This window comes from Notamacropus eugenii, chromosome 3 (genome assembly GCF_028372415.1).
Source record: "Notamacropus eugenii isolate mMacEug1 chromosome 3, mMacEug1.pri_v2, whole genome shotgun sequence".
NCBI lineage: Eukaryota > Metazoa > Chordata > Mammalia > Diprotodontia > Macropodidae > Notamacropus > Notamacropus eugenii.
Genome location: NC_092874.1, coordinates 94,888,418 through 95,029,322, shown reverse-complemented (window position 1 = coordinate 95,029,322; position 140,905 = coordinate 94,888,418). Strand labels below are relative to the sequence as shown.

Sequence of the window (140,905 nt, the reverse complement as noted above, 5' to 3'; positions counted from 1 at the left end):
TTTCTTCTTTGTACATCTTCCAGGGTCTAACACAATGCCTTGTACATAATAGGCGCTTAATAAATGTGGAATCATGTTGTAAGCCAAGGTATCTACACTACTTAATAATATGTATATAGCTTTATAGTTTCCTAAATTCTTCCAAAACTTATTTTCACATCTATTATGAAATTTGATCATCTCAGCAATCCCACTAGATAGAAAGGGGATGTATTATCCTTATTCTACAAGTGAGTAAACGAGACTGAAGGACATTGTTACTTGTCCAAAGGTTTCAAGACTGGTATAATGGGAAAAGCCCTGTACTTGGAGTCAGAGGACCAGAGTTAGAATACCAGACTGGCTATTTATGACCTATGGGACCTTGGTGAAATTATTCCACCTCAATGGTTCCCAGTCTCTTCATCTATTAATTGAAGGAGTTTGAGCTGGAAAATATCTTCCATCTTAAAATCCTATAATTCTGTCATTTTAACTGGCATAATCTAGATCATAGGTCTGACTTCTAGTCCAGTACTCTTCCATTATAGCATATGCTCATTATACACTGATAGATATACTACTCCTTTCCTTTGTTCTTTTTTTCAAGAAATATGTAATAATAATAACTGATCTACTACATATATTTCATTTGATCCTCACAATAGTTCTGGGAGGTTAGCAGGACCCCTCTTTTACAGATGAGGAAAATGAATAAATGGTAGAGCCCTGCAGGACAAGGATCTATCTCTAGTCTCTTGACTCCCATGTCCATGCATAGATACAGAGTTGTAAGGGACCTTAGAGGTCATCTAATCTAACCTTTACATTTTTAAAGATTAAAAAAAAAAAAAAAAGGTCCAAAGTTGTCCTGGTAGTAAGTGGCAAAGTTGGGGATTGGATGCAGGTCTTAACACTAAATGCAGTTGTCTTTGCATTGTAACAGGATGATTCAAGTATCAGCCATGTGCGCAGCTCTATGCTGGGCCTTGTTGACAATACAAGACAGAAGCAAATGACAGCTCTGCCCTTAATGAGTATATAAAATAGCTGGTAAGTTACATATGTGAAAAGTTTGAATAATACAAATGTTCACCAGTGATAGTATCCATTAGAAGAGATGCTGAAGGGTGGGGTATATACCTAAGAGGAAGGGATAACTAGTAGTTAATGACGCACAAAGGCAGTTGTCTACCAGCGGTAGCCTCGTCTGACTCTTCGTGACCCCATCTGGGGGTTTCTTGGCAAGGATAATGGATTGGTTTGCCATTTCTGTATAGTGTCAGGAGAAGTACATTTGGAGTCAGAAAACATAGCTTTCAAATCTCAGCTAGCTTCAATTCTGTGGTTCTAGCTTCCTCATCTATAAGAAGGTTGCTTCTTTGCAGGAGAATGGTACTATTGATATGGAATCGATTATGGTGGATGTGTGGACTTTGATTTACTGAACTGCTTTTTTCTCTTTAAAATCTTGGAGAAAAGTTATTAGAGATGGCTCTCAGGAGAGGGAAGGGTGGAAGGATAAAAATCTAAAGAGAAAATACTGTAAAAACACAGAGTATAAATAAAAATATGCTCACATTTCAAAGCAACCCCCAAAAGGGCTATTGGACTGGATCACCTCTAAATTTCCTTCCAGCTCTGATTCCAGTTCCCAGATTCTAACTTTCTTATTTCCTGGTCAGTGCTAGAGGCAGATCATTTGCCTGTGGCTGCTCTGCCTTAGAGACCTTCTCCAGGGGTCTCTCAGCTCAACAAAACTTGGACGAACCTTTGTTATTAATGTACGCTGTGTGTTCTGCTGCCTGGGAGATATAAACATGTAGGAGGCACAGTTATTCTTTCCTCCAGAAGTTTGCAATTCATTTGCGGAGATAAGACCTGCAAAAAGAACTACAGTACAAATTAGAGTGATTAGGAGCCGTACAAAGAGTTGCAAGAATTCACCGGAGAGAGAAATTATTACCTTGGGCTCCTGGGAATTCAGGGGAGACTTCGTGGAGGAGGGAGCTCCTGAGCTAGATAAGGTCTCTCCTTGAGGAAAGGGGGCTAGGAAAAAACCTCAGACTCAGATTTGGGGGTCAGATGTGCCCACGCCAACCCTGCCTTTCCTGTGCCTCAGTTTCTCTGCCTTAAACCGCCGTATAAAGCTAAAGCCCTCTCTCTCCACGCGCCCCCAAGCTGGAGTGGCCAGGTCAGGAGTCAGCGTCTCGTGGGTGGCTGACACCCTAACTTCAGGGAAGTCCCGGGGGTGGCCTGTACCATCCTCCTGTGGGTAGGTCCGCAAGGATGGAGGGGGGAGTTCCCGCAGCCCCGCCCGAAGCGACCAGTGCCGGGCTGTGCCTGGAAGCCCTCCCCCTCCCCCTTCCCCTCCTCCGTGCCCATCTTCTGCTCCCGGTCTCTAACACACCGCGCCCCCTACACTTTACACACCCCCGGCGGGGCCGCGCACGGCACGAAGGGGGCGCGCACGCAAGGGGCCGGCCTGCTTGCGGCGCGGGGGAAAGTTGAGTTGGGAGAAGTTCGGAGCGGCGGGGGCGCGCCCCGGGGTGGGCCAGGGGGAGCTGCCGGGAGCGCGCGCGCGGGAGCCCAGGAAGAGAGCGGGACCCCCGGGACCCCCGGGGAGCGGAGCTTGGAGCTAGCGGGTAAGCGAGGCGGGGGGAGGAGAGGTGGGGGGGACTGGGTCGAGGGGAAGGAGGCAGGGGAGGCCTGGGGCGTTGGGGAGAGGAAGGGAAGGAAGGAAGGAGGGAAGGGACCGTAGACCCGAAGTGGAGGCGGGGATGCGGGAGGTGGGGGTGGGAGCGCTGGCCCCGGGAAGAAGGATGGGGAAACTTGTCCGCAGTGTAGACGACCGGCCCAGGTCCACTTGTTGGGGTTCTACAGAACGGGGGTGCTGCGCTTCCTGCTATCCAAAAGGGCTCTGCAGTCAGGCGCGGTCTCCGGCAGGGCTCTGCAAGACCTCCAGCCTCGGCTCCCCAGCTAGGTCACTGGATCCCCCTCCTCCATCCTTCTCTGCTTCCTCCATGACTCCCTCACGTCCTCTCAGACCCCCACCCCTCTGGCTGAGACCCCACTCCCCGGGCCCTCCTCCAGGGACGCCCCTCCATCTGCCTCCTAAGGGGCGGAGCCGAAGGTGTGGGGGAGTCAGGTCAATCCAGGACACAGGTCAAGTCTGCGGGGCAGCAGAAGGGCAGGGTTGAGTGAGGACCAACCCCAAGGGAAGACAAATAGACCTTGAAGTAGAGGGTTCCAGTCTTGGGGGGAGGGGGGAGAAGAGGTCCCTAGCCCTTCTAGGCGTCTAGCTGCCTGCCACCCTGCCCCCTTCCCCTAGGGCCCAGAAGTGGAGGGGTGTGGAATGTGAGGGGAGCAGGGAATAAAGCCCAAGAGGGGGTCCCGGGGTGTCTACTAATCCCGTCAGGCTTGGTGTGGGGAGAGATGTTAATCCCCCGGGGCTGGTCGGGGCCGGTCCCGGGAATGTGCCCCCACCCCGGATTATCGGCCCGGGACGCTTGGGACAGAAGCTGCTTTGTGTTCAAGCCCAGAGTAGGGGGGTGAGGGTGGGATGGTGGAGGAGGGGGTGATGAGATTAGAAAAGGGGGCAAATTGAGGGCCTAGTCATGTAAGTATGAAGCGCCGATGGTAGGACCACCTGCAGAGGCTCTGGACAGAGATCCCCCCCACCCCATACAGGACTTCCCCCAGCCCCCTATGGGGGAGGGGGGCTGTGCAGCCTAGGGAGGGACGTGCCTTGGCTAAGGGCCGGCCTGGGGGGGGGGGGGGGAGCCGAGAGACGGTCAGCTGAGTTGAAGCTAGGGCCAGGAATGTTCAGTCCTAGGCTCCCAGAATTGACCCTGAGACCTACACCTTTTCACCCCAATGGACAGGCCCCTTCACACGGATCTCCCCCCTCTCTTCCCCATCCGTGAAATCTGTACACTGATCCACCCCAGAATTTCTCCACTCTCGTTCCCCTTCCTCGGCCCTCTTCTCCATCTTAAACCTAGGAGGCACCCCCTCTATCCCCAGCATATCTGTATACGCTCTCCCCTACCCCCATCCCACCTCTTCGGCCCCTGTTGGCTTTTTAAAGAGCTGCCGCTGCTCCGAGACCCTCTCCTCGGCCCTCCCTGACCTGCCCTCTTCCCCCACCCAGCCCTAAACCAGTCATGGTCACGGGCAGGTTCTAGCCCTGAGGTTCAGATTTTTCCAAACTGGGAGGGGTGGAGGGGGAAGGAGGATCTGCCCCTCCCATCACCTAGGGTCCCAGTGTCCAAGGAGCTAACAGGAGACCTCCTACCCCACCTCTCAATCCAGTCACGTGCCCCTCCCCCCACCCCCCCAGCATAAAACTCAACCCCGGCCGCCCGGCTCCCTCCCTCCCTCCGCTCCCGCTGGGTGAGTTCAGAGACGAGGCTTCAGCTCCTCCTCCACCGTCCCCCCACTTCCCTCCCCTCTCCGATTTCTGGCGGGGTGCTCTTTGCCAAAGGGGAGGGGGTGAGGCTGAAGGGGGTGGGGCGGGCCCTGGGTTAGGACCCCTCCCGATGTCTCCAGTGTCCCTCTGTCTTTCTGTCTAGTTCTCTTCCTGGAAAGAGTTCAGTTTTCATCTCGTCTCCCTGCCAGTTCTCGGTCCCAATCTCTCTCTCTCACTCCATCTCCACTCCACTAGCTTCTCCGCCGTGCTCCTCTTTCTGTCTGTCTGTCATCACGGTCACCAGGCCGTCTTCTTTTCCATCTCTCCTCTCCTCTCGTTCCCTTCCTGTCTAGGTCTCTTGTCACCCACCACCCCTTCCTTAGCCTGTCTCGGTCCCTTTCTTAGGCAGCTTTTTCTCTGTTTCATTCTCTTCATCTCTTCCTCTCCCTTACTGCTCTTTTCCCCTTAGTTACCTTGGCTTTGATCAGTCTCTCCGTCCTTCTTCGTTTTTGACCTTAGTAAGAGCTCCACTTCCTGCTGCCCCTCCATTTCTTTTCCTTTTATCTTTTTCCCGTTGCTATTGTCTCACCTCTCCCACCTATACTGCGGTCCTTTAAAGCATAAGATGACATTAAGGGTGGTAAATATAAGTGTGTGTATTTGTAGGTGAAAAGATTAGCAGTACGGCTCCGTAGCGCTTTCTGCCGCTCTGAGCTCCATTTCTCCTTTTGCCGTCTCCTGTCATTTCTTTTTCTCTCTCCTTGATGCTCAGTGCTGTGCACACAGTAGGTGTTGAGTAAATATTTGGGCATGAAGTCATCGATTGCCTTTGCCTTTGTTTCTCAGTCTCGTCACTAATGATGTTTTCCTAATGCCTAAGGGTATGCTGCCCTCAAGTTGTCCAGGGAGTTGCAGGGACAGTGAGAAGGGCTAACACCTTGGCAATGAGCAGCACTCCCAGACGTCCTGCCCTGGGCACCGGCCCAGGTCCTGGTCCCTTCCGAACAGTGAGTACTATCCTCTCAACACCCAAGCCCCCAAAGGTTCCTAACCCTTACTTACCCTACCGCTCACGTCCCAGACTGCCTCCCTCTGGTACATAAAAGTCCTTAGTCCGCACACCTCCAACCCAGTTCCCAACATATACCCCCAACCCCATCCTGTCCTGATACCTTCTGGAGTCCTGGGCGTTTCCTTGGGGGAGGAGGGTGGCACAGCTAACTGGGGCTGGCAGCCAATTTGTGGTCGATTGAGATGGAAGGGGTTGTTAGGTGGATCTTAGGAGATGGGGGAGCAGGGTTTGGGCGTGTTGGTGGTGGCTAGGAGTGGAAGGCCCGGCATTGTTGGAGATTTCCTGCCTTTTCGATGGAGTGAGTGCTTGTAGTGGGAAGGAAATAGATGGTTGTGCCCCGAAAAGAGATGAGGGGTGGGGTGAGTGCTATTTCCTTATTTCCCCCAAGAAGAAATCTTGCCTTCTCTCTCAGGACCCAGTCTCTGCTGGGTGGCATCTCACGTCTCAAGTCCCGCCCACCCCGCCCCGGGGATGTAGCTTCAGCTTGTCTGCCCCGCCTTCTGTCTCTGGTGTCTTAGGCCCCGCCCCCTCTCCATGTGGCTGTTGCCCCACGTGGCCCCCCCTCTTTCTCCCCGGGGGAAATCATTAACCCCGAGCCCCACTGCTTTAGCCCAGTTATTGGTCACTTTGTCCCAGTCAGACACATGACCAGGAAGGTGCGTGGGCCGTTCCCCCTCCCTCTACACTGCACCCCCCGCCGGCCATGGACTTCCTCCTGCGGCCTCAGGTGCGAGGGGTCCTCCTCAATCCCCTCCCTCCTTTCCCTTTCCTCTACCTACTCAGCTCTCCTTCCCCCTTCCTATCTTCTCACTACTCTTATTCCACCTACTGTGCCTGCCCGCTTCCCTCCGCAACATCTTCCTGGTCCCCCCATCCTCTTTCCATGCTCACCTCCTGCTTCCCCTGCCCCCCCAGCTTATCCTGGGGGTGGTGCAGAGAGCTTTATGGGCTCGGCAGAGCTGAGTTAGAGCTGCTGAAATGAGCTGGGCAGGTTCTGTCTTCATTGGGGAATAGGGCCCCCTCAAATACCCTCCCACTCATTCAGCTATCCACAATTACGGCCTTACGCTCCCACCTCCCCTCCCCTTTCTTGGTCACTGACTAGCTGGCACCATCAAGGTTGCGGGGATGGGGGGGGAGACCCACTCCCTCGCCCTTGGAGGTTCTGATGCCCTTCAGGGCCTGAGGCTCCTGAGCAAATATTTGGTGATGGCTGGAGCAGGGGACTGCCACCGGCACAGGAGGGGACAGGGACTGGGTTACTAGCTTAGTTCGGCTCCGGCTGGGCGGCCGCTCAGCTCGCTCCCGGCGTGCGGCACAAGCTTCGCGCCGCAGCCCCGCCGGCCGCTGCTGTCTCCACTGCTGCTGCCCTCTTTCCTGCAGGATGACTCAGGTGGGGGGAACGAGGCGGCAACCGCGGGGGTGGGGGCTGCGGGGCGGCACACAAAGTCCACTGCCCATTTCCGTACCCCATCCCGCCCGGGGCAGGGTTTCGGTGCGGGCCCCCTTTGGGTCCAGGAGGCTGGCTTGGGGGGTGCCCAAGTTACTACGGCTCTGCAGCAGTCCGCCCCTGGAGCCCGGAGGGAAAGTCTTCATTATCCAGTGTGAGAAACGCCCAAATGATGCCTCCGAGCATCCGGATCTTGGGAAGGGAGCATTCCTCTTGGGAGTCAGGGCAGTGATTTTTCCACATTACAGAAGTGACCCTAGTACTGAAGTGCCCTTGTGGGCGTGGTCCTGGCCCAGAAAGGGCAGGAAATGGGCAGAGCAGGGGCACTTGGGGGGGGTGTTTGGAGGGGGAAGGCGGCTAGAGGAGCAGGGATTGGGGGCGGGGTGAACAGCCGGGACCCCTGAGGCTCTCTTTCCTCTCCTCCCCACCGTCCACAGCCTGAGCCAGAGGGCTCAGGCCCCCACGCGGGCCCCGGGTGCCCTCCGTTCGCCGAACAGGAAGACGACGAGCTGCACCGCACTTTGGGCCTGGAGCGCTTTGATGAGATTCTGCAAGAGGCAGGATCCCGCAGCGGGGACGAGCCGGGCCGAAGCTATGGGGAGGAAGACTTTGAGTGTGAGGGGGCGGGCCCTGAGAAGGGAGGGGAGGGAGGGAGCTGTGGAGGAAAGTGGGGGGAGACAGCAGGAGGTCCCCCCCTCTGACCGAGTTCTTATCCTCTGCCAGACCACCGCCAGTCTTCCCACCACATCCATCACCCACTGTCTACCCACCTGCCTCCGGACGCGCGCCGTAGAAAGAACACCCAGGGTGCTGGCAGAAAACAGCGCAAACGCCCAGGAGCCTCCCCCACGGGAGAAACCCCCACCATTGAGGAGGGTGAGGAAGACGAGGATGAGGCCAGCGAAGCGGAGAGCGGCCGGGCGGCTCCCCCGCGGTCTCCGAGCTCCACTCCGACTTCTGTCCAGGTAAGTGGGAGCCCCGCCGCACTCCCCCCGCCTTGGGTGAGGGTGAGGCGGGGGGAGGCTCGGAGGGGAGGTGAATGTGGAAAGCTCCTCTTCCTTCCCTTCCTTCCCTTGTTTGCTGTTCTAGTTCTTCCTCCACGAGGACGATAGCACTGAGAGAAAACCAGAGGGACCTGTTCCTTCTTCCCCACCGAAACCCTCCCACCAAGAAACAAGCCCCAAAGCTCCTAGAGGGGTCCTGCCCGGGTAAGTGGCATCTCCCATGCAGAGGCATGTAAGAGATATGTACTGTGGTCAAAAATACCGAGGTGGTTTGCAGGACTTAGATAAGTTGGAGATCTACCCGTTGGCGACTTACTTTCTAATTAAGGACACTGTTTGGGAATGTTTGGCCCTGTAAAAGCCACATTCCAACCAACCCTGTAAAACCAAGTAAAAGTTAATCACCTTAGGGGAACAAGGAGTGAATTTTCTATGGCCTGACCTAGCTTTTCTTTCTCATCCCTTCTCAAAAAGCCATTCCCTCTTTTAGCATCAGTTAAGCACCTTCACTGGCCAAAAACTCGGAGCTAAGGTTCTCCTACCTCAGAGGAGCACTTCCAGGTTTCTGCCTCGGTCCCCCTCCCAGCTTGTGCTTTACTCACCCTTAAAGCCCAGATAATCTCCCTCCTCTTAACTAAGGTACTGCTTTGTACCTCCAGCTTTCTCTGGCTGCCCTCTTTCCACTTCCCCCAGCTGAAAATGGTTTTCCCCTCCTCAGATTTTCCTAGAGAGAACATTTTGTCCAGATCTATTCTTTTATCGTGTTGTATCCCAGCAGATTATAAACTCACTGAGGGCAGTGACTCATTTTTCCCAATGTTCCCAGAACAGAGCATTGTATATATTTTTAAACTATCTGTTTACTTGTATTGAATTGTACCTTGTGCTCCAAGTATTTGTCTCTTAAATATCTCCTCTTCATTGAGCTTCATTAACATAGGAAGGTTTCTGTCTTATCTATGTTTTGTAACACCCTCCATGTGTTGTGGCGTACAGTTGTTGATTGGATGGAGTGAGGTGAGATCAGTCAGGGAGGGCTTCCCACAAAAAACTGAGGAGCTTTTTTTTTTCAAACTTCAGCTCATATATTTGTCGCTTGCTTTCTGCTGTTCACTTTGAGACAGTTTAAAAGAAGGAAAGAATAAAAAGGTTTTTATTAAGCTCTTTTACTGTGTTCCAAGCATTACACTAAGTACCAGCAATAAAAATGAGATAGTCTGCCTTCAAGGAGGGTCTAATAAGGATGGGCAACATAGAAGGGACTGGGGGAAAGGAGGGGAGGTTTGGTCTGAGGCAGAGGTGGCAACAGCCACACTTCCCAGTACAGAAGGAATCAGCTTAAAATGTAATTGGAAAATAGTTAAGAAAATGAATAAAAATATAATAGAACATAGATCATAACATGTGGTTTCCTAAGTCAGTACTGCAGCCCACTGGGATCCTTATGTAGACAGGGTTTAGTAGGCTGCCCCACTCCTACTGGTTGCTGGTCTGAGCAATGGCAGAGAAGGTGAAATAGTCCATAGAACAGTCACTGGACATGTCTTTTCTAGAAGCAGTGGTAATATGGATTTAATTACTGTGTCCAGAGAAAAGAGGTAGGAGTGGAGTGACCTAGCAATAGGGCAGACGGGAGCTGGTCTTCTAGTTTGATTTATTTAGGACAGTCTAGGTACCATGGGTTAGGTAAAGCCACTTAGAGGCCTCAAGCATAGGACAGGTGTTCTAATGCTAAATGGATATAACTTCCAGGGATTGGGGGCATGGCTTGGCATGGATTCCAGAGGGTCTCGTGTGGATGGTGAGAGTAGGGATGGGTGTATCTGTAGCATGACGGAAACAGGACAATCACTGTGGGCACAGCTGAATGCATAACTACCATGGGCCCTGTGTGGTTGGAGGAAAATGGTTCAAAGTCAGGGTACGGCAGCGAGCCCTGTGTGACTCATTCCATGGCCCTGCCCCCAGTCTTGGGTGGTGACTAATGTGAAATAGGAAGCACATATGTAGTGGAAAGCTGTATTTATTGAATGTGGAACAAGCTGACCAAAAGTAGTTTAGATGATTCCAGTTCTTGTTTTTTGTATTTGTAATATCCAGAGTAAGGAAGTAGGAGATTGCTATGTGTCTTCTCAGGGAGAGACTGAAGGAGTTTACTTCTTTAAAGTTTGCAAAGTGCCAGACATACATGATCATATTTGATCCCCCACATGAGGTAGGTGCAATTATTATCTCCATTTTATAGGTAAGGAAGCTGAAGCCAAAAAAGCTTAAATGGTTTCCCCAGAGGTACACAGATAGTGACTGAGGCTAAAACTGAACACTTTTTCCTGACTCCAAGTGTAGTGCTCAGGAACTGCACCTGTCTGCCTCATTAAAAGGTAGAATATGTATTCTGTGTTATAGACTACAAAGCTATAGAAATATGGAGAAGGGAGATATGTGTGGTTTGGCTCAGATGAGCAGAGAAAGCCTCACTGATCCCCAATACCTAAGTTCAGATGCTGCTTCAAACACTTTTACTAACTGTGTGACCTAGGGTGAGTCACAAAGCCTCTCTCTGCCTCAGTCTCTTTACCTTACAAGGGTATATTAAGGATAAAACGAGATCCATAAGGGACTTTGCAAACCTTAAAGTATAGCTAGGCCTTTAAGAATATTTTAGCAGGTTGGGAAGGCCCCTCAGGAAAAAGAAATAGCATAAGCAAAGGCAAAGTTGTAGGAATAATAACATTTGGAGTTACAGTCATGGGATTGGTGGGGGAAGCTTGGGACAGGTAGAGTAGGAGCAGATTGTACAATTTGGGGTTGATAAAACAGTCCCAGGGTAATATCTGGATTTGGATTAAGCTGCTGTGCGGATTTGCCATGTTTTGGGCTTGACAGCTAGTACAGGTAGATACTGACTTTGTCCCAAGACCAGATTAGGTACGGCAGTGAGGGCAGAGGGGTGGCTTACACGGGGTTTATCTCTCCCAGGGCTCCAGCAGAAGAGGCATCCGGAGGTGCTGTGGGGGGAGAGGATGGAGGAGCGCCAGGTCGTCCTTCTGCTAAAGCCCAACCGGGGCACCGAAGCTACAACCTGCAGGAGCGGCGCAGAATTGGGAGCATGACAGGGGCTGAGCAGGCACTGCTGCCCAGGGTGCCTACAGATGAGAGTGAAGCCCAAACCCTGGGCACTGCTGACCTGGACCTCATGAAAAGTGAGAACTCTAGTGGGTTGGTAATAGGGAGGGCTTCAAAGATAGAACTGGGTCTGGAGAAACCCACCAGGAAATAAAGGGCTAGGATCTAGAGTGCTGGGTGGAGGAAGAAGGAGAAGAATAATCCATCCTTCCTCTTATCCTTGAATCTCCAAACACCGTCCTCCACCCCACCCCACTCCCCACACCTTGTCAGCTGCTTCCGTACATACACATCCACTCCAGTCTCCGTTCTTTACAGGTCACCGGTTTGAGGATGTGCCAGGTGTGCGGCGTCATTTAGTGAGGAAGAATGCCAAGGGACCTGTGCAGGGGGGCAGAGAGGGGAGAGAGCCTGGCCCTACACCACGCACTCGACCCCGGCCTCCCCACCAGCCCCATGAGGTAACACACCCTGCTTCAAGTCTGTCTGACCTTTACCCCACCACAGCCACAACCCCTCAGCAAAATAATTCTTTACATGTTTAATTTGTCAAAGCATATCCACTTTTGTTCTCATCTGATCCTCACAGCTACCTAGTATCAGTAAGTAGGGCAGGTGGTCCTTTTCCTTAGGTGAGGGACAGAATCCTTTGACTAGTCCAACACCATGTGTACTTGGTGACAGCAGGGCACAGGCTTGCCAACCTAGTTTTCTTTCCACCCCCAACACAAAGGTAAATAGGAGCAGCAGACCTCTCCATTCCGTACTGTCCCCACCCCCAATAAGCCCAGTACATAATCATTTCACCACTATCGCTCACTAGATTGGAAAACCTCTTCACCCTCCCAGGTGTTTGTGGAGCTCAATGAGCTCTTGCTGGACAAAAACCAGGAGCCTCAGTGGAGAGAGACAGCTCGCTGGATCAAGTTTGAGGAGGATGTGGAGGAGGAGACTGACAGATGGGGAAAGCCCCATGTAGCCTCACTTTCTTTCCGAAGCCTACTAGAACTTCGGAGAACCCTGGCTCATGGTAACTGTCTTTACTTGTCTTCCTAGCCTTCAGTTTTTCCAGCTTCAGTCTCGTAGGTGGGGTGTGCTACTTGTGGCCCAGTTTTCACTGACTATCCATGATCCCTCCCTTCCAATCTTTGTACTTTGGTGCATTACCCCCTGCACCCCAACAATAAGCAACTGTCTTTAGGTGATTGTAATGCACAATGCCAAATATTACCAGAGACCTTATGAGTTCTACATACCAGGGGAGCATGGGACATCTCTGTTGGGTTGTGACATGCGTATTGCGATGTCAGCAAGTCCCTTCGTAGATTTTTCTGTTTCTTTATGCATTCCTAGCTCACTTATCTGACAGATACTGTCATAGAATGGGCTGTTTCTGCACCACGGAAGTTTCTAGATAAATGAAGCCTTAAGCAACAGGACTGTGTTTAACTGTTTTAGTGGAGATTTTTTCTAAACTGGAGTACATCCTCCCCTGCCTTCGTCACTGGAGGATACCAAACATAATTTAACATTTTCTTGGTAGCTCAGTCATAATTGTGAACATTTGTTGTAATTCTGTGTTAGAATCTGGGACTGCCTGCTTTAAATGGCAAGCAGTCAAGCTTTAAATGGCTTCGAGGCTTCTGGACTTCTTCGTTGTTGGCTGTCCTTGCTGCTGTCAGGGTACTTGTCTGTGCTAGTGAGCCCACTTTCTAATTTGCTGCATCTAATTTGCTTTCGGCTTGGAAACCAGGTGACTAAGCCTGTTAAGACTGATACAAATTAAACAGATAAGAGAACCCCAGAGAGTCAACTGAAAAATTGAGAAGGTAACCTTGGAAAAGTTGAAGGATATAAATAAACCTACATAAATCATCAGTATTCCTCTAGATTACCAACAGAAAGAGCTAGGGAAAAAAAAGTTCCATTCAGAATAACTACAGAAGCAATAAAATCTTTGGGAGTATATTTACAAAGACTACAAGAAACTAGACAATCCTAATTACAAACACTCTTTGTGGAAATGAAGACCTACATGATTTGGGGAATATTAATTGTTGATGAGTAGGTCAATCCAATGTAATGAAAATTATAATACTACCTGAATCTCCCTTCAGTGCTGTACTGATACAATGGTCAAAAGAATATTTTACGGAGCTAGAAAAAATATGGAGCAACAAAAAGTAGAGAATCTAAAGTGAGAAGGAAGGGGGTCTCAAACTATGACAAAGTAGTCATCACTGAAATGATGTGGTACTAGTGGAATAGAGTAGAAGTAAACAAACAGTAGAACGGTGTTTGATAAATCCAACCCAGTTATTAGGGGAAGGTCTCATGATAACAGTCTGGCAGAAATTAGGCTCAGATCAATACCTCATACCAAGATAAACTCCAAATGGATGGCTATATGACCTAAATGTAAAAGGTCACATCATAAATTAGGGGAACAAGAAATAAACTGCCTTTCAGATCTACGGACAGGGAAGAGTTTATGACTAAACAAATGACAGAGTATCACACGGGGTAAGTTTGGGCAGAAACAAAATCTAATAGAGTTAAATTTAGAAGGGAAACAGGAAACTGGGGGGGGGGGGGCTTTGCAGCAGATATCTTCGACAAAGGTCTCATCAGAGATTTATAAAGAACTAATTTAAATTTATAAGACAAGGCCATTCCCCCAGTAAATGGCCAAGGATATAAACAGGCATATTTGAAAGAAATAAATTTTTGATGTCAACAGTTTCATGAAAATAGTTTGTTACTCATCTAATAATTAGAAAAATGCAAATTAAACTTGAGGTTCTGCCTTCTGTACATCAGACTGTCAATGATGACAAAGAAAATGACATGTTTGAAGGGTTTTGAGAAAGCAAGTACACTGATGTACTTTTGGTGGAGTTGTGAATTGGTCTAGCCATTCTGGAAAGCAGTTTGGAATTAGGCCCCAAAATGTACCATGCTATGCGTACCCTTTGACCCCACTATATCACTATTAGGCCTATGCTTCCAAAGAAGTCAAAGAAAGGAAAAGGACTTAAATGAACTAAGATGTGTATAGCAGCTCTTTTTGCTGTGGAACCCAAAAGTTGGAAACTAAGGGAATGTTTTCCCTTTAGAGAATAACTAAACAAATTGTGACACATGAACATAATAGAATATTATTGTACCTTGAGAAATGAAATGGACGGTTTTAGAGAAAACCGAGGGACTTCTGTGAACTGATAGAGAGTGAAATGAGTGGGACTAGGAGAAGAAGCTATATAATGGCAATATAGAGAAAAATCTCTGAAGAAAGTCAGCTCCAAGTGAAGTGTCGCCCATCTTCCCTTTTGCACTCTTCCAGGGGCTGTTCTCCTAGATCTGGATCAGCAGACGCTGCCGGGGGTGGCACACCAGGTGGTAGAGCAAATGGTCATCTCTGACCAGATCAAGGCTGAGGACCGGGCAAATGTGCTTCGGGCCCTGCTGCTGAAACACAGGTAAGCGGTTCTGAGATAAAACTCTCCCCGGCCCCCAAGTCATAAAGGCACTCCTTTCCCCTACCCGCTTTCCATTGATGATCCTTCTGATTTCTGTCCCCACCCCCAAAAAATCCATTCTTCTCCACAATGTACATTACTGAGACATGCTACTGAAACTCAAGGATCCACACACTGTACAGAAAATGTTCCTTTCTGTGTAGTCGTCCTTGCCAAGGCTTCTCCCCTCCCTCTCCCCTGTCGTCCACATATCTACAACCTCCTAGGTTTCCTTATCTCTTTACTTCTCTCCCTATCAGCCATCCAAGTGATGAGAAAGATTTCTCCTTTCCCCGAAACATTTCTGCTGGCTCCCTGGGGTCACTGCTTGGGCATCACCATGGTCAGGGGACTGAGAGTGACCCCCATGTCACTGAGCCTCTGATTGGGGGAGTTCCTGAGACCCGCCTGGAGATAGAGAAAGAGGTGAGGAAAGTCCTGGAAGACTGAGTTGACAATGATGAGAGGAGGAGGGAAGAGAAAAGGAGATGGGAGACCTGTATTCTAATGACAATAATAGCTAGCCTTTCTACAGCACTTTAATAGTGGCAGAGCACTTTATGTATGTTGTTGACCTCATTTGATTCTCAGCCCTATGAGGAATGTGGTAGGATTATCTCTATTTTCTAGTTGAGGACACTGAGGAACAGAAAAATTAAGTGACTTGCCCATCATCACACATCTTATAAACATTACAGGAAGGATTTGAATTTGGACCTTTTTGACTCTCAATAGCAGTGTTTTATCCACTGAGCCACATAGCTGTTTGGTTCCAGCTGTGTCTTTTCACAGATATGTGACTTTGGATGAGTCATTTAATCTTATCAGTTTCCTTATCTGTTAAATGGGGATTGTTGTGAGAAGTGTTTTATAAACCTTGAACCTATATAAATCAGAATATGTTGGTAATTATTTTAGTTCTTAAGAATAGCAGCAATCACTTCTGGGTCAGTGTCCTCATCCATCAAACAGGGACAGCCACACATCTCCTTACTTCAAAGGAATGCTGTGAGAATGCTTTTATCTCAAGGTAGAGGAGAAGGACAATGAATTTTGGTAGGCGATGTTATAGGCTAGGGAGATGGACTAAGCTGTCTTCTTTTTCTTCCTCCACCCCAGCGGGAGCTGCCTCCTGCTGCCCCTCCCGCAGGCATTACTCGATCCAAGTCCAAGCATGAACTGAAGCTGCTGGAAAAAATTCCTGAGAATGCAGAGGCCACTGTGGTGCTCGTGGGTATGAGGGGTTCAATCTTGGTTGGGGCGTGTGGCTAACGGGGGAATGTGATTTAGGTAGAGTGGATGGTCTGAGGAATAGGCTATTTGGGGGTACCTCCCCTCTGCACCCGCTTCTCCTGGTAACTTTTGTGCTCATCTTAAACTAGGTACAGTTCCTGCTTCCTATCTATGCTTTTGAATATTGACACAGAACCCCCCCCTTTCACTTTTTTTAAATACTATTTTTCCTCTAATTATATGTAAAAACAATTTTTAACATTTTTACAAGTTTGTGTTCCAGATTCTCCCTCCCTGAAATAGTGAGCAATCTAAATTATACATGTGCAATCATGTAAAACATATTTCCATATCAGTCATTTTGTGGAAGAAAAACCAAAAAAAAGAGAGAAATAAAGTGAAACACAGTATGCTTTGGTCTGTATTCAGACTCCATCAGTTCTTTCTCTGGAGGCAGAGAGCATGGGTCCTTTGGGATTGTCTTGGATGATTGTATTACTGAGAATAGCTAAGTTATTCACAGTAGTTCATCATCCAATATTGCTGTCACTATATACACTGTTCTCCTGGTTCTGCTCATTTCATTGTGCATCAGTTCATATAAGTCTTTCTAGGTTTTTCTGAACTCATTCTGCTTGTCATTTCTTATAGCACAACAGTATTCCATTACAATAATATGGTGCTTCATCCATTCTCCAATTCATCCCCTCAGTTTCTGATTCTTAAGCCACCACAAAAAGAGCTGCTATAAATACCCTTGTACAACTAGGTCTCCGCTCCCCCCTGCCCCTTTTTTTGATCACCCCCTTGCACTTCTCATCCTAGGCAGACACATCCTTCCTCAGGGCTTCTCCCTCGAGCCTCCCTTCCTTCCTTTTTGCCCTTTACCCTCACAGACCTCCACTTTATGCATTGCCCACTTCAGGTAATCACACACATTGAACCCTGAACTTGGGGACAAGGAGTCCCAACTGGATCTCTCTGAACATCAGTTTCCTCATTTGTAAAATAAGAATGATGATACAAGTAGTTACTACTTCTGTAAATTGGCGTCCTCTATTAGTGTCATAATTCTGTCTTCCTTGTGAACTGGGGAATTCTTGTGTTTACCTCTCCGCACTTACTCCTCACATCCTTCCCTGTGGGTTCAGTGTCCTGTCTTGCCCCTCCCATCTGCCCTGCCTCCTCCTGTCCTCATCACTGTCCCTGTATGCCCCTTTTCTCTTGTCAGGCTGCGTCGAGTTCCTGTCCCGGCCCACCATGGCCTTTGTGAGGCTTCGGGAGGCCGCGGAGCTGGACGCTGTACTTGAGGTGCCTGTGCCTGTGCGCTTCCTTTTCTTGCTGCTGGGCCCGAGCAGCGCCAACATGGACTACCACGAGATTGGCCGCTCTATCTCCACCCTCATGTCGGACAAGGTCAGCCTACCCTATCCTCCTCTTTCCCCCCATAATACAGCATTTACAAGTTAACCTCTGAACCCAAGAGGATGCATTCACTTAACTGATATATATGTTCAAAACACTGGGAACAAACGAATCAAACAAATGTTGTGCTCAGGGAGCTGACAATCCAACAAGGTTGGCTTTTTCCTTTCCCCCTAGTACCCACTGACTGATTTCACTAGAAGGGTTTCTCGGTCCTGCCCTTATGCCTAACAGAGCTCTGTACATACAGGTGGCTACTAAATGTCTGGTGGTGTACTGGTGCTCTGGTTTTCTTTCTGTGCCCATGCCCTCCCCTTCTTTGGCAGCAATTCCATGAGGCAGCCTACCTGGCAGATGAGAGGGAAGATCTGCTGACCGCCATCAATGCCTTCTTGGACTGCAGCGTGGTGCTGCCACCATCGGAGGTGCAGGGCGAGGAGCTCCTCCGGTCGGTAGCCCACTTCCAGCGACAGATGCTTAAGAAGCGTGAGGAGCAAGGGCGGCTGTTGCCTACGGGTGCTGGGTTGGAGCCCAAATCCCCTCAAGACAAGGGTACGGGGGCCAGGCTGGGCTGGGAGGGGAGATGGGAGAAATGAAAGTGAAGGGATCTCAAGGTGGGCATACAAGGGTCTGGGCAGTTTTAGGGTGGGCATAAGGTTGTGGCCAAGATGGGTAATGTTTCTGAAAAGTGGGGAGGATGTGACTAAAGTGTGGATTTAGGGAAGGACAGAATTCTAGTGCAGGTGTTTGGGGATATGTTTCAGAAAGGGAATCCCTAGATTCTAGAAGAAAAGGTGGACAGGGATATTGGGGGAAAGGTGTATTCTTAGGGAGCAGGTTAGGCTTTTAGAGTTTAAAGGTTTCTCCATCAGAATAGGGAATTTGTGGGTGACCAGAAGGAGTCTGGGAATTTGTGGGTGACCAGAAGGAGTCTGGGGGATTCAAGTGGAAGGGAGGTTGTCCCTGATGGAGGCCGGGACTGCAGCACTCCTACAGATGGCAGAAGCATCAGGGGGAGTAGATGATGATGATCCTCTTCGGCGTACGGGCCGGCCCTTTGGAGGACTGATTCGGGATGTGCGGCGCCGTTATCCTCACTACCTGAGTGACTTCCGAGATGCACTGGATCCTCAGTGTTTAGCAGCTGTCATCTTCATCTACTTTGCTGCCCTGTCCCCTGCCATCACCTTTGGGGGGCTGCTTGGTAAGTTGGGGATTGAAGGCAGTGGTGACAGAAGGGATTAAATAAATAGAATCTCTAGACCTTGATGGGAATTTGGGAGGAGGGGAATCCTTGGATCCTTAGCACTTGCATCTCTCCATCTCAGGAGAAAAGACAGAAGATCTCATTGGTGTTTCTGAGCTGATCATGGCCACAGCTCTCCAGGGTGTGATCTTCTGCTTGCTGGGTGCCCAGCCCTTGCTCGTCATTGGTTTTTCTGGGCCTCTGCTGGTCTTTGAGGAAGCATTCTTCTCGGTAAGTCTGATTATAGGCTATCGAAGGTAGTAGCAGGGGTGTGTGGGAACAAGGCTTAGAGGCTCACTATGAGGTACTGATTACTTGCCTACTTTCTGTGACATAATGGATATAAAGGCTAGATTTGGAATGAAAAAGACCTAGATTGGAATTCTGCCTCAGATCCTTAAAGCTGGGTGACACTTACTGTCCCTGAGCTTCAGTTTCCTAATCTGCAAAATAAAAAAAAGCACCTACATCACAGAGACCAAGAGGAGCTCTTTCCCTCACAGCTCCCTAAACGTGACTTGAGCTATAGCCTCTTCCCTTCTCCCTTGCCCAGTTTTGCAGCTCCAATGGCCTGGAATACCTGGTGGGCCGAGTGTGGATTGGGTTTTGGTTGGTGCTCCTGGCTCTGCTGATGGTGGCATTAGAGGGCAGTTTCCTTGTCCGCTTCGTCTCCCGGTTCACCCAGGAGATCTTTGCCTTCCTCATCTCTCTCATTTTCATCTATGAGACCTTCTTCAAGCTGATCAAGGTAAGTAGCTCCCTTTTACAGCAGGGATCTCTTTGAGGTTCAGTTAGTGGGCAGGGGCTGGCTCCCCACGGAGATCTACCTACTCCCTATGTGTCTTGGTTCTCCAATCTCTGGAAGTTGGTGCTGTACCACCTTGCATAACTACATGGAAAGAATGGCTGCAATGTTTATACTATACCTAGTATGGCTGGAAAGGTAGGCTGGAGCCAAGATGGCAAGCCAAGGGCTCTGTATTTTATTAGCAGGAAACCACTAAAGGTTTTTGAGCAAGGAAGTGAAATAGTCAGGTGTTTGCATAAGGTAGATTATGTTGGCACATGTGAAGGGTGGATGAGAGACCAGAGACACTGGAGTCAGACAAGTTACAAGGTTCTGATAAATAGTTTAGACAATGGGTACTTGAACCTGGGTAGTGAAAATAGATAGAAAGGTATAGAGAGACCGCAGTTACAATCAAATGTATTTGGTAATTAGATGAATGTAGGAAGAAGAGTGAGGGAAGATCCTGGGAGACTGGAATGATGGGTGGCACAAGAATGCGTTCAGTTTTGGAGATTTTGGATTTGAGTTAATGGCAAGGTGGAGATGTACAGGCAATTGAAAATAAAGTATTGGAACTTCAAGAAGAAATCGGGTCTGGAGATAGATTTGGAAGGCATCAGTATAAAGGTAATAATTAAAGGCATGACTGTATAGCTAATGATGATGTAAAGAGAGAAGAGGGATGGGGATGAGGCCTGGGCACGGAAAGGAGCAAGCTGGGAGAACCAGGAGAATTCATGGTCATGGATGCCAGGGCAAGAAAGAATAGTAAGAAGCAAGGATGTTTTAACAGGATCAGACATTGTAGAGGTCAAGGAGAGTGACTAAATATAAAGGCCAGTGGATTTAGTAGGTAGCCTCAGTGATAAATGCTACACAACACTGGGTAGGTAGGACATGTAGTCTGGGTTTGAAGACAGTGGAAGTTTTGAGTGGCTGTGGTTAATGGGAAGGGAAGTCGGTAAGAGATAACTGATTCTGAGTGGCTCTGCATATTCAGACAGCATGAATTCCTAGTGGACTAAGTGGGCACAGTTAAGAATAGAAGCAAAGAAGGTGAATGGTGCAGGTGATCCTAGGGAGTTGATTGTTTAGCAGGGTAGCTTAACAGAAAAACAAAGAGGTGCGGGATTCAAGAAAAGAACAAGGTTGAAATGATTATTGGGTTCAGGCTGAGTAGGGAAGGAAGCAAAGCCAGAACAAGGATTGTACACCAGGGGGAATTGTTGATTTTGGCAAACCGAAAGGATAGCTCCAGAGACCTTAAACCCACCAGATCCTTTATTTGGAAGTTTTCCTTTCTCTCCTTTCTTCAGGCCTACCTGTCCTGCAGGGCCCAGCTCAAATGTCATTTTCATAAAACTTCTGATTTTAGCCTCCTGTCCCAGCCAAAAATGATCTCCCTCTTAATTTTTTCACAATACTTTGTATATCTTTTATGCACTCAAAATTTTCTCTTTTGTATAGTCTGGGTGCATATCTTACTTTTCCTACCAGTCAGGAGGGAGAGAGAGGACTACGGTATCTGTGGTACCCCTAAGTTCCCCAACCCTAGCATCCTAAATCTAGTAAGCACATCTTAATGTTGAATTGAGTGTTCTAAGTCCCATTTCTTCCATGAAGCCTTTGAACAGCTTTGGTTCAGACTCTCCTCTCCTCTTCTTGACCTTTCATCACTCTTAATTTACTCTCCCCATTCATCCCTTGATCATAATCTGTCCTGTACTTTCTATTTCTGTTTTCCAGTGTCTTATCTCCCCTTACCAATCTGTCCTGGAGGGTACTGGGAAGCGTAGGTATTCAGTAAACAGCTCTAGGGTGGTTTGATTAAGGTTTTTCCTCCTTCCATCTTCCCAGATCTTCCAAGAGCACCCACTCCATGGCTGCATTGTCTCCAATGGCTCTGAGCCAGTAGAGGTCGAGAATAAAACGTGGACAGAAACAATGGTGGTACTGAGAAATGGGAGTGCACCTAGTGAGAAGGAGGCCCGGAAACTGAAGGGTCAGCCCAATACAGCTCTGCTGTCCCTTGTGCTCATGGCTGGGACCTTTTTCATTGCCTTTTTCCTTCGAAAGTTCAAGAACAGCAGATTCTTCCCAGGGAGGGTATGTGGCTCTGTGCATTGGAGATTTGGTGGGTAAAGTACAGGAACTTAATATTCTCATCTCCCAAGATTGCCTCTTTCCAGAGGCACGTTAAGTGGAGGAGTTTTTTTTTAATGTTTTCTGAGCCTGCACTCTTTTCCATCCAGATCCGAAGAGTGATTGGAGACTTTGGGGTTCCCATTGCAATTCTCATCATGGTGCTGGTGGATTACAGTGTGGAAGACACCTACACCCAGGTGAGAGGGGAGATGGATGTGCACACATCCAGACTCCCCACTAAAAGGTCATTTCTCCAATCTCTGAGATCTTAAGAACGCCCTAATTCCCCTTATCCTGTGACCTTCACACACCTTATTCCTGTTAAAACTGACTATTTCTGCTTATTGCTCATTTATCTTTGAGCACAGCAGACTGTTGATGTTTGTCGATCCTCTTCCAAATTCCTCACAGCCTTTGACCTCTGCTTTTCCAGAAGCTGAGTGTTCCCAGTGGGTTCTCAGTGACAGCCCCTGAGAAACGGGGCTGGGTAATCCATCCTCTGGGGAAAAATGGAGACTTTCCAGTTTGGATGATGATTGCCAGCTTTCTGCCGGCCATTCTTGTCTTCATCCTCATCTTCATGGAGACTCAGATCACAACGTGAGTCTAAATTTGGGGGATTCATATGGGAAGATATACCTGAGCAACTGGGGATAGTTCTAAATGGAACAAGGTCCATGGAAGTTAGCACATATAGTTCAACAGTTAGACTGAAGCCAAATTATGGAAACCCTAACTATCAGACCAATGACTTTGAATTTGATACATTGGGCACTGGGGAATCACTGAAGGTTTTGGTGTGGAGGTTGTAACATAATGTCAAAAATTCAAGGAAGCCTCTAGAAAGAACTTTAGAAGCAATCCAGTCTAACTGTCATTCTCCATTTTACAGGTGAGGAAATTAAGATAGATCAGATAAGTGACTTGTCCATGCTTACACTGCTAATGGCAGCATTGTGCAGGCCATACTGGAAGAACAAAGAGAATAGAGCAGGGAACTCGCCTAGGCGGCTGTTGTGGTAATCTTGGCCTGCCTGAGAGTACCCTGGACTAGGAGGATGTTTATATTAAAAACGGAAAGGAACAGGCTTTTGAGACATTTTGAAGGAAGAATGAGCCAGGGTAGGTGATCAGATAGCCAGGATTTAGGATGTACATAAGGGACAGTCAGTAGTAAATTACCCTCCTCCTCATCCCACTCATGTAGGCTGATCATCTCCAAGAAGGAGCGCATGCTACAGAAAGGCTCTGGCTTCCACCTGGACCTGCTGCTGATTGTGGGCATGGGAGGTCTCTGCGCCCTCTTTGGCCTGCCCTGGCTGGCTGCTGCCACCGTCCGCTCTGTCACACATGCTAATGCACTTACTGTCATGAGCAAAGCTGTGGCACCGGGGGACAAGCCCAAGATCCAGGAAGTCAAGGAGCAGAGGGTGACGGGGCTACTGGTGGCTGTGCTTGTGGGTATGTTTCACCTTTCAAGACTTTAGCTTCCTGACACTCAGCACCTTCCCGAGGTCTGGAGGGGCTGTTGTGAGCCCTTTACTTCTATGCCCTCTTTGCTCCCCCTACAGGCCTCTCCATGGTGATTGGGGACCTGCTGCGTCAGATCCCCTTGGCTGTGCTCTTTGGGATCTTCTTGTATATGGGTGTGACCTCCCTAAATGGCATCCAGTTCTATGAACGGCTACACTTGCTGCTTATGCCACCCAAGCACCACCCTGATGTCACCTATGTCAAGAAGGTGGGCCCCCTTTCCTTAATCCTGGCCCCATTTTCATCTACTTTTTTTTGTCTAGGCTTTTCCAGCCGCTCTTCCACCATCTTGATGACACAATAAAAACTCAGTCTCTTGCCTATTCTCATTATTAGCTATCATTAGCTGATATCAAGTCACTATCAAGCTTTGGTTCTCTGGTGGTAATGGCTTGTCAGGCACCCTAGTAGATGGGTAGAAGAGTCTCTCTCTGAATACAGGGAGGCTTTGATTCGAAGTCTGCTCCACCTTCTCCCATTCTCCACAGGTTCGGACACTTCGAATGCACTTGTTCACAGCCCTGCAGCTCCTGTGCCTGGCCCTGCTCTGGGCAGTCATGTCCACAGCCGCCTCTCTTGCCTTCCCTTTCATCCTCATCCTCACAGTGCCGCTCCGTATGGTGCTACTCACACGAATTTTCACAGAGCGAGAGATGAAATGCGTAAGACCCACTTCCCCAACCTCAGTCCCTAATTCCTTCAGATTAATCTACTCTCAAGCCTCTAGCCTTTTTTTTTTTAACTTTGCACTTCCAATGTCTCTTCACAACTGAATTGTGGAAAAATTTCTACTCTGAAACAGTTTTTCCTTCGCCTGACTATGATTTCTCTTTCCCACAGCTGGATGCTAATGAAGCTGAGCCGGTGTTCGATGAGAGGGAGGGCGTGGATGAGTATAACGAGATGCCTATGCCGGTGTAGGGTGCTGGACGGAGGGACAAGATTGAGGGACAGGTGGACAGAAGGATCAGGGGCCTTGGTAGTAGGGAGTGGCTCCTCCTCTATTCCTCTACCCCTAGTTTTTATTTAAGTGAATAATTTAAGTCCTCCCCTGGCAGTAAAGTGCTTTGCCTTTCTCTCTCACCTTTTTACCTCCTAGTTCCCCTGGTTCCATGCTTCACTGGGGGAAGGGAAAGAATGAATGAAGAGAGGGCAGGCTCCCAGAAATCATACATATGACCAGGAAAGACTTTAATAAGAAACTAAATCACAGAGAAATGGTACCTTATTCATTACCCATAGGTGGTAGGTGGTTTCACACTCCAAAACAGGAGTATCCCTCTACTTCATGGACCAAAGACCATGTCCACATCTGGACAGCTGTTAGAGAAAGGGACAGAGACTGAGGTTCCTTGTTTTAGGCATTATACACCTGGTTGTTTAGACAGGAGTATGAGGAATTGGGTGAAATATTTCATAGGCAAAAAGGGGATATATGAAACATGCTATCCCTGGGGCAGAATCCCCATCACCCTCACCATACAACATGGCTTTTGTTCCTCAGACACCATAACTAAAAAAGCAAAATTTGCTTCTTGGCCCTGGATCCCAAGCCTAGCCCGGTGCCTAAGAATTTCTTTGCCTGTTCAGTATAGCCTGGTGGCACCATCATAATCCTGTCAGGATTTCCTTTCTGTCAGTCACTGCTCATGACTTTGAACCACTGTTTCCTTATGAGTATGGAAAAGGGGAAAAAGTATACTGAGAGTGGAAAGATCCTTGGATTCAAGAGATATGGCTTCAAGTATTGGCTTTGCCAATAACTGACCATGTAAGCTTAGGCAAATAATTTTAATGGCTGAGCCTCTTTCCTCTTATGTTAAATAAAAAGGTTGGACTACAGGTTCTTTCTAGGCATAAAAATCTGACGTCTGATAGAATAAAATATGGCGGGCCTAAACATTTGGAACTTCTGCCTTTTGATATAGCATTCTAAGGACTGGTCCCTACCTAATCCTAAACATCTCTTTCTCTTCCCTTATCTTGATTAAAAGCCAGCTTCCCCTGCCCACCCAGACTTTCCCTAGCATGGTCTGTTAGGGAAAGATGGACACTTGATGATTTTAGGGAGTGGGGACCCTGGTATCCTAAGATCCATATGTATATAGATGGCAAGCAGGGACAGGTGATATTGCCTTCTCAAGACCAATGGGGAAAGTGGAATGGGGACATGGCCCAAGACACCAAGAAATTATAACTTACTGCCATGTGCACCCCTACCCCTGGCCTTTTCCCTGTGATCACAAGATCTAGGCATCAATCTGACTTAAAATTGGGCAAAAAATAATATATAGAGTGCCTGCGGAAGATAGCAAAGCTAAAAGTGAAAAGAGGAGGAAGAGGGTAGTGGCAGGAGATGCAATCCTCACCTCCTGGACTAAAAACCTCCGAGAATCACATAAACTGCTGGTCGTCAGACAGGTAATTCATCAGCCCTAGGGGCTTCTGCATTACCCCATTGTGGCAGAGGTAAAAAAATGATCATTCATTTGTTTGTCCACTTTTGGTGTCGTACTAAGGATGATTCAGTATCCTGGGGAAGATAAGCAAAACAGCAACTTAAGACAGCACAAGTTCACAAGGCAGTGACTAAGAGCTAAATGAGTTTATTCAAAGTAGTTTAAATGGAGAAAAGTGCTAGGAATTCAGAGGGATAGATCATTGTGGTTGGAAATAACTGAAGGTTTCACATAAGAAGCAGGAGTAAATATGGGCTTGGAAGGATAGGGATGATCTCTGGAGGCAGAAGAATGTCAGAGGATGTGAACTGAGGTAGTGAGGAGGGGGATGAGCGCAGCATGTTTGGCGCACAACTCAGCCTGGTCTGAGCTACGGCTTAATGATGGGGATGAGGAGTTAAGAGGAGGTAGGGTGGGACCAAAGTGTTGCATAATCCAGTAACCAGGCCAAGAAGATTTGAGGGTGGGAGGAATAAGGTTTGCCCAAGAGATGAAGTGGAAGGCCTTGTCTGTGTGGTTAAGAATTTGTCCCAAAGTGCCTCCCAGGCCAGAGCACAGCACCAGAATGGACCGCCCACATTTTCTTATTCAGGCCTAGCCAGAATGGATTTTGTCCCCTCTGCTGTCTCTGTTACCTTGTTAGGGTCCCAGACCTGGCGCTACTGGAAGTTACAGCTCCCAGACTGACCACAATCAGGAATGATTCTTGGAGGGGGTTTACTTTAGACCACTGATCTAAGGCATTCATTCAGCTGGGAAACCTAGGTAGGCAGTGGTGAGGATATCCTAGGCCAGGGTTTGGACTTGCTGTGCCATTTAATTGTGTGACCTTGGGCAAATGCCATCTTTTAGTTTGGAAAGTGTGTTATAAGGATAAAATGACTTATTGGACATGTGAGAGTAACCCCCAAAATTCAAAAGCATTTTATCACTTGATAATTTTCACTATAAACCCATTTGAACCTCACAGCAACCCTCTAGGATAGGCAAGACAGACGCTGCTATCACCATTCTATAGATTCTACCCCAGGCTCGTAGAAGGGTCAGATCATCTGGGTCTAAAGGAGGCGCAGGATTGCAATCCACCAGATGAGGACACCGGCCTCACAGCGGGGAGCCTGCCCCTCTTACTGACTGGTGGTCTCGATGGCTTGAGATCTAAAGATGACCCAGTTCTGCCCCCTTGTTTTAGAGGAGTAAATTGAAGGGAACTGACCGACGTGACAGGTCATAAATTAGCAGCCCGGGCTTGAACTCACTTGGCCAAACCGCTGCTTTTTCAGAGCTCGGCCCCACATTCTCTCCGCCCTGCCCTGTCCATCCACGTTTACAGCACAGCCTTCGGGCTCAGTCAGAGCTGGCAGGGACCCAGGAAGAAATGGAGGCCTAGAGTGCAGAGGTAGTTAGCCTGGGGTTCCCACCGGGCCGTAATGGAGGGGCCCGGGCTGAAGTCGCGCTTCTCCCCGGCCCCGCCCATCCCCGTGGAGATGGGGGTGGGGGGTGGGGAAGGGACACCCCAGCGGTCAGAGTGGGACGAGCCTGCTTCCTCCCGCCCCTCCCCGACTTCCCGGGCACTGCAGAGACGCGCCCGCATCCGCCCCTCGTCCCGCGCCGGGCCGTCATAGGCCAGCTGCCGCCCGGTCCGCCATCTTCCCGGCGGCCAATCGCAGCCGGATGCCCCGCCCTCCCAGGACGTGTTTCCCGTCTGCCCCAGCGTGTCCAGGGCTGCTGGCACCGCCCGCAAAGGCGGCCCGAGAGCTGCGCGCGGGGCGGGGGAGGGGCGGGGCCGACCTTGCTGTCCGCCCCCTGCCGCCGCGCTGCCCCGCCCCCTGCCGCCGGGGCCGCAGCAGCAGAGCAAGAGCTTCTCTGCAGATAGCGCGTCCCTCACAACAGCCCTGTGAGGTAGGCAGCGCGGCTAGGCTCACGCCCACACAGTTTTGGGGGATAGACCCGGGACCCGGGGCCCGCCCCCGGGGACTCCGCTGCTCCGCGCAGGCCCCTCCCTTGTCCAGGTCACGCGCACGCACGCACACAGCCCGCTGCGCTGGGAATTCACATTTTTGTTTAATAGAAGTCTATGCAAAGAACCAGAGCGGCGGCACGGTCCTGTCCTGCGAGCCCGGCAGGCGCTCTGGGGGTCATTGGCAACTCTCACGGCGCATGGGCAGGCTGCGCGTTGGAGGGGCCCAAAGGCTTGGGCACGCCCTGCACCCCCAGGCAGGGGCAGCAGCGGCCCGGCGGCGAGGCCGCTCTCAGCGGGGGGTGGGCGCCCGCGGTCCCGGGGCCCAGCCGGGAGCAGTGCTGGTCACATGGGGAGGGCTCCGAGGGCCCTCGCAGCTCTCGGTGCAGAGCCGGACTCCAGGGCAGGGGAAAGAGGCACGGCCGAGCGGCGGGCCGGGGCAGGCAGCAGCCCCCGCCGTGCCTCGGAGACAGGGATCCGGGGTGGCTGCGGCCCTGGGCCCGGGCAGGCACTAGCGGCGGTACATTGCGAAGGCCAGGAGACTGACCAGCAGGGTGAGGCCGGCCAGGCCCAGGGTGGCGGTTGGGGGAAAGAAGGGTCGGTACTGGATCTGGCAGTACCAAAGCAGCGTCAGCATGAGAAGCAGCAGCGGGAGCAGCAGGTTGCCCACTCCCAACCCCGAGGGGCCGGTCTCTGACCCCGGTGGGCAGCCGAGGTGTTGGGGACCTGCTCTGGCGGCCACGTGGCAGTGGAGAACGCAGTTGGGGGGGAGGTGAAGTGAGCCCAGTGTCTGGGCATCGTCTCCTAGAAGCTGCCCTTGGTAGATGAGTCGAACTTGGTGTTCCTGGCCTGGAAACTGGGTCCTGAGGAGAGAGGGACCTGGGTAAGAGAGCAGGTCTCAGCCAATCCTAGTCCTACGCCTTGTGGCAACAGTTCCCGCCCCCCTTCCACTGCCCTTCTCCATCCCATTAGCCCGCAGTCCATCAGAGAGGAGAGGCAGCCCGGTATAGCGCTACAGTTAGGAGATCTGGGCTTGCCTCCAATTCCTCTACTAATTAGGCAGGCTCAGAGGTGTCAAACCAGCGACCTCCAACCAGGTTAAATGTAACTGGAAAGTGTTTAACAAAATAAATAAAAATACAATGCCCCAGAGATGTGAATTTGTGGTTTTTTAAGTCAGTTAGTCCCTGCAGGGGTCTGCTTCTGAGTTTGATACCACTGAACTGAGATGACCTCTGAGCTTCTATATCCGACTCCAACCCATTCTCTCAGCATCTCCTTCCCTGCCTTTCCCATTTCTCTCCCCACCCCTACTCACCTTTTCAAGGAGCCAATGGTATCGTGGGGCCAGGCTCTAGCCACCTGCTCAGAGTCGTTGAGGAACTTCAGCCTAAGCACCAAGGGTCCTGGCTGAGAGCTGGGGGGTGGTGTTTCTGGGGATACCGTGCCAGGCTCTGACTGTAAGCTTGGTAGCCGGTGTCTCAGTGTGGGGGCCTCAGATCCCGAAGCATCCTGGCTGTTGCTGACTGTGGATACTGCAACCTCTCTGGACTGTGGTGGGGAGGGGGTCCCTGAGTCCTGGGGCAGCAGATCACTTTGTTCTGAGGTGTGTGTAGAGATCCAGGCCAGGCCCAGCACCAGGAGACAGAGGAGTGCCCCGAAAAGGACAGTCACCTCGTCCCCCACCCCCTCAATCAGGGCCATGGCACCCGCCTAGGCCAGGCTACTGAGCTATGAGGACATAAAGAGACCAGTGAGATCTTGGCCTATTAAAACCCCCTTATTTCACTAGTCTTCTATTCCCCACTCTAGTCCAGCTTCACAACAGCCCTCAACTCTTGAATTCCAGCTGCCCTCCTTTGTCTCCTAAAGTCCCCAAACCTACTTCTCTATTCCTCATCTCTAAAATCCAAATCCCACCTTGTGGTACCTCAACACTGCTGTCTTCTAAAGCCTCTGTCTTCTAAACCTGCTCTTTTATCACCAAACCCCAAATTCCACCTTTGGACCTCCCAACTGGTCTTCTGAAGCCCCCCCACTTTATTCAATTACAACACCCCCACAATCAATCAAACTCTAACTCCTAACTTATTCAACTTCTCTGCATCTTAAAGCCTCCAAACCCACTTCTACATGCCCCTCCCTACTACAATATTAATTCTACTCTTTTGTTCGCTAAAAGCCTCTAAATTTGATTCCATATACCACTCCCATCAACTGAAAATCCCATTTCTTGGGACCTCAACCCCATCTCTAGACAGTTTCTCCCCCATCACTAAACTCCAAATCCCATCCCTTAGAACCTCAATTCTGTCTCCTAAAACCCCTCCCCCAACTTACACAACTTTCCAAACCCCAAGTCCACCTTCTTGAACCTTAATTCATATCTTCTCAACGCTTGTCGCGCCCCCATCACTACATAATTCCTCCCTCCATCATCCCTTGAGACCGTAAATTCAAGTCTCCTAAAGGCACCCCCCACCCCCATCGCCACACAATTCCTTCCATCATCAAAACCCAAGTCCCCTCCCTTGGGACCCAATTCATGTCTCCTAAACACCCCCCCATTCATCTCTACACCACTCCTTTCACCCCCAAACCCCAAGTCCCATCCTATGGAACCTCGCTTCCTATCTTTTTAGAGAACCCACTACCCCCTTTCACCAAGCCCCAAATCCACCCTATGGGTATTTTTTTTCTTCTCTGTTTCCTAGAGCCCCCAAATTCACCTGTCCGGTCCTATCCTCTCCCCGCCCTCCCCCATCACCAAGCCCGGGACCCGGGATCCCCTTGGGAAGCTCCCTCCACCCCAAAAGACACCCTCAAAATTAAAAGGTTTGCAGGAGGCTGTGGGAAAACCTGGGGCCGCAGTTGAGGTGGGGAGAATAGGACTGGCAGGGGTCCCAGTGCCCTCGACTCACCGCGCAGCTGGTCCATCTCCATGTCGGACACCCCAGTACTTCCGGGAGCGCGGCGCCGAGGTCGCTCCTACCTGTCCACCCGCCCCCCCCCCGCCCCGCACAGACCAGCCCCGAGCATTATGGGACTTGTAGTCCCGAGGATGCCACTCGGCCCCGCCCCCTCATCGCCTAACTGTCCCGGAAACGTTCCCGGGCTTGGGACCAGAAAGAGTAGGAGAAGATGGGGAAGGTCAGGAAAGGGAGTACCCTTTCTCTGGGTTTCTTCAGCCCAAGTAACCCTGGCCAGCTGCAAGGCAGGGTCAAAGCTGGAAGGGGTCATCTGTCCTTTTGGCGTGTGCAGTCTGATGAAGACTGGCGACCCCTTCTGAGGTAAATGTTTTTAAGTGCATAAAGTAAAACTCAGAATTAAAAAGAACATAAATTATGTTGAAATGTAATTACCCTGATATTTTTTAAGCCACTTCAAGGACTCCGCTTTAAGAACCCTAATAACATTTAACGTCCTTATTTTGTGGATGAGGAAAGTGAAACCCATAGAGGGGGTACAGGGATTTGCCTAATATCGCACTAAGTAGCAGGTTGCCTCATTCCGAATTCACTTCTCTTTTCACAGAAAGTGACTTGCCAGAGAAACTAACCCAGTCAAATACCATCACCAGTTGTTTTTTAATAGAAACCTGGTACCAAGAATCTGAGATGAGCCCCAGAACTGTGCCCGTCTTGATACCTATCCAACTTTGAGGGGCGTCTAGTTCCCACACCTACAACTTCCCCTTTCCAATTTCTTTGGTTTCAAATTCATTTTTCCCTGTGCTTCCGGGACCTCACCCCTGTATTACAACTTATAATAAGAAGGTCTTAGTTTTAATCTCATTCTCCATTCCCCAGCTATGTGAACTTGGCAAACTCTTATGTGAGTAGTAGTTTTATCTTCTGTAAAATGGAAATAATAATTACACGACTCACCTTGCAGACTTTTAGTTAGGAAAGCATTTTGTAAACCTTACAAAGCTACATAACTCTAAATCAAAGCACCATATGAATACGTTATGTTTAGTTATCTTGCAAGATATTTTAGAATAAGAGAATTTTAGAACTAAAAGGGAATTTATAGATCATCTAGTCCCATTCCTTCAATCCTACGGCAGAGGACCGGAGGCCTAGAAAAGTAATTTGGATTGTCCAAGCCCACGCAGCTAATCAATGACAAAAATGAAACTTGAACTCACATCTCCCAGGGAGCTACTAGGTGCTGACTGGCTAGCAACTAGTTCCAAGGGTAACCCCACAGGGACTTTGGAGCAACCCTTGGGCACACTAGGAGAAAAGTTAATGGCTCAAAGCAGCTCGACTTTGGGAACAAGAGACGGCAGAAGATTGAAGATATATCTTCTACCACAAAAAGCCTGCCTGTAACATCACAGGTCTGACTAGTAGGAATTCCTTATTTTGGAAGTTCCAGATCAGAAGAATAGATTTTAAGGATTTCCAGGGAACAGAAGAGGCATCTCCAGCAGAGGAAAAGGATGGGGAGGAAAATTATAGATGGTTTTCTGGATCTACATGAGCTGAACACAAGCCAAAATAAAGGAGGAAAGGGGCTTGGAGAAAAGGAAAACGAACAGACATACATTATGGTAGGTCCTCTTGAACAGGACTGGCAAAGGCAAAGAGAGTGTATAGTAACATTTATTGTCCCTGGTTGATTTCTTTGTATAGTATGCAACCCTGCTTAGTTATATTCCAGTTAATTCTTTCTATCCTATAAATCAATCAAGTATTTATTAACAGACTACCATGTGTTAAGCACTACCTTGGGGATGTAAGAACAAAGAATTAAATAATAGGAGGCTAGGGTGATGGAGAATACAACACATTGACTCCTGAGGTGTGATGCTCTGGAGATATTTCAATCAATATTTTTTAAAAATTAAACACAGAAGTGTTAGGTGTTGGGGACACAAAGACAATACTGTTAGAACCAGAACTGAGAAACTACTGGGCTTGGGGTGGGGGGCAGAACCAGGCCATGATAGAATATACCAGTAATGAATGTATGAGTGCATGATGACGTCAAGCCTTGGCCCTGCTACTGTCTGAGAATAAAAAGCCAGATTTAGGCAAGACAGCTTTCTATTTATTAAGCGCCTACTATGTGCCAGTCCTTGTACTTGTGCACTAAGCTTGGCCTGGACGCTGGTCCCTCCTCTCTCAGCCAGTCAGAGCCCAGGCACTGCCCACCGGAGACCTGGCATGTCGGGTCACTCCAGGGCCGTGAGGGGCTGACCCTGGAGGGCAAGGAGGCACCTGGGCAGTCAGTCCGTGACCACTCAGTGAAGAAAGTAAACCAAGGGGGAGGCGCCGTCTCCCAGGCTCGAGGCAAGGGGCGAGGCGCAGCGTTGGAGCAGATTTCCTGGGGAGCCCGGGGGAGGGGCAGAGGAGGAAGGGCTCCGGAGGCCGAGAGAAGCTCGGGGCACGCAGGGGTGGGAGCGGAGGCGGACGCGGACACCGAGGCGGCGGGCAGCGCGCGCCGAGGAGGGGGAGGGGACGGGGCGGGGGCGGCCGCAAGGGGGGCTAGGGCTGCGTGTGCCGGTGCCGGCGGGGGCGGCGGTGCGTGCGCATGACGCGGGGGGAGGGCCCGGGCGGCGCGCTCCCGGTCCCGTTGTTGTTGCCGCTGCCGCTGCCGCTGGCTGCTGGGGGGAAGCGGCGGCGGGCGGCGGGCTCGTGGCTCCGGGGGGCGCCCGGGAAGCGGCGGCCACAGCGTCTGCAGCAGCCGCGGCGGCGCGTCCGGCTCTCCGGCTCCATGCGCTAGCCCCGCACCTCCGGCTCCGCGGTCCCGGCCCCTGCTAGACCCCGACCCCCGCCGCCGCCGCAGCAGCGCCGCCCCCGCCCCGGCCCGGCCCCCGCGGCTCCCGAGCCATGAACTTCCAGGCGGGCGGGGGGCAGAGCCCGCAGCAGCAGCAGAGCCTGGCGGCCTCGGGGGCTGGCGGCGGGGGCGGTGGGGGCGGTGGGCAGTTCGGCGGCGCGGGGCCCGGGGCTGGGGGCGCCGGCGGCCCCTCCCAGCAGCTGGCCGGAGGGCCCCCCCAGCAGTTCGCGCTGTCCAACTCGGCGGCCATCCGGGCCGAGATCCAGCGCTTTGAGTCGGTGCACCCCAACATCTACGCCATCTACGACCTGATCGAGCGCATCGAGGACTTGGGGCTGCAGAACCAGATCCGAGAGCACGTCATCTCCATCGAGGGTAAGCCGGGCGCGGGGACGCCGCGGGCTGCGGGGCCGGAGGGGCCCGGGGCACTCCAGCCGCCATCCGAAGGGGGCCCGGGGCCGGACGTGGCCAGCGGCCGTCCGCGGGCTCCTTGGGGCCCAGCCACGCCGTTTCCCGTCTGAGGGCTTTGCAGGGCTGGGGTCTAGGCCGTGTAGCTTCCGCTCGGGCTGGGGTCCGAGCCACGTTCCCCTGGGGCCCCGGTTCAGGCCGCCCCGTCTGCAGACTGCGGACGCTGCCTCGCGCTGCCTCGGGCCCGGGGTGGAGGGCGCGAGAGCCGAACCCCCGAGATTGAATGGGGAGGGGGAGGGTCGAGTTTGACCGGTGAAAGGGCCGGGGGGAGGGGGCCGAGCATCCAGAACTGGAGGCGCGGGAGGTGGGGCCGCTCCGGTGGAGGCGTCTGGGCAGCTGCTCCGTCCTTCCCTGGGGGCTGGGGATCCGGAGCCTCCCTGGTAATGGCAGCTTTCCCGGGCCGGGCCCCTCCCGGCCCCAGAGGCTGGCGCTCGCCCCCGGCTCTCTTCTCCTCCCCTCACCCTTCGCACCCCCCCACGCCGCGGCGGGGGAGCTGCGGGCCCGGGCCTGGCGCGTGGTTCGGCGCCGGGGGCCGCGTGGGCGCGGGCCCGTTATTCCACGCCCTCCAGTCCCCACCCGTGCTCTGCAGAACCGCCTGCTCAGATCCATGCGGCTGCTTCCTGGGGAGCCGCCCCTGGGGCATTAGAAGGAGTGGGGAGGAGGTATCTGGGAGGGGGCTGGGTTGCGCCCCACCCCAGGGCTTTTACCCTCACTCCCTGGACCTCAGGATCTTTTTTCAGGACGGAACCCCCCCTCCGCCCCCCAAGAGTGGGAGGCCGTTTGTGAACTTTGGCCTTTCCAGCCGTCCCCCAGTTCTTAGCCCCTGGACCTCAGATCTTTGGCAGAGGCCCAGAGGAACTCAGTGGCACCCTAACCTTTGAGCACCAGGAGGGAGTGGGTGGAATGAGACTTGGGCCGGCTGCCTGCCTCCCCAGGGTCCGCATCTTGGTGGGACGGGAGAGGTTCCTGCCTCCCTGTGAGCTGCAGGGCTGGGTGTCTGAGGACTTGTAGGGACCTAGGGGAAACACAAAATCAGGAAGTCGTTGTCACCGTGGGGAGTATACCCTGGTAGGTCGAGTCTGGGTCCGGACTTGGCCTGCACTCCTTACATCCATCCTCATCCCGCCCAGCCCTTCTCACCTGCCTGAACTCCACCCACTGCCGGAGAGGGTAGTAAAAGCTGGAGTGGTAGGGCTGGGATGTGACTTACTATAAATGAGGCAGTCTGACTTATTTCCCTCCTGGTTCCCCTTTTCCCATACCTCCTCAATCCTTTCCTCCCAAGGCAGAATTCTCTGTGAACTAATTAAGTAATACAGTGGCAGAAAAAATCTCATTAACATGGATCTGAGTCAGTGGCCTGAATCATCGTTGTAGCTGTACCACTGGGTTTTATCCCCATGCTTTAGAGTATGGCATTTCTGTGGACTCTGGAAGCATTCAGCTGAGGAGGGCATGGTAAAATCCCCCTCCTGTAAATGTGAAGGGGAGGAAGGAGAGAGAGAATTCCATGCTATCTCTTCTAGTTGGAATAGGGAAGAGAAAGTCTAAAGCACTGGGAGATTCTCTGGGATTACCTAACCCCTAACCTCCGCTCCATGGAGCATGAAGAGACATAGTATTAACAGGAGAGTCCCTAGGACAGGTAAGAAAGGAAGCAGCTGGTATAGATAACATTCCTGAAAGTGTGAAGAAAGACCTTGTTAGGTTCAGGAGAATACTCAGTAAGTACTGGGGATAATGATAAACCACTCTTCTATCTTAAGAGACTGATGATATTGATACAGATTCTGCAAAATCTGGGTTTTGGGATCTTTGTCCCCTTGTAGTCAGAGGCAACTGTACCTGGGAGACCCGTGGATATTTCACTACTATTTTAAAATTGAGTAAGATGGGAAAAGAATCAGCCTTTGGAAAATGTTCCTTCAGTTTTCTCATTACTTTTCAGAAATAACCACTTCCGCTTGTGTTCCAAGACACTTTTGTGTCTTCTTTAAGTTACTACATGCAGTCCTTTTTGTCTCCACTTCCATGATCTTGATATTTCTCATATGTAGTTTATCTCTGTTTCCATATTTTCCTTTGAACTGTTAGGTGCTCCCTTCCCCCCCCCCATTTTCTTGCCCTCCCTCTCAGCCCTTCCTTTTTTTCATCCATCCTCAGTACAGTGCTTAAAGGCCCCTTCCATCTACCCTGCCTCTGTGGTCATAATCTTCCCTTAATTATTTCCTGTCCTGTGAGTGAAGTCCCTGCTTCTATTACTCCAATTTTGTTTCGTCTCCAGTTTCTCTCTTGCCCATCACTTTTGCTATAGACTTGAGGATTTTTTTTTTCGGTATTTTGTTTCTTCTCCAATCTTAGCCCTGCCTCTCCTGGAAATGACAGCTTCTTTCCACTGTCAAACTGTTTTGCTTCTGCCCAGTAAAATGGTCTCCTTGCCCCTTTCTCTCTTCCTTTCTTCCTGCCCTTTCACTTAGAACTTTTTCCTAATGGTATTTGAGGTAGATTTCCTAATTCATCATTATCTCCCCCCCCCAAAAGAACCCTACCCTCTAATAATGACACCACCTTACACACACACACACACACACACACACACACACACACACACACACAAAAGCACACTAAAGTAGCATCAAAAGACTTTGATTCTCAGCTCTGCTGATTACCTTGTAACCTTGGATAAGTCAGCTAGACTTCCTGAGCCTTAGCTTTCTGTAAAATGGGCATAATAGTGTACTCCTTTACAAGGCAAATGAGAGAACGCATGTAAAGCAGTACGTATGATACGTTGTTCGTTATTTTGGATCATTCATCTTCTGTTTCCTAGACTCTCAACTCCTTGAAGGAAAGAGTGACATTTTCTCTATTCCCCAAAAGGTTTTCCAGTTAGCACCATTTGGTTGATTATGGTGAATTATTGATCCCATCCCATCCCAGAGAAAGGAGACAGTTAGTGGCTGAGAATTCCATCTGATGGCTAAGGAAATGGAACAGTAGAATTGCCCTACCTCACCCATTTGCTCTGAGCATTCATCCCCAGGGCCCACAGGTAGAATGTGGTACCATTTTCAGTCCATACACATCATGAACCAAAGACTTTAGATGCTAAGAGGAAGAAAATTTCAGTAAAACTGCCTTTTAAAAATGCATGTATTTTTATTTATTTCATAAAATATCTTCCAATTTCTTATAAAAAAATTTTAACATTCATTTTTTTAAATTTTAAGTTCCAAAATCTCTCCCTCCTACTTGAGAAGGCAAGCAACAGGATATTGATTATATATATGAAGTAAGACAAGTCGTAGCAGCAAGACCATCCTTGACTATAAGGGGAAACTCCATACTAGGTCAAGAGCTCCCATGCTTAGTTCCCTTAAATCCTTCTTTCACTCTGATTTTTTTTTAACTAGGTAGTCCGATGCTAGCAGTTGTGAAATGTACCTGTATAATACCAGGAGATCTTTGGCTCTTCTCCCCAGCCCCCAGTTCACCTGGTGAAGGTGCTAGATCCTTTGGATTATCCATCCCCAATAACTTCCATCCATTTCAGTTCCCTGGTTCAGGCCTTTTGTTACCTCCTGTCTAGACTCTTGTAATTGCCTTCTAATTGAATACCCACACCCCCATTCTTTCTCCTCTCCGATTCATTCTCCACACTGTTGCAGTCTTAATACCTAGGTATGATTGTGGCTTCCTTTTGCCTGCTGAATAAAATACAAACTGCATAACCTGGTATTCAGAACCTTCTACAACGTCAATCCAGTTTACCTTCCCAATTTTATTTAATTCACTGTCCTTTCCAAGCATTCTCTGCATCAGCCAAAATGTTCTTCACCTTGTCCTGCCATCTTCCATTTATCTCTGCCGTTGCCAGGGCAGGTCACCTACACATCTATTTATCGAAATCCTCTCCCTTAGAGGCGCAATTCACATGTCATTTCTTCTTTGAACTCTGGGTTTTTCTTGTATATAGACTTCCCACCAAGAAATCAGATGTGCAGAGAAGAGACCAAGTAGGGTGACCCCTCCTTGCTCATCAGAAAGTTTAGTGGGAGGGGAAAATATTTGTAATTAACCTTCTTTCCCAGGTTTGAAGAAAGGATGGGACCCCAGAGGAATAGCTAATGCTATATTTATAGTCATGACAATATAGATAATACTTTTAACTTAGATGTTAGTGATATTGTGGAGTATGTAGTGCTAATGCCTTGATTTTTAAAAATAAGGAAACTGTGGCTCAGTTTGAAGGTATCTCAGGTATCAGAGCTGGGGCTTGAACCTGTGTCTGAATTCAGTATTCTTTCTACTACACCATGCTGCCAGAGAAATTGCCCACGCCAGGGTTCTGAGGGAATAGAGGAGAATATTGGATGTAAAGTTAGAGGCCTGGACTTGAATCTTTAGTCAGATTAAAAGACTTGGAAGGTCCCTTCAGACTGTTAATTTCTCTTGTCTCTATAAATGCTGCCTTAAAGGGTGCCAGGCTCTTCAGGGCTAGGCTGTGGCCCTACAAGCCTAGAGTCTCAAATATAGCACCACCTCAAATAAGATGCCATACATATATTTTCTTTTTGTACATATTTTTAAAACATTTATTGATACAGTATCAGCTTTTTTCATACCACAATGAGTATCACCCTCCATCTAAGACTTTGCCCTTTCCCTTTTGTAACAGAAAGTCAAGCAAAATTAACATTCAGCACCCATCTCTAGCAAGAGAAGGAAAATGCATTTCAATATATATTTCCTGAAACCAAGATTTGTCATTTCATTTGATCTGAGTTTAGCTAACTCTTAATATCATTTCTTTTATACATGATCATAGTCTGCCAGAGATATTTGAGTCTTCTTTCTTCTACTTACTGACAGTCCAGAGAAGACCCTCCTGCCCCATTCTTCCATATGGGTAATCGACCAATGAGTCCCTGCCATATGCTTATGACAGTTCTGGAAACTAGAGGCCACAAGAAAAGTATGATGTAGGCCCTGCTTTCATAACAAAGCTTACAGATCACTGAGGAGACAGGAAAGATGTGTGGAACAATTAAGAAACCAACATAAGACTGTCCAGTAATGAATAAGACCGTCCAGTAAGTAATGAAGTGCTGAAAACAGTGGTTCCATTGATAAATGCTGCAGCAGCTGAGAAGGGATCGATTTGTTTTCTGCTAGGAGTAGTCAGGGAAGACTTCATGAAGGAAGTAAGGCATTGACTCAGCCTTGGCATTCAAATGAGATTTGTGTGAGCAGAGGCTTTCCACACTGGAAGGGAAGCTTTGAATAAAGGTACAGACACAGGAACAAACGTAACAGATGTAGGTCAGCGTAGTTGGAGTGATCAAAAGGTATCTATCGGAATCTTGGAGAATAAGGTCTGATAGGACTGGCCAGTTATAGTGGACTCTATGAGCTGGGCAGAAGATTTTTAGACTTGATAGGAGGCATAACCACATTGCCCAAGGTCTCAAATGAGAGTGACCTTCAAACCTTGTTTTCTGTCTAGTTTGACACCTTTATAAGACTTGAGGGCAGTGGTTTGGAGATTGGGTGGGGAATAGTGCTGAGTGAAGCCTTTCAGGACCACAGGAGAAGGTAGCAAGAATTTCTTGTAAATGCTCAAATATCTTGGGAGAGTGGAAAGGTTTGGGGAATGATAATGATGGAAGGTAACTTGAGAGTCCCCAGTTGACAGTGAAATGCCAGTGAAGCCTTCCCTAGCTGTTGCTGTGTGAAGTGGCCTCTCCTCAGCCTCTGAGCTCCCCGATTTGGCACTTAGCATATAGGAGCAGTGCCCTTTCCATGCACACAGGTGCCCCCCTCCCCCCAAGATGCTATCATGGTCACTCATGTGAAAGAATCCCAAGCTTTCTGAGAATCTGTGCCCTGTGAAATAGTGGGAGGCTCAGGGGATAATAGAAGGTACCCATGGATGGAGGGCCAGAGAGCTAGGACCAGTCCTTCCTTCAACACTTACTGGTTGTGTGAGACTATGGGCAACACAGTGAGCTAAGTTTTCTGAACCCATATTTCCTGTGGGGATAATAATACTTGGCACTCACCCACCTCACAGACTTGTAAGCAGTAAGTGTGATGTAAATGAGTCATTATTAATTTGAGATTTGTGATTTTATTAACGTAGAGTGATCTTAGTGAGGAAACTCCTTCTCCCTGTGCGGATTGGAAAGGGAACAAACATTTATTAAGCACCTACTATTGTTTCAAATATGATCTCACTAGATTGGTGATTCTCCTGCAACGTGTAGCCTCTGAGAGCTGTGACTTGCCCAGGTCATGTGGCCAGCATGGGTCAAGGTCAGTAAGACTGGAACCTCTGCGGCCAGCTAGGTGTTATTATTACTAATAAGGGAGGAAACAGTGAAAATCAGGAGCAGGTTTCATAGCCTTAGTACCTGCCTGATAGACTCCCTACCCCAAAATATCTTCTGTACTGCCTGAAATTTTTCACTTCATTATGTTAACTACCTGAAATTTTGTCTGTTAGAGGTCTGTGGGATTAACTAGCATCCTCTTTAAAAATGCAAATAAATACCTTTGAATTAGTTCAGTCAGACTGTTCTTCCTAATAAATAGTGCAGAGCCTATGTACTGAGCAAATTGGAGTTTTAATTGAGCAGAAGGAAGGTAAATTATTTTGAAATACTTTGAAAGGTAGGATAGACTACAGTGGGGGACTCAGGTCTGACTGAATTAGAGCATTAGGGTAGGTGCCTGAGGAGAGGAAGGTCCTTAGGAAGCAGGAAAGAAGGAAAAAAAAACCATTTATTAAGCACTTACTGTGTGCCACTGCAAATAGCATCACATCCTGGGAGGTAGGGTTTGGGTTTGTTTTAACCGTTGAGAGAACTGAGGCAGACAGTGGTAAAGTTACTTGCCCAGGGTCACACAGCTAGTAAGTATTGGGAGATTGGATTTGAACTTGAGTCTTCCTGATGTCAGGCCTCAGATGAGTGCACAGGCTTAGTCTGTTGAATTCTCTTTTCTTAGTTAGTATTCCCAATCAAGGCTAGTTTTTAAAGCTCAGCTCCATTGTGGGTGAAATTGGGTTCTGTGGGCTAGCATGGGACCCTAACCATCATAACATTGTTTCCATGAAAAAATTCACCCCAAGTTCCAAACGTCCTCCTTATAAACCCTTTCTGATCATTGCATAAGAAGGAATGTGCTTCTACTGCTTTCTATATAAATTGACCTTTTCGCTTATCCCTCCTAATATACTGCAAGTTCCTTTTGGATTTAACTGTTCCCTTCAATACGGCAAATGCTTATTAAAGCCAGAAACCTCTCCTTTGCCCTTATGGGACTTTTCCCTCTAGTAGAGGGATATAACTCATACATATCTAAGTAGTGCATGATAATAAATGGGAGGCAGTTATGGAAGGGAGTCCATCCGGGAAGTTTTTATGGAGGAAATGGCATTTCAATTGGGCTTTGAAAGATGGCTGGGAATTCAGCAGAGGGTAGGGCCCGAGAGCTTGGCCGGCTTAGGTGGGGAGAAGGCAGGTGTGTGTACAATAATGGCTAAGTGAGTCTATTTAGAAGGCCTCTTGTACAGCACTGTGGGAAGCCTTCACAGGCTGCCCTCTGCCTAGGGATTAGATCATTTTAAAAAATGGGTTCTGTTGATAATTGAAATTGCCCAGAAGGGAACGGTGGTTATGGGGAGGGGAAAGGGGAGTACAGATAAAGACAAGGGATCCAGTGGAGCTTCCTCAAGAAAAGGTTTGGCCGCTTTGTTAGCAGAATTAGATTCTAGTCCTAATTTCAGCTCTGTCTTTATGACCTTGGACACTTCCCTTTCCTAACCCTCTTATCTTATAAGTGAGGGGGTTTTGATGGGAGGTTTCGGTCCCCAAATCCTCTGGTTCTAAGTTGGTGGCATTGTTTTCTTTTGGAAAATGTGGAGCCTAGGAAAGGGGGCGTTTTAGGCAGCTAGACCCCTCCCAGACTGTGGAATTTAGGAGAAAACAATTGTGATCCCTCAAGTCCTGGGATAGGAGGGAGATGGATAAGCAAGAAACTGGTGTGTTCTCTGTTTCCAGCTTTTTGTACAAGTGTCTACAGGGTGGGGGTTTGAGGGGGAGGCAAGAACTTGACCTAGATAACCTTTGAAGTTTCTTCCGATCTAAGGTCTGTGATGCTACTGTGTAGGACCATAGTTTTCTGTGAAATGTTAACAGTACAGAGGAGAGCTTGTAGTCTCCCTAGCTCATGTAGAAAGAGCTCCCAATCAGGAGCATGCCTTTCTCTGTAATCCCCAGGGCTTAGCTCGGCATCCCACATGTTCTTGGCATCTCACACATAGGTTGATGATGAAATAAATAAATGTAGGGCTGGTTAACAGGACTGGGTAACTTAAAACCTCCCAGGTAATTTCTGTTTTAGGTCATAGAATCATGGCATCTTGGGAGTTGGAAGGGCTCCTGGAGACTGGCTAGTCATTCCCTGCTCATATTACAGATGGAGAAACTGAGGCCTCAAGAGGGGATCTGTCACACAGTCCAAGGGAGCCTAAGTCTTCAGATGGGCTTTAGTTACTTTATCTACCAAATGAGGGGCTTGGACCCCAAATCATCCAGATTCCCTTTCAGGGCTAATCCTTAGGCTAAATTCTTTGCCCTCTCTAACCGGTGAGGCTTACCTTGTTCACAAATTTAATCTCTTCTCTGTGGGAACTACAAACCTGTCTCTTACCCACTCTTATAATGTGATAATGACCTTCCAGATGGCCAGAAAGGATAGCGATCCAGGGCTAAGATCCCAAGCTGAGAGGAGGAACCCAGGGAGCTGGGAACCTGGTTAAGTCACAGACTACACTATTGACTTCTGCAGAACAGAATTGAGGGCAGTTTACTGGGGATATCGTCACTGAAACCTGGTTATAAGGGAGGTATGGCATTCTGTCACCTCATAAGTGTTAAAGAATAAGGCAGCTAGGTGATCTAGTACAGAGAAGGCATTGGGCCTAGAATCAGGAAGACCTGAATTCACATCCCACCTCAGATACCTACTGACCCTGGGCAAGTCATGCTGCCTTAGTTTTCTCAGTTATAAAATGGGGATAATAATTGCATCTACTTTTTTATAGTTCCTGTGAGGATAAAATGAGATGATATTTTTCAAGCTCTCAGCTCAGTGTCTGGCACATAATAGGTACTATATAAATGCTAGCTGTTTTACTGTTCAAGTTAGCTATTGTTTTTATTGTTAGAAATCATAATAACTCAAACTTTACATAATCCTATAAGATAGGAATAGACACTAAACCCATCATTTCTTTGGTTCAGGTAAGGAAGCTCCAGTGACTAATGCAGGTCTTCACTTTTTCTGCAGTCTTAGAGAAAGAATTGTCTACCACATTGAGAGGTTAAGTGACTTGCCCAGGGTCACACAGCTAGTAAGTATCTGAGGTAGGATTTGAACTTCGCTCTTTCTGGCTTCTAAGCCAACTTTCTAGCTAGTAGTGTTAAGGAATTTTAAGGGATCCCTTTGGTTAACACTAGCTGCGTCTCTGTAGTTTGTTGTTCAATCTGAGTCCAACTCTTCATGACCCTATTTGGAGTTTTCTTGGCAAAGATGTACAGTGGTTTGCCATTTCCCTCTCCAGCTTTTACAGATGAGGCAACTGAGACGAATAAGGTTAAGTGACTTGCCCAGGGTCACACAGCTAGGAAGTGTCCGAGGCCAGATTTGAACTCAGGAAGAGGAGTCTTCCTGATCCCAGCACTCTATCTACTGCCCCACCCAGATGCCCCCTCTCCCTATAGTATTTTCGGGTTTAGAAAGCATAGCCCTGCTTGGTGTAGTGTCCATCATTAAGCATTTATTATTAATTGCCTAATTGTGCCCACACTGAGCTAAGTGCTAGGAATACAAAGAATGGCAAAAAATAGTCCCTGCTCTCAAAGAACTTAAAATCTAATGGGAGAGACAGCATGCAAACAGTTATGGTACAACAAAGACATAGACAAGATAAATTGGAAGTCTTCCACAGAGGGAAGGCCTTATAGTTAAGAGGGGACAGTGGAAGGTGGGATTTTGGTTGGGACTTGAAGGAATCCAGGGAAGTAAAAGATGTGGGAGGCCTCTGATTGCCGGTACCTACTGGGAGGCTACAGCTGGTGGATCACTTGAGTTCAAGAATTGTGAGCTACAGCAGAGCTAAGTCACCTCTGTAAGGAGCCCCTTGGGAGTGGGGGATGCTAGCCTGGATGGGCAAAGGAAATTAAGTTGAAAGGGCAGCAGTTGGGGCAGTGGAAAGATTGCTGATTTTGTTTTGAGTCAGAGGATCTGAATCCTGGTTCTGCTTGCTTACTACCTAGGGATACATAACTTTACCTCTCTAGTCCTCAGTCTCCTTGTGTGTAAACCCTGGAGGACTAGATTAGATCTTCTAGGTGTAATAGAAAGGGACCTCTTTGGGCTGCATGTTCATTTTTAAAACCCCTAGTTAATATTATCTGTGTTGCATTTTTATTTATTTTGTTCAACATTTCTCAGTTAACAGTTTGATCTAGTTCTGCTCTTACTTGGGAATTTTGCTGGCAGTAAATTTGACACCTCTATGGCGCCTTCAGCTCTCGATTGGATGGTCTTAATTCAGGGGTAGGGAATCTTCCTACCTTGAGGGCCGCATGTGGCCTTCTAGATCCTTAAGTTCGGCCTTTTGACTGAATCCAAATTTTACAGAACATATCCTCTTCAAAGGCCGCAGGTCCCCTACCCGTGGACTGTAAGTGATTGTTGCTGGACTTGAATCTGAGTGTTCAGACCCCAAGACCAATGAATGCTGTTTCAGTTCTGTTGTCCTTCCTCTTTAAGCATGGAATTTGTTTCATTTTAAGTGTTTTCAATATAAATGTTTCTAGAGTTTCCCTGCCTTCTTATATAGAATATACTGAGTATAAGTTAGCTTTAAGAAAAATAATTCAGATCCATCCTTGTTATTTAGTTTACCTCACATTGTACATGTTGTACTTTACAAAAATGCCTTTTTTCCCCACAGAGACCCTGTAAGACATGATTATTATTATCCCTGTTTACAGAAAGGGAAATTGAGACTCAGAGTGTAAGAAATGCAGTTATTAGTCAAGTATTTATTAAATGCCATCCCACCTGCAAGAGTTAGTCAGGGGAGACAACTATACAGGATAATTTTGGGGGAGAAGACCTTGTGGAGAAGATGGTACTTGAGCAGCATTCAGGACTTCTTTTCGACTTAGGTCCTGTGGTCCAGTCTACCCTGTAGCCTTCTTCTCCTTATAAGCATCAGCTCAGGGCCTGTTAAGGTATGCTGGGCTGTTTGCCCTTCTCCTAAGTGACCTCTGGCTCCTCCTGTGTTTTTAGTCTGTGTGAATCTGATATTTGTGGTCTTTCCTTTGCAGTCAGGCTCTTTGATGCTGCCCAGTGGCTCTATCCTTAAGTGGACCACTCTCCTGCTTTCTCATTTGTGGTATGGAAAACTTGACAGTCACAGCTATTGGAATTGTGGGTAAAGTAAAAGAAAATAGAGCCTGAGGGGCCCTTGATGACCAGTATGGTAGAGAAACATTACAGCTACTCCAGGCCCTCTTTTCTTTACTGGAATGGTTTGCAAAGTACTTTCCCTAGATTCTTATTTGATCTTGACAACAGCTCTGGAAGGTAAGAAGGGCAAGTGTGATTGTTCCCATTTTGCAGATGAGGAAACTAAGACTCAGAAGAGGTTCAGTGACTTGGCTGAGGACATTCCAAGCTGGGTCCTAGGCATTGGCCCACCCAGCTGAATTTTTGTATGAGTAAAGTGTTACTGCACACCCAGGTCAGAGTTTACCAATTTTTTTTATAATCCTCATTCTGTCATCACCCAAAGGGAAGTGGATGTAGGGAGAAGAAGTATCCTCATTCTGAAGGGAGTCGTTTTTGTGTATCAGTCTTTCCCAGCCCTGACTGCGTTTTGATCTAGTAAAATGTCCAAATTCTTCAGTAAGGTCTGCCTTGCCCCTTCTGCTGCTGGGATGTGGGGCTTAGTGAGGGGGTGACTAGCAGCAAGAGATGCTTGGAAGCAGGACAAAAAAAGAGGTTTGTTGTTAGTTTATATTTTCAAAGAGAGGAGAACCTTTGAGAGCTCTACCCAGCAGTTATCGCAAAATAGAGTTCTGGACAGATCATCGTGTACTTGAAAGTACAGATATTTGGGAGAGCCTTCATACCTTTAACCCTTTCCAGATAACACCTGTATTTAAGTTGACCTAATGCCTGAATAAAATCACCTGGGATATGACTTTAAAGAGTGAAGGGCAGGAGGGAGGAAAGAACCTTCTTTGTCTTTTACAACTCAAACAAAGAGGCTTTTTTTTTTTTTTTGCTGCTAAAAAATCACCTCCTTTATTTTTTTACCCTTAAACTGCCTGTTCCAGCAGGATTTAAGGAATAGAATGGCTCTGATCAGTCAGTCAATGTTTATTCATGGCTTTGGTGCCCAGTTCTGTACTATGAAAAAAAGTCCAAGGTGGGTTCCCTGCCAAGAATCTTTTAGTTGAGGAGTCAGGTACAAATGGAGCAAACATGAAATAATTAATGAACTAAAAGTTATTCTATATTATGGGATTAAAGAGTAATATAACAAAGTGATGAATTGTGCATTACAGATCATTAGAGAAATGGATAGTATTAATAAGGTGCTACTTATATAGGGCAGACACGTGAAAGGTGATAGGGAAGGGAGAGTTCTTCAGAGAATATTTATAGAGGATTGTAGTGGCATCTGGGTAAGTAGAAAGAGGAAAAAACAAGGCAGATTAACAGGAGACAAGATAGGCAAGAGGGTGGGGGGAGATGACAGTCAGACTGGAGCACAGGAATGGGTGTAAGTGTTAATAGTTGTTCAGAGAATGAACCTTCCAAATCCATCTAGTCCAAGTACTCTCGATTTACAGCTGAGGAAACTCAGACTCTGAGAGGTTACTGGATGACTTGGTGTATCAGCAAGGACCCTGATATACACAAGAGGGCCTGCTGCACAGGTTCTCAGATCTGCTTTTCTGAAAGGAAAGCAACTTTTGAGGGGTCAACAATCTACTTTAATCAAGCACATGTATCATTCACTTAGTTCAGGGGGAAAGGTCAGCACCCTGGACTTCAGAGAAAATTCAAACAGAGAAATAAAAGACCAACAGACAGGGCTTCCAACTATCTGACTGTAGACAATACATATTATTGTTACCAAAGCACCAAAATATAGGTTTTCAAGGTGGGGGGAAGAGCTTCTTAAAAGGGCTGCCCAGAGTCTCACCTGGTGCGTGAACTAAGCCCCAAAGCAAAACCTCACCTCTGAGTATATATACTCTTTTCAGAGCTGGAGGGCACGACCCCTCAACCCCTTGACCCCCTCCTGATACAGTGCCTCATTACCAATTCAGCAGAAGGTGTGGGCCTTCAAATAAAACAAGCCTCTCCTAATCAAGCCTTCCTCAATAGCCCCACCTGAGGCCCATCAATGAGGGGCAGATTTTCAACTCCCTTTACACTTGGCTGGGGGTGGGGGTGGGGGTGCGGCGGTGTCCAATAGCTAATAAGAATCAAGAAGTGGAATTTGAACTTTAAGGGTTGTCCTCCCCTCCTTTTTGTAGCCCTTCCAAAAGGCAGGGAGATAATTATAGTGTTACTGCTTTTGCATGGATCATTGTGAAAGCTGGACATCACAAGTCTAGAGATGGAAGTGACTTTTGAGGTCACCTAGCCCAACTTCCTTATTTTATAGATAAGAAACCTAAGAGGTTGTGACTTTCCCAAGATTGCAGAGGGCCGCAGAGCTGAGATTTGAGCCTAGGTCCTTAGACTACAAATTCAGAACTCTTGTCCATTATGCCTTGAATTTATCATGGTATAGGGAGAAGAGTATTGCACTAAGATTCAGTGGGGCATCTCTGCTCTTGACCAGGTGCAACATCATCCATAAGTCATCCCATCTCTCTCTCCAAACCTGTCATTCTTTGTTTGATGAGAGAGTTGGATTAAATGACCTGAAGTCCAGTCTTTTCCAGTTCTAAGTCTTTGGTCCTCTAATTCTGTGACCTTGGAGATCATCTATGCTTTTTTGAAATTCTGAACTGAAACACTAAATAAAAAGAGTATTTCTACATACATTGAAGAACATAAAAAAAGAATTGTGCGTGAAACTACAAATCCTTTCTGTAACCACTGTTTTACTTTCAAAGTATATAATAAATTTAGCCGATAACTTTCAAGGCTGTCCTGCTTGCCTGTGATTCTTTCTGGCCTTACTCCTATTCTCTTCTCTTTTTTGATGTTGGGCCACCTTCTCCTTAGCCCCATTTTCCCTTCCTTTTCCTCCAGTTTTTGTTCTGACATTCTCCTTGATGGGCTCTCATTCTCAACCCCACTTCTTCTCTTGACCAACACATTGACCATTATTTTGACCTTGAATGCCAATTCATCCTTATTGATTAACATGGAAAAGTCAGTTACCCTCTCTCTGTCAGTTTCCTAAGCTGTAAAATGGGGTGATAGGATTGATCCCCAGTGGAAAAAAGGAAAACAAAACCCTTGTAACACATTCATATAGTTAAGCAAAAAACATTCCCATGTTGACCATGTCCAAAAATGTTATCTCTCACCTTGTAACGTAAGTCCAGCACTCATCTTATCAAGAAGTAGGTAGCATGTTTTATCATCCATTCTCTGGAATTGTGGTTGGTAGTTTCATTTATCAGAATTCTTAAATCTTTCAAGGTTATTTTTCTTTACAATGTTTTTGTTATTCTCCTGGTTCTGTTCAGGTCAGACAGGTCTTTTCCAGGTTTCTCCAAAACTGTCATGTCTTAAAGTATAATAGTATTTCATTACAAAAACATACCATAATTTGTTTTTCTCCAGTGGATGAATACCTCCTTTATTTCCGGTTTTTTGTCACTACAAAAAGAGCTCCTCTAAATATTTTTGCACATAAAAATTCCTTGCCTCTTTCTTTGGATATCATCTCTTCTAACTCCCTTGTTTCACAGATGAAGAACCTGTGGCCCAGAGTGATTAAATAATTTACTTGGGGTTATACAGGCAGTAATCTGGCAGATATGGTGTTAGAGTGTAAATCTGCCACCCCAGTGTTCAGTGTCTTCCTGCTTTCTTCCTATACCAGCTGTTCCATATACTCTTACTCATGGCCACCTAACATCATTCTGATTTGGGGCAAGTTTCTTGTTGTTGTGTTTGTCCTTCGTTCTCGAAGAGGACCATGACATCAAGATGAGGACATGACTTGCACTTGACTTTGATTTGAGTGAGGGAGGGCTGTGCAAGGTCACCAACCTCACTTTCTTCTCCTGAGCCATCTGGGTTCAGTGGCCTGATATTCATCAGGATGACTGGAGATGGCCCAGGACACAATGGGAGACCCTCACCCTTTCAGGCTAAGGTCCTATCACAACCTCACTTTAAATGAGATATACTCATGCAATGAATAGGCTTCTTTAAATAGTTAGTCAAGGGATGGCTCCTTTAATTAAAAAAAAAAATCAAACTGGGAGGAGAAGACCCTCAGGATTACCATAAATACTAAATAGGCAAGTTTCTTAACCTCCCAAAGTCTAGCCACTTTGTATTAAAAAATGGTGCCAAATAAAATAGTACCTTATCTGGTACTGCCCCTTGTGGTTTGTTGTTGTTTATTGAGGTCCCTTCCAGTCCTAAAACCTGTCATATTCCCCCCTTGCCCTTTCCCCCACCTGTCTTCCCCCCACTCCCCCCCATTTGGTTCTAACGTTCTCTTTCATTGGCTCTCAATTCTCAACCCCACTCCTTCTCTTGACTCACACATTGGCCATTATTTTGGCCTGGAATGTCAATTCATCCTTATTGGTTAACATAGATAAGTCAATTACTCTCTGTGACTCAGTTTTCTATTCTGTAAAATGGGATCATAGGATTGTAGATTTAGAGCTGGATCCATCTAGGCCAACCTTTTCATTTTATGGCTGAGAACATCCGAGACTCAGAAAGGTTGTGACCTTAAAATAGTAAATAATGCAGAGATTCAAACACCTGTAGTACTTGTCCAGAAGGGTTGTTGTGAGACTAGCAAGAGATAAGATGGGGAAAGCACTTTATGAACTTTAAATCAATAATGTCTAAATGTAAGTTATCATGATAATAATAACTTATTCAGAGATTTCCAAGTGGTATCTATAAACAAGATTTTCATGAACCAAATGGAACTAGTGTCAGTCTTCCATCTTCCCCACCCACAATTCATCACTTTCCATTATCATAATTTGAAATAGAAGCAAAATATCCTTGCGGATAGCATGTACACAAACAGATCTCTACTGAAATCCTACTCCGAAGCCTCATTGTCGCCTGGCGATGACCCCGGATTCTCATAAGCTGGTAGCTTCCACCAAGCTGATTTTGACTCAGCAAGCATCCTAGCTCAGTTGAGGGTTGCTCACCCTCAACTTGGCCGATGGGTGATTAATTTTTAGACCATAACAGTCCTCAAAAACCATCTCTGAAGTTATAGAAGGGGTAAAGGATGCACTGGATCCAATAGAGTCACAGATCTGATGACAGAATATTGAAGTGAGTTTGTAGTAGAATCTATTTCATATACGCTTTGTGTGAATTTTATTTTGGTACGTCATGTTCCTGATTACATCAAGGGATGTCCACCTGGACATTTTGTCCAGGCCCTTCTGTGTATGACTGTCATCCATGCTTTAAAAAAAATAATTAACCAGCATTTATTTTTCTCTCCCTCCCACTTACTCTTCCCCCTGCAGAAAAACAAAACCCATGTTACATATAAATATAGTCTAGCAAAACAAATACCCACATTGGCCTTGTCCAAACGTGTGTCTCATTCTGCGTATTTAGTCCATCTCTGTTGGGAAGTGAGGAACATTCTTCATTATTGGTCATGTCTTTTTCTAAGTCCCTCATAGAAAATCCAGCCTGTGATCTGGAGAATCTTCTTCTTTCTCTCACTTTTTTTCCCCAGGTGAGCTCTTAGCCTATGCATATGTTAATTCTTCTGTCTCAATTCATGATTATCTACCTCCTTTTCTGGTTATACTTTTTTAATCATGAATATTCTATATCAGTTCTCTCATACTAGCTATCATGGGTGGTATGGTGTGTCCCATTTAGACTCACTGGGTCTTTCTGTTACTCTTTGGGTTATTTGTAATTTTGATTCAGCCAAGATCCTGGAGTTTCGTGATTCACTATCTTATAACATCATCAAGAGATTCTGTTGGTGTTAAAGAAATGGACCTTTGCAGCATTGAGTATTTGGGGATCATAACGAGTGCTTCATAATTTCCCAAATACCTCAGACTCCTCCTCCGTTCTGGCCCCTAGCCTGTTGACCCTCTGTGTTGGCTCTTCCAAAACATCCTTATCAGTGGGCTAATTGGATGGGGGCTACATATCCTATCCTGAGCAAAAATGAACTTTTCATCCAGTTTGGGTTCTTTTGAGTAGATGATTAAAATGAACCCTTTTCATGGGGAGACACAAGATGTGTTGTACACCCAGGTTGGTGGTAGTACTCAGGACTACTTCATTATAGGATCATAGTTTCATCTATTCCATCTACCCTTCATTTTACAGATCTTAACACAAGAGTATAACTTATGTATGTTGGGAGATACTTTCTCTCAGAGGAAAAACCTCCAAAGCTGCATTTTATTCAGTGTAGTCAAAAGCTTTTTTACAAAAATCAATAAATACAATAGGATCTTATATTCTCTACCCTTCTCAGTTAGTGGTTTGGCCTAAAACATGTGGTCTGCTGAAAATCCTTCTGTGAAAGCCTTCTTACTTCCTTCTTAGGTTTTCATCAGAGATACCCACTGTCCTTAACTTTGACCACTCTGACAAAGGCTTTATGGGAATTGGAAAATAGGAATGTGGTAATCACAGACCCCTATTGGAGACAGAAGGGACCTTTGAGATCATCTAGTGCAAGAGTTCTTAACTTTTTTGTCAGAAAACCCTTTTGGGAATCTGATGAATCCTGTGGACCCCAGTCCCAGGCTAGGGAAAGGTCCTCTGGACTCATAAGCAAATGTGCCCCCCAAAATAGAACAGCAGCAGCAAAAAATCATGCTTTTTTATTCTTAAAAATCACTGATCCTTTAAGAAAAGACCCTGTGCAGTGAGCCATGTACCTTTGTGAATCCTCTAATTATAAAATGCAAAGTTTAATGTTTTTAAAATACTGAATTTAAAGTTAGAATTTTTAAAAATTCATAATTGAAGGAAATGTTAAGTTTCAGTAAGAAGTTAGCGAAAATAAAGATGAAATTTTATTTTCCCATCTAAGTTCCTGGACCCCCTGACATCCATCTGTCCATCTGTCTGTCTGTCTACCCATGGAACTTGGGTTAAGAATCCCAGATCTAGTCTGTCCCCTTCATTTTAGAAATAAGGGAGGTAATACCCAAAGGGATTCAGTGACTTGGAAAGTGGAGTACAGCCCAAATTGGAACTCAGGTTTTTTTACCTCAAGTCCCAAGGAGGTTAAGGACAGAGACTTATCTGTACAGGAATATTTATAGCAGTCCATTTTGTTGTTGCAAAGAATTGGAAACAAAAAATGGCTCCCATCAACTGTGGAATGGCCAAATAAAGTGTATGGTGTGTGAATGCAATTAGATTTTACCTCACCATAAGAGATGAGGAATATACAGGCAGTGACCAGACCCAGGAGAATAATTTGTAGGATGACCCCCTACAGTGAGGGGAAACAACTCTGAGGGACCTCTTTGGCCAAAAGCATCAACCCCATCATGACTTCAAAAGACTGAATGAAGCAGATCATCCACCTCTTGTCCATCACCAAAGGTAGAGAAGCTGGTATGCATTATCAGATCATAGTCCATATCTTTGGTTTAGCTCAACTACATGAAGGCTCCTACTTGGGAAGGGGCAGTGTGGGGCAGTGATAAAGATGGGGAAAAATGCATCAGTAAAACCTACCTAATAATAGGCACCAGGCTAGATAGAGCACTGGACCTGGAGTCAGAAAGACTTCATGCCTCTGACCCTTTCTAGGTGTAACACTGGGCAAGTCACCTAACCTCCATTTGCATCAGTTTCCTGAACTAAAATGGGGATAATAACAGTACCTACCTCTCAAAAGTTGCTGTGGAAACTCAACATAATAGTTGTAAAAAAAAAAAAAACCCTTAGTGCTATGTCTGGCATAGTAGGTGCTGTATAAAAGCTTATTTGCTTCCCTTCCCCCTAGTATCATTTGATAGTAAGCCCCTTGAGGGTCTCAACTGTCTTTTGACTCTTTTGTATCCTCAACAAATTGGTACTTAATAAATATTTATCGATTGATTGATAGTATCACTGCGTTGAATACCAGACTAGGTAGCTGATGTCTTCTTATTCACCTATGCCTTAATTCAATCTTGATCCATTAAGGGGTGGGGAACCTGTTGGTCCCCTTAATAAAAGGATTTGTTTTGTAAAACTTGGACTCAGTCAAGGGACTGCACTTGGTTTTCCCACCCTTGGCATATACCAGAGTGCAGCTTGTTCAACTTGTTTAATTCCAGGTCCACCTGGTGCATGTGGAATCTTCTTAGGAGGCCAAGGATGCTCCCTCTCCCACCTTCTGTTCCCCAAATGCCCTAACATAAACAACAAACATTTATACAGGCTTTCTGTGTGCTAAATCTTTTACAGATACTATCTCATTTGCTTTTCCAGAACGCTCTTTTCCCCTCCAGGTCCTCACTTCAGCTATTTCCCTCTCCTTCAAACCACCAAGCTCTTTCCTCAGTCATTCCAGACACAGCCCAGAGGGTCACACCATTATGCCATTGGTTATTTGTCCTTCTCAAGGACTGTCTGACCACCCATAGAGGTAAGTAGATGTTATTATTCCCATCTTACAGATGAGAAAATTGAGGCAAAGACAGATTAAGATACTAGCCCAGAGTCACACAACTAGTAAGTATCTGAGGTTAGATTTGAACTCAGGTGTTCTGACTCCAGGCCCAGATTGCTCATAAGGACTGAAGAGATTTGGTTACACTGAAAACTGGTCTTGGCCCTGCCAAAGGAGGAAAGAGTGCCACATTTCAGAGCTCTTGAAGAGGGAGCAAGAGAGCCCCTAGCATAGCGGGACTGTTGCTGGTTCCCAGACCTCAGGGGAAGGAAGCAGTTATAATGAGCTCTCCCCTCTCCTTCCGTGAGACTGAAAGGGGTGTAGAGGTGGTTTGTTCTGCTGACCAGATGTCCCCTTTTAAAGGCTATTGTAACACTTCCTTTGATCTGACCAGAGTGTAGGATTTTAGGATTTAGAGCTGGAAAGGGCTTTTGGCCCCTTCCTGGGATGGGAAGGAGGTACACTTCAAAATGAGAAACTCCTTGTTTCCTTTTTTAAAAAAAAAGGCACTTCTTTCCATTTGAAGCCCAGTCCACCAATGTTTGAGCCCCTATTAAATTCCCCTTGCAGAGCCATGGGGGCGGGGTGTAGAGGATGTATTTATTCCTTGACCTCCTGGACTTGATTATATCCTTAGAGAATCAGGACGGCCCCCCCTTCCCCAACAGTAAAACATTACTGATGTCCTGTTTTCTACTATATGCTTTTGGCTGTGTTTGTTGTTTTAAATAAATTAAGCCTCTCGATTATCGTGAGAAGCCCTCCTCTGGAGGAAAGGTAGGAAAGAGTGAGCCATCCTTCCCACGAGATTCCCAGGAGAGGAGAGGTTAGTTGAGAATCGTCTGGCATGCCAAACGGTGGATGTCAGGCGGCCCTTGAGAAGGACAGATAACCCGTGCCATAATTGGTGCTGCGTCTTGGAAAGACTGAGGAAAGAGCTTCGTGGTTTGGAGGAGAGGGAAATAGCTGAAGTGAGGACCTGGAGGGGGAAAGAGTGTTCTGGAAAAACAAAGCAGTTAGAGCCGATTATCTGGGATTCCCCAGGGTGTCTGTGTGTGTATAGGGTATTGTTATTTTTGTTAACTATTTCCTAATTACATGTAAAAAAAATTGTAACATTCATCTTCGGAGACCATCTCTTAGCACCAGTCTCCAGAGATTAGGAAGGAGACAACACCCATTCCTTCCACACTACTACCCTCCTTGTATATGCCTGTTAATCGGTACAGAGCCCTTGCAGCCATGGAGGGGGGAAGGGGAGGTGCAGAGGCAAACCCCTTCTCCACCCACTTTTCTCCGTTCCATCTTGGTCCCCTCCCTTCCCCAATCCCAGGCTAGTCGTGGAGACTGTCTTCCCCACCCTTATTTTTAAGCTGGCTAGAACTACATTTTAAGTTGTCTGTCTTGCTTTGAGTATCCTTGACAGTTCAGTGAGGCCTATAAACCTCTTCTCAGACTAATGTTTTTTTTTGTTTTTGAAATTCATAATCAAAGGAAATGATAAATTTCAGTTATAAATCAATGAAAATAGGATGTAATTTTTTTTCTCTAGCAGAGTTCATGAACTCCCTGAAGTATGTGTGTAAACAAACACACATAGATACAATGAATGTGTGTGTGTGTGTGTGTCTGTGTGTGTGTGTGTGTGTGTGTGTGTGTGTGTGTGTGTGTGTGGAGGAAGAGTAGAGAGAATTGGTCAGATCTCTCCTGTGAAAAGTGTCAGAAGAGAACCACAGTATTTTGTTTTTTACTCCTTTCCCTTAAAGTCACAAGGTGGGAAAATCCTGGGCAAAAGAAAGGAAAATCTGAAACCTAGTCCTCTTCCTTTGGGGCCTGAAGGAAAATGGTTCCCTTGTCCAGCCTCCTCACAGTTTAAAAGGGCAAACCTTGCTAAGCTACCCGGAAGGAGGAAGTCAGTCTAGATGACAGCTGGAGGAGAGGACCATTGGGGCCTGGGAAGGGAAGCATTGTGGGACTAGGGGACCTGCTTCTATGGAGGTATCAGGTGACAGAAGCAGAGTGGCTCTCCAGAGAAGTGAGAAGTTCTTTCCACCAGTGGGCTGAGCTGGGCCCAGGGGGAGAGGCTGTTTGCCTGGGCCCTGGGCTCCTCGTTCCTTCCGTTTCCACACCCTCCTTATCTTATAATCTCTCTTTGCTTGGCATCGCCTCAGCATCTCTCTCAGTCATTCCAGCAGTTCTGGAAATGATAACTAATATCTGCTGCATTCATGATTGGGAAACAGCCCATTGACCCCACAATTGGGGGAGGGCTTGGCTGTCCCATTGATGGAATTATAGTCTCTGGGATGGAATAGTATCACCCAGTAAAAGGAATATTAAGAAAGGCAATGAATCAAAAGCATTTATTCAGGAATTAATGCATAAAGAGGGGAAAGAACTTGATGACTTACATTAAAGAGGGATGGCCACCTGACCATTGATCTCATTGATACAAAGGGAGATACAGTTAGGGTCTTTGGGGGTTGCCTGGAGAGGTGAGACATCATGCAGCCAGTAAGTGTCAGAGGTGGCATTTGAACCCATGACTTATTCACTCAATTGTTTCATAAATTGCAAAGCATGCCATGAATGTGAACCCAACCATGTTTCTCCTCAGGGCTTGTGACAGTATATAAGAAAGAAAACTTGATGTGAACGCAGTGGGAAAATAAATTTGCAGGGAACATAGTGAAATTGTTAAGTATTCTTTATGTAAATACTTACATAAAAGTAATACCTTTGTGTATTTATATTAAATATGAATACAACACTAATACTTTATATAAAGTACAGCATATTTTTAACGTAAGTAGTTACGGCATGTGGTTTTGTTTGGTCTCTTTTTCTCTAGTTTGCATTTATTGGGAGTATGGAATCACATACCTTTCATTTTATAGCTAAGGGAACTGAGGCCCAAGTGAACTGGACCAGTTTGCCCAAGATCACCCAGTGAGTTCAAGGAAGAACCAGGATTGGAGCCTTCAATTCACAGCCGACACTGGTCCCATGCCGCAGCTGTATTATTGTCAGAACAGCTACGTTTTAAAAAAACAAAGAAAGCCCATCTTCTCCATGGAAAACCTTTAGTCACATAATAGACACTCACCTAACACTCCTTCCTCTCCTTCTCCCTCTCTTCCCCCATCCTTTTCCTTTCCCATTGGGGGCGTATACTGTATTTGAGGCAGCTGAAGTGGACAAAGCTCTGGCCCTAGAATCGGGAAGATGCAAGTTCAAATGCAGCATCAGACACTTCCGAGCTGCGTTACCCTAAGGTAAAGTCGCTTTACCTTAGACTGTTTGTTTCCTCAACTGTAAAATGAGCATGAGAATAGTGCCTGTTGTGAGACTCAAATGCAATAATATTCATAGGAGAGCTTAGCCGGCACATAGTAGGTGCTCTAAAAAAGTTTATTCTCAATTATATCCATAGGATCGTGTTTGGAGCTGGCAGTGGAGGGGAAAGAAACAGTGGTAAAAATAGGGTCCCTGTACTCCAGGAGTTCTATTGGGGAGCTAAGGCCTTACACTATTCATAAAATATTTAAGTAGTAAGAGAATGATCCTAATAGCTCACATGTCATGTATTCGAGCAGCGCAAATTAAGTAGTAAGGGAATTAAGACCCAGGCCAGCTTCTTGTGAGCTGCTCTGGTCAGGAAGTGCTTCCTGGAAGAGATACTTAAACTAAGCCTCTAAGGATGGATAAAATTTGGATGAAAGAAGAGGGAATGGGGGGGGGGGGGGAAGCACAAACAAGGCTTGGGAGTAGACGTAGAGGGTTGGGTCTGGGAACACAGGGAGGGTCTGATTGAGTGAAATTGAGGGTTCACTTTGGGGTATAATGGGATATGTTAATAAATTATTCACTTTGCGTACTGTACCTCTCAACAGAGAGGTTTGCCAGTATTGTCTGCAGGCAGTACAGTATAGATCTGGGACTTGAGAGTTGGAAGTTCTTTGTCTGACTTCTAGCTCTGTCATTTACTTATTTTGTGACCTGAGAGCGACTCTCTTGTTAGCCTCTGAACTTTAGTTTCTTCATGTGAAAAATGGGGATAAGACTACTTGCCTGCACTCTCGACCTGCCTTCCTCGGGGGTTTGTAAGGAAAGTGTTTTATAAGCTGTAAAACACTATAAAGGGTGTCCTAAAAGCCTTAACACTTTGATAACCTTAAAATGTGCTAAGGTTTTTGGAACACCCCATATAAATGTGAGCCCAACCAGCCAGAGGACTCACGTTGTGGTTTGACGGTGGAGGTGCAGTTTTATGGGGAGTCTGCTTTTGGTATGTTCATTCATTCATTCCTAGGACACCTTAACCAGCTGTGCTTCTTGTAAATCAGCTTATTCTTGTTGAACATATATGACCTTTGAGTGGAAGTTCCTTGAGGGCAGTAACCATATTTGTTGTTTGTTCAGTTGCCTTTTGTTTTTGGAGGCAATCTGGGTTAAGTGACTTGTCCGGGGTCATACTGCTAGTCAGTGCCTGAGGCTGCATTTGAACTCAGCTCCTCCCGACTCCAGTCTCTGGAGCTGCCCCTGTTCAAGTTGCCTTGTGAAATTTCACACAGCGTTAGAAAGTATGAGGGCTGGAAGCCACATTTAGCCATTTATGTTATTCCTTTAGAATAGCATAGGCATTGTGGTACAGTGGAAAATGCTGCATATGGAGTGAGAGGACCTGGGTTCAGATCTGTGCTGTGCCACCTTTGTGACCTTGGACAAGTCCCTTCCTCTCTGTAGGCCTCGGTTTCCCCATATGTAAAAAGAGGGAGGTTGGACTTTGTGGTCAAGGGTCACTTCCTGCTCAGGATCTGTGTGCTTACATCTTATAATGAGAACACATTTCTGTTTGACATCTCACTTTTTGCCTCGTGCTCATTCCTGAACATATGCCTCCTCTCACCCCTGCCTAGGAGGCCATCCCCTGGAGGAAAGATTTCTTAGGAAGTTGGGGTTGGAGGCAGAGAAGGCAGTTAAGCAGAGCCAGCCATGATTATCCTCTGTGTCTGACAACACAAACAATCCACACCCGAGGTTCCCTCCTTCCTCTTTCAAAGAGTTGGACCGAAGCGCGTTTCCTCAGCTCTCTTCTGAGCCAAGCTTGGTTGTTACACAGTGAGAATGTAACTACTTAGTGTTTTCTGATTTACAGAGAGGTGATTTCCTCAGCCGAAGTTCTATGGGGGGAAGTAGGATTATCTCCACCACAGATACGGCCACGGAGTGAGGCTGTGGACGTTTAGCGATTTAGCCCTGCTCACACCAAGGGTCTAGGCTGCAAACCCAAGTCTCCTGACTCCAGACTGGATGCCAGTTTTATTATATCGCCACCCCTTCCTCCCCCCCTCAAAGGTCTGGGCTAAGTAGAGGAGTAAAATAATTAATAATAGCTAGCACTTCAGTGTGCTAGGCGCTGTGTTAAGTTTTGGAAATATTATTTGATATTATCAAATATTATCATTTGGTCCTCACAACAACCCTGGCAGGTAGGTGCTATTACTACCCCCATTTTACAGATGAGGAAACTGAGGCAAACAGAGATGAAGTGACCTGCCCAGAGTCATATAGCTAGAGAGTAGCTGAGGCTGAATTTGAACTCAGGTCTTCCTGGCTCCAGGCTCAGATCTCCACTGTACCACCTTGTTTCCATTTTTGCTTTTATTTTCATCCTTCATTCTCAGAGAGGACCAATGACATCACCCAGCTGCCTCGAAGAACCCAGTCTATTGCCTTTGCCACTATACCACAGTACCTCTCATATATGCAAATAGGGGGCTTGATAACTTTATTTCTATACAGTGATTTGGTTCGTTATGCCTAAGGTATGAGATAAATCAAGTTAAGACTAAAAAAAAAAAATCAGACTGTGGGCAGGTAAGAATGAAAATGGGGAAAAAACCCTCTCCAACATTGTCTACTTTTCAGATCTGTGATAATGCTACAATGCTGAAATAGGGCTGAGAATATTGATTGGGGTGGGTTAAAGATAATCTCAGTCTGCTAGTGATAAAGGGGTGAATGTCTGTGAAGATGGAGGGCTAGATTGGCTTCTGTCCCTCCTTCCCCCTTTCCTGGCCTCTTCCCTCTTCTCAAAGGAAGATGGCAGTTCTCTACTTTGTTTTTGGCTTCCGAGTACTTGGGAAATTTCATCCTCAGCAAGGTTCTTCCCCAGCAAGGTTCACTGAGTCTGTGACCCCATTTTCCTTGGTTCCTTTGTACTTCTGTTGTAGCTTGGCACTTCTAGCGCAGGTGTGTGTGTTGACTCAGTGTGCCTGTGGTATCACTTATCAGGGATGTGGGCAGAGACTGAGCTAAAATTCAGTGTGTGAGGAGGAGGAGGAACGTCGGGAATGAAACTGGGCTACTCCAAAGGGGGGAGTAGGAACTTCAGCTTCAGGGTCTCTGCTCCTACCTGGGGCTCCTTAGCCATATTTCCCAGGTCATGCCCTAGCTGTGCATGACGTAGGCAACATTGTGGTTGTGGGCTTGAGGGGAACTGGGAATACTATTCTTTACTCCAGAAATACTCTCTCCCTTTTCTCCCTCCATTAGAGACTCAGTTCTTTAGGTTACCTCATTGTTCTCTCTTTTAAATTACAAATCCCCTTAGGAGGGGTAACACATTAAGCAGTTATTAATTATTCATACCTTAGATGACTGATTGGGAGATTAGATGACTGGTGAGGTCGGAGGAAGGAGCAAGTGAAGGACGGTTTTGTAGCATGTAATTTTGTCAGGGAGGGGAAGGTATTGGGGCGTTGAAGTGGGCACCCACAGGCCCCTGGGCATCCGGGTAAATAGGGCATCAGGAAAGGGGAGAGAATGCCACAGATGAATTTTGTCCTCTTGTCTCTCATTCTTGCCAACTCAGAATTCACTGGGCCAAATAAAATTCCCTAATCACCCCACTATGCCTACTTACAACACTGTTAGGAACTAGAGATGCAAAGATGAATCCTTGATCTCCAAGGCTGATGAGGAAGTAGCTCAGATTGGTCAAAGCCTGGAATGAGTAAAGGCTAATGGTGTGAATGAAGTAAGGCTTGAAAAAGGTAGGCTTGACTCAGGTTGCTGATGGCCTTAGATGTTGGGCTCAAATGTTTGTGATTTATCATGTGGCATTTGGGAGCCCTTAAGGAACTTCCGTTCCACCTCGAGGACACAGGATTCAGCTTAATATAAAAGTTTAAATCTGCAGTCTGACTTTTGGGACAACCTGTATAATACATAAAGAAAAATTGAAAAACAAGAGAGCACTGATAACATAGGATTAGGGAAGGCTTCACAGAAGAGGTAGTACCTGAATTGCGTTTTGAAAGGAATCCAAAAGGTGAAAATGAGGATGGGTGTCCATTCCCGGCATGGGAAATGCAAACACTTGGAGTCAGGAGATGAGTGCCGAGTTGGTAGAAATAGTACAAGGGGGGAGGGTAGTAGAAAGGTAAGCAAGGAGTAAAATTGTTTAGGGTTTTCAATGCCAAAGTAAGGAAGGCATTTGTATCTTATCCATTAGGCACTAGGGATCCCCTAGCCAGTTTTTAGGGAAGCAGTGACATTGTCAGACTTGGGCCTTAGGAACATTACTTTGACAGCTATGTGGAGAATGGATAGAGGAGCCTAGGAGGGAAGGGGAGGAGGGAAGCCTAGGAGACCAACTGATAAGCTCTTACCTTAGTTCAGGCAAGTGGTAAGAGCCAGAACTGGGGCTTGGGCTCTGTGAGAGCCCTTAAGAGGATGGATGTGAGAGACGGAAGGTAAAACTGACAAAACTTGGCGACTACTGGATGAGGCTTGGTAAGGAGGAAGGATGAGTTATGGCTAAGTCCAAGATTATGAAACCAAATGACTGGGAGGATGGTTGTCCTCTCACCAGAGATAGAGAAGGGAGGAGAATACATATTTATACAGTGTCTGCTTTACAGAAATCTCATTTGATCCTTAACATAATTCTTCCAGTGGGTGCTGTGATTATCCCCATTTTACAGTTGAGGAAACTGATGCTGATGGAGGTGAAGTACTTGCCCAGGGTAACATAGCATAGTATGTGAGGTCTAATTTGAACTTGGGTCTTTCTGACTCCAAGGTCAGCATCCTGTCCTTTGCACCACCTACTTGTAGCAGAGCAAAATCAAGTGAAAGATAATGGGGAACATTTGAAACCTGTTGAACTTGAAACACATATGGGACATGTGAATGGAGATGCTGCCAGGCAGTGGACAGAATGTGACTAGGCTTGAGAGAGGTCTTAGCACTGATGATATAGATTTGGGAGTCATCTGCATAAATGTGAGATTCTTAAGAAAGCCAGTATGGAGAGGGGAGGACCTGGGACCAAACCCTGGGAACAGGTGTGGTTAAAGGATGATCTCCAGCTCTCAGAAGAACTCAAACCCTGTGCCCTGCTGATAGATCTGGCAGCAGTGTCCTCGGACCCGGAAGACACAGGCATTTTAAGTTTATTTGATTTAGTGCAGACCTGACTTGAAGATCTATGCCCAGGATGCTTTTCAGGTTTGAATATAATTTCAGGCAGAGAATAACACCTGTTATCTGTCCCATTTAAGATTTTGAGTTATAGAAGGATGGGGCTGTGTGTCATGGTGGGGGCCTGATGTCATATAGTTTTGTGTAACAGTATTGAGATAATTCTCTGAGTCGAGGGAACTGCCATTGGATTATAAGCTTCCTAAAGGCAGGGACTCTTTTGCCTCTTTGTATCCTTAGCACTTAGCGTGGAGCTTGGCACATAGTAGTCACTTAATGTTTATTGACTGATCTAGAGGTTAATTAATAATAATAACTAACATTTATATAGCATTTACTATGTGCTAGGCACCATGATAAACACTTTACAATTAATGTCTCGCTTGGTGCTCACAGCAACCCTCAGAGGTAGGTATTTCTTATTGTTCCCATTTTACAGATGACAATAACAATAGCTAACATGTGTGTTGTACTTTAAGATTTGCAAGCCCTGTACATGCATGATTGCATCCAAGCCTCACAACAACTCTCTAAGGTACTTGCTGTTCTTATTATCTTTCCCATTTTATCAGTGAAGAGGTCAAGGGACTTGTCCAGCACTCTGCCCACTTGACCCACCTAGATGCCTGATGTCAATCTCAGAAGGGAAAGTCATCATCCAGCACCTGATTTTGGATTAAAAGAGTCAGTTTTCATTAGTCAGTGTGTGTGATTGGTTTTGGGCAGCCAGGTGGTCCAATGGATAGAGCACCAGGCCTGGAGTCAGGAAAACCTGAGTGCAAAACCAGCCTCAGACACTTACTAGCTGTGTGACGCTGGGCAAGTCACTTTACTCTGTTTGCCTCAGTATCATCTGTAAAATGAGGTGGAGAAGGAAATGGCAAACCACTCTAGTGTCTTTGCCAAGAAAACGCTAAAAGAGTCAGACATGGCCAAATACCACTACAACAAATGATTGGTTTTTAACACAATTTCCCCAAACCCCATAAATGCTCATGATTCTTTTCCCTACTTCTCTTACTTCTTTTGACTTTTGGTACCATTGGAACCCACTGAGTGCTGACAGCAGATTTACTTAGTATAGGAAGCCCTGATTCTCTGAGCCCAGAATGGGCAGAATGCTCAGGGGCCTTGGAATTGCATCAGATGTCCCCGAAGATTCATCTGACAGTGTTTCTATGTCAAGCATTATTTCAGGGCCCACAGCAAGCCTTGAGAATTCATAGGATCATGGGGTTAGAGCTGGGAGGGACCTTGGGAATCATCTGTCTTTTCCAACTCCCTTCTTTGACAAATGAGGAAACTGTCTTGTTTGGGGTCAAATCCAGATAGGTAGAAACCCTCCTGGGAGATCTCCCAGAGGTTCACCTGTAAGTGAAAAGGGCTAGAATTGGGGCTGTGGCCAGGTGAGTAGATGAGACTTGTTTAGGAAGGGAGAAAGAGTCAAGGATTACTCTGGTATTACAGAATGAGCATAGAAGTCCTGGGTTCTAGGTCGTGGCTCTGCTATCTGCCAGCTTTTGTGGCCTCCAGCAAGTCATGTCCCTCCCCGGGCCTTATCTGCAAAACTGAGGGGGCTGAACGAGACGATCCCTGAGGTCCCTTGTAGTTCCAAAAGTCGATGATTATATAGGCTTATGGGACAAGGTCATGAACCTACCTGTTGTGCTCCCAAGGGCCTTTTGTTCAGAAAGATGTCATTTTATCCAGCATCTTTTGGAGCTCATTGTCTGTGACTGGGTTCCTGATGTGAGCTCCTTAAGAACTGGGACTGTCTGATTAAACTCTTTTTCCCTATATAGCAAGCACTACGACCCATTTGCTGGTTTCTTAAACCCTCAGTGGGACTGTGTTATCTTAGATCTTGTCCCCTCCTGAGACTGCTGTATTTAGGATGGAATCCTACAACATTAGAGGAGGAAAGGCCCGGCAACCCTTCGAGACTATTCAGTCCAGCCTGCTGCTCATTTTACAGAGGAGAGAACAGGCTGAAAAGAGATAGGAGCCTTGGTCCAAGGTCGCACAGCTCAGGTGACAGAAGTGGACCAGAATCGAGATCTTTAACCCCATTCTCTTTCCTGTGATAAAGACTGACTCAGAGACTTAAATGCCATCCTGTATCATACAATGGAATGAAATGGAACAAACATTCAGCACCTACTGTGTACCAGGCTATGCTAAGGGCTTTAAAAAAATTACCTCATTTGATCATTGGTAGTATTATTATTCCTATTTTACAGTTGAGGAATTAGAGGCAGACAGGTTAAGGGACATGTCCAGGGTCACACAACTTCTAAGTGTCTGAGGCGAGATTTGAAATCCGATCTTCCTAATTCCAGCCCCACTGCTCTATCCACTGCACCACCAGGAGCCTCTAGATAAGTCCCTTTATTGTTTCTTGTAGATCAGCCTGATGTCTCTGAAAGACTCTTAAGTTTCTTTAGGTTAGGCACTGAAATGTTCAACTCTTGTCTAGTGCAGGCCTGTTTGGGACTGCTGCTGGTACCAGTTAGAGACTTCTTTGGTCTCTGTGTTCTGGAAAGAGCAAAGGCGGGTTGATGAAGACCTTGCCCAGTTGAGAAGAACCATAGGCTTATTAGATATAGAGAACTGGAAGGGACTTCAGAAGTCATCTAGCCACCCTCCACTCCACCCACCCCCCATCTCCTTGTAGCACTTTGACTCCAGGCATTACGTTTGGTTTGGGAAGGGGTCCTGGACTCAGGAGAGGTGAAGAAAGCCCCGGGCTAACTGATCTCTGACAGGCGTCCTCCGACAACTCCTATTGGCTGGCATTAGAGAGTCGTTTCCCCCACCCCCCCCCCTTTTGTTAATCCGTTGGCCGAGCCAGAACTCTGCCTGCTCCTTTCCTAGAGACAGATTTTTCACTTCGGCTCCTAAACTAGACAAAAATTTGCCATGAGGCTTTCTGAGGAAAGCACTAGAGCGAATGGAGGGTATCCAGCTATCTCCCTCCCCTTTTTTTCTCCCCAGGGTTTAGGGTCCCCAGCATTCATTCCCTGTTCACATTTCTAGCCTGAGCCTTGTTGAGACCAAAAGGAGAGATTTTGCTGCCACCTGGTGGACATGAGGTTGCCAAACCATCTGAGCCCACCTTCTAGGACATCACAAGGAAATTGGCAGGAACGTTTGGAGTTTTCCATGAGCACCGTTGCTCTCCAGGGCTACGGAAGGATTTTTGGCTTTTGATTTCATTCTTCTTATCCCTCATTGTCTAAACTGAAAAACAGCTCAATGAAGACTCCTTTTGGATTGGGGAGGCCCCAGATGCTCACGCCTAATTCTGGTTTTTAATTTTTATTGATGCCTTTTGGTTTTTAGATCTACATATATTCCTTCCCTTTCTTCTCCCCAGAAAGCCATCTTTTGTAACAAAGATTTAAAAAGAAAGAAAAAAAGTAATCCAGCAAAACCACCCAATACACCAGCAGAGTCCGGTTGGTATATGAAACATTCCCCAACTATAATAATCCCCTATCTCTTCAGTGAAGGGTGCATTTCTCAGTTCTTCTCCAGGTCCATACCTGGCCGTTATAATTACATGGCATCCAGCATATGTAATCATTGTATATATTATTTTCCTGAATCTCTTCCCATGGCTCAGAATCCTTTATATTCATACACTCATAACCACAATTTACTTAGCCATTCTCTAATTAATGGACACCTACTTTGTTCTCAGTTACCGCAAAAGTGCTACTGTAAATATTTTAGTGGGATCTCTGAGAATAGGTATGGGCTTCTTTGTTGTGCTGCTTTGAAAGCATAATTTTAAATTGCTTTTCAGAATATTTGGATCAAATCACCATTCCACCAACGAAGTGTCAGCGTACCTGTCAGCATGCGAGCCATCTAACCTTTACCAGTTTGTGGATGCCATTTCTCCCCCACACACATCCACACTTGTCTGTCAGCAGATGTTTGATTTCTTCTTATGGCAAAGTCGCCATGTAATCATGACTACCAAGGCCTCTCGTCATAGTCCTTTAGACTCATTGTACATTCATTTGTTTTTCTTACAAACTTAAAGTCTCAGCAGATACAGAAATCGTACATCAAAGCTTCGTAATGTTGTCATTTGACTATTCTGCTAATGCAGACGGCAGACCCTCGGTGACTTAGTAGGTGGTCTTTGAAAGTTGCTGTGACCAAAAAAAAATCTCATTTACTCTGTGGTCAACCTGGCAATGAGCCTCTTGGAATTTTGCTTGGCTGGTCACCTCAGACAGCAGACATAACTGGGCTCAAACAAAATAAGAAATAAAAACCCAGGAAAATGTAGAATTCCAAGCCATCTGTAGGTTTGTTTTTTTTTAAAGAGAAAATATAATAATAGTAATCATTTTTTTCAGTCATGTCTGACTGTGACCCTATTTGAGATTTTCTTGGTAAAGATACTGGAGTGGTTTGCCATTGTCCAGTTCATTTTACAGATGAGGAAACTGAGGCAAACAGGGTAAAATGACTTGCTCAGGGTCACATAGCTAGTGAGTGTCTGATTCCAAATTTGAACTCAGGTCTCTTGACCCCAGGCTTGGCGTTCTATCTGCTATCCTGCCTTGCTGCCTAATAATAACAGTGATAATAATAGCTACTAAATGCATCTGGTGGCACAGGCCACTGAGCCTGGAGTCAAGAAAACCTGAATTCAGATGTAGCCTTAGACACTTACTAGCTGTGTGACCTTGGACAAATCACTTAACCTGTTTGACTTGGTTTCCTCAACTGAGAAATGAGGGTAGTTACAGCAGCTATCTCTGAGGGTTGGGAGGATCGAGTGATTAAGTGTCTGGCACTTAATAGGTGCTATACTAATGCTCATTCCCCTCCATTTTTTTTCCAGTATATTTGCCAATTTGGGCATATGTGAAACCGGGATACTAAATTTGCATTGTTTTGTGATCTCGGGCTTGTCCAGCACTAATCTTTTGTGTACATTTGGTTCTGTTTCTAAGGTCTCTGTTCTGTTCTTCTCTGTTCTGTTCTTACCTCTTTTTCTAAGTTTTATCCAGTACCAGATGGTTTTGAGAATTATCATTTTATAATGTACTTTGAAATCTGGCAAGGCTAGTCTCCCCATATCATTTCCCCTGGTCCCCCAAAACATTTAAGGTTCTTTTTATTTTTGCATCATCCTCTTTATTAACAGATTCCCCAAATGGGCAATGGTTATAATCCATTCATCTTGTCCAAACTGCCTACGTTTTCTTGTTTTTCCATATGCATTTTAACATTCAATTTTATTTTTAGTGTGACTTTCTTTTTTCAACTAACAAACATTTCTTTTCTCCTTTTCTTTGAGGGGCAAAAATGTACAGTCAAGAAAAACATCCCCAAATTGACTTCAAGCAATGTGTCTCTTTATCTTGAGTACATTAGGGGTTGGTAGCATGACTTGAAATCAGGCCCCTGGAATCTTGATTAATTAATTTAATTTTAATCCTGATTGAATTGAGCAGATGTCTCTGAAAAGTTTTGTCATCACCATGTTGTTACTGTATAAATTGTTCTAGTTTTGCTTACTTCCCTCTGCATCAGTTCATACAAATCTTCCCAGGTTTCTTTTGTTAGTCCCCTTTCCTTTCCCCCTTTTGACCACTGACAGACCAGAATCAGCATGGAAGCTTTGACCAGCACCATTTCTGACCTGGGCCAGGTCACCCCCTCCTTAGGCAGCTTGGGGACTCACCTTCTGGCCTACCCCTCCAGATTCAATCCCCAATTGCAGGAACTTCAGGGAGTAGACACCACACCCAGCCCTTTCGTCATCTTTTACATTCATACTATTACATTTATATACCATAATCTAGCCATTCCCTAGGGGATTTCCAGTTCTTTGCCCCTACAAAAAGAATTCCTATAAGTTTGTACACAAAGGTCCTTTTCCACTTTCTTTAACCTTTCTGGGGTGTTATTTTGTGTAATTCTTTAAATTGCCAGTGCTGCTTTTAATCTCTAAGTTAATTTATTTTGTTTTGTTTTTTTTACTGTTTTAGTTCAGCCTATCCATTTGTAGGCTTTAAACACTCAGTTCTTTATTTCTATCAAAGTTATCTTAATGCATCCTTATAGAAGTCTGCTATGTGTCCTGGTGGGTTGATATCTAGATAGTTGATAGAATTTATCTTATTATTGTAAGCCGTATTTGTCTTTATCAGTTTCCCAGTTTTTGTTAGTGATGTACAAAATGCATTAAATTTTCAAGATTTACCATCAGCATCTTACATATGTCACTTCTTAAGTCAAATTGTTTTGTTTGTCTCTTGGATTTTCTCGGTATACAGTCATCTGTAAACACAGAGATTTTACTTGTTTACAAGTACTTTTAGTCTCCTTAATTCTTTTCTTTATTCCTTATTGTTATAGCTATTTCTAAAACTACATCAGATGCAAGTAGTGACATTGAATATCCTTGCTTCACACCTGTTTCTAGTGGAAATCTTAATGTATACAAATCTGCCACTAGACTTCCTATGTGACATTTTCACAACACATTGGTTATTCAGTGAGGAAGGTAGGTCCTTTCTCTATCTCACAGGAAGAAATTTGAGGCTCAGCCTGGTTTAAGTGACTGTTCTCAGATCACCTAGCACCTGGCTACAGCCAGGATTAGATCTCTGCTTCTGAAATTCATAGCCTTCCAGTGTGAGCTGGGTTTTCCATTTCTCTTTTCCCTTCCCTCCCTCTCCTTTTCTCTCCCTCCTCTTTCCCCCTCCCCTTCCCTCTCATTCTTTTCCCCCTCACCCCTTCCTCATTTTCCTTCCTCCAAATTCATCAGTAGAGAAGTTATCCATTCCTACCATTGCTGGGCTTTCTATGCCCCCCGCCCCCTGAAGACCTCTTCGAAGTCTCTGTTGACTGGATGCAGGTAGCCCTAGGGATCTAGAGCCTTGGGGAAGCCACTAGCATATAAAGGAGCATGGGAAGACTTACCTTGAACTGATGCAGTTAATCGACAGAACCAGACAGAACCAGGAAAACAATATATACAGTGACTAAAACAACTCAAATGTCAGGAACAACAAATTTGAAGCCAAATACTGCAAATAATTACAATAACCCAACTTGGTCTCCAAAGAAGCGCTATAAGAAGGTGCCTCCCTCCATTGAATTGGATTTGATTTAATGTGGAGAATATAGATGTGGAGCACTGCATGTAATGTCAGAATTTTTTCAGTATGTTTGTTAGTTTTGCTGACCTGTTTTTTTCCTTCTCTTTTATTCTTTATCCTAGTTTCTTAATCTTTTTGTATGTCATGGACCCTTTGGCAATACGGTGAAGCCTACGGATGGATTCCTATTAGAATGTTTTTTAAGTGCAATAAAAACAACTAGTGTATTTACGTATGTATCACTTTAAGATTTACAAAGTGCTTTTAGATAATTGAATAACTCATTATGTCCTTGTAACAACCCTATGAGGTGGGCGCTATTATTATCCCCACTTTACAAATACAAAGGATAAGTTATTTGCCCAAGGTCTCACAGATAGTTGTGTCTGAAGTAGAATTTGAACTCGTTTTCCTGACTGTAAGACCTGAACTTTATTCATTTTGCCTCCAAGAAACTAATTATATTGCAATATACTTATCAAAACATTTTTTAAAATGAGTTCACAGATCCTCGATTAAGAATCCCTGCTTTATTATAAAGAATTGGGGGGCCAGGGGTGGGAAGGTCACACTGGGAAATGTAGGTCGTGTAAAAGCAAAAGATATACATGAAATATTTAAAACATTAAAATATTTAAAACAAAAAAAAATGCCAGCATCAGGAGCGCTTGGAAATATTTCCATTCGCATTACTTTAGTTTTTGGCCTTATTTCTCTTAGTCCCTGGAAAAGTTAGTCCATGCTGATCAAAGATGTGTCTACCCAGGGCTCTCAGGCCTGGGTTTTTTTGAGGCTCACAGAGAGTGGTTAGTAGTTGTTTTCTTAGAACTGGTAGTATAAAGGAGTGAGCATGCCAAGTCAGTCACTCTCTTTTCATGTGCCTCTATTTGGTTTCCTTGTGTTATAGATTTTCCCCATGAAAGATTGATAGATTTGGAGTTAAAGGTCTTGGATTACCAAGCATACCTCTCTGTTCTTTTTAGTATTCCCCATGTGATCCTGGACACAGATATTTACACTGTAAGCTTCTCATGGGCAGAGACTGTACTGTTTTTGTGTTTGTGCGCTTCAGTGCCTGGCACACAGTAGGTATTTTTAAAACACGGGTTGATTCATGGCTAATATGGAAGTGTGTTTCCCATGTATAATCAGTATCACACTGTTTGCCTTCTCAAAGGTAGGGAAGGGGCAGGAGGGAGAGAATTTGGAACGTAAAATTTTGAAAAACCAATGTTAAAAAATGTTTCAAATGTAATTAGGAAATAATGAAAACATTTTTAAAAATATTTAAGGACATAAATAAATGCATGTTGGTTGTTTGGGCCTCAGGGTCTTCATCTATAAAATGAGGAGTTGGACTCTTGATTTCCACGATCCCTTCCAAATCTAAGCCCTGTGATCCTGAACTGAATTAATGTGCTCTCTGCTTTTGCGCAGGGGACCACCCAGTTCTATTTTCCCGTAGTTAAAGAAGGTTTCTTAGGAGAGAGTTGGGTATAGAGGAAAAAGCTATTGCCATTTTAGGAGTTGGCATGATAGAAGCAGACCCAAGGGGCAGAGAAAACTTGTTTGACTGGAGTGAAGGAAAGGAGAGGTGTGTGGGTGGTGGAAGGGGGAGATGGGTTGGGAAGTGGAGTTACGTCTCTTTTGGAACAGGCTCAGATCTCTACCAAATTAGGGAATAAATGTCCCGCCTTCTAACCATTCCCTGCCTTTACTAGTCTTCTCATCTGCCTTGTAAAAAAAGGAAGCCACAGTCTTATCAGGACTTGGGATAAAGTTGTCTGCTGGGATAGTTTCTGCAAGTCAAGGACTTGACCTGGCTGACACTTCCCTCTAAGGACAGAGGAGATTCTCTCACTGAAAAGGTTCAGAGATTCCTGGGGTTCCCAAGGTCTGGGTTGATCTGTAGCCATCTAACTGGTTTTCTTCCACGTTTGGGGTTCTTGTGGAGGAAAGATGGGCCACTTTCCAAGGAAGGAACTACTGAGGCCAGAAGCAGCCCAGCAAGGCCAACCAGCTCCTCCCCAACTTTTGGCTCCCTGGCCCTGTCCTCCACACCAGAGACTGTCCCTTCAGAACTGTCTCTGTCCTTGGATTTTCAGTCACCTGGGAGGAAATGCTTAGACCAAAGCATTGTTTTTCCTAGGGAAGCGCCACCATGTGTTTACTCTAGTTGTCTGCAGCTACCTTTTCTGCCTCTTGCCTCCCAGTCAGTGAGATTGAATAAATATCTGAACTGAGAGCTCAGGACTCCTTGGTTTTTAATCTTCGTTTTCTTCCTGATTGGCTGATCCTGGGAAAGTCCCTTCTTTTTTGAGCTTTGTTGGCCTACCTACCTATTAATCTGGTGAATGTTTCCCAGGGATTGGGAGTAAGGAGTGGTCCTCAACATTGTTAAGTACTAGGCTGGCAAAGATGTGAAGTTCACTACAGGGAACGCCTGTCCAGGTCACAGGGATCCAGTCCAGGATTTCTGACTTCCCGTCTCCCGGGTCTGTTCTGGAGCACCTAGGATGCAAAGGCGCCTCCCTCCTCAGGCACTTTACCCCTCCCACCCCCACCCCCAAGCCGACCCCAGCAGGAATGTGCCACTTTATCATGTACTTTAGCTCTAAAACAGGACCATGGAATTCTAAGACTTGAAAGAGACCTCTAGAGCAAGATCAGATGAGGGGGAAATAACACCAGGATTAATTTAAGCCACTTGGAAATAAATTAAAAGTTCCCTTTTCCCTCTGCTCCTAACTCAGTTGACTCACACGGTCACCACATTGGAAGGGACTTTACTTATTCCTCCACAACCAGCTGGACAAGGAGTTACCCAGATTCCACTTGAAGATCTCCTGTCTCCTGGGGCAGCTGATTCCAATTTGGAATAACTCTTAATTACTAGGAAAAGTTTCTTTGTCTCAAGCCCAAACCTGCCCCTCTGGAGCTTCTCCCAGTTGTTTCTAGTATTGCTCTCACAGCAAAGTGGCTTCTGACACCCCCGACCCCTTTTTTCAAGATTGCCTTTCTAGGACTTAAAAATAACTTCATCTCCCCGGAGTTTTCTTTTCCCCAGGCTAAATGTCACCCCTTCCCCTTTAACCCATCCTCCCGTGGCACAAATTTAAGACCCTGATGGCAGTATTTAAACACTGATTTAAAAAAACAAAAACAAAAAAGATTTGTTTCATCTGTGTTGATGTCTGGGGGTAATTTTCACTGGGCTAAGGAGTCTCCGGGTGCCTGGTGTTTAAAATTCAGGGGCAAACAAAAACAAAGGAGTATTCCCTTGTCCCTTTTCCCGTGTGAGCCCTGTGATTTACCAAGTTAATTGCGGAACCCTCTGTCCAGAAGTTGAAATAAGGTCCCACCTCCCACCCTGGTGGTTTAAGTGAGTTGGTCTTTAGCAGTAGGGAGAAACTAGTGGCTTCAGGGTCTTGGAAGTTAGTCATTAGCTTAGAAAGGCCCAGAGGTTATCTGCAGATCCCACAGTCGTGGGTAGAACAACACCTGAGCCAGCCCAGACAGATGAATATCTCCCCACCGGGTTTTTATAGTTTCCAAAGGAGAAAAAAATATCATCTCCGGAAACATCAGAAGTTCTTACAGTCCTAACAACCCTTACCCTCAGGAAGGCCTTTCTTTGAAGTAGCCAAAATAATTCCTGCTTGGGTTGAAGCTCCTGTTGGACTTCTGGTGGAGGGAGAACTGCCTACCCTTCTCCATAAAGCACCTGGATGTATTTGGGGTCACTTAGCCATCTTGCCCATGATCACAACTTCCATTCTCTTAACCCTGATTCAAGTTTCCTGCCCTCTGGCTTCCCCGGTGCTCTCTAGACCAGACTTGCTGGCCTAGCTGCCTCCAATCCCAGGTGTTCCAGGCCAGGCTTGCGAGCTCTCCCTCCCCAGTCCTGGCTCCTGGGGCTCTCCAGGTCTGGGCTTGCCTACTGGGCTGCTGCTCTCAGGTGCTGGTGCTGGAGGATCAGAGGGAGGGACACTGGGAGGGAGGCCTGGGCCCAGGCTCCAGGTGCTCAGCGCCCCCCCTGAGACCTGCTGGCAGCAGCCCTCTCTCCCCCCCCTCCCTCACCATGGACCTGGGCCACCCTGCCCCCTGAGCATGGAGCAGGGCTGGCTCCGGGGTGACAGCTGCAGCAGGGAGCGGCCCAGGGGTGCCTGTGGCCGCACCCTCAGTGTCTCCGACTCGCTGGACCTGCACAGCTCCTCCACCAGCTGGGCCATCCAGGCTGCCCTCTGTGCGGCAAGGGAGCAGCCCCCTCGGCCCAAGAGCTACTGCTCTGCCCATCCTGGGGCCCCGCCTTCCAGTACCAGAAGTCTCCTCCTGAGCCTTCTTCGCCCGCGCACTAGCCGCCACCAAAGCCAGGCTGACGGGCTTCCCGCTGGGGCCAGCCCCGAGCCCCCTGGGCTCCCCGGGGCCTGTGTCCCTGAGCCCTCTGAACTGGCCGCTTCTCCCAGTCCTGACTCCCCCAGGAGGAGCCGGACCCCAGGAGAAAAGAAGCTTCGGCCCAGGCCCACCAGCATGACATTTCTGGAGGTAAACCGCCTGGAGCTTTCAGGAGCTGATGGTACCAGTGGGGGCCTCGGTCGGGCAGGGAGCTCAGGCTTCTTGAGAGGCAGTTCACTCTGGAGCAGCCAGCGATGGCAGGTATTCCGGGGGAGCAGCGGGCGGAGCACCGAGTCCCCCCGAAAGGGCTTCTCAGCCTTAAGGAAAAGTTTCAGCTTCCGGCTTCGCAGGGGCCAGGAGATTCGGCGTTCCGAGTCAGGACTGCTACCTCGGGCCCGGGTTCGAACCAAAAGTGATGGGGATGCCAGTTCTTTACATGCCTTCCCGAGTCGCAGGGACCTGCTGTACCCCGAGGGCAGGCAGGTGGCCCCAGACTCCACCCGATCCAGTACAGGTGCCAGCCTCTGGAAACTCCTCACTAGCCGCTTCCGCCGAAGAGAAACTGGGTCGTCTGGTGCATCGCTGCCCCGAGAGCCCCTGTGGAGTCGGAGGGCTGCCACGGCCCCAGTTCTCCTGGGGGTCCAGAGCTCCCCACGGGCATCGGGTAAGGAGGAGGAAAAGCTGGCTGGCCTGTCCCATGAGGGAAGGCCAGTGCCCACGCTGTGGACTCTTTGACGCAGGTCTCTGCCTGTTGAACCTTCCTCTGGGCACCTGCCTCTTATGGCTAGGAGTCAGGTAACCTAGATCCTGTCATCATCTGTAGGGGGTCACTTGGCTTCTCCTGCCCAGCCACAGGAGGCTAAGGAAAACCATCGGGCCTGTAGCTGTAGCATGTTTTCAAGAGCCACCACAGGCGGTGGACCTTAGTTGCTTAGTCACTGGTCTCTGAGCTTCAGTTTTCTCATCTGTACGAGAGGGTTGGGCCAGATGAGCCCTTAGATCCTATGAAAATTGGAAATGTGAAAATTGAGAGCCTTCTAGGCCAAGGTTGGTGGTCCCATGTGGGGGGAGTCTAGTTGGTTTTATCCCCAGGCATTGAATACTCTGGTGGAATCAGTTGGTGCTATTGTCATCCAGACTCAATCCCCCTTGGGAGTTGGAGCATGGTTCTGAGGGAAAGACTGCATTCGAGGGGAGAATAAAATTGCAAGGTCTTTGAGGGTAGGGAGGGGACTGTCTTTGTTTTTGGTCTGTGACTCTGTGAAACAAATTTGTTTGCACCTGTTGAATTGAGAGGTTGGAAGTATCAGTCACATAGAGGGAGGCTGGTGAGGGGAGTATAGGATAAAGAACATGAATGAACAGCAGAAGACAGTTATGCTGTGCACCCAAGGGGCTCTGGGTAAAACACTAATGGAATTGAATTGATTTGAGGGAACTTCTGGGGCTCATTCCTAGAGGAAAGCAGCCTTCTTTGTTCTCCAGGGAAAGCAGGGCAGAAACAACTCTGGAGCAAGTATATGGGTAGACAGTGAAAAGGGAAAGCATGGAGGGTTATGGAAACCAGTGACGCCCCCCCCCCCCCCCCCAAGACTCCATATCATGAGGGACGGAGGGTCACAAAGGAATTCATAGGGATTTGGGGTTGCTGGCTGGCTAGGGCCAGCAGTGCTTTGGGGGGACTCTGGGTACCTAGAGAAAAATCTCTTTCTCCCCCTTCCCCTTCTCCTTTCTCTTTTCCTGGTGTCCCAAACTAGGGTCACTGGAAACCAAATCAGGAGTTCCAGTTGGTGTCATATATGTATTGAGAAAGTCAAGGGAGGCTAGAAGGAGGGAGGAGCAGGATCTGAGAAAGAAAAAAAGAGGGAGCTCCTCATCTTGAGGGAGGAGCTTGGGGTGGAGAGAGGGGCTGGGCACCAAGGCTCCATGTGGTCTGCCCCTTGCTAGAGGAAGCCAGGGAGGAGCCCTTCCCCACTCTTTACCTCTGCTCAGGAATGTGGTAGGTGGCCCCACCCTCCTCTGGGTGAGTTGTTTCGGCTCGCCTCTACTTCTGGGCCCTGCCAGGTACCAAGCCTGCCTTGGATCTGGTCTGGAGACCTGCAGTGGAAATCTTGGGGCCAGCCCCAAGTGTCTTGGGGGTAGAGAAGGTGAAGGAGGGTGTAGGAGGCTAAGGCAGGAACAGTAAGGAGCAAACTTCATATAGCTGCCATCACTGAGCAGAATCTCAGTCCCCTGCACAGGCTCAGGAGCTTGAGATGTCCATGGGAACTGATGGATGGAGTTAAAAAAGGGTCCAAGTAGTCGATGTGAAAGAGGGGATTTTATAGCCCACCCCATCCCTAATGGTTCTATTGTCTTTCTTTGCCCACAGACTCATTTGTCAATAGCCAAGAATGGACCTTGAGCCGATCTGTCCCCGAGCTGAAAGTAGTAAGTGGAGGCAGGCAAGAGGGAGGAAGGGAGGCAGGCAAGAGGGAGGAAGGGAGGCAGAGGGTCAGGGCACCTGCCCCCCTGAGCTAGGAAGAAATCATTGCCTCTGAGAAGTGCCAGGCAGGTGGCCTGGGTCTCTCTCCTCCTTATTCCTGATGCCATCTCTCCTTTCCTTCTGGTTAGGTCTCTATATACACCATCTGATTCCCTCTCCCCAGCTCTTCTCCCTTCCTTTCCCTTCCCTTCCCTTCCCTTCCCTTGCCTTTCTTTCTCCCAGCTTCTCCCTTTCTCCCTCCTACCTTCCCTTTTGCCCCTTGTTTTTTCCCCTTTGGCCCCTCCTCCTCCTCTCTTGCTTGTTCTTCTCCATCTTCTCTGGAGAGTCCTTTCTTTCTTCTCTCCTAGAGGAGCTGGACAAATCAAGTGGAAAGATCACTGGCTCTGGAGTCAGGAAGACCTGAGGTTCACTATCAACCTTAAAACACTCATTAGCTGTGAGGCCCTGGACAAGTCTCTTTACTTCTCTGTCTTTATAACCTCTAGATAGATAGACAGTAGATCTAGATGTCTGCCTCAGTTTCCTCAGCTGTTAAGTGAGGATAATCATAGCCCCAGCCTTCCAGGGTTGCTGTGAGGATCACGTGACAGTATTTGTAAAGTGCTTAACACTAGCTCTGCCCGCACAAGTTGGCCCCTAGTAAATGTTTGTTCCTTCCATCCCTCTCTGTTTTCTCTAATACTTATACTAACCCTAAGTTAGCTAATAATAATAGCTGACATTTATATAACCTTGACATTGTGCCAAGCGCTTTGCAAATGTTGTCTGACTTGATCCTCACGATAACCCTGGGAGGTAGGTGCTGTTAGGAGACCCATTTTACAGTTGAGGAAACTGAGGCAAACAGAGGTTAAGCAACTTATCCAGGGTCACATAGCTAATAAGTGTCTGAGGCTACATTTGAACTTAGATCTTTGCACCATATCTCTTCTCCCCCCTAACACACATATTAACCCTAACACTGTCTTTCTTGTTCTCTCTCTCTCCTCTTCCTCCTCTTTCCTCTCCCTTCTCCACTCCTTCACCCTTTCACATACCTCTTGCCTCATTCTCTCTGTCGCCTTGTCTCACTCCCTTGCCTCTCCCTCAGGGCATTGTGGGGAACCTGTCTAGCGGGAAGTCAGCTCTGGTGCATCGATATTTGACAGGGACCTACGTCCAGGAGGAGTCCCCAGAGGGTGAGTCTTCTAGGCCTTACATGACCCTAAGGATAACCTGCTTATTGCCTCTTACCATTCCCAGCTTTCCAGGGAAATGGGGCTTTGATGCCCCTCCCCACCCCTCGCTTCCCCTTCCAATCCCCTCTCCAATTTCTTTCTTTATCCTCCTTGAGGTGAGGTCCTAATTATGTTTTCTGTTCCCAGGGGGCCGATTTAAAAAGGAGATAGTTGTGGATGGTCAGAGTTACCTGCTGCTGATACGAGATGAAGGAGGTCCTCCTGAGCTTCAGGTGATTGATTACCCCTCCACCCACAAACACACACTCTCCCTCCTCATTTCTCTCCTCCATTTCATCCCTTTTCCTCTCTTTCTCTCCTTCTTTTCTTCAGGCTTCCAACTAGAGATAGGGATTTTAGTAGGGAGAGGACTGTGATATTTGTTTAGATGTTTGCTTTATGGTTTTCTACATCACAACCATTTCTGATTTATTTTCCCCCTCTCCGCCCCAACCCCTGCCAAGAAAACTAGTTGAGCAAAAAGAGCAGACAGTGATAAATATAGGATTCTCTGTTTGATGCTCTAAGCCCTTCATAACCTAGACCCGTCCTACCTGACCAGTCTTCTTACACTTTATACCATGGACTCTTTGATTCATAACACTGACCTCCTGGCTGTTCCACAGAAAAGACACTCATCTCTTGGCTCTGAGCATTTTCTCCAACTGTCCCCCATGCCCAGAGCACTCTCCCTCCTCATCTCTGTCAAATAACTTCCTTGGCTTCCCTCAAGGCTCTAAGGGAAGCCTTTCCCAATCCCTCTTCATTCCAGTGCCCTCCCTCTTTTTCCTACCTATAACTTGTTTGTGCATTTTTTTTTTGCTTGTAGTTAATTGTGAGCTCCTCAAGGGCAGGGAATTCTTTGCCTTTTTTGGTTTTTTTTGGTATATCCTGTGCTTAGTGAAGTGCCTGACATGTGGGAGGCACTTAACAAATATTTGTTGATTGACTGACTGACTCTGCCTGATAGTGTGTGTATAATATCCACACCTGTTGTCCCTTACCTCCCTGCCAAAGGGAGGGAAATGCTTCCTTGTGTGGTATTTGTACTTTTACATGTATCACCTTTACCCTCTCAGTTGGTAGGGCCCTTGATAGCCACCTTGTACAAGAAGATGCCTCATGTCTGGTCCCAAGGCTTTCCGTGATTCCATGTCCCTTTTTTTGGGAGGGTGAGCCCTAGTAAAGACAAGACTGAGGAACTCAAACCAGCCTGATCTGGGAGGCTTTTCCACCTTTGGACATTGGGGTGATGTGATTTGTTCTTTCCTCCACAGTTTGCCGCATGGGTGGATGCTGTGGTGTTTGTGTTCAGCCTGGAGGATGAGATCAGCTTCCAGACAGTGTACAACTATTTCCTTCGGCTCTGCAGCTATCGTAGCGCCAGCGAGGTGCCCATGGTCCTGGTGGGCACTCAGGGTGAGGCTGGGGAGGCTGGGCTAGGAAAGAAAATCCAGAGGAGTCTCCTAGGGTTTGGCAGAATTTGACTGAGGCAGTGGGTCCATGGAAGGGAAGGATTTATTTATCACTGGGTAGGAATAATGGGAATGAGCCATGGTTAACTAATCTTCTGGACAGAACTTAAATCAATGGGCACATGTGGGTTCCTGGGAATAATAACTCAATACTAACTCTTACCTCATCCTATACTTGTATTAAACCTTGTGTTGGGCCCCATCAGATCATCCCTACCTGAGCTGCCCACCCCATAAGTAAAACCTTTTTCCTCATTTCCTGTTCTCCCTCCCTCACATACTTTGTCTTTCCTAGATGACATGGAGTCAGAGGGTTCTTGTGCTAGAAAAGATTTTAAAGCTGAGGAAACTGAGGTCCAGAGAAATAAAATGATTTGCACAAGGTCATTTGCACAAGTGGTGCACTTGGCACACGAGACCAAAACACTGGGCTCCTATTTCCATGCCTTCCTTTTGTGAAGTATTTTATTGATACCTTTTTGAAACATATCCATCATTTCCCAATGACTCTTCTCTTTGTAGCCTTACCCACTCTTTAGCATACCAACAGAATCCTCCCTTCTAACTGAAGTACATTTAATCAAAACAGCAACTCTTTGGCTGTAGCTGACAATGTATGTCTTGTCCAACACTTGTAATTTACCTCCTCTCTGTGGAGAAACCAGAGGCATGTTCCACCAGTCCCCTGAAGATACCTCTGTCTGTCCCTCGACGCACCCACACACCCTTTCCTTCCCACGTGTATTTAAGTTTCTCACCAAGCTTGACTTTTCTTCCTCTCCTCAACACTACCCATCAGATGCTATCAGTGCTGCTAACCCCCGGGTAATCGATGACAGCCGGGCTCGCAAACTTTCCACGGACCTGAAGCGCTGCACCTACTATGAGACGTGCGCGACCTATGGCCTCAATGTGGAGCGTGTCTTCCAGGATGGTAACACTTGGCATGGGGCTGGGCTTGAGAGCTAGAGAGAAGCGTCCTCTCTTCCCTCCAATGAGGGGTGCAGGAAGGCTTTGCTGGTGGGTTGTTGTGGCCAGCTGTTCTAGGGGAGGTTTTAAGGTGGGCTTTCCCCTTTCTCCCAGAGGAGGTAACTTGACTATGCTGTCCCCTGCAGTGGCACAGAAGGTCGTGGCCCTGAGGAAGAAGCAGCAGTTAGCCATTGGGCCCTGCAAGTCACTACCCAACTCACCCAGCCACTCTGCTGTGTCTGCCGCCTCCATCCCAGCTGTGCACATCAACCAGGTGTGGACCCTTGACCTTCTGTCCACCCATCCATCCCCATTCTGTACCCTGCTTTATCCCAGTGATACCTACCCGCCAGGCTTGCCTCTCTATGTCTGCTGCCCTGTGAACATGTCCTCTGCTATAGCCTGCCCCCAAGCATGGTCTTTGAAGAATCATTTGCAAGGCTAGAATTCCATTTGGCTTCTACGGTTTGCCATACCCTAATTTGCAGTCTGTGCTATCACCCTTTCCCCCCAAAGTATCCCCAATTCCTCCCTTTCTCCAACTTTTAGTCCCAGATCACCATGCTGTGAGAACAGACATCTGGTGGAACCAACACACTATGAAACTATTTCCCTAAGAACTATTTTTCCTGTTAGGGAGAAAAGCATCTGGTAACCTCAGTCCACACAAAGCCTTTAGGGATTTAACATCTAACTCTTCTCAGAAATCTTTGCATGTTCAAAGGGAAAAAAGTGCAGTGCTTGACCCTAAGGAACGAATGATGGAATCCCTGGGTGAGATCCTTGTGAATCCCTCTAATCATAAGCCCCGATTTTTAAACTTCTGCCCATTTTCCTTTATCCTTTTTTTAAAAAAATTTTTACTTTTTAAAATATTTGCCAATCACATATGAAATTTTTTTAAGCATCATTTTTTAAAATTTTAAGTTCCAAATTCAGTTTTCTTCTATATTTGACCCTATTTTTTTCCTTAGCTTATGGCGCATGGACCAGTATGGCTTGTCATGACTATATTTCCTCATCCCAAGCCTCTCCTCACCTCTGCCCCTCTTTCTGCCTCTCTCCGTACCAGTGAACAGAAGTGGCTCATGTGGGATTGGGTCATGCAGCTAGCTGGCTTAAATATTCCTGTGTGCAAGCCACCTTTGGCCCCCTCCCTTTTGGCGCCCTCAGTACCCTACTTGGCTTTCAAATGATAGCTTAGTTGTTTGGGGGGAGGAGCCACCCTTTTCTTGAAAAGGGGAGTGGGAGTAGCCCTAAGATTCTCCCTACATGGGTGAGAAGAAAAACAGAGAATCTCTTCTCAATCCCATGGGAGAGAAAAAATCCCAGAGAAGACGCAACCCAGTCTTGCAAGGGTTGCATTCTCCAAGACAACTCCCACTAAAACCCTCCTGGTGTAACTAAGGCGTACAGTTAAGCAAAACATCCTGATACATTGTTGGTGTCTAATACACTGCTTTCTGAGTCTGTATTCCACCCCCTGTGCCAGGAAGAGAGAGGCGTACAACATCGTCATCTTCAGTCTTCTGCTGTGGAACCAAGATGAGCCATTGCGTTGAACTGAGTTTGAATTTCTTTTAGTGGTTTTTTTTTTGCCATTACCTTATTGTAGTCATTACGTAAATTGTTCTCTTAGTCAATGCAGGTATTTCCAAGTTTCTCTCAATTCTCCTTTCATCGTTGTCATTTCTTATGGCACACAAGTATTCCATCACCAATTTGTTCAGATATTCCCCAATTAGTGGGCATCCACTTTGTTTCCAATTTCTTTTATGGCAAAAAATAAAATACATCTATAAATATTTTGACATTTTCTTCTGTCTTTTCTCCTCTCATCTACCTTGGGGCAAATGTCCAGTAATGGAATTGATTGCTGGGTCAAAAAAATTTGATTGGTGACTTTTCTCCAATAGTTTCCAGTTGTTTTCCAGAGTAAATGAATCATTTTCCAGCTCCGTCAACAGTATGTTCATATATCTGTCTTCATTGATTTATCTTTTGTCAGGACGTGTGATTTCGTCAGTGCTTTCACTGTTTCAACTATAGGTTGAGAGAATTGCCTAGGATACTGAGAAGCAAGGTGACTCACCTGTTGTCACATAGCCAGTAAATATTGGGGAGCAGAACTTGAATCCAAGTCTTCTACGCCTCTCTGCCTCTTCATTGATTTTTCTCATCTTTTTCCTTCTTGGACAATTGACTGGGGTGTGAGGTGAAACCTCAGAGTTATTTAATGGGCTTTTTTCCTTATTAGTGATTTAGAACAGAGGTTCTTAAACTTTTTCCACTCACAACCCCAGAGATTTTTTTCCATATGGTTCTTAGAACCATAGAATCCTAGAATCTAGGATCATCTCCTTTTCTTCTCCTGAAAACTGTTCATCTTCTCTGACCTTTGACATCTGTTTGGGGAAGCCATCCTGTTTCCATTCTGTATCCTTTTCTGCTTTCCCATCCATCCCATGCATCTAGGACTCAGATCAGAAGCCACATCCTCCTCTGTTGCCTTCGTATCTGTCTCTTGACTCTCCCACGCCCACTGTATCTATTACCGTCATGCACATCGCCTAGGGGAGCCAGCTCCATTCAACCCTCACTTCTCTCTAGCTGTCCCCTTATGATTTGGAAGGAGGTCCATTAAACATCTCCAGGTGGTCCCAATCCCATGCACACATACATCCCCACACATGTACACACCCACCCAGTCTAGAGGGCAGAGACGACAGGATTGATCTTTGGAGTTCTGCCACTGTCCTGTGATACTGACCAAGACTTCTGCTCCAGCTAAATTTCTGGGGCCCCTCCTCGAGTATTAGTGCAGACGACCCTCAAGAGGTCAGCTTTTTAAAAGTAATACTGCTCTAAGAGGAGAATTTGGGAAACTAGGGATGAGCCTTCTCAGGGAATGGCCTTTGTTGAGGCAAGGGATAAGCTATCTGCCTCTTTGCCTCTCTCTCCCTTACACCAGTTCTTCCCCTTGACCCTTCACTTTGGGAACACTGTCCTCTCCACAGCCTGGTGTGGAGGCCATTTTATAGATGAGGAAACTGAGTCCAGAGAGAGGTTAAACGATTTACCCAGTGTCATACAAATATAGTGTCTGTCGAGATTCAAATCTAGGTCTTCTGACTCCAGATTTCCAAGCTCTGGGTGGGAAGCTAGTATTTAGGCTGGAGGAGTTCTGCCCATAGTTTCTAGGCTCCATAGTTTGAAGATCAGTTTTCCTTCCCCTCTATCCCTCTCCGAAGTCCCCCTCACCAGCACTCTCTGTCCTCAGGCCACGAATGGCGGCAGCAGCGCCTTCAGCGACTACTCATCCTCCGTCCCCTCCACCCCCAGCATCAGCCAGCGGGAGCTGCGAATCGAGACCATCGCTGCCTCCTCCACCCCCACACCCATCCGCAAGCAGTCCAAGCGACGATCCAACATCTTCACGGTATGTGGCCCTGCCTCTCCCGTCCTCCCCTCCCCCCAGAGTCCCACTCTCTGAACAGGCCAGGTTGAGCCTAGGAAAAGGGAGATGGTCAGGGACTGCACAAGGATGGATGGCCTTCTGAGGCAGGAGGCAGAGCTCCTTGCCTGAGGAGAGTTCCCTCCACCCACTTAGACACACACACTTTGCAAGGGCCTTTTCTGGCTTCCTTACCGACATCACTTACCTCCCTGGCCCTTATCCCAGACCCACCAAAGATCCTCATCTCTTGCCCCTTCCTTCATCTGCACACATGCCGCTCTCCCATCTCTTAATACAGCTGGAGCCTCCCCATTCCTCTCATAATAAAGACTTAGATGGAGCTGGACCAAGGGTATTTATTTGGCAGATGGAGAAACTGAGGCAGAGAGCAGTAAATGTGACTTGCTTAAGAGACAGGATTTAGAACACAGGTGTTCTCAGGGCTAACTCAGAGCTTTTTTATTCTCCCAACTATACCATGCTACATTAGTTAGAATTAACACACACTTCCTTCCTCGTCCTCTTGATTGTTTGCCTCCAACTTCAAAATTATTTCTTAATACTTAGGGCTCCTGACTCTCCTGCAACCCACTTCCACATGGGCTCATTTCTCCTCTTCTTACACTCGACATACACAGATGTACGTGGACACAGAGGTCCTGCTGCCATCTCCATTTACAGACACTGGCTCCCTGCAATCTTTGCTGACCCCATGGCTCTTCCTTCCATTCTACCCCACTCTCATTGCCAGTTCCTGGCCCCCAAGGCCAAACCCTCTGGCTTGCACCCTGGACCATTGCTGGGGTCACAGCTCAAAGATACGTGAGCTTGCCATATGGATTTGGGGAGTAGAGGGGAGGGAATATCACCGACCACCAGGCAGTCTGCCCTTCTGCGTCACTCTGTGCGTCTCTTCCTGAATCCTAGAGTTTTGACTCCCAGCCTGGCCCTGTGTGCAGCCAACCAGGCCTGGTTCCACCTGGGCTCTCAGGAACCTTGCCCAGGGCCAGGGTTTCCAAAGACCCGAGGCTTCATCCAGTTCCCTCCCAATTTCCCTTATCCTCTAAACTTCCTACTGCCCTCCAGCTTGTCCCCACGGTGTGCCCCCAATTCCCATCCCTCTACCGCCCGCCGCTTCTCCTCATGCTCTGCTAAGTGGCCTTCTTCCTGCTGATAGCTCCCGCTTACTGCACTTCCCCTGTCCTTGACTCCCTGGCTCAACGCTCTACCTCCCCCTTCCCTTTTTTCCTACCCCTTGTGAAATAAACAGCCTTGGTGGTTGCCTGCTCCTGTGCCCCCTTCCCCTGCTGCTATTGCTGCTGCCGCCACCACCACTGCCACCGTCACCGCTGCCGCCAGTGTCGTAAATACTGCTGTTTGCCTGTGTACACGCGCCCTGTAGACACCCTGTTCCTTGACATCCTTCATTGGCCTTTGACACCATTCCCCATCGCCCCCACTTCCCCTCCCTCCATGATCCAGCTCCATGACCCTCCTCAATGACCATGCGTGCTCGTGCTCTCTCCTTCCCATCTCACAACTCTCGGCCGTGGTGACCTCACACTTTGTCCTCTTGGCTGTCGGTGATAATCTCACACCCCACCCTCGCCTCCTCCTCGAGACCGGGCGCTCTCCCATTCTCTCCATCTCTGCAATGGCGACCTCGTTTCCTTTCCACCGTTTCCATGGCGACCTCAGTTTTTGCACCATTGTCTCCGGGTGACCTCGTGCTTGTCTGTCACGGTGGGTGCACCCCAGGGGACCTCACCCACACATCATCACTACTCGGGGGTGATCGCTCCCTCCCACTGCCATCCTCATCCTTCCCTCAAGACCCCTGTGCTCGTGGAAAGACGTCCTCGCAGTGTACTTTGCCATTGTTCCCATGATTCTGCCTGCTGTGTTGCCTCGTGACCCTCCTGCTCGCCGTTGCCGTCGATCCCCTCTACCCCTTTCCTTCCCTCCCCCCCCCTTTACCCCCCCATGACCTCCCATGCTCATTTTGTTTTGGAATTCCTTTGCTCACCAATAGGGGCTGGGCCGGTCCCGACCGCCCTAAGTGCCCCTCCTGTCTGGGGAACCTGGTGGCAGCGGTCCCACCCACCCCTTCACTGGGCTGAAGGGTCACTGGGGTAAGGATGGGCCAGGGGCCGTGTAGCCCAGGGAGCGCCCAAGTGGTGATGGGCAAGGGGTTAGGTGGGCTGCCCGTGGCGACGATTTGCTCTTGGACGGTTTCTTTTTCCCCAATCTGTTCTTCCTGCCTCCCTATGGCTGGGCTTGTCTTGCTTGGCCCCTTGGCTCCCTTCCTGCCCCCTTGGCTCTTCGTAGCCCTGGGCAGGACAGAGCAGGAGGGATGGGGACTCAGGGCCACCAAGTGGCGAAAATTTCCTGTTGAGATGGATGCTTGGCCCCTGGCGCAGCTGCCCCAGGTCTTCCCAGCAGGGGTGCCTCCACCACCACCTCCACCACCACCACTGCCACCACCGCTACCACCGCCTCCTCCTCCTCTTTGCTCTCCGCTGCCTCTTTTCCCCGGCGCCTCGGTCTGCCCTCTCCAGGGTCGGCCAACTCTGTGCCGGGCTTGAGTATAACTTGCCAAAATCTTTATTCTTTCGATATTTGCAGATATGTGCCACTGTTTCCAACTTTTCATCAACAAAAAGGCCTTTCCAACTCCTTCCAAATTAGAAGACCAGGTGGTGACACAGCACCTCTGGACATTCTCCCCCTGTACGGGGCCGGAGGCGGGCCGGGCCTTGGGACTGCTCTCAGATGAGAAGCGGCCGCCGTGCTCCCCACTCCAGAGACCCACAGGAACCTTTGTAACTAACCCCCACCCCCCAGGGAAGGCTAGGAACATTGGAGCCAGCAGCTGCGGGGCACCTGGGGGGACCAGGGCCGGCTGGACACCGCCGCGCCAGGCTCACTGCATGGAGAAGAAGGGAGCTCAGCCCCACACCCGTCGGCCAGGCCAGCGTGATGGCGGCCCCAGAGGGGATGGGGGAGTCCAAGCTCCTGCTTCAGCCCAGCTGCTCCTGGGGGGAGAAGCTTTCCTGCCCCTTCCTTCCTCCTGCTCCTTCCTGCATGGACTACTGCTGCTCCTGCTCCGGACGCCGCCGCTTGCCTTTTTTCCCCCTCTTTCTGGCCTCCCCCTATTTCCTAGGAGCCGAATTCGGGTGGACTGTGTCCTGGGAGCCCAGTGGGGGGCACCCAGCCCTCGTCCTCGCCTCTCTCTCTCCTCTCTCTCCGTCCACCGAGCCCCTCCAGCCACGCTGGTGTGCCCGGTGCACCATGCCCAGTGTCTGTTGTAGACGGGCCACCTGCCCGCTCTCTCCTGGACTCTACTCCCCCCGATGTTGTGCCCTGCGCTGCCAGCCACCACCCCCCTTCCTGACCACCCTGACCCTCCCCCTCCCCGGGCTGTGCGCTCATTGTGCCCTCGGTATTTCGTGTCCTTGCTCTTTTGTAAGAGGCGGCCCTGGCCCAGTGACCTGTGCTGCTCTGTATGGTGCCGTGTGTAAGAATAAACCCGTTGGAATACTCGTGGTGTCATTTCCTTCCCTTTTCCCGCCGCCCCCTGCCCCCAACCCACGGCCAGACCCTGCCCAGGAAGAGGGAGGAAAACAGGGAGGGACCCAGGCGTTTGAATGGGCCGTTCCTACCTTGTCCACCCTGGGCTGTGACTAATGCACCTGTATCTCTTCTCTTTCAGTCTCGAAAGGGCACCGACCTGGATCGTGACAAGAAAGCACTGGAGTGTAAAGTGGACAGTATTGGTAGTGGACGAGCCATCCCCATTAAACAGGTTCGCCTTTCCCTCAAAGCAGCCAGAGTTGGGAGCGGGTCTGTGAAAGCAGTGGGCCCTGTCTCAGGCCTTGGGTGGTCTAACTCTTCCCCTGAGCCTTCAAGCAGCACACTATGGACTCAGACAGGGGAGAAAGTCTAGGAGGAAAGGGCTCCCCCTTCCATTCATTCATTCATTCATTTATCCATCCAGTAAACATTTAGTAAGCACCTGCTATATGCTGTGCTGAGTTCAAGGAAGGGTCGATCTACCTCTTTTTGGCACTCCCTCCCCATGGCAAACATGGCTTTGCTAATACTTGGGGTATCTCGAGGGCTTTATGAGGTCATCTGTGTGGTTACTCCTTCCGCAGACCCAGACCCCTTCTTGCGCTTGTCCTACACTTTGTGAGGGACCCCTCTGACACACCAAAGCCATCCCTCCGGTTATTCTACGAGCTCAAGGTCGCCAGGGACACATTGGGCTATCCATTTATTATCTCCCATCTGTAGGATGCGATTGACCCAGCTCCTTTTCCAGAGAGCTGGAGGGGGAAAATTGGAGGCAGAGAGCAGGGAAGGGGCAGCCCCAGGCAGTGATTCCACTGCCCAGTGGGCCAGAAGTGCTTCCAGCTTCTTTGATAACGTCCCACTTAGGGCTTCTCCATGGACAAGTCTGGCTTCAGAGGGTCTTTGGAATCCCTGATTGCTGTGCCTGCAGTAGCCACGGGAGGGCAGCAGCAGGCTATTACTCCAATGGGTTCTGGTCTCCTGTTTGCAGATCAGAGCTTGGGAGCTGAGATGGGTGGAGACATGATCCCTCCCTCCCTCCCAATCACCCTAGTGAAATTATTATATTAAAGTAAACATGGGCCTTGCTGGGGAAGGGTCACAGAAGAACTGCGTATCTTCTGAGAGTTATATATCCATTGGGAGAGGAGGAATTGTCCCACCCATTTTCAGAGTCGGGAATGCTCATAGGCTGATTTCAACTATATGAACCCTTCCCATCTCCACCAATCACTACTGCTCATTTCAGGACTCTCCCACCTCATACCCCTTTACTTTGAGTGTAGTCCTTTGCTAAAGGAGGTTACCTAGCAGATGTATATGTGTGTGGGGGGAGTATCCATAGGTTTGCAGAGGCAAAACCTTTTGGGGGTCTGGTGGGTCCAGAGCATCATGAGCCCTGTACCTAAGACTGGATTAGCGTCTGAGGATCACCAATAGGAAACTAAAATCAAACCAGGATGGTTTCTGTAAAGTGACTGAGATCAGAGTACAAGGTAGACTGCCTAAAGACTGAGGCCTTGGTGTGGCCAGGGGAGCCAAGTCCCCCCAGGGCCAGCATGAGGCTTATGAGTCAGAAAGTTTGTGTCTAGTGGGGTTGGCCACAGCCAGTATATGGTTGGTTTGTTAAGCATCAAGACTTTGCAGGGCAGGTTTTTGGGGACCTTAGTTCACAGAGACACTAGGATTGTGTGTGTGACCTTGTAGGACTGGTATGGTCTAGGCCTTGGATTCTGGGATTGTTGTTCAAAAGTTCATTTGTGCTGATTGAGATTTTTCTGCCAACCCCATATCCCTCACATAAGGCGTTTATTACTGTCTTTCTGTCCAGCAGGTGACCCTCATGGTCTCTGTTAGCTGGAACATTCTAGAATTTTAATGCTTAGGTGGATTAAGTTTGTCTTGTCCACTCTGAGCTGGTCTGGGCTGGGATGGTTCAAGTACTCAATTAGTACTTGCTGAATGGTTGAATACTTATACCCTGTTGTATCAGCAACAAATACTGAGTGCCTACTATGTGCTGAGCATGGTATTACACTTTGGAATATATGTGTATAGCATCCACCTCAGGGTGGGGAGGATAGCTTTTTGTGTGTATGGCGGGGTGGGAATCAGCCCCTTAGCACTGCCTGTGGTATAGGGAGGATGACACATGTTCTCAGGTGCCAGGGTGTGACAGTTCTTCCTTTCCCACATCATATATGTGTAGAGACATAGCACTTCTTATGGCGTGTCTATAGAGAACATGATCACCCCCTGTGTTGTGCCTGTAAGGGGGGCAGGATTAGTCTGTGTTGTATCTGTATTGTGTCTGTAGGGGGGAGGACAGGATCAGCCCCCTGTGCTGAGTCTATTTAAAGGGAAGGGTGGGGGGATATGCATGTTTGCCTGTCTGATGGGGAGGGACACAGAAGAGTGAACCCAGCCTGTGGGTGTATAGGTACAGGGTGGCTATTTCATAGAGTAATTTAGGAGTACCACAGGTCTGGTGCTCAGGGATAACAGCTGGTTCTCCTGAACTGCTCTCAGGTTCACAAATCCCTTTATAGTCATAGCTGGGACTATCCATCAGCCCTCTAAAATAGTCCTCGATCCCCACCAGCAGCCTTGGAGGGGGCAGGGTTTGGGTCCCAGAGTCTCCCTTACATATTTGCTCCCTGCCTCCCCCAGGTGGAAATGAAGGCACCTGCAGTCATTACCTCTGCTGTGGCTTTTCAGAGATCTGTCTGGAGAGAGGGAGGGAGGGAGGGAAGAAGGAAGCAGGGTGAGGAGATTGTGGAGACAGAGGGAGAGAATGACATTCAAAGATCACAGAACTGTAGGATTAGAAAGGTCCTTCTTAGGGTGATCGAACCCACCCCTTCATTTTAGAGAGGTCACGGCACCTCCTAAGGCCTCCTGGGTACTAGCTAGCAGGGCAGGATTCAAACCCAACTCCTCAAGTGTCTGGATTTAAGAAGGGAATAGCATGGGGCTGCACCTCCTCCCTAGGCCCTGCTCAATGCAGACATAGAGGCAGTATTCATTTACTGCATGTGCCTCACTCCAGGGGCATCTCCAGGGCAGGACCTTCCGGTGCTGTGCTAGTGACAGTGGCAGCGATCGAGGGGTGGGGGCAGTACGTATTCACCACTCTGGGGATTTCCCAGCCAGTCATAATGCTAGCCTTGCTGGGACGGGGAGGTGGCAGGACCACCGAACAGCCCAACCCTTGCCCTCCCTAGATGCAATGCTGATCCCTCCCATTCGCTTGCCTGTAGTCCTATCCTTCCCTTTCCTTTTCTTCCCTTTCCCACCCCCTTGCCCTTGTCCTCCCTGGGCTCAGCTCCGGCACCTCCCCTTTGGCCCCCCCTTCCGCCCCCCATCCTATCTCCCCATTTCCTTTTCTTCCCCTTCTCTCCCTCCCTAGGCCCCCCCCCCTCCGCCCCCCGGCTCCTGCTGGGAGTAGAGATTGCATTTCATTTACCATTTGCATTCCCAATCAATCCGGACTCCGCAATTAAGTCGGCTGGCGGAGCTGGGAGGGAGGCGGGTGGTAGGAACAGGTCCTCTGGGGGCTGTCGCCTCCGCACCGCTTCCATTCCGCCCCAGATTGCTTCCTGCTTCACCGTGCACAGCCCCAGCCCAGCCTGGGGAGGGGAACAGGGACCCCCATAGCTCTTCCCTCTTCTGAGCTGCAGGAGCTGGGAGAGGGGGTGGCAGGCAGAGTGGCAAAGAGATGAGGGCTAAGCAGGTCCTTCCCCTCGCCCAGCCTCCTCCCTTCTCCCTCCAGGGCTGTCAGGATAGAGTAGAAAGCCACGATGAAGCAGGTGAGAGGTGGAGAGGGGAGTAGTGTTGGGCCAATGCCTGGGAGTGGGTGGGAGGTTGAGTCCCCAGACCCCATCTTGCAGTTGCCTCCTACGCAGCAGACTGAGGCGGGCTCATCCCACGCCCTCTCTGCTAACGAGCATCATTATCGTCTGACTGCTGGCTCATCTACTCCCCTGCCTAAGAAGGCGGCCCAGGCTGAGGAAGGAGTTCTGCCAGGGGCAGGGGCTTCCCACTCCAAATATTGGCCTGGCCTCTCAACCAGGCATACCTTATGTCCCATAATCTGGGTTCTCTGGTTGATTAAAGATGAAGGAGGCCTGGGTTCCTTCCAATTCTGAGAGTCTGTGATCTGTGACCTAATGAGACTCTAAGGAACATAGATATGGCAGGGAAGGACAGTAGTGAGACTGGAAAAAAGACTTGGGCAGTGAGTGATTATGCGGGAGTGAACAGGGAAAGAGGATGAGCTTAGTTTGAAATGGGGTGAAAACAGAGGCTTGAGTAAGAGCCAGTTGCAGGAACCCAGGACTTAAAAGAGACAGTAAAGAGGATGCATGAGAGGCAGTCCATTGAGATGTGGTACAAAGAGGGGATGCCACAAACCTGGAACCTGTTTGGTCTGAGAGCAGAGGTCTGTGAAGAAGTCAGAACCTTGGAGATTTGGCGTTTTACTGAGGATTTAGATCACATTTAGAACATTTGAGCTAGAATAGACCCTCTATATTATCTGATCCAAAATCCCACTCCTGGCCATTGTCATTTTACAGCTAAGGAACTTTAGGCCCCAAAGGCTCAAGTAGACATGGGTCCCTACATCTCTGTTTCAGCATTCTTCCTGGTAGAAAAGGGGTCAGTGTGCTATAGTCCAAAGGTCAAATCTAGGCTAAGAGTGATTTTTTATATATACAGTAAAACTTTAAGCATATAAAAACAGTGTTTAGCTTACAGACTGGTACAAAAACAGGGCTGGCCAGATTTGGACCGCATGCCACAGTATGCCAGTCCCCTGCACAGGACCACACTGCCTGTTGTGTGTGAGGAGGTGGTGATCGCCAGGTTGACTTTCCCAATTCAGCATACAGACATTCTTTCCTAGAAAGGGTGGCCTATTATTTTGTTACTTTGCCTAAGGCTGAAAGAGTACTGAGCTGTTTGTTGAGTCCTGTCATCTTAAACATATACTTCATGTGGCAGTGCAGGCCTTTAATCAGTTAATCAACAAGCATTTATTAAGTACCTCCTTTGTGCCAGGGCCTGAAGATACAAACCTGGTTCCTAGTCTTAAGAAACTTGGGTTTATCAGGGGAGACAACATTTATCCATATAAGAATATGTAAAGTACACATGCAGATAATGCAAGGTAATTATAGGGTAGAGGCACTAACACCTAGTGAGGGGGTGGGGGAATCAGGAAAGACCTTGTGTAGGGAGTGTTGCTTGAGCTGAGTTTTCAAGGAAACTAGGGATTCTAAGAGGAGTGAGTGTATTCCAGGCCTATGCCAAGACATGGAGATAGGAGATGGAGAGTCATCTGCAAAGAATTGTACAAGTGCCAATCAAACTGGCCTTAACAGTGCATGAATTACACACTGATAAGACTGGAAAGATAGGATGGAGCCAGATTGGGAATGGTTTTAATATCAAACAGAAGAATTTGAATTCACTTCTAGAACAGCGATTCTTAACCTGAAGTCTGTGAACCTCTTCTTTTGGTATATATTTAGATCATTATATTTTAATATAACTGGTTTTCTTTGTAATTCTGTGTATTTTGTTTTATGTATTTAAAAGCATTCTGAGATGGGGTCCATAGACTTTTACCAGACTACCAAAGAGGTCAGTGGAACAAAAAAAGTGAAGAACCCCTGTTCTTGAAGTAACCTTTGGGGTTTGCTAGTTAGGCTGGGGACTGGTCACCAGGACTGTTTGGAGCCTGAAGACTGGAGAGGGGAAGCAAGGAGAAACAGATTGGAGTCTGCTGCACTAGTCCAGATATGCTGGCTTGAAGTAGAGTGGTGGCTGTATGTGTAGGGAGAAGGGGACAGGTGTCATGGAAGTAGTAGAAAACCAACAAGATTGGATAATGGAATGGATATGTAGGGACAGGGAGGAGAGGGCATTGAGAATGACTTCCAGGTTGCAAACCTGGATGACTGGGAAGGTCCTTCATTGCCGAAGACCATGCCATCAGAGAAATGATGACGTGACTTGTACTTGACTTTGTTTTGAGTGAGGGAGGGCTGTGCAGGTCACCAGCCTCACTTCTCCTATAGAGCCATCTGAATCCAGTGACCAGATATTCATCAGGATGACTGGAGATGACCCAGGATGAGGCAATTGGGGTTAAGTGACTTGCCCAAGGTCACACAGCTAGTGAATGTCAAGTGTCTGAGATGAGATTTTTGAACTCAGGTCCTTCTGACTCCTGCACTGGTGCTCTGTTCACTGCCCCACCTAGCTGCCCCCAAAGAAAAGTGTGAGTATGAAGGCGATGGTATCTTGAGACAGAAGGAAGGAAGCAGAGGAGAGAGGATCAAGCGTGTTTAGGGATGGAAAGGGAAGAAAAGAAATTCTGTTTTGGACATGTTGAGTTGAGGTGTCTCTGATGACTTCAGTTTGAAATGTCCCACTTTCAGTTGGTGATTGGATCCCAGTTGGTACCAGATCCCACAGTAAGGTCTGGGGCTGGATCAATAGCTCTAAGGAGTGATCTTGATAGAGATGATAGCTGAATCCATGAGCTGAACAAGTGTAAAAGAAAGGAAAAGACCTCAGGACACAGAGCCTTGGGGGACACCACAGTAAAGAGAGTGGGCTGTAGGTGATCATCCACCAAAGGAGACTGAGAGGGAGAATCAGGATGCCAAAATGTAATAAGGCAGTTCTCCAAGAAGGCATGCTGCTGCTCTTTTCCTCCATCCCCACACCCCAACTCGCTGAATGAAGTCACCAGGCAGCTGCCCAATTGCCCATTCCTCCTGGCTAGTGAGGTCACCTGTGACAAGACCAGTCCTTGATATTCTACCTAATGACTGAGAAGCCCCCTCATCCATCTGTCCTTCTGAGAATTGAGAAGGAAAGAAGAAAAGAGAGAGGGAAACAACTCAGAAATGAAAGAGTGATGTTAAAGTCGTGATTGGAGCATGGCTGTATGTTGTAAACCATCCCCTTCCCACTCCACACACATATCTCTCCAAGAACACTCATGGAGGTCCAGCTGGGAATTCTTTTGCCCTTCTACCACTGTTCTAATAATTTCAGCTCTTACAGCTCAACTTTCTTATCAGAAGAGCCTGAAGAGAAGAAAGGTGCTGAAACCAGTTTGTTTTTCTTCCTTTAGGCCCAAGATATGCCAAATTCAGAGAGAATTGTCCAGTTTCCGTCCAAAGTAGATTTCTTACCTAACTCATCTCCATGACAATTTCTGTCCCTCCTAGTCTCCTCCTCCCCACATAGAGGGAGGCCTGGGATCAGTCTTTCCCTTGCTGTTTTCATAGTTCTGGGAGTATGTGACCCTTTCCCTTCTCCTTCCTCTTCTCCATGGAACCGCCCTCTCCCCCTAAATTTTTTCCAAGGAAATACCCTGCTCTTTTTCCTTTTAGCTTTTGGAGGCCTATAATGCCAGTGGGATGAGGTGCTGGGCACACTCAGGCCCCTACCATTCTGTCCCATTCCTGGTTTTGTCTGTTCTTTCTCTGTAGTGCCCAGCTCTCATACTTCAACATGACTTTGTGTCTTCATCTGCTGTTTTAGGGTGAGGGAGCAGACAGAGGTGAAAGGCTCACTGGGGAGCAAGGGGCTTTGGAGAAAGCCTCAGGGTCATTACTGGGAGATTTGGGTAAAGGGAGCTGGGGGAGTCGTTGTGGGGGTCCTCGGCTTGCCCTCCTCTGCATTTAGATATCACTTCAATATCTGCTTTATAACATTGGGCTCTTTCCCACAATTCCTTGTAGCCAGTCACCATGCTGCCCTCATGCCTACACATTTGAAAGGTGACCTCTGCCCAGGGTGATGTCAGAAATATTGGGTCCATGGACAGCCTAGGTTTCAGCAGGGAAGGGAGAGAGGAATGAGGTGATGAGTGAGTTTGCAGAATTCATAGTCCCTCCCAGAACTATATATGGGTTCCATCCATAGTTAGTAAGTGACCAGGGAGCTTAGCTGTACCTACATCCTTCTGAATCCTGTTCCTTCTTTCCCCAAAGATGCTTTTCAAAGCCTGGACCACAAGTATCCCTGTTAGGCTGATTCCTTGCCCATAGGTGTGAGGGAGGTAGAGAAGAGAGCCCCAGGTGCTTCCTGGCAGATGAGCAAGGTTGTGCCTTGTTTTCCCATTAACATACCTCTTCCCTGAGGATGGTTCTGTCTAGCAGTAAGGCCAGAGAGATCACCCTCTGCTTGATCTGAGTGAAAGATCACCTTGCACAGCGGGAGTCCAACAGACCTCAGTCCCTTCTACCTCTCTGCACCGTGTGGGATGTTAGTTGCCATTTTCTTGTTTTTTGATCCTGCCTTTACTCTCAGGGGATCCTGCTGAAGCGAAGTGGCAAGTCCCTGAACAAGGAGTGGAAGAAGAAGTACGTGACTCTTTGTGACAACGGACTGCTCACCTACCACCCCAGCTTGCATGTGAGTCTGGAAGAGGAGTCAGCCTGAGCCCAGGGGGATTGGGGAAAGAGAGCAGAATATGGGAGAGGAGGCTTCTTGCACCTTGGGGCACTCCCATGAAATTTCCTCTTAAGGCAAAATCTAATCTATGATGACCTGTTTGAATGCCATCTCTGCTCTGTGACCCTAGACAAGTCACTTCTCCATCTCTGAGCCTCAGTCGTCTTGGCTGTAAAATGGATGTGATGATTTTTGCAATACCTACCACAACAGGGTTGTTGTAAGAAAAACACTTTGTAAACCTGAAAGTGCCATATAGGCATGAGTTGTCCTTATGATGTTCCATTGAACATTGAATCTAGCCAATCCACATAGGAATCTCTAAGACAAAAGTGCAGATGTCATGGAATAATTAGGTGTTAATCACCCAAAGGTACCGGGGGATCACTGGGTCTCCTAGGCCTAGAATGACCTTGAGCATGAGACGGGTAGCCAAGCTGATCACTTGGGGTGGAGTGGGGCCACTGTGGGTGGGCTTTGTATTCCAGTGATGCTTAGAAAGGAGGGAGGGGCAGAGTGGAGCAGTATGTGGGGGAGGCATGGCACTGCATTCACAGTGGCCCCCGTGGCAGCAGTTCCCCCGCCCCCACCCTCCCCTCCCTCACCGCGTGGCTCCAGCACACAGCTGTCTCTAGAATCCATCTCTGTCACCGCCCTACTGTGGGGCTAATGAGTTCTCCTGAGCAGCCCCTCGAGCACAGCACGTGGGCTGGCCCCGCCCCCGGCCCATAGGGCCCTTGGCCTCTTCCAAGGGTCCCTAGCCTTTCCTTGACATCTGCCTGAGTTGTCAGGCAATTGAGGCCCAAAGTTTTCTGGATTCTGATTCCCCCATCCACTCCCTGGCCCAGAGGAGCCCCCTGCTTGGGACACCTCCCATGGAAATTTTCCCAGAAGGTCCCTGGGCCAGTACCAGACAATGCATTTCTAACATTGGTCTTCTGGTCTTAGGCTCAACTTACTCTTTCATCTGACACTTGGCTGTAGGGAAGTCTTTTCCTCAGGCTGACCCTTCTGACTTTCCTTCTTTTCAGTACCCTGGATGCTAACTCTGGACTTAATCTTGAGAATTGGTGGGAAATCTCAGCTGGTACTTTTAGGGGAACAGGTCAGGGAGAGCTACCAAGTGGAATTGGTATCTGGGGCAGAATTAATGAGCCAAACCTGGGTGGGGGGTAACAGTGCCCATCACCCCCTCTGCTCACATGGAAAGATCCCTTCCCTCTGCCTTAAAAGTGTGATCAAGTCTGCACAATACAGTGAAAGGAAAGAGGATTGGGGCTAAGCCTTGGAGACCTGGGTTCTGCCACTGACCCCTTTGCATCTCACTTTCCTTCTTGGTAAAATGGACAGACGGAATAACACCTGTCCTATGTACTTTGCAAGATTATATTGAGCATCAAGTGAGCTGACAGGAGGGGAAAACACTTTGGAAAGTTTCCAAATATTCTACAGGTGCTATGAAGGCTGGCCTTCACCAGCACCAAGGAGTAGCGGGAGATTTTTACTTAGGAATATGTTGTGAGTATCAGTTGAATCTAAAAGAGGGTTTCTGAACCCAAAGGGACTTGGAAACTATGTAGTTCAAGCTCTTAGTTTTTGACAGTTGAGGAAAGATGAAGCAGCCTGTCTGATGTCACACAACTGATTAACACATGTTCTCTTCAACCACCATATCCACTGGTTTAATATCATCTCAGAATGTTAAGTAATTTACTTGCTCTCCTAAGTAGTCTTCTACTGGTGCTTCTTACCCATTCACAAGCATGTTCAATGACCATACATATCACTTCTTCCTACTTTGTAAGGTACACCAACATCCACAGACTTATCCCTTGTTTTCACCTCTTGGCTTCCACTGTGTACAACCCCAGATGGACCTGTTCCCCTCACCAGCTTGTCCCTCTCCCCTTCTCCAGTCCTTCCCCAAAAAGCCCAAGGCAGAAAGGACAGCTGGTGTATGGCTCCTGGAGGGTGTATTTAGAAGCTTAGGAGCGTCCTTTGTCCTCTCTCTGGTGCCCCCCATACCCACTCCGTACCCCTTCCTGCTGTATGCTGAATCAGCCTTTGTGGCATGGGGGACCCACCATGGTCTCAGAGCCACTGGGTGAGGCAGTAGCAGTGACTTTTCTCCCATTTAAACACCTCCTCAGCTCTTGAATTCCTGAATCATGAGCTAGATTTGCTAAAGTCATCTCTCCACAAACCTCAGTAGGAATCTCTGTGCCTGAGCTGCCTAAGGGGATCACCAGGGTGCATTGTTTGGGGGACGACTTAACCAGTCAGGGACTCTTGAGGCCTACCCCCCAAGCTAGGCAATATGGGGTCTATACACTGAAACTTCTAGTGAAAGAAAAGATCCACAGATAGGAAGCTATTAGAGGGAGCTTGGGGTGAGAGACCACCAGACCAGGGAGTCAGAACATTTTGGGCAAATCATTTAGCCTCTCTCTCTGGGCCTCACTCGCCTCATTCTGTAAAAAGAACATGCTTTAGTTAATCTCCAGTGGTCCTATTAGCTCTAGAATTTGAACTGAGCATAAAATTATACATATATATGTATGTCTGTATGTATATGTATAGTACAGTGCTAAATTAGAGTGATTGGAGCAGGTTCCTCTTAACAAGCCCATGTGCTTAGCACCCAACAGTTCATAGCTCCTGGAGCATCCTAGCTTTGTTCTCTCCTTCACATATCTTTGAACCCTCTAGGGACACCTATACCCAAGTCTCCCTTTGCCAACTTTTCCTCACCTTTGCTGCCTTTATGTCTTCCTAACCTGGTAGATTTTGGGGTGCTGGGGCAAAGAGGCAACCATACCCCACTGTGATCAACACAACCAGCTTAGCTTCCTTCCATTCCCCCAACTACCAATGAATGAGTAGCTTCCAAGTCAGTGGGTTCCAGTAAGTAACTCCAGGGACTTGGCAGTAAGTTTTTGGCCTGGTCAAGACCTTTTTGCCCTCTTGGAGAGAGGCACTGTCTGGGGCCTGAGAGAGAAAGGTAATGCCCGTGAGTCATTCTTGGGATGGAGGGGGCACTCTGCTGAACTTGGAAGGGGAAGGGAGGTGGGCAGGCCTCAGGCTTCAAGCCCAGCTCCTGCCCAGCCCCAGAGAGCCAGCCAGAGCCTCCCCCATTTTGCAGCCAGTGGAGCCATTCACACAATCACCTTCTGTTAATTCTATCTGCAACATCAATTAAATTGTTTGTAGAAACTAATTGAATGTGGCTTAATCACACATCTTAATAGCTTTCCACGCTCTGAACTCGTTGTTAATTCCAGTAATAAAACGAGATGAGAACGCTGGCTGGGTAATTAGCGAGGAGGCTGGGGAAGAAATTGCTGTTTGATGGTGGGTAATAAAGGCAGCCGTGGTGACCGCTCTCCGGAGCAGCCGCTGCCGTCGCCACTGCTGCCATGCTCCCTGTTCTGCTGACGGAGGAAAACACGGCATCGGCTGCTGCTGCTGCTGCTGCTCTGCCCCTGAGCTGCCTGGCCCCACCATGCCACCTTATAGGCTCCATCCTGCAGCCCGTTTCCTTAGTGCCAGGCCACAGGACCTGGTGCCAGGAGCCAGAGTTTAGGGGTACAGGAGGAGGCCCTCAGTTGGTTCTGCTATAGAGACGTTAGATCTGGACTATGGGGCCACCCTACTTGGGTTCGCCTCTTTCTGATTTCTGGGCCCCACCCAGTCCCCTCAGATTAAAGATCACTCCTTGATTTGTGAGTAGAAAGAAGGTAAAAAAGGGGTTGTCAGCGGGTTGCTCCACATGCCTAGCTTCAGCCAGCTCTGGGCTAGAATAGGGCCTGGCAGGCTGGTGCAGCTGCTGTGACCTCCTTGTGAACTAGAGCAGACCCAAGCCCCCACCCCAGAGAAGATGCTGCAGCTGTGACTTCAGCCCAGCCAGCTGCTGCCAGTTGTCAGGAGGCAGCCACTGTAAGAGGTGAAAGTGTGGGGGATGGGGATAGGCTGAGGCCCAGATGTGGGGTTCAGCTAAGGGCTGGGGGAATGAACTAAGCCACTGGAGAGAGGCTGTGATAAGTCCAGGCCAGAGAGACAGTGAAGACAGGTGCTAAGGACAGGGGTGGGCTGAGGGTAGCTGGGGGAGGAATTTAGGATCCCAGGAGGGCTGACAAAACCAAAGGATCTGGGGCTTGGAGGCACCTTTGCATACAGCCCGCTCTTTTACTGTGGAGTCCCCAAGGCAAGCCATTTCATTGGGGTATGAGTTTGGGATCCATCTCTAGCCAGGATTTGAGACCACTGACTTTGGATCCCCAACTGAAGGAATTGTATTAGGGACCAGGGTGTGGAACAAAGCTAGGAAGAAGGTTTTAGGAAGCTAAGTTTGTATTGAGAGTTATCAGCCTAGTCTGGGGGGATGTTGCCATTTAGAGATACAGGTGCCTCTGGGAGTCAGTTCAGTGGGTACCATCTTGCCCTAGCTGCCCTTGTGCCCATTGACACTTGTTGATTCCTCTTCATCTGTTTTGGCTACCTCCTCTTCCTTTCCTGTGAATCTTAGGGCCAGGGAGGGCCCCACTCCAGATCTCACTCACCCTTGGGGGTGTCACTGAGCTTGCTCTTGCCATCCCCTAAAGGGGCTTGCCGTCTTCTGCTGCTGTGACTTTTCTCACATTTCTATGCACACACCTTGAATTTCCTCCCTCCACCCCCAACCCAAAGTTCATTTCCCAGCTCCTGACCATCCTTCAAGGCTAAGCTCCAAGCCTACTTCTTCCAAGAACTCCTGCCAGCCCACAATGGTTTCCTTCTCCCACCAGTTCAGCTCTTTACTTATTTGGGCTGGGTGGCCTATTTGTCATCCACACCCAGAGCAGTAGTTAATCCCTTACCCCGGGACAGGTCTATACCCCACTGCATAAACTGTGTATAAAAGTGTCTAGAATTAGACCTCCCTGGTCAGAATGGCCATGTTGTCCCTTCACTCTCTGAGGGTAGCCATTCCTCCTGTTCCCCCAAGGAACCAGGATCACTGACCTAACTGTCAGAAGCAGAGGATGAAGGTGAGGGTAGGTGGGAGGCATGGGATTTGCCATTGCCATGAAAACCACTCAGCTCAAGAGGTCACTCCCAGGGCCATCCATACAGAAAGGAATGGGGAATCTGTTGTATGCATTGTCAATGCCAGCTGGGCAGGGATCTCTGCAACAGCTAACTTGGATCCCACGAGCAAAGGGTTTTTAGCCACATAAAGAAATGATATCTGTTTTCCTGTAAGAGAAGCCAGTGTTGACTTCTAGGCATAAGGAGGAAAGCAAGGGTAGTATATGCTATAGGATATAGGTAAATGGAGAAAGGGAAGGGGGGACGCAGAGAGTGAAGCTTGTGACTGTCCTCTATGGTCTTTTCCCCAAACAATGTCAATTTTCCCCTTTGCCAGCCAAGGTCCAGGTGTTGAGGCGGGGTACAGGGCGGCATGAGAGGCTCTCAGTGACCTGGGGCCACTTAGCCTTGGCACACATGGGCCTCATTTCTGGGCATCTCTCTCAGAAACATCAGAGATCCTCCAGGAAGTGGGGGCTCTCTCTTTGATCCTCCAGCAAGCTGGGTGTTATGAGCATTCTCACCTCTGCCTCTTGGAATCTTTAACTTTTCAGGGGTTAGCTGAAGGATCATCTACATAAGGATCATTCCTCGACCGCCAACATTAATTTGTTTATAGTTTATATTTAGCTACATAGTGTTCCCCTTCCCCTTCCACAGTAGAATGTAAACTTCTCAAAGTCAGAGACTGCTTCATTTTCTGCCTTGTTATTCCCACTGCATGGCGAACTCATCCATGCATGCATTTAGATTGAATTTTCTGGACCTCAGCTTCAGCTCCAAAGAAGCACGTCCCTGGGTCCTCCTTGGTCACCCATCAGCCATGGCTAAAGCGTAAGACATCCCCTTAAAAAGGGCAAGTAGAATACCTAACACCCAGACCAGAAAACTCAGGATGGTCCAGTCTTCAGAGAAGATCCCCCCTTACCTGCCATCATCCATTCAGTACTGTCAGGGCCTGTCTGGGGCCCCTCAGCTAGCATTGCGTGTCACCTAGGTTATTTAACTGTCCCTGCCCACAACTATTTGGGATTTTGCAGCTGAAGAACAGGAGTTCATCCAGCTCTGCTCACTTTACCACGCCCTTTCCCCATCCCCTTCTGGTTCCAGCCCTGGTATTTACTCTCATTTTTCCTGAAGGAGTTCTTGGCCCCCAACCCTCAATCCTTCCTGCTGGAAAGACTGCCTTAAGTGCTCATTGTGATGAGACTCTTGTGTCTCACTCCTTTGAGCATACCTCCTCACCCCAAACTCAAGTCCAAGCCAAGACCTCCCAGCACAGGCCCTCTATAGCCACCTCAGCTTTCTGTCCCTAACCTTCCACTTGGGATCCAGGCCCAGGACCATCAGCCGGGGCTTTTGGATTCCCTGATTCAGTGCCAGCCTGGCCCAGAAAGAACCATGGAGTTTAGAGATCAGCTCTCCATTCAGGAAACTGAAGTCCACAGGGGTCAGGTGATATGTATTTGTCACTTGTATTTAATTAGAGCCAGGAATCTAAGCCAGGTCATCTGACTTCAGGTCCAGCGATGTTTCCCTTGTATTGTGCCTTAGGAAAGAGTGGGCAAGATACCCAGAATGCTTGCCACCCTCCCTGCAGGGGCCTGTGACAAAAAGTTGGGGGTAGGATGGTGGGGAGGAAGGGCTTACAGGCTAAGTTTTGTTGCTGGGGCTGCTTGAATAGGTCTCATCTGAGAGATATTCATCCAACTCATATGGTTTCTCCTTCCCTCCCTCTGTCAGGATTACATGCAGAATATTCATGGCAAGGAAATTGACCTGCTGAGGACAACGGTCAAAGTACCAGGGAAGCGGCTACCCCGGGCCACACCTGTCACAGCCTCAACTGGTGCCAGCCCCCGTGCCAACGGACTGGTCCTGGAGAGAAGCAACACACAGCTTGGGGGGAGTACAGGTGAGGGAAGGTGTGGTGATGGGAAGGGCTGGGGGGGAGGAGGGTGGTAGAAGTTGGGCAGCAGGGCACTCTGAGCCCTTGTTCAGAGGTTCTTGTGGTCACTGCATGTAGAGACCAGATGTCAGTTCTGATTTGAAGATGCCAGCCCTGTCTGGGGGAAGACCAGATGGGGGTGAATAGCTTGTGGCCCAGAGCTAGAAGGTGGAGGGTGAGAAGTGGGGAAGCTTCTGGGTCCAGAGAGAGAAAGAAATGAGCTAGGAAAGATGGTTTCGAGGAGTGCGACCCAGGTGGTACCATGCCTAGCATACATACTCAGTCGTGACTGGGGAGCCAAGAACCTGTTTCTTTTGGGTGCTGTGTAGATGAAAGCTTTTCAGCCAGCGGCAGCAGGTGGAAAGTGGAGGCGGTCAGGAGCTCCCAGGGCAGAGTGATCAGCTGCAGAAGGACTATTGACTGTGGCCATAGAATTGTCAGGGGCCTACCCACAGATTGGGGGGACTTTGAGGGAAGCCAGGTGTGGGGCACAGGCCCTATTCTCTTGGAGGAAAGGTTATGGGCAGGGAGGGAGACAGAGGTAAAGCCTTTCCCACTTGTCTTTCTGTCCCTCTCACACAGTTAAGGTATGAACTTCCATCATCGAACCCTAGGTCTCTCCTCCATCCTTGGAGTTACCCCCTTTGCTCTTGCCATCTTCACTAGGAATGTTATTTTCCTTCCTTCCACCCCAAGACCAATTCATTCCCCCAGAACTCATTCTTCTCCATCTATCTGCATTTGGTTGCCTAGACCAATAATCTTTTAGGCTTTTTCTTTAGGCCTCTCTTTCTCAGACCTGCTATGACCTCCCAGAAAACCTGTATCTCCAACCTTCCAAACTGGCATGGGAGACTGGAAGGAGGAGTACCACGGGGCTGAGGCTGCAGCCTCCGGAGGTGGTCCCTGTTGGGACTAAGGGGCATCTATACACTTTAATGTTACCTGTTCCCACCCCTCAACCCTACGTGTTTCTTTCATTCTCTATTAGACAGAGGCAAACATTAGTAATTCACAGGAGTCCTTCACTCTGAGCTCATAAATAGCTGATCTTTGGGAGCACCAAAGACAAAGGATGAGGTACAGGGAATCCTGGGACAGTAGCTTAGGTCAAAAGAGACCGAAAAAAGTTTGTTGACCAACAAATACTGAATGCCTGTGGCATCGTGCCAAATGCCAGGGGAAAGGCACAAAGAATTATATACAGCTAGAGATGTCCTGACCCTAGAATGAGATGGTATGTGAAGTAGTGAGCTACCCATCACCTGAAGTGTTCAAGTAGAGTTTAAGTGACCGTAAGGGTCTCTTCCAACCCTTGGCTTTTGAGTTTCTATGCAGGGTATCCCTCTTCCTGACAAAGTTACACTTCTGCGGTAGGTGTGTCAAGGGGGAGTGGAAGCAGGAGGTGGTCACTTATGCAGCATACCAGTGTCTAGCAAAGACTAAGGTTTTTTGTAGGAACCTGAGTTTCTTCATCTGCAAAATAAGTATAATAGTAAATGCAACCTACTTCATCAAGTTTTTATGAAGCAAATGCTTTGTGAACCTTAAGGTCACTATATAAAGGTAATATGTTAGTAAGAGGCTTTGAATAAGTTAGGGATTGGAAGAGAGCCCCTCCTCTGCAGAGGTGGGATGGGCAGGAGTACCACCCACACATACAGCCCCTCCCACCCCCACCCCCCCCCAGAGCTTTTGGATTGTGCTACTTCTTATTTGGAGGACAGGGAACCATGTTATAATATGACTCATCATAGGCTTAGGCTTGGCCAGGTCTCTCCTGACAGCAAGAGGAGAGAGGACACACACACACACGGGCACACACACACTCACACTCACTCTCCTCAGATATGATATCTACCCAGTCATCTGCCTTCCATCAACCCTCTGATGGTACGTGCACATGGACTGTCAGGTTTCCCCCAAATCAGAGGGTACCCTGGCATACAGTGCCACAGACTCGGAGCGCGCACACACACACACACACACACACACGAGCATACACACACAACACACATGCACACACCACACACACACACACACACACACACTCACTCACTCACTCTCCTCAAATACGATATCTACCCAGTCATCTCCCTTCCATCAATCCTCTGATGGTATGTGCACATGGACTGTAAGGTTTCCCCCCAAATCAGAGGGTACCCTGGCATACAGTGCCACAGACTCGGGGTGCACACATGCACACGCACACACACAAGCATACACACACACAACACACACTTTCTCCTCAGATACGATATCTACCCAGTCATCTGCCTTCCATCAACTCTCTGATGGTACATGCACATGGACTATCAGGTTTCCCCCAAATCAGAGGGTACCCTGGCATACAGTGCCACAGACTCGGGGCGCGCACACACACACGAGCATACACACACACACACACACACACACACGAGCATACACATACACACAACACACATGCACATACACACCACACACACACACACACACACACACACACACTCTCTCTCTCTCTCTCCTCAAATACGATATCTACCCAGTCGTCTGCCTCCCATCAACCCTCTGATGGTACATGCACATGGACTGTCAGGTTTCCCCCCAAATCAGAGGGTACCCTGGCATACAGTGCCACAGACTTGGGGCACGCACACACACACACACGAGCATACACACACACAACACACATGCACACACACACCACACACACACACTCACTCTCTCTCTCCTCAAATACGATATCTACCCAGTCATCTGCCTTCCATCAACCCTCTGATGGTACATGCACATGGACTGTCAGGTTTCCCTCCAGATCAGAGGGTACCCTGGCATACAGTGCCACAGACTCGGGGCGCGCACACGCGCACACACACACACACGCACGTCTTTCACTCGCTGGGCGATGTTAACATCTCATTATCTTTGTTACTGTAATTACATTATCCGCTGCTTTATGCAGAATTATCCTCCGAGGACTAATTGATGGCTCCATGTTTAATTCATTAATCATTAGCATCAAATTCGACAATTACAGTGCACACTGATTGTGGGATTGCAGGCGTAATGAGGGGAGAATTAACAAAGAGAAAGGAAAGCACTTTCCCTCCCTCAGGGCTTCTGGCTGGGGGGCCATGGGGTGGGGGATTGGGGGTTTGGGGAGGCTGGACAAGAGTTGGGTGGGGCAAGGAATAAGAAGGCGGGGGTGAGTTCAGGAAGCTAGGATACCGGAGAGGTCTGGATGAAGGCACATGTCTCCTTGCCCTTGATAGGTCTGGAAAAGGGAGTCCCTGGAGAGGCACTGAGTGGTCACTTCAACCCTTTTGACCCCTGACAGGAGAATGGATGTGACTGGGATAGAAATGAGTCTGAGGGGAGATGGGCAGCATGGGAGGTGGAAAGGAAGTGGTATACCTTAGACTTCCTCAGTTCAACAAGTCGCTTTTGTGTGTGCTCAGCCCTGAGCTAGCTTTGGCCCTACTCAAGAACTATAAGACACAGTTTCTGCCCATGAGGAACATACAGTTTCCAGAACATGGTGGATCTCTTAGAACTCTGGATGTTCCAGTCTAGCCCTTAGCCTAAAAACAGACCCAGACGCCATGCCTACAGATCCTGCTTTCCTGACATGGCTCCAGCTTTCTTTCCCACCTGCCCTGCTTTAGGCCCTTGTTTCTAATTCCCAATTGGCCCAGAACACTTAGCTCCTTCCTGGCCAGAGTGACTGGCCCAATAAAATCCCGCTCAACTGCTCAGCTTCTGACTGTCCATAATGAGTCATCTTCCTCAGTCCTTCATTTCTCGGCTTCCCAATGTTCTAAGCCAACCCCAAACACCATGGCTTTCCTCCCTCCACCTGTCCCAGCTGACCTGCAGGCTCCTAGGTCACCCCAGCAATGAGACCCTGTCTGAGTAGGGTTTGGAGGGATACCCAGAGAGTCCCAGTGGGAGCTTCCCCAAACCCTACCCTACAGTAACCCCAGGACTTCTTAGGACTGTGGTACCCTTACGGGCATTTCCCCTTAGCTCTGCCATCCTTCCCTGATGGGAAACGAAAGATTAATTTTCTCCAGCCCAACAGGATAATTACTAATACTAATTAGACATAATTACTTGAATTTGATACACTTATTCCTCGTTAGAATGGCAGTGAAGCTGACGCAGAGCAAGTGACACATGTAGAATGAGATTTGGGGTGCAGAGGCTAGGGTTTGGATGAGAAGAGTGCTATCCAGAGTGCTGGCTTTTTCCTGGTCTTAAATCCCCAACTGTGTTAAGGGGTCTGGAAGCCCCTTGACAATCAGCTGATCACCTCCACCCCAAACTATCTAGCTCTTCTATTCCTCCAGGAAGTTCATCATATTCATCCTTTCTTACGGACCCCCTTGGCCTTTCTTTGAGCCCCCTACTCCCTTAGATGTGAGACTAGGGTAAAAGGACAGATGTTCATGGAGAAATGAGGGGAAAGAACAGGGTCCTGAGGGGCAGGTGAGAAGCGTAGGGACAGGCACCAGTCTGGTCCTTTGGGAGAGACGATGGGATAGAATTGGCCTTGCTCCAGCGATCAACCAGAATGCCAAAGGGCATTGGACAAATCTTAACAAGGAAGGAATCAGAAAGCTTGGGATGTTGTGCACTGGCAGAGCCCAGATGTGTAATCCTAGGCAAAGCACGTAGTCTCTCTCTGGAACCCCGATTTCCTTCTTTGTAAAAGGAAGGGATTGGATTAAATGGCCCCTGAAGTCACTTTTCAGCTATAAATCAGTGATCCTAATGAATGGGAGTGCTCACTGTCCTCTGACCTGCTGACCTGCCCTAATTGGGTATAGTTGGGAAGGAGACCCGGCCTTAGAAAACCTTTGACATTTCACAGCTCTGTGACCTCGGGCAGATTGGCTAGCCTCTCTGAGTTTTCATTCATTGAATGAGATCCCCAGCCCTAGCTATCTGCCTCTCAGAGTTGTTGTTTGCCATGCTCCTGGACAACCATAAGCTGTTGTTTTTGAGGGAGGGGCTTTGCCTGTGCTCACCCAGACTGAGCCCCCTAAGGGCCCCAGCTGAGCCTCCGCTCCACCCCTTTCAGGTGCTCCCCACTCAGCCAGCAGCACGTCCCTGCACTCGGACCGGTCCCTGAGCAGCTCAGCCTTGGCGGGCCCCCGGTCCGATGGGCTCCATCAACGCTCTTGCTCTGTGTCTAGTGCTGACCAGTGGAGCGAAGCGACTGCTCTGCCCCCGGGCATTCAGCATCCTGGTGAGTGCCTCTCCTGGGGGAAGAGTAGGGGGTGATGGGGGTGCTCCGAGTCAGGCTGCAGTGCCGTAAGGAGCGGCTCACGGAGTATTCAGGGCTGCTGGAGGTTCTGCGACCTCCCCACCCACCCGAACAGGTTTCTCCCTCCTGTGCCAGCCCCATCTTCCCCAAGCCTCCCCCCTTCCAGAAGAGCCCAGCCCCTCATGGGCCCAGGGCAGAGCTGGTGGTGGCTCCTCGATCCCCATCAGCCCCCCGTGCAGTCAGCTCATCAGCCTCTCGGCGGGGAGCAGGCGGGCGCTGGCTGAAGGAGGGATGATCGAGCTGAGGGCGGGCTTTTGAGAGCTGTATTGGGGAAAGTGAGAGGGTTGGAGGGGAGAGGTTGCCTTTCCCAGGGGAATGGTGAGAGGTCTCTGGGCAAGGGCAGACAGGAATTCAGGAGTTGGAAGGGAGGGAGAGACTGAGGCCCTTCCCCATGCTCCACCCCACTACCTTGTTTGGTTCAAGATTCCACCCTCCTCCCGTAATTATCCCTCCTCTCCCCCCACCCTTTCTTCCCTATCTTTTTCTGTGTTCTCATCATTACGTCTTTGCACCACCTTAGCTTTACCATTTTATTCCTTCTTTATTTTCCTTCTACCTACTATCCTTCCCTCTTTCCTCCTGTTCAGCTTTCCCAGCTTAGGGTGCGTCATTCCAAGGTGAGTTCCTACCTTCCCTTCTAGGTATCTCACTAGTAGGCATCAGGTCCAGACTGATGGCATGCAAAAGTCTGAGGCTAGTCTGAACAACAGCAGCAGCTGGTAACCCCGGACCATCTCCCCTGGTCTAGTGTCAGAGGAAGGAAGAATCTAAGACCCCTCTCTGGAAAGCACAGACCCTCACACCAATTGAGACACATACCCCTAAACTGTAATCTCTAGAATGCCAAGTGACAGAAGCTACGGCACCTCCAGGACCGTCCTCCAGTCCCCTGCCCCCAAGCCTCAGGCCCCTAACCAGGAGACGGAGGGAGGGATGGAGGGGCCTTCCCTCGGGCTCCTGGCTCTGATGGTCTTCTGCTGCCATCAGTGAGGCCCTGCTGGTGAGGCAGCGAGGAGGGAGGGAGGGAAAGAAAGAGCGTGTCTGCCTCTAATGAAGTTTGACATTTAGTGGTGAGCGCCGGGCGGGGTGTGGGAGACGGGAGCTTGATTAGCGCGCTCTAATTGACAGTAATTAGGCAGCTCCCTGATTGTTTCTAATTCTGCTATTAATTGTGAGGAGCGGGGAGTGTGATTGAGGATAAATTTGGTGCGGAGCTGCCGGGGATGCGGCTCGCTGTGAGTTCCCTGGGCCGCCCTCCACCCCTTCAAGCTGCGAGAACTAAGAGTTCCCTCCTGCCCCCCCCACCCCCTCCCCGTTTCCATGTACCCATTATCTCCACCCCAAGTTGTTCAGTGCCTTCCCACTCCCCAGATAGTCACGCAGGAAGTATTTCCCTCTTGCTTCCCATCTCCTGGGACTGAAGTCCAGGATGTGATCATATCAGGTCCTGAGACACAAGCTCATACCCTGAGAACGGAATAGGAATTGGGTCCATTTCTTACGGCAAGCCAGTGGAAGCTCTGGGCGCACCTCCTGGGTCTTGTGCCCTCCTCTTCCCTCTCCCATCCTAGGCCTTCTCTTTGCTCTTTCTACCTTGTTTTTTCCCCTTTTCCCAGCCAGTGGCCCCTCTGACGTGCTCAGCTCCAGCCCCAAGCTGGAGCCCCCTCCATCTCCCCACGCCAATCGTAAGAAGCACCGTCGGAAAAAGAGTACAGGAACCCCTCGACCAGATGGCCCCACTAGCACAGCTGAAGGTAAAGGGAACCAGGGGCAGGTTCAGGACAGAGATTGTTCTAACCATTGTTGGCTTCTGGGATGGATGGCTTTCTGTAACCCAGCCCAGTGTTTGCCAGTCAGTGAACATTCTTCCTGTGTCTAACTTAAGTATGCTGATTTGCAGTTTAAACACATTTGTTCTGTTGTGGATGACAGTTAGTTAGAAAAGAGTTCTGTTTAATTGCTAACTTCCAAAAATCTTTCCATGTCTTCCCTGTCTCTTGTGGTTCTGGTTAAGCCCAGCACAGTGTTGAGCACGCAATAGGCACTTTACAGGTGCTTGTCTCTTATCAAATAGCTAGTGTGGGGATTTCTTCAGTTTCTTCTCAGACTTGGCTTCAGCTAAATGATTCTCCTCCTGTTTTCCCACCCTTGTATTAGTTCTTTTGGCTGTCTTGAGTTTTCCCAGAGTACTCTACATTCCTCTTCATTGCTGATTGTCCAGACTGGCTTCCTTGCTCCTGAATGGGTCTGCCTGATGCTGCTGTTTGTTGTCCAAGCTAATCAGCAGCGTCAGGGACATGGGTACAGCAGGATTGGGGCTGAGACACCCTCTGCCCTCCCCCCATCAGCTTTTCATTGGGGAAACGGGGCTGAGAAATACGGGGTATGGAAGGTCCATGTGAATCAGGGGTCTGATTCTACACAGTCGCAGTTGAGGAGTAGGGACCTTGTTAGTGCTCAGAATTTAGGACTGGAGGCAGGGAAGAAAATTCCTGGGAAGGAAACAAGTACCCCTTTTCCTTTTCCCCAAAAGACAGCTGTAGTAAAGTGGGTTCCCTTAGAGTGGATGTCAGCTTGCCTGGGAAGTATCTGGGGTGCTGGGGGCTTGATCCTGGCATATGGAAAGAGATTTCAGCCTAGGATTCCAAAGATGTCAATCTAGAGAAAGAGGAGGAGAGGGGTAAAGCTGAGGAGTGCTGGGAGGAAGAAGGGAAAGGGGGGGACCTTCGGGTCCAACAGGTGAATGAAGGTGAAGGAGAGATGGTGCTTCCTTTGTCTTTGTCTTTATGATTATGTCTCCAGGTAGATCCTGCTTTCTTACCAGCCCCCTGCCACACACACGCACATGCACACACATACCCAAAATCACAATCACAATCACACTATCACATTGTTTATTAGGGATTGTATGCCCATGGGACATTGATCAGTGGGGATGAGATTAATGCGGCTGTTGTCTGGGGGAATTTAGGGAGGGGTCTTTGAAACGTCACCAGATTGCTGGGGACCATGCACTCATGGCTACAAATGTTCTAAGGTCCCTGTCTGAGTATACATCCCAGTCCATGGATAGAGCCCCTCTTCTTCTCCCAGCTCCCCTGCCCCTCCTGTGTATCTGATGGGATGGTGGGGGAGGGGGGATTGGTTCCCTGGAGCCCCTCACTGACGCCGTCAGGAATATTGGGTTTAATGAGCTGCAAAATGAGGCGGCTGCAGCTGACATGTACGGATGGTGCCCGCATTCTCCTCAACTCCCCCACCCCCCCCTCTTAACACTTACCTCCTAGTACCCCTTCCATCCCTCCCCAGACAAACAATTTTGGAGCCTTTCATAGACTTTATGCCCCTCTGCTGGCTGCTGGCAAAGAGAGCCCTCCCTCAGTCTCTTGGCAGAGCCCCACACACCTTTCTTTTTCTCTCCCCCCTATCAGTCTTTGGCCTAGCCTGCCCTCACCTTCCACAGGTAGTACAGGTTTAAGGACTTCCCCTGCAGAAATGTCCATCGGATCTTTTGCTTACCTGCACTATACTGATTTTGGAAAGATCTTTCCTGGGCCCAAGGCAGGGGGGCAGAGAGAGGATAGCTCTGAGGGAAGCCTCCATACTGAGGAAAGTGAGGAAGGAAGGATGGTGGCAGAGTAGGACGCTGAGTGACTGGGCTCACCACAGTGATTGAGTAGTCAGAGTGAACTGAAGCTCTGCCTTCCATTTCCTGAGTCATTCTCTTCCCACCCTCCACCTTGTTCCCCCCCCAAACAACCATTTTCACAGATGCAGAAGAGTCATATGAGTTCATGGTCGTGTCACTCACGGGGCAGACATGGCACTTTGAGGCCTCTACGGCAGAAGAGCGAGAGCTTTGGGTACAGAGTGTCCAGGCTCAGATCCTCGCCAGCCTGCAAGGTTGTCGGAGTGCCAAGGACAAGGTGAGGGAATTGGAGGCTGGGAAAAGCCTGGACCACCCCCCAACCCCTGGAATGGCGTGGGTATGGTCTGTAGATGTGGATATAGGGGACCAACTTGGAAGGGGGTGAAGAGAGCACATCTGCACTGGCCCCTGCAGGGGGCGGCCCTGGGACCCACAGCCCTGTCTCTCCTCCCCTGTTGCAGACTCGCCTGGGTAATCAGAACTCAGCACTAGCAGTGCAAGCCGTCCGAACCGCCCGAGGCAACAGCTTCTGTATTGACTGCGACTCTCCCAGTGAGTACAAAAGGCCCAAAGAGAGACAAGGATAACATAGCTAAGGAGAGTAAGAAGGGGGAGGGGGGTGGTCATGGTGGTGCTAGAAGAAGGGAAGTGCTAGAGAAGTGGGCCTTCTCCTGGGTTCCCTAAGCCTAAGCCTCTAGAGCTCTTGTCCTCCTGACTCAGCCTGCCTTTCCTCACCAGACCCAGACTGGGCCAGCCTGAATCTGGGTGCTCTGATGTGCATAGAGTGCTCAGGAATCCACCGGCACCTGGGCGCCCACCTGTCTCGAGTGCGTTCTCTTGATCTGGATGACTGGCCCCCTGAGCTGTTGGCAGTGATGACTGCCATGGGCAATGCTTTGGCCAACAGTGTCTGGGAAGGGGCCCTGGATGGCTATGCCAAGCCAGGGCCTGATGCTTGCAGGTGAGGGGAGAGTGGGATTCATCGGTTGGGAGGGATAGGGAGGAAAGGCAGTCATCTTGAGGCCCTCCTGGTGCAGGGGGATTGGATTAGCTGCCACTGGGCTACTGAAGTGTGCTATAAGGGTTAAAGATAGGATAGCCGTTGCTTCTGCTTGGCAACGGGGCCCCCCTGGGGGCTGCCCCTCCCCCTCCCAGGCCTGTCACTCAGGCCTCTCACAACAACGGGCCCTTTCTGAGCTGTTATCAGCAGGTCAGGGGGCTGGTGGGAGCGCATGCGCAGGGTGCCTATCTTTCAGTTGCTTGAGGTGCCCCAGACTGTGCAGAGATGGGGAGAATGGGTGGGAGATAGGCCAGTGCATGTCCCCTGTATCACAAGTCCCCCTCCCCCTTTTGTTCCCAGCACCGACAAGCAAGGTGGGGGGAGGAGCAGACAGCCAGATAAGCTGTCTCTTGGGCCACTACTTCAAACCTTCCTGCTGTCCCCCCCCATCCTCATTCCCACTGCCCCATGGGCCTTTTTGAAGCCCCCTCCCCACAGTGTTCATACCAACACCCCTGCTGTGCCTGTGACCCTCCATCCTGTGTCTCAGAGGTAATATCGTGGGACTGGCTACTCTCATTCCTGTCCCTGCCCTGCCTCATGGGGCTCTCCTCATCTCCCTACCAGGCCTCTTGCCCCATTCCCTTCCATGGCCTTCCTGCTTAATTAAGTACCATTGTACTTGCTAAACTCCCACCAACCCCAATGGAGGTGAGCTCCTACCTCGTGACCTCCCCTGTCACTGATTTCAAGCCCAGGGGTCATGCCTCAGTTGGCCTGTTTTCAGGGAGGAGAAGGAACACTGGATCAGGGCCAAGTATGAACAGAAGCTGTTCCTGGCCCCCCTGCCAAGCTCGGATGTGCCCCTGGGGCAACAGCTGCTTCGGGCTGTGGTGGAGGATGACCTGCGGCTGCTGGTGATGCTCCTGGCCCACGGCTCCAAGGAGGAGGTGAATGAGACCTATGGGGATGGGGATGGTCGCACCGCCCTGCATCTATCCAGTGCCATGGCTAACGTTGTCTTCACACAGTTGCTTATCTGGGTGAGTGGCATGTTCCCCCTCCTCCCTTGCAGCACCTCCCCCCCAACACACAGATCTGCCTCCCTGACCCTCTGACCTGCCCTGACCTCATTCTCTGATTGACAGCTGCCCTACTCAGCCACTTCTCTGGTACCTGCTCTCTTCTCTCCCTACAGCCCCCCTGGCCCTCCCCTTCCCCCACCTCCTCCCCACCTTCTCCAGGGTTGAGCTCAAGTCTGCATTCTCTTCACAGTACGGGGTGGATGTGAGGAGCCGGGACGCTCGGGGCCTGACTCCACTGGCCTACGCCCGCCGAGCTGGCAGCCAGGAGTGTGTGGACATCCTGCTGCAGCATGGCTGCCCTGGGGAGGGCGGTGGCCTGACCCCGACCCCTACCAATGGTTCTAGCACCTCCACTGAGCTTCATCGGAGCCCCAGCCTCCTGTGAGGCCTGGGGAGGATGGGTCCAAGGAGACCCTGGGACCTGGGGCTCACCTCCCTCCCCCTGCAGGAAAGGGGGAGAGAGACGTAGACAAAGGGAGACACAGAAAGGGTGGAGAGAATGAGTTAAGAACGGAGGACAAAGGAAGGGAGGAATTGGGGTTGAAACCCATCCCAGGGCCCTGTATCGTAGGGAAGAGTGGACTGTTCAGCCCAGTGCTCTAGAGGTGCCATTGAAAAGGGACAGGCCCTTTGGAGGCACCTGAGGGGAGGGGAGAGCAGGACCTCTCCCCTTCCCTCGCCTCCTGCCCTTCTTCACCCCAAGACTTCGTCCAAGATTTGTTTCCCAAACCAAGGCTGGATTAGCTTGGAGATGAGGTGTGGAAAGTGGATAGGGCCTGGTGCAGAGCACTGAATGAAGAACTTGAGGAGATGGGCAAGGGGATCCGTGAGCCCCGTGTAAAATCTGTACATTGGAATATTTATGTTTGTGTACATATGTGTGTGTGACGAGACCAATAAATCAGACTGTGTGTGTTTGTCCCCATTGTGTCTGTCCCCCTTGGCTCCCTCTCTCTTGTGATGTATTCATCTCTGCCTCACTGTATATCCACCTCCCCATCTTTGGTCCTTCTGTGTACCAGTTTTTTTGTCCCTTCTGTGCTCCTAATCTCCGTTCCCCCTGGCTTGGATACTCCTGGTGTCCCTACCCTCAACCTGCCTCCTTGGTTTCGATTCCTGAGCCTTTTCAAAGCAGCATGATGATCGTGAACCCGTCCATTTGGTGCAGGAGCTCCAGTGAGTATGTTCACAGAGAAGAGGCTATGAGACTGCTACTTAACTACCTCTTCCCTTCTCTCCACCTCCTTGCTAGAGGGTCTGTCCTGCCTGGTTTTTTCCATGTTTGGATGGAGCATCCCCATGACAACCACCTTAATCCAGACATTACACATGAAAGCCAACTCATAGGGCAGAGTGTTTTGAATCATTGCATCAAAATCCAAGTTCATAGGATCATAGAATTTTGGTCTGAAAAGGACCTTAACATTTAATGTAACTCCCTTGTTTTGTGTATGAGAAAACTAAGGCTCGGAAAGGCAGACATAAAGACATATACACAAGATCTCAAGAGAGTAAGAGGCCAAATAGAGTTTTGAACCCAAGACTTATGACTCCAGATACTATATTCCAGTTGGAAGGAGTCTCAGGAATTATTTAGGTGGAGTATGGAGTTTACAGACTAAGGAAAGACAGTCAAGTCCAAATAATGCCAACCATAAGGATCTGAGTTTAAGACTGTCACCATGAATCCAAGTGTGTGAGACTTGGTGTGGTCACTCAGGCATGGAAGTTTGATCTCCTGGAAAAGTGGGGATGGAGTCAATAGCTACTTGGCTTAGCTCCCAGCCTTAACCAGCATCCCTCTAAGCTGAGTATTCCCTGACTATGGGCAGAGCTCCTGCCCTTGCTTTGTGCCTATAGGCAGGCCTAGTCATTGGAGCTGCTGTTCTCCCCCAATTCCCCACCCTTACTCACACCCCAGCCCTGGCCTGAACTGAGCTGAGCTCTTGGCTGTCCTCAGAGAAGGGAACCTTGGGGCTGGCTCCCTGTGTCTCTTGGCTTTGAAAGAGAAGCTGGGATGATGCTGGGCCACCCTTTCCACCCTGCCCCATACATCTGCTGTGGCTCCAGTTTTTCAACCTACTTCAGCATGCTTTGCCCTGTGGTCGAAGAGGCAAAGCTGGGAATTGCTTGGCTTTCACTTCTTCCCTTGAAAGGGTGGAGGTGGGAAGGACTCTGGTTTGCTGGTGCCTGCAAGTCTGTAAATAACCAAATGACACTAATCAGAAAAGGGCCGTTTTATTATTTTACTCGATGCAACCTCCTGTTGGAGGACTGGGACCTTGACCTGACAGGGGAGGAGGGGCCTGATAAAGTGGGAAGCCCACACACAGAAGCCTAGGGACCAAAGCACAGGATATATCTGTAGTCCCCAGACCTCACCTGAAGCGATCACTGCCATTCAGTTGCTTTGAGGTTAGCTACTGGCATCTTCACATTTACTCTGAGACAGATGAAAGCCTCAGCTGATAAGACAACTAAAATTCAGTCTCATTCGATCAGCAACCAACAGATCTGAGTTTGAAGGGTCTTATTTATAACTTTTTCCTAGAAAACCTCTTTAACTTTCTTGAGCGTGGCATATCCCAAATCCCTTTTAATGGGACTGACGAACACGGGATCATGAATTTAGAGCAGAGAGCCTGGAGACCAGTCATTGCTGGAGCTTTTCAAACCTTCACGGACAGAACAAAGATGGCCATTATTACTTGTCATCTGCCTCTGCCTGACCCACCTCCTGAAGACTAACCCTGTAGTTGTCTAAGCTTTGGGGGAAAAGGTTGTCTAAAGAGTGTTAAGGGAGTGTGACGTTGGCCCAAACCCCTGTTTAAAAGGATTCAGGGATGAGTCACATGGGCCAAAGACCCAGCCCGACCATTCTGCATCAACTGAGCAATAGAATTGATGTTTGCCCCTAAGCCAACGTATGTCTCCTATCCCTAGAAGTTGTCAGTCTTAGTCCCGTGCCTAGGAGACATGGCTGCCAAAACCATATGGGACAAATGGCCTGCCAAGGAAGGGTTGCCTCAACCTCTATTCTTCCACTGACTGACCCTGCTATTCAAGGAAACAAAACACTCGGCAACACAGCCCCTGAAGAAAGGTGTCTGGCTCTCTTGCGATCTTCTAGGTTCAACCTCCACAAATGTGGCATAAAGACTAAGGTATATGCTCAATTGATAGGTTGGACTATATGTCAATAGGAAGAAGCATTGGTTCTTATCTTTTAAGACCAACCCAGTTCTGTATATCATTTTCCTTTTGACCTTGGAACTCTCAAGTGTTCCTCCCCATTTGTTCTACATCCAGTTGGAGCTTGAGCCCCCACCAAACCTTTTCCCAAGGAGCCGCCTTCACCACAAAGGCAGCTCAAACCAAGTTTTCGGTCACCCTTTTGCCCTGAGATGAGTCTGTTCCCTAATCCATAACCTGACATTCTCAAAATCTTTTGTATAGGGAATTATTAAATTCTGATGTATACACAGTTCTTTACTGTAGCTTTTAGATGGTGTATCCACCTTCAATGTTATTCATCCTGTACCAATAATCTGACCTTTAAGCCTCATTGATTTTTGCCTTCGTCTACACTACCTTCTCATTCTTAAACTCACCATCTTAACACTGCTCACCAAATTTTCCTTTCAGCATCCCTTCTTAAGTTGTATTCCTCAATTCAGATCTTCAGCTTTTTCTCCAAACACTTAATAGATTCCCTGTTTTTGTCATCTCAAATCACTTATCCAAACACTCCAGTCACCACCCTTTTCAAAACATGAATAGATCAGCCATGCTATATACTTTCCTCTGGAATGAGGGGCATGCATGTAGTGGAGGGAAGTATTCAGTTGGATTTCCCAGGGGAATGGGGTCCCAAGAGTGATCCTTCCATCCTTCGTACCCAAAGTTGGGGTTCTCCAGCAGCAGAAATGGCAGAACTATTTGTCTCCTTTACATAGAAAATAATTTATTGGAGAAACCACAAATGTACAATGGACAAGACCCCAGTCGCACAGGACTGGATAACTCCTCCACTTGAAGCAGATGACCAAGGTGAGGCAGTCTAGGCACACGCACTCTCACACGCACCCATGCCAGCCACTCAAGGGTCCAAAAACTCCATCTGGGCCAGGGGGAGAGCTGAACCCTTTACCCTCAAACCCATTAACTCCTCCAGAATAGAAATCCAAACTCAAGTGGACCAGTGTGGGTGGATAAAGGGCCAACGGGTGGCGAATGGGAGTGGAATGAAGTGCACCTGGAAAAGGACAAGAGGGTAGGTTTGGTTGAGGTTCCTGGATAGTCAAAGGTTCCATAAAGGGTGGTTGTGAAGTTTATAGTTTTCGTCTTGGGGCTGCCCTTAGTGGAAGTGCTGAAGGCTGAGGTTCCTCCATCCCTCCTAGGGATGCAGACGTAAAGACATATACACACATACTGCTCCATATGTACACTTCACACAAAATAAATAAGGAACTGGGGGAATCCGCTTGGCAGGGTGGTCCAGGGGAGCGCTGGTCACCCTGCCCAGAGCTAGTCCCCATTCTTAGAGGTCCTGTCCTTTTCAGTTTCTAGGTATCTTGGCCCGCCCGCCCCTGGGGTCCTTAGCTTCACTGTTCCTCTGCTTCGGGAACCCCAACTAGCCCCACCCGCCCCCAGCCCTGAGTGCCCCGGGGGCGGGCTCTGGGCGGAGTCCCCACAAGTCGGAGCCGGCTTCTCACCCCGCCGCCGGATCCTCGCCCTGCTGCAGCCTCGGGTCGGGGTCCTCCAGAGTAGGCCGGGGAGTGCGGACGGTCGGCCCTCCCTGGGCAGCCTCAGGGGCGGGCCCCCTGCTCTAGCTGCTGATGCTGGCTGCGCACGGCAAACCTGTTGACGTGCACGGGGATGGGGACCACGATCTTGGGGTTCCTGACGGGCTCCCCGGAGCGGCTGCTCACGTTGCCGGCCTTGATGCGCTTCCACTTGGCCCGGCGGTTCTGGAACCAGATTTTGACCTGCACCTCGCTGAGCTTGAGGGCGTGGGCGATCTGCGAGCGCTCGGTCAGGCTCAGGTACTTTTTACAGTGGAACTCCTTCTCCAGCTCCAGCAGCTGCTCGCTAGTGAACGCCGTGCGCCGCCGCCGGCTCTTGCCCCCGGGGGCCGAGGCTCCTGGGGTTCCGGGCGGCCCGTCCAAGGCCCCGGGCCCGAGGCCTCCCTTGAGCTTGGGCTTGGGCCCTAGCAGGGCCGCCGCAGCCCCGGTGGCACTGTCCAGGAAGCCGTCGTCCTCGCTGTCGCCGCCGCCCGAGCCCTCCTCTTCAGGCTCGCTGCCAGCTGTCTCCCCGGACGGCGCGTCCAGCTTTTCCTCATCGGAGCTGTACACCTTCCCCTCCGCTGCGGGGAGCAGAAGATCAACCAACAGGGTGGGGAAGACACGAGGAGCCGGGAAGGGTTGGAGGGAGGGCAGGGCGTCGGGGAGCGGGGGGTGGTACAGGCAGCCGGGAAGGGGCAAGGTTTGGAAGGAGGGAGCAAGGAAAGGTTGGCAAGGGGGAAGGGAGGGAAGGCACAGAGAGAAACAGGGAAAGAGGTATTAACCAGCAGAGATTTCGTAAGGGCGAGGTGTGAAGGGGCAAAAGCCAACGTGTTGCAGAAAGAACCCCAGCCCAGGGCTTTTCCCAGAAGTGTAACCCCTGAGTTCCCCACCCTCACAACCCCAATTCTCTCTCCCTTCCCATATCCTTTCCCAATTCTCCCCCAAAGCAGCTCCTGCTCATGATGCCTCTCCAAACCCAGACTTCCAGGGCTCAGGCTCTCTCGATAGGCTTGTTTTCCTGCCTTCTAACCAGGGGGCAACTCCACTTTGCAATGTGGGTAGGCAGATCTGGGCTGAAAGGTCCCTGAGGTTGCCGCTCCATTTTCCTGGATAGCTCCCTTCTCACTAGGGAAAGCAATAGCATCTTGCATTCACAGAACACTGCTTATAGTTTGTAGATCTTTACATCCATTCTCCTTTTCATCACAACAACCTTGTGCAACAGGTAGTACAAGTATTGTTTTATATCCTTTTACAATCGACGACTCTGAGTCTTAGACCTGGAACCAGGACTTAGGTCTCCTAATTCAAAGTTCAGAGGTCTGAATTATCTAAGATGGGGATCATCTGCCTACTGCCTGAGGCAAGGAAAGGCAAGAGTCATTCATCTCCCTTCCCTATTTTCACCATCCTCTAGCTGAAGGGGCCAAGGACTGCTCCCAAAAGACAACCCCTTCCCTGTCAATTTTTGGGGAGTTCCTCCCCTGGGAAGACTGGATCCATTCAGACCAGGGTGAATCTAAGCATATACCACCTTGTTTCAGGGTTTGGAACAGGGGCAGTTATTCCTTTTTCCAACCATTTGACCCCATTCTCATCCTCTCCCAATCCAACCTTTGTCCCAGTCCTGCCCTCCTTCCCTCGGAAATGTGTCTCCTCTCTTTCCCAGTACCCTCATTTCTTGTCCTATTGCTTAAGCAGAGCAGAATAGCTGTTTTTCTGCTCAGGTTCAGAGTTTTGACCTTTCTGAACCTGGCATGTAAGCTGGGAAAAGGAAGACAGAAGAGGAGGAGGTAGAGAGGAGGTTGAACTAAGATCAGGGGAGGGGTCAGAAAGGAGCCTGGTGAAAAGAAAGCAAAACCTAATGGATTCCCAGTTGTTCACAGAACATGGATATTTTACATTTACATGTGGTTCTAAGACTTTATTTTAACAATCAGTTTGAACCTTCTAATCTTCCATCAAAGATTTTTACCAAAATTTCCTACAACTTGGAAAGATTTCAACCAAACATTTCTTCCAGCTTACTCTGTTGTACCTTATTCTAGAAGTATGAGTGAGCAGAATGATGGTGAAAAGGCAGGTGACAGGCAATGAATGACAGGAGAGAAACCAAAGGGACCTAGGTAATCCAGAAAGTGGCTAATGAGTAATAATGTGAAGGAGGAGTGGGAAGGCAGAGAGATATATAATAGAAGCCCATCCAAAATCTGGAGTTGAAGGCCAGTTGATCATCACTAGAGATTTTCCATTTTATAGTGACAGAGGCACCATGTCCATATCAAAGAATCCTAGGGCTGAAGATCAATCCTAGCCCTAGTATTTCCAACCAATTGTCTACCACAAATTTTTAGTGATCCACAGAACTTTGACTTCCCTAACTTCTTAAAACCTATAAGCTAAAAAGCAAAACAAAACAATAAGTAGATTTCTTCTCATGAGATGATAGGACCCAGACCTAGAAGGTGCCTCAGAGATCATCTACCTTAACCTAATTTTATGAATGAGGAAACTGAGACCCAGAAAGGTTGAGTAACTTGTCCCAACTCACACAGCTAAGTGTCAGAGACACTATTCAAATCCACCTCTTTCGAGTGCAGATCCAGAACTTTTTCCACACCAAATACTTCTCTTCCTCCCTACGTCCTTCCCCTATATGCACAAACCCAACACGATTCTTCTCTAATTCTCGGTAACCCACTCCTAGAGCCATCCAAAGCTGCCTTATTGAGGTCCTAGAGGGTAAGAGTGACCTACAAAAGAAAAAGTAGTTACTTTACCCCTCCAAAGCACAGTTTTGGGGGTTGGAAAATACCAATCTAGTTCAACCTCCTACCACAAAAAAGAGAAATTCCCCACTGCTACATCTCTAAATGGTCAACTTCCTCAAGAGGTACTCCAATATCCCTCTTAAAATGTGGTCACTGGGGTTGGACTCCCAATAAAACCAAATCCAGTTATATGAGGTGTTTTATAATAAGGTATGTATGAGTATCTTATAAATGTCCTCTTCTTTCTTATAGTCAGATTTTGCCTTGACCTCTCCTTCTCATTCCCCTATCCCCGACCTCCCATTAAGGCCCCAGTGTCAATCCTGATAACTGCCATATTTACTCCATTTCCTCATACAGCTACAGCCTACACTTACTTCTTCACCTTGGAAGCCATTCTCACATTCTCCTTTCTGTTAGACACCTCAATTCATATCAAGTCAAGTCAAATAAATATGCATCCATTAAGTGCCTATCATGTACACACACTGCAATAAGTACTAAGGATACAAAGAAAGGCATACGAGGGCTTTCACTCTCAAGGAACTCACAACTCACAACCAGACCCTCCACTCTACCTTAGCCAAGCTTCACAGAAGACAGTTTGGAAGGGCCTCTTCTTTAGCCAGGCTCATTGATATCCTGGGGACATGCAGCTACCAACAACCATATCCATTCTTCCCATGATCCCAGATGCTCATTCTCCATCAGCATTGAACTTTCACTCCCTTCAACCCCATATCTTCTTAGCCCTCATGCTTTACTTTTATACATGTTGAGTCCAATATCCATTCCAACCCCTTATCCTATGCTTTCTCCTTTACTACAATGCTAGCCCTATTCCTCTCTGCCTCCAAGATTCCTAATGATTTCTTTTATTCCACCCTGTTGCCTCCTCTCTTCATAGACCTGGCATAAGAGTAAACTGATAGGAATGTTAGAACTGGAGAATCTAGTTCAACTCCTTCACTTTACAAAGGAGGAAACTGAAGTCCACAGTGATGGAATGATTTAGTGGCTTTTCACTAATTCTTACGAACACAGCTTCAGCTTCATCTCCCTTTGGCCTCTTCCTCATTTGCTTTCATAAAGAAGGTTATCTTAGTACCATCTATTCCAATGCTCATTTTACGAAGGAGGAAAGAGGTCTAGATTGAAGTGATTTTCCCAAGTTCACACATAAGTGGCAGAGCGAATATCAGAAGCAAATGAACAATTGAACACTCTCTTCTGTGCCATGCTGCCTCAGTTTCCCCTCTCCTTCCCTTCTGGCCATCTCCTTCACTCTTCCCTTTCTTGACCAACCCACATTATAAAACAAAATGTCAGGTTTGTAGTGAAAGTCTGGAGCAATTTTACCTCTCATCAAAAGGAGGGGCTGTACATCTCCCCAGGTGTTTGTTTTTGTTTGTAATGTACAAACAGAAATAAGCACTAGCTTCTATACTTAAAAAAGCCAATCAAACAAAACAACTTGTCAGATCTAGCCCCAAACTGCATCTATGATATCTGAAGAACCAGCTGTTGAAGACCCAGGGGCTGGATTTCAAGGCTTCCAGGGAGAAGTCACTTAGTATCATTCCATCCACCTGAGGGATGCTCAATAAATCTAAACTGAAGATGATTGAGGAGAGAATTCCACCATCACCCCACCCCAAATCCCAGCTAACTACTCTATCTGAGGCTAGGAAGCAGGGGGGATGTTTCTCTGTGTCCTCAAAGCTTCGACTTAACACTCAGGATACAAATGATAATGGGTGTGGTATCATGGGGCAGGTAAAGAAAGGTGTACGGGTGGAGAGTGGGGAGAAGAGAGCATAGAGAAGGCAGGCAAGTAGCAGAGAGTGGGCCAATGAGGGAAATTGGGCTGTGGGGGGGCAAAAGGCAAAATAGCAGGCTGAAAGTAGATTGGGAAAAGAGAAAGTGTTTTGGGAAAATGAAAAGGATAGGTATATGGGAGGGAGAGATTTGATCAAAATCTGGAGGAATAGTTAGTTTAGGGGAAATCTTGTGATGCTTTATTTAAAAAAATACTGGTATGATTGGAGTGTGAAATCATAGAAAGTCAGGGCTACCCTCCAGATAATCTAATCCAAACCCATTTTACAGATGAGTAAACTAACAAAACCTCAAAGAAATGAAACAATTTGCCTAAAATCACAAATCCAAGTCACTGGCAAAGTCAGAACTAGAATCTGGGTCTCTTCTTTCCCAACGTTCTTTCCTGTTGACTCCAGACAATGGACTGGTCAAAAGGGCTTCATTCATGCCAGCTCCTTTTCCCCAGACAAATAAAACCTCTGTTATTCCATTCACAGATACCTCTGTATTGTATCCCCCTAACCTTTTGGCTTCAAAGAGTTCATTCTCCCTTTCCCAGATGGAGTTCCTCATCCAGTCCCAGGCTTATTTTATTCTTTCTTCTTTCTCCTTGTCTCTCAGGTTGCTCCGCAGCAAGTAAGCTCCCTTGAGGACAGGATCTGTCTCATTTTTGTGCTTGTGTTTCCCAGTGCTTAGCATCATGCCTGGCATACAGTAGGTGCTTAAAAAATATTGGTTGGTTGATTGAATAGCTTCAGACAGGTAAGGAACTCCCTGGAAGTCTCTCTCTCTCTCTCTCTCACACACACACACACACACACACACACACACACACACACACACACACACACACACGCAGTCCTGGACAACTAGAAGGGTCCTTAGAAGCCGAACAGTCCACCTCTTCATTTTACAGTGGCGAAAAATGAGACCCAGTAAGGTTGTAACCTGCCAAAGGTCAAGTAGGAAACACCAGAAGAAGGATTTCAATACAAGGGCTAGTGCTTTTTCCATTCTGTCTCAGTGAGCTATGTGGGTCTCAGAGCTGTTGGTTGTTGTTTGTCCTTCATTCTTGAAGAGGATTGTGGCATCAGGACGATGAGGCCATGACTTGCAAGAAACTGGATTTAAGTGAGGGAGGGCCATGCGATGTCACCAGCCTCACTTTCAGCTCCAGAGCCATCTGGGTGCAGTGGCAAGATGTAGATCAGGGTGGCTGGAGATGGCCCTTGGGTCTTAGAGCAGAGGGATAAGGAAATTCTAGCCACTCACACTGTTCCACATGAGCTCATAGGAGTTCCGTGTTTTCTTTCCAAGATACCATCTTCCAAGTATAAGGGTTCTAATAGGAACCATGAAAGGGGGAACCTATGCCTCTGGCCATAAGAGTCATTGTCATCCTGATAGGAAATCTCGATTATCAGATTAGAGGTTGGGAAGTGATGTTGTCTTCTTCACAGACATGCAGACTGAGATCTGATGACATCAGTCAAGGTCTGAATTGACTCTTCTTCCAATCAAGTAAAGGCAGGGTCTTATGAAAGACAGGAATGAAGGCCATCCTTCAGCTATCACCTGGGTAAAGCTTCTTAGGACTGGTAAAATCACACTGGGGTTCCCTAAGTTTTGTTGATACTCTTTATGGGGACATATTTGGTCAAGTTTGGAAGTCTTCAAGGTATTGGCCTGGAGTGTCTAAGTTCCAACTTGTTTGTTTCTTGTAGAATTCCTAGTTGATGGGACATCTTGAATAGACCCAGCCCAGTCCTAGAATGAGATTGGTTTGTAAGAGGTACACCATCCTTCGTATATAAAGATTTTGGTAGAAAGACAATATGTTGAGCACAAGCTTGCTTCCTATAGATGAATCCTAGGGACTGAATATTGAGAAAGAGAAGTCCAATTATAAGGTGAGAGAGGGATGAGTATAGGTCTGGATTGTTACTGGTCATGTCCAGTGTTCATCTGGACTTCTGCTAGATGCTGCTCTCCTGACACCAAGAGGCCATGCCCTGTGAGATATAAAATGTGAATCCAGATCCAAGTTTCCTGTGGGATTCTTGGCAAAAAAAATGACTCCACTTCATGCTCCCCAAGTACTGTAGAGAGATGCTCCCAGCACATCAAGATCTGCTCAGCTGCCTACAACTGAAGAGGGGGGAGGGAGGAGAAGCAGCTTCAAGGTACAGATAGACCTCTTCTCATTGATGGGTGAGGTCAGGCGGGAAAGGTAACCAAGGGTCAAGGAATCCATGGTGGATGATCTCCAACAGGACAGAAGACAACTGCCTGGCACGATCTGACGTGGGGGCATTCCACAGCTCTGGCCACACGGGATGATGGACTTGCGCTGCAGAAGCGGGAAACACTGGGAGAGCGGAGAGAATCACTTTAGATTCCCAGTGCCTGGAACTCATCCCTTGTACTGCCCCTCTTTGCCCCCAAATACTACAGTTCTGGCTCCCATGACACCTGCCTATCACTCTCCAACCCAAACCTTCCAGACCTATACTTATTGCACAGTCTTTCCTAGCAGTGGCAGAAAGGATTCCTTCCTCTTCTCAAAGTTTTGCCTACTATTCCCAAGGACGCTGCCCTATGACTTCCCTTCACTCAGAGAAAAATTCTCTCTTCTTCCCTCCCATTCTGGCAAATGGATCTCTCCATTCAAATTTCCTTCCTCATCAATACCAGTACCCAAAACAACAAAAACCAATGCAACCATCATTCATAATGAATAGATTATCCTCCTTCATTGCCCTTTCAGAATTTTTGCTTTCATATCATTTCTGGGACAGACTTCTTTCCCTGTGCTATTCACTAAAGAGCATTCCTTCCTATCATTTACAATGACAAGCTCCCTTCCAGGATGCAATTCTCACCACCATGCCCATATTTCCATGTCACTCACTCCCATCAATTTTAGGTATAGCATAGAGATCTTTCTCCATTCCATCCATTACTCTTTTCAGGTCTACCAGTGATGGGTTTTACCCTCTGAGTCAATATAGCAAGTTTTCTCTCCATTATTCCCAGTTCAAAATCCTGTCTCCTTGTCCTCCCCCATTACAGAGCCCCATGTTCTCCTACATGCCCCCAAGTATTTCCCGTCAGAAGAACTCTTTCTATTCCATAATACCTATTCAGAAAACTTAATATTTCTATGTTAGCATTTTAGAGATAGTCTCTAAATTTGAGTCCATTGACTTAATGAGAGTTTCTTGTCCAGACCTCTGATTTCATTGGCAATGGCGACTTCAGTTGAGGACACTCAATGTAGATTGACACTGCTCTGCAATTTATAAGTCTTAAGGAGTTGCTTGGGGCACTGAGAGATTATGTAACTTCATCAAGTCCACATATCCAGTACATATCTGGAGTGGAATTTGAATTCAGACTTTCCTGGCTCATAGACCAGCTCTGTCCACTACACCAAGAAAATCCTTCCTTCTGTTGCAGCTTTCTTCTTCCTTGAATTTCTTCTTAACTACTATCTCATTTTATTCACAAGGTTAGAATGGGAAAGGACCTTAGAGATGGTCTGGTCTAATCCTGGCTTGCCCTCTCCCTCTCTCATTGTTCTGGTTGTCAGAGTTTACCTGAATCTTTCATCCCCATTTCCCCATCCCTGGTCTCCTATCAAAGTTGCATCATCCATCCTTATAACTGTCACTACAAAGAAATTGAGGCATAGACCATTTCAATGACTTGCCCAAGCTCACACAGCTATTAAATAGTAAGACTTCAATTTGAATCTGATCACAGTGCTCATCCTTCTATACCACACTGCCTGCAGCAGCTCTGAAAGCAACTCCATAAAGTAAGTAGAACAGCTAGTATTATTCCCAGTTGTAAGATAAAGAAACTGAGGCACAGGAAAGTTAAGGGACTTGTCTAAATTACACAGCTTAGTGAAAGGACCTAGGTCTCCTGAGCTCTTCTGTGCCTTTTCCACCAGGCCATACTCCCTTCCCATTATTCTCAAAAAAAAAAAAGTCTCTTTTCCCAGCATCCCCTTATCACTTTCAGCAAAGATTCAGGTTCCTCCAGAAATTTCAGCATCAACAATTCATCCTCCTCAGATATCTCAACCTGCACCTCCTTATCTCCCTTGTCTTTCCCAGAGAAATCATTGTCATCACTTTTAGTAAGGGACCTTACTGAACTTTCATATTTCAAGAACTTCATTTTCTATGTGCTGGTTAACTCTCCCATTATGGGATGATGAAAACTAACTCATCCCATGACCACTGGACATAGCCCTAAAACTCAAAAGAACTCTTACAGTTACCAAGTCCTATCCCCCCATCTTACAGATGGAGAAACTGAGGCTCAGAGAATTTAAAGATGAAGTGACAGAGCCAAGATTTTACCTCAGGTCCCATGCATCCAAGATCATGGAGCTCCTGTGCAGATATGGTTTCTCTCATCATTTCTTAAGCAGCATGATTGGCAGAACAAATTCTGTCTCTAGAGAACTTGGGTTCCAGGTCCACCTTTGCCCTTATAAACAGTGTGACTTTGGGCAAATCCCTTCCCTTGTCAGGCTTTTTCTCCACCTGCAGAATGAAAGCCAGGAGAGCAGATGCTTTCTCAGAGCTAGCTACTTCATCTCTATAACTCCAATCCTGTTTGTTGATACCACTCGATCTCATCACTCCATTTCTTTCAATACAACTTCTCTTCCTCCTCACACCAAGGACAGAGGTGCTTTCTCCTTCATTTGTAGTCTCCAGTACTCTCTCTCTCTCTCTCTCTCTCTCTCTCTCTCTCTCTCTCTCTGTGCTCATAACAATTCTTTCTTCTGCTGAATGTGCCATAAAGGTATCTTTCCCCTAAAGAAGTTTTAAGCTCATCCTTTGCAATGTGGACCCTTCACCTCCATAATAACCAGTTTAAACTTCACTCCTCCCCTCCCATCCATACACACACATTAATTCCAATAAAGAGCTGTCTTCTCATCATTTGCCTATAGAACTCTGTCCCATCTTCATTGTTCCCCTTCCTTCTCTTCATTACCGAGCTCTCTCCACTGAATGGTTCACACTGTATTAATGTCTCTCCTAATCACTCCCAGGACAACTCTCTCCAACAGGCCCAGTATGGTGCTTTTTTCCATGCTAACACTGATTGCATGGTATGTAGTTGTCTCTTTCATCCTTTTTGGTGTAACTAGAAATTAAAATATTCATCTAAGAGTAAAGGAAAGTAGTAAGAGTCTCTCCTTAGTTCTATCTGAAATTCCTTGCTCTATTTTGTGAATTCAAAAGAATCACAGATCTAGCTTAACTTCAGACTGTATGACAAACCTTTCCTCTTTAAAAATGCAAATAACCTTGGGAGGACTTTCACATTTTAGTGAGAATGAGTTTAATCAACTTGCTTGCCTCTGAAAACCTATTAAAATCCAGACTGGGCCTGGAGAAGGAGATTTGATTTGAGTAAAAGAAGAGAGAAGGGTAGCTAGTTAGGGAATCTGAGGGATTCCATAAGGATATCTGTCTTTTCTAAGAGAAATTTCTTTTCAAAGAGCGTAATGGTGGCAAGATCACTCAGGATTGAGATGAGGCTAAGAGTGGGGAAAGAGGCACGAAAAGGAAAGTGGAATAGATCCAGATCTAACTCTATCTACTTTGTAGTTTTTCTTAGGGCCATCCCTGTCTCTATCGACCTGAGGTTTCTGCAGTATTATTGTTGATAAGAACCATCCTTTTTACTCCAGTAGAGTCCTTTCATTTTTGTGATTTGCAATTGGAAAAAAAAGAACTCTCTCAACCATTATTCTCCATCTAATTCCAGAATAGTATAAGATCTCTGGAATTGAAAAGGATATATTTTAATGGCATATTGTTGGAAACTTCACCACCTGTGATGGAAATAAACAAAGCATAAGAAGGCATTCTCATAGAGAATCTTTTGAAGTTATAGTAAGCTCTGTTTATCTATTTCCCTCCCCCTGCCTCGTACAGTGTAGGTGATCAATAAATGTTTATTGAATGAATAAAAGCAAGGATTTTCTCTTGGTCATAGATCAAGAAGGTATTAGGTCCTTCTCTTCCAGTTGAAGAAGGAGATCCTGTAGCATCATCCCCATAGTCTTATCAACTCCCTATGAGATACTCTTTTCTTTCTAGGAATGATAAGTACCTCAATTCTACAAAAGCACACAGAATGAGGGGTCCGTGTGAAGCATCATAGTAGGGTCCCATCTCAGTTGAAGAAACCTGGGGCTATCTTGTTCAAAAATATATTTATTTCCCTATTTATTAACACTTTCTTCCTTCTGAAGTTCTTTTGTATGATGCATAAGGTAGGATTTATTTATCCCTGTACATATTCTGCCAAATAACCAAAGCTCTAATCATTTCCGTCTTTGTATTGCCAGCCCTGGCTCATAGTGGCCACTTAATTTTCGTTAAGCCAAATTGAATTCTATCAGTACTACTGCTTCTCCCAATCCAATACCAAGACCAGGACTCAGGGGATTTAAAACTGGAAGCAATGTTAAAGATTATTTAATCCAAAACCTTCATTTTATAGATGAGAAAAATGAGGCCAAGAGAAGAAACCTATTTGAGGTCACCCAACTAATAGGCAAAGGGCTAGAGATTGAAAAACAACTTCTCTGAACAACTTTAAAGCCTGATCTCACTTCCATGACACCCTATTTATCAACTTTCTCCACTTTTCTGGTGCACTCCTCCAGGCACAGGACAACTTTGTTCAAGAAATTTGTCACCAAAGACCTTGCTAATCAAGGTAGAATCCTAGAATGTTACAGCTAGGTGTCTTAGAGATGATCTGGTCCAACTCCTTCATTTTACAGAAATGGAAACTGAGGCCCAAAGAGTGGATATGATTTGTCCAAGTTTGCACAACTGGCTATAGAGTTCTCTTGATCATTCATAATTTGTTTTTTCCCCATCCCTTCCAGAATATTTATAACTCTTTCATCACTTCTAGGACTTCTCTCTCCTCACTGCAATAACACTGCTTCCTCTACTCCACCCCCTCCTCTCTCTCTCTCTCTCTCTCTCTCTCTCTGTGTGTGTGTATGTCTCTGTGTCTCTCTCCTTTCTGTCTTTCGTTCTCCTCTCTGTCTCTGTTTATCTCTCCATCTCTCTGTCTCTCTTCTGAGATTCACAGTGAAGTGATCTGTCACTCATCACCCCCTATCAGTCTCAGTCCTTCCTCATGACCCAGATTCCTCTGCCCATTGCTCTGTTCTCTATCACTCACTGGGCAGAGTCACATACCCCACACATCTACTGCAGGATTTTTTTTATAGATCACTCCCATTTTGTTCCTCTCTGCTCCATCTTTGACAGCACAGATTTCCCCCCATGATCAGTTTATGACAAAATGACCTTTTTCTTCTTAGTTGGTGTTATTACTGGACAGTATGTGTGAAGTCCAGGTGACATTGTGGGATTCTAGAAAGCACCTTGAAAGCACCTGAGCCTGAGTCATTAAACAGACAGAACAACTGGGACCAGGAAAGAGGTAAATGTTTATTGGGCCCAAAGTCTGTCCATCCCCTTAGTTCTACCAATGGGCTGACAACTAGCCATATCCCAAGACCAGAAACGAAATTTAGTGGGAGATCCAACAGGAGGCTATGAGTCTTGAAATGGGAAAGGAAATGAAGGTGGTTTGGGGTGCAGGCAAGCAGTAATCATGCTGGAGGTAAACCAGGAATAATGGCAGCCTCCAAAAGAGGCTGTAGCTAAATTAGGTGTCAGTGCTAGTTAGAGCAGAAGGTGATGAATCTAAGTTTCCCCTAAGGACAAAACCATCCTTAATAAGAACTTATTTCTTTAAAAAAAAAAACAAACTTATTTCAATAACATTTTAAGGTTCACTTTTCTCACAACAGCCCTGAGGTAGGGCACATATTATTACTCTCATTTTACAAATGAAGGCATTGAGGTCCAGAGAAATTTGATTGAAATGGCTAAGGAGCGCTAGAGGCAGGATTTGAACCCAGAACTTCTCACTCCAGGTGTAAAGCTCAGACCACTCCACCACACAGCCTTAGTGCTATACTCTGATGGGCTCTGTAGAGCCCATTCATGAAAACCATATCAGACTGGATTTAAACTCAGGTCTTCCTGGCTCCAGGTCCTGTACTCTATTCATTGCACCACTCAGCCACCCCTAAGACCAGGAGGAGGAATATTTCAGACAGGAGAGGGCATTACCACGTTCACTCAAGACAATACTCAACTCAGTTAAGGTTCAGACTAGAGGTGAGAGGCAATCTGCCCCTTTAAGTTCTGTTGGTTGTTTTTATGGGACTACAGTTATTTTCAGACAAGCTTTTTCTGCTCCTCAAATTCAGCCACTTGGATTTTTCAGTGCAATTTGCTAGGTAACTTTCAATAAGTGTGGATCTCAATAAGGCGGTTCTGTAGTATCCCCGTGTGCAATGTGATCAGTGAGAGAGATGTCTTCCTGGAAAAGGAACATCCGGAAAGCCTCATAATCAATCAGGAATCCCTCTCCTACCTGCACAAGACATCTTTCAGAAGACAAACACTTTAGACGGGAATGTGTCTATATGTCTTCCTATCTATTTACTACAGCTCAGTGGCATAGCTGATAGAGCATTGGACTTGGAGTCAAGAAGATCTGAATTTGAATCCTGCCTCACACACTGAACAGTTGTATGATCCTAGACTTGTCACTTAACCTCTCACAGCCTCAGTTTCTTCATCTGTAAAAGAGGTTGATAATAGTACCTACCTTAGAGAATGGATTGTAATGAGGATCAAACGAGAAACTATATTACAGTCCTTTCCAAGCCCTAAAGCACTAAATAAATACTATTATTATTGTTGTTTTGGATATTTTTCATTATGCTGAAATTCAGCAGGTAGTTAACTGGTCCCCTCATATCTATGCTCAGTTGTTTGTTTTTTTCTCTTATTTTCCTTTTCCCTTATCTATCCAGTAAAGCTTTGATGGAAATCCTCCTCACCCCACCGCCTATCCCCTAAGCCTGTCTTGATTGAACTAAGGGATAAAGAGATTTATTCACATCTTGGTGCAGATAATAAATGATGGGGCAAGGGAAAAGAAGACACAGCACCTATTAGCCCTGGAAGCTTAATGTGGTCACTTAACTTTTCTCAGCCTCCCTCCCACATTCCTTCATCTGTAAAATAAGGATAATAATAGCACCTACTCTCAGAGTTGTTGTGAGGCTTATGTAAAGTCCTTTACAAATACTAAAGTACCATAAAGATGTATCCATATTATTATTGTGACTGTGGTTGCTATAATTATTATTATAGAATAGTAACATGATGGCAGCATCTGGGTGCCAGTCCATGGTTTTGCCTACCTAGAGGCATCTTCTCATCCAGTACCAGGATGGCTGGATCTTTTTCATTCCCCCCACTCTGTCATTCTATCTCAAGCTCCCAATCTAAGTCAGTTTTCTGCTACTCCCGATATGAGTACCTCTTCTAACTACTTGCAGCACATCAGTCTTGCCAGATTACTCTTAATTCCTAACTTCTAACATGATCATATTTCTAGCTACAATGAGAAGAAAATGAAACTCTCATTCATTTTCTCCTTCTAATATGGAATTCTCTCCTTCTCACTGCCATTACTGACCTTGTTCATCATCACTAGAAGTACAAAGGTCTGCCCTTCCCATCGCTTCCAGTATAATTTCCATTTCCTTCCTCCCAGAGCATCAAAATTTTGCCACTGCTTCCAGATGAAAGCTGTCTCCTTTCAATTTCTCCCACAGAGCTTTCTGTCCTTTCCATAGCTGTTGGTTTAGTCTTTTTCTCCTATTAAGCTTGATTGCTTCCTAACAACTCCCAATTCAAAATCCTCTCCCTTATGGCTCCCAGGACAGAGATCTCTTTAAACCCAATATTCCCGGTACCTTTCCATCATTATACTTATCTCCTCTTCTCCATACATCCACCTATTTGATAAAATTTTGTTAAAGGAGAAAAGAGACAAAATACCTATAGCAAGCCATATTACTTTTCCTTACATTACATTCAATAAACATGAGATCATAGGATTTGGAGCTAGCCGAAAGGGATCTTAGTAATAGCCTGCTCTAATTCTCTAAGTTTACATATGAAAAACAGAGTTCCAGGCCAGTGAAGAGATTTGCCTTTGATTTATTCAATATGTTAATGTTTATTTATTTAATTAATCACCTCAATATTTTTGAATATTCAATGAATTATACTTCAGTCTGAACACAAATACTTCTATTCTCTCCTAGTCTCATTTGCTTTTTTCTTCCTTCCTTCTTTCCTTCCTCCTTCATACTTTTCCTCCCTCTCTCCCTTTCTTCCTTCCTTGCTTCCTTCTACTTTTCCTCCATTCCTCCTTCCTTCCTAACCCGGAAGTGCAGTTCTACTTGTAGGTTTGATCTCATTGCTGATTGCCATAGAACCTTTGACCTGGGATAGTTCACCCTTCCTTAGGAAGCCTGATGAACCCTGCTCCTGAGGGCTTGTCATATGATATCAGACTTATTTTGGACACCTAATGGGCTTTTAATCCTATGGAGCAACCTAGGTGGCACAATACATAAAGTGCCAGGCCAGGAGTCAAGAAGACTCATCAGTCTGAATTCAAATATGGCCTCCTTAGCAGTGTGACCTTGGGTAAGTCACCGAACTCCATTTGCTTCAGTTTCTTCATTGGTAGAATGAACCAGAGAAGGAAATAGCAAACCACTCCAGTATCTTTGCCAAAAAAACCCCAAAACAACAACCAAATGGAGTCACAAAGAGTTAGACATGACTGAAAAAACTGAAGAACAAAAAATTCAGAACCCTTGAAATCAAGCTATCCATCAGCCTCAGCTTCCCCAATAGTACAGATTACACATGTGCCAACACATCTAGCTCCATTCACTTTCATAGCAACTTATCTCTGCTTCCATTACATAATTCTATCCCAGACCTCACTTTAAGTGAGTACCTGAGAAGGCCTTAGCCTAAAAGCCCTGAGGTCCCCCATTGCATCCTGGGCCATCTCCAGTCTTCCTGATGAATATCTGATCACTGGATCCAGATGGCTCTGGAGGAGAAGTGAGGCTGGTGACCTTGCACAGCCCTCCCTCACTCAAATCAAAGTCAACTGCAAGTCATGTCATCATTTCTCTGATGTCATGGCCCTCTTCAAAAATGAAGAACGAACACAATCTGTGATGTAATTCTATCCTGTAACTTCTAGGGGGAACCATTCCTCACACTACATTCACTATATGTTATCTTCTCCCCTCTATATCCGCTTTGTTCTTCTCCCATTGTAACCAGCATAACTCATGCTTTCCACTTTGAATACAAGCATGTTCTTCTCCTCCATCATCCTCTTCCCAACTTCTTCTCTACATATTTCCGCCTCCATTCCTAGTAGAGCTAAATCATCCTTTCTTCAGAGAGCTCTCCTCTACTATTACCAAAAGAAAAACTTGAACTTCCTGATTCCTTTTGGCATATAGGACTTCTTTCCCCTTTGCTGCTGCAAAGAAGGAGCTCTCTTCCTCATCCCTCTGGCCTCTCAAATAGTCCTTTCACTGCAATACCATCACTGAAGCCTCTACCTCATTATTAATAATAGCTGACATGTATATAGGGCTTTAGAGATTCCCAAGGGCTTTACATACATCATCTCAAGTAATCATCAGTACATCTTGAGAGATAAACACTAAAAGTGTTCTTGTTCCCATTTTAGAGATGAGGAAACTGAAGTTCAAAAATGGCAAATTTGTTTATGGTCACCCAGTAAATAAATATCAAAGATGAGACTCTCAAGTCCATATTCCCTGTCTCCAAGCCCAATACTCTTTCCATTATACTGGACTGCCTCGTTTTTAATATTCCCCTTCCTGACACTCCCAGTACAAAATATTTTCCTCAAGCTATTATTTCAAAAGCATAGATCCATTTTAGTCTATGGATCTGGAAGGAAACTTAGAAATCATCCAGCCTTCTCTCTCTTGTTTTATAGATGAGGAAACTAGGAAACTAGTCCCAGAGAGGTTACACGATTTGCCCAAGATCATATAGCTAGTTAGTAGCAGAATCAGTACCAGAATTGAGGTATTTGCCTTATAGCAAGAGTTCTTAACTCTTTCTATGTGTCATAGACCTCTTTGGTTGGCAGCCTAGTGAAGTTTATGTACCCCTTTTTAATAATGCTTTTAAATTACGGAGAAATGCTGTATTTCAATTAGAGGTTAGCAAAAATAAACATGTGGGTTTCTTTTTCCATCAAAATTCAATGGTCCTCTGAAATATAACCATGGACACCTTGGGAATTCCCAGATCCCCGGTTAAGAACTCCTGATTTATATCATGCTATCTGAGCTTTCACTTTCCCATCACCCTCAGCGGGAGAGTTTTCTACTACTGTTCAATGCTGAAAGGGCTCCTTTCTGAAGCCCCTTGGAAAGAATTCTCTGATCAATATCATTCCCAGGAAAGCATCAGTCCTCAGTAGTATCAATAGAATTCTTTTGCTGATTGCATATCACTTTAGCATTCCCTGTTTCTCTCCGGTAACTAAAAATCACGTTCTGATAGTCACAATTGGTACCCAAACAGTGAATCAATTGGTGGTCATCTAAAATGCCCCCTAACTGCACAGCCCAGTGTGGTGTTGATCTCACAACATTTGAAATGTAAACATCATGCTCCCCCAAAGCCCATCTGGTTTCTTATGTATGTCCCCTGTCTTCCATTATTTTCTATAAGAAGGCATGTTCCTCATCAGTCCCAACACAGAGTTGTATTCCCCATCATTCCCTGTATAGTCAGATCTCTCTTCACCAAACCACTTCCAGTTTACCTTTCTGCTCAATGATTTCCACTATGTTGATGCCTCCTATGTTATTTCCATTATCATCTCTCACTCTCTATCTCCCAATTCTTAGCGCTTTTCTCTCCATCACTCCAAGTACAAGTGCTTCTCTCTTCATCTCTCACAGTACTGACCTCTCTTTCTCTCCCATTACTTCTAGTGCATCAATTCCCTCCCCACCCCCACCATATCACTCAGTTTTTATCTTATTGCTCTCAGGAGAGCTGCCCCCATCACTCCTTGGATAGGGTTGTCTACCCAATCATTTCCAATATAAAGTTCTCCTCTGCTCCAAGTGGAATCTCTGCATCATTTTTCCCAATATGCCATTCTCTCCCGCATCACTTCTACTATGGAACTTTCTATCATGACATTCACACTACAAAGTCCTCTTCTATCACTTGCAGGTGCCAACTCCTTCATAAAACTTTACCTGATCCCTCCTCCCCCAGAAATCTCTCATGTGTGACCTTTCCTATACATTGATCACATTCTAACTTTTTCATACTTCTTGTGAATGTCTTTTCCCCTGCCCTACTAGATTGTGAATCATTAAGGATGAGAACTGGGTCATTTGTCATCTTTGTATTCCTAGAACCTGGCACATTGCCTTGCACATAGGAGGTATTTAATAGATGTTCATTTAATTACAGAGATTTCTCTTAGGCACATACACAGCCTTTTACCCCATCACCAATACAACTATTTCTCAGAGCTCCCTCCTCATTACTCCTGATACACTAAGGACCCTCTATCCATCCCAATGCAGAATTGCCTCCTCCCCATCACTCCCACAACAGAGCTCTGTCTTCACCACTACCCAGCCTCTCTCTCTTTCCCATGGCTTTGTACTAAGAGTGAGAAGGAAGAGTTTTGCATTGGGGGCAGGGGGGCAGAGATCAAAGCACCGAGTCCTCTCCACAGTCACCCCCTTCATTCTCTTCTCCAAAGATAGAATTCTTTTCAATCTATTCCCCTCAGTACATGCTTTACTCCATTACTTCTGGTACATCAGTGTTTTCCTTTATTCTTCCCAATACGATTGTTTTCCTGACCCAGACAAATCCCAAAACATTTCTACTCTTCTCCATCACTTCTGGAGAAAAGTACTGTCTCCTACAATCTCCAGCAAATTCTGTTTCCCAGCATCTCCAATTACAAGGTCTCTCACTTACTTCCCCCAATATTGGACCATCTTCCCATCACTGCTGATCCAGACCCATTGCATCCCCTTCCCCTAATACAGGACTTTCTCTTCCATCATTCCCAAGACAGTTTTTGCTCTGAGATCACTTCAAATACAGAAATGTCTCTTCTCAGTAGATTCAACTTCTATTGTCTCCCAATACTGATCTTTCTCCCAGGATTCTGAGTCCTGCCTCTCCCCCCTCCCCATCCACACAGCACAGACCTCAAGCCCCTTCACTTCCCATACTAAGCTCTCTTTCTACTCTTTCTCTCCCATCAGTCATGGAAATGCTCTCTATTCACTCAGAGAAAAGAACCTCCTGATTTTGCCTGCTTATCTTTCCATATTCTCACTGAAACATCTCTCCTGCTCACCTCCAAGGCAAGCTATTCTCCTCCAGCAGTCCCAAAGCAAACCACTGACATCCATCATTCCCCAGTCGGAGTTGTGTCCATCACTCTCCTGAAATGCTCCCTGCAGAAACATTTGATCTCAGGAGAAATTTCCCACCTTCCCATTCCTCCCTGAGGGAGGTCTCCTCCCCATTCCTCCCAATACAAGACTGTTTTCCCTTCCAGCGCACACACACAGTTTACAGCTCTGGACAGAAGTCTCATGTTTACACCACTCCAGTCTTGCTCTACCTCATGCTACTTCTAGTGTGGGGATTTTCTCCCACCCCTTTCCTTCTCTCCCCATTCTCCCAGTACAAACATTTCTCTTTTGACTATCAGTTCCCCAATGGGACTCTTTTTTGCCCAATATTTTTATAGAAGTCATGTCTCTCCTTCATCCGGCCCCAAAATTCCTTTGAAATATTTGCAGAAACCTGTTTCCCGCCAATCCTAAAATATTCTCCTCTCCAAACCGACACATAATTCCAATAGCAATTTCACTTATTTCAACCCAGCCCTTCCCTATCCTCCCCTTTGCTCCGTTTGTTTCCTGAGTCTGGTTGCAGTCAGTGACATCTGTTGCCAGAAAAAAGCCCAAATCATAGATTAGAGTCGGAACCACGGCTAGAGGGAAGGGAGGGGGAGGGAAGGAGGGCTGGGGAAAGAAGAGAAAGAAGTTGCTGACTTTCCTCTGGTGTGGAGCAGTGCTGCCCTCAGTGCTGCCCTCAGCCCTGCTAGAGTGGACTCTTTCTGATCTTCCTGTTCAACAGATCACTAGCCTGTAACTTCCTTGCCTGGGCAGTTTCACTCCTTTACCTCTGACTTAATTTAGTTTCATTTCACCCGAGGCATCTCAGCATCCCTTGGGACATCCTGCTCTTCCCCTGATCCCACCCCAGGACTGCTCCGTAACCTCTCCCTCACGACCACCCTGGCCACCACTTCCAAGTCTGCACCGCTGTTCGACACTTTCTCCCCATCTTTGGTCACCTCGGGACAATCAGACTATAATTTCTCTTCGCCAAGTATGCAGCTCCTCTACTTAACAATGCCCCCTCCCCCAGTCCTACTGCCAGAAAGTTGAAGGCCCAACTACGCTTCCCTGACTTCCCCAGGCACTGAGAGCCGGGTCCCTTGTTCCTCTCCCAGCCAGAAGGAATGCAGCACCAGCCCTTCCTGTGGTCCTGCTGGAAAAGCTGGGAGAGCAGAGAGAAGTGGCGCCTATTAAACCCTGTCTTCGCAGAGGGTGGGCAAAGAAGGAGGATTCTCATGTCCCCTGTTCTACCAATCCTCTAGTCTGCTCCCCGCAGTGTGGTCCCCTGGCCCCCAGCTCTCACAGTTCCAAGCCCTGGTTTGAAGACAGACTAGGAGCAAAGTCTAGGAGAGAGCGCAGGGCCAGAGGCTGGTGGAGGCTGGGCAATGGGTTCGTACCACATCCCGAGGGGCGCCCATTGCGTTCTGAGTCATTGGTGGCGGACCTCATAATCTCTATGCTCCGAGGCTCACCCAAACTCGCTGAGCATCACTCCGATATCTAATCTAGATTCTCAACAATTCCAAACCCCAGACCTAACACCCCTTCCGAAGTCCGATCGGTTTTGCTTGATTCAAGCCCAGTGGGTTCCTCCCGCCGAGCCCAGCTCCTCGCGGCCAGTCGAGCCCAGCTTTATCTGCTTCCCGCTCGACAAGGCGGGGAAATTTTGGGCTTCTCCGGTAACAATCAGGCACCGTCCAGGGTTTCTCCTTTTACTTCTCCACCCCAAGGAACTCCTTTCTCTGGGTCAATTCCAACCACACCCCGAAACCCTGAAACCGCCATTCCCAATTTCCCCCCAAACCCCTCCCCTAGGGTTCGAATTCGAACTATGCCCACACACTCCGATCTCTTCCCAGGTTTCCCACCGTGGACCAGCGGAACCCTTCACTTAAGCTGCTCTATTCCAGAGACTGGGGTGGGCTGAGGGACCGGGGTGAGGGGGGTGGGGGGGGTGAATGGAGGAAAAGAAGGTTGGGTTGGGGCGGGGCTGAGCTTCAGGTCGGGCGCGGGAGGGAAGGGGTTGGCAGGCGGCTGGGACGTCGCTTCCTAGGGGAAGGAAAGGTGAGGGGATGGACGTCGGGGCTGTTATGGGAGTTGGTATCTGGGGATTAGAGAGTGTGTTTGTGGGAGTGAAGACCTGCGGACCGATTATGAGGAACTTGGCTAATTTGGGGCCCAAGACAGGAATCTCGGGTCAGGGGCTGGGATGCCGATCCAGGGTTGCCATATATCTGAAGGTGCATGGGCCGGCCAGGAGACCTTACCAGTCAGACTTGGGAAAGTCTCGGAGAAGTGCGGCGCCGGCGGAGGAGGCGGTGGGGTGGGCTCTGCTACTTTCTCTCTGGTCGGCGGCAGCTCATCGGGCTCCAGACCGCTCTCTGGGCGCCGGCCGCCGGGCTCCGGATTGTTGCGGGAGGCAGCCAGCTCCGGGGGACCGTAGAAGGCGTCGGGGGGTTCCGCGAAGCTGGGCAGTGCGGTGGTGAGCGCCACCATGGATGGCACGGCCTGACCCAGCCCGGCGCAGAAGGTGTTAGTGAGGCGGCCAGCGAAGGAGGCAAGCGGTGCGAGTGGCGGGAGGCCTGCGGGCAGGGGCGCGGGGGCCAGAGCCTGAGGCAGGACCAGCGGTCGATAGGGCATGAACATGGGGTAGCCAGTGTATAGCAAGTGGCCCGAACGCGGCGGGGGAGGCCCGATGAGGGAGTCGATGGAGAAGGCAGTACCCTGGCTCCCACCGCTGCCCCCGCCGCTGCCTCCAGCTCCGCTGCCGCCTCCGGGTCTCTGCATCGCGCCCCGAGCTGAGGCCACCTAGGGCGCCCCCGGGCAGCCCGCCGCCGCCACTAACTCGGGCAGCGCCGTGCGCCCTAGCTCGGGGCCCCACCTCTGCTTGCTACGCCCTCCTGGGGCGCAGCTCCCGTGCCCGGCGCCCCCAGGCTCCTGCGCCCCGAGGGGCGGGCGGGCGGGATCCCTCCCCTCCGTCCCTCCCTCCCTCTTTTCCTGGGCCGGAGGTGACTGCGGGGAGCGGGCTCGGCGCAGTGTGGCTCGGGCGCCGCCGCTCGCTCGCTCTCATAAGGAGGGAGGGGGCGGGCGTGCGGGCTGGGGGTGTCGCCCTCCGGACTCATCCATCTTCTTCAAATTACGCTTCACTTCCTCCCTCCGCCCGCCAGCCCGCCCGCCCGCCGCCGCCCGGCTCCCCCGATCACTCCGCAGAGCCTGTTCCCAGCCCCTCGGCCTGCCCGGCCCCCGGGACCCCCGCCTGCCCGCCCTCCCCCCACCCATCCCGCCCCCCGCGGCCCAACCAACTATTATTAATGGAGATTGATGAGGCCGGACACCGCCGCTTTGTGAAAGTTTGTGGCGGACGAGAAGACGGCGGCAGCTGCTGTGACGGTTCCCCCCCCCCCCCAACGTGGGCCCCCAGGGACTCAGCTAGGGGGCGCGAAGGGGGAGCCAAGTGAAGGGCAGAGGGGGTGGGGTGGAGAGAACTAAGATAGAAGGGGAGGCCAGGATAGTGCGTGAAGAGTGAGATGGGGACTCGAGAGGTAGGACTGAAATCTAGAGTGGGGTGGGGGGTGAAGGCAGAACGGGGAGTGCGATAGGGGTAGAAAATGGGATACCGAGGCAGTGCCTAGACATATCCTGTACTAAGGATCCAGCAAAGAGCGAGGCGAGTCTGGAACGGGACTGGAGAGGCCAAACAGGATTTGAGTTGTGGGACAAATGATCCCACAACCCAAACCCCGGTTCCTACCAACCACGTCCCACCTCGTCGGAACGCCTTTCACTCCTCTTTTAAGCTATTC

General features: G+C 47.9%; 4 protein-coding genes across 9 annotated transcripts; 2 read left to right on the top strand and 2 right to left on the bottom strand.

The window, feature by feature from the left end:
* The first annotated feature begins 2,490 nt into the window (after positions 1-2,490).
* On the top strand, positions 2,491-24,832 carry SLC4A2 (solute carrier family 4 member 2). Of its 3 annotated transcripts, none has more exons than XM_072652206.1 (23): positions 2,491-2,624; positions 5,271-5,397; positions 7,350-7,527; positions 7,636-7,877; positions 8,002-8,120; positions 10,896-11,119; positions 11,361-11,503; positions 11,892-12,072; positions 14,386-14,521; positions 14,821-14,986; positions 15,680-15,794; positions 17,025-17,209; positions 17,545-17,770; positions 18,204-18,422; positions 18,547-18,695; positions 19,018-19,212; positions 21,112-21,360; positions 21,507-21,596; positions 21,833-21,999; positions 22,607-22,860; positions 22,971-23,140; positions 23,421-23,594; positions 23,773-24,832. In XM_072652206.1, exons 2-23 carry the CDS (start codon positions 5,335-5,337, stop codon positions 23,851-23,853), a joined length of 3,726 nt encoding a protein of 1,241 aa, XP_072508307.1. In that variant the 5' UTR covers positions 2,491-2,624; positions 5,271-5,334; the 3' UTR covers positions 23,854-24,832. The 3 variants fall into 3 exon arrangements, with proteins under 3 accessions (XP_072508307.1, XP_072508306.1, XP_072508308.1); XM_072652205.1 differs by lacking the exon at positions 2,491-2,624 and adding an exon at positions 2,745-2,962; XM_072652207.1 differs by lacking the exons at positions 2,491-2,624; positions 5,271-5,397 and adding an exon at positions 6,131-6,189.
* Positions 24,833-27,436: 2,604 nt separating this feature from the next.
* Positions 27,437-30,369, bottom strand: TMUB1 (transmembrane and ubiquitin like domain containing 1). The gene is made up of 3 exons (XM_072652215.1): positions 30,273-30,369; positions 28,670-29,082; positions 27,437-28,214 (listed from the first exon to the last, which is right to left on the bottom strand). Exons 2-3 carry the CDS (start codon positions 29,053-29,055, stop codon positions 27,863-27,865), a joined length of 738 nt encoding a protein of 245 aa, XP_072508316.1. The 5' UTR covers positions 29,056-29,082; positions 30,273-30,369; the 3' UTR covers positions 27,437-27,862.
* Positions 30,370-73,114: 42,745 nt separating this feature from the next.
* AGAP3 (ArfGAP with GTPase domain, ankyrin repeat and PH domain 3) lies at positions 73,115-114,180 on the top strand. 4 transcript variants are annotated; one of them, XM_072652210.1, is made up of 18 exons: positions 73,115-74,212; positions 75,920-75,978; positions 77,124-77,211; positions 77,398-77,483; positions 78,528-78,669; positions 79,525-79,659; positions 79,841-79,968; positions 82,975-83,133; positions 86,864-86,956; positions 95,059-95,163; positions 102,013-102,184; positions 107,280-107,447; positions 109,142-109,279; positions 111,297-111,451; positions 111,636-111,726; positions 111,913-112,135; positions 112,962-113,217; positions 113,450-114,180. In XM_072652210.1, the coding sequence occupies exons 1-18, from the start codon at positions 73,264-73,266 to the stop codon at positions 113,642-113,644; spliced, it is 3,342 nt and encodes a 1,113-aa protein (XP_072508311.1). In that variant the 5' UTR covers positions 73,115-73,263; the 3' UTR covers positions 113,645-114,180. The 4 variants fall into 4 exon arrangements, with proteins under 4 accessions (XP_072508311.1, XP_072508312.1, XP_072508309.1 ...); XM_072652208.1 differs by lacking the exon at positions 107,280-107,447 and having other exon boundaries at positions 73,177-74,212; XM_072652209.1 differs by lacking the exons at positions 107,280-107,447; positions 109,142-109,279 and having other exon boundaries at positions 73,177-74,212.
* Positions 114,181-117,980: 3,800 nt separating this feature from the next.
* GBX1 (gastrulation brain homeobox 1) lies at positions 117,981-139,900 on the bottom strand. The gene is made up of 2 exons (XM_072652213.1): positions 139,370-139,900; positions 117,981-118,624 (listed from the first exon to the last, which is right to left on the bottom strand). The coding sequence occupies exons 1-2, from the start codon at positions 139,887-139,889 to the stop codon at positions 118,068-118,070; spliced, it is 1,077 nt and encodes a 358-aa protein (XP_072508314.1). The 5' UTR covers positions 139,890-139,900; the 3' UTR covers positions 117,981-118,067.
* Positions 139,901-140,905: the final 1,005 nt, after the last annotated feature.

Coding starts and splice junctions, on each gene's coding strand:
- SLC4A2 (XM_072652205.1), top strand. CDS start 2,760: ATGCGGGAGGTGGGGGTGGGAGCGCTGGCCCCGGGAAGAAGGATGGGG. Junction 8,121..10,895: donor CCTAGAGGGGTCCTGCCCGG/GTAAGTGGCATC, acceptor TATCTCTCCCAG/GGCTCCAGCAGAAGAGGCAT. Junction 18,696..19,017: donor TTGAGGAAGCATTCTTCTCG/GTAAGTCTGATT, acceptor TCCCTTGCCCAG/TTTTGCAGCTCCAATGGCCT.
- TMUB1 (XM_072652215.1), bottom strand. CDS start 29,055: ATGGCCCTGATTGAGGGGGTGGGGGACGAGGTGACTGTCCTTTTCGGG. Junction 28,215..28,669: donor ACCATTGGCTCCTTGAAAAG/GTGAGTAGGGGT, acceptor CTCTCTCCTCAG/GACCCAGTTTCCAGGCCAGG.
- AGAP3 (XM_072652210.1), top strand. CDS start 73,264: ATGGAGCAGGGCTGGCTCCGGGGTGACAGCTGCAGCAGGGAGCGGCCC. Junction 74,213..75,919: donor GAGCTCCCCACGGGCATCGG/GTAAGGAGGAGG, acceptor CTTTGCCCACAG/ACTCATTTGTCAATAGCCAA. Junction 75,979..77,123: donor CTGTCCCCGAGCTGAAAGTA/GTAAGTGGAGGC, acceptor CCTCTCCCTCAG/GGCATTGTGGGGAACCTGTC.
- GBX1 (XM_072652213.1), bottom strand. CDS start 139,889: ATGCAGAGACCCGGAGGCGGCAGCGGAGCTGGAGGCAGCGGCGGGGGC. Junction 118,625..139,369: donor GACTTTCCCAAGTCTGACTG/GTAAGGTCTCCT, acceptor TGCTCCCCGCAG/CGGAGGGGAAGGTGTACAGC.